The sequence below is a fragment of the Cyprinus carpio genome, chromosome B3, assembly GCF_018340385.1.
Source record: "Cyprinus carpio isolate SPL01 chromosome B3, ASM1834038v1, whole genome shotgun sequence".
Taxonomy (NCBI): domain Eukaryota; kingdom Metazoa; phylum Chordata; class Actinopteri; order Cypriniformes; family Cyprinidae; genus Cyprinus; species Cyprinus carpio.
The window spans coordinates 33,486,057-33,612,146 of NC_056599.1; the positions used below are offsets into that span (position 1 = coordinate 33,486,057).

Sequence of the window (126,090 nt, forward strand, 5' to 3'; positions counted from 1 at the left end):
TGAAGTGAAGGAGAAAAACAAATGCTCCCATGGTATTTGACCATATGTTTTTTGTTTTTAATCAAGATGCAATGACTTTCAGACATTTTTTGGATGTGGTTTGTTGTCCAAATACTTTTTGCTTTACTTTGCATTTACATCCATTTAAAAAAAAAAAAAAAAATTGTAAAATGATACTGTCAGTTAAATGTCATGCAGTGAATTGTACGTATCAGGGTGAGACAAAATTCATATTTTAAGAATTGATCACTTTTAGTTATTGAGTGAATCTGTTGAATTAGACACACTCTGCACAGGACACAAACTGGAAATGCAACATTTCTGCATAAAACACAATTGATAATTTGACTTTTTATGCCTATTTATTCCCTGATATGTACAATATAATACGAGTTAATTTGCAGTTATGCATTTGGCAGATACTTCTATCTAAAAAGACTTGAATGCACTTCATTCAAAGTAAACATTTTATCAGGCTATGCTTTCCCTCGGAATCGGACCAACAATCTTGGCGTTGCTTGCGCCACACTCTACTGTCTGAGCTACAGGAAAGATCCTCTGAGCACAATACTGTCAAAACTATAAACATCCATCAAAACTTTAATTTGCCAAACAGTATCACCGAAATGTTACTGAAGTTAAATTATAGTGAAGTAGCATTAAATATCATTGGGAGGATACCTCCAGTCATGTTTTCTGCTTTAAGACTTCCTGTATGCCTCTTTGTGTCATTGCTGTGCTCTGCATTGGAAACAAAGAGTAGTCCATATAAAGGGGGCAAACATCAATATGATTGATGACTGACCTTTTGACCTCATAATAATATCCAGATGTGACCTCTGACCTCAATAATATCCAGATGTGACCTCTGACCACATAATAATATCCAGATGTGACCTCTGACCACATGATAATATCCAGATGTGACCTCTGACCTCAATAATATCCAGATGTGACCTATGACCTCACAATAATATCCAAATGTGACCTCTGACTTCATAATAATGTCCAGATGTGGATATCGGCATACTTGTAATTCCGACGTCGACCTGTGACCTCCGGGAGAGAAATATTATGTTTGTAAAATTCCTACCAGTGACAAGCCATAAATGAAGTCCTGAGGAATGTTTTTGAACTTTTAATGCATGTTTTGAAACCCCCACATCCAGGGGCCCCATCTGTGGTCCACATCTCTCTCTATGAAGTCCTGAGGAATGTTTTTGTATTTTTTATGTATGTTTTTCTCGGATGTGAGAAAAAGAAGGATGTAATGATGAACAATATCAGAATAAGTAAAAGAATAGGCCTAAACCATTTTAAGACACCAAAGCATATCACAATGCACACACGCACACACACGTTTGCTTAGCTATCTAAATGGGGACACTTCACAGGCTCCTATTGTTTTTTTTTAATCTATAGATAATTATATTTATGTTTGCCCCCTATATTGACTACTGCAAAGGTTTTAGCACATTCCAAAAATATTAAATGATAAAAATATGGTTCCAAGACAATTAGATCATATAATAGTATTTCATGACTATTTTTCCACCCTCTCTCTGATCCTTTGAAATAAAGTATGCATCATTGATGTGTAAATGTGGACAGTCATGTGTTGATGCACATGCAGTCCATTTGGTTTTCTATTGTACACCATGCTCCTTTATCTCAAAAGATCAAAGAAAATGAAATCCGCATGATGTAATTAGATGTGGATGATGTTTGATTGTAATTTTTATTTATTTGTAAGTAGTGAGTGATTCTGATTATTTGATTGCATTTGTAAGAATGTGTTTGGTAGGGCAGTTTACTAACATGACTACAAGCATCTTTCCTGAATGTTTCCATGACTGATGAGCTTCGGTTTAAGTGTTGCATGACTAACACACTCTGCCAAGCCTTAACAAGTAACGGCAAAACAGCAGAGCTGCTAATGCTAACGGTGAGTGACATGCTCCTTCATCTGTTCCACTAATCAATATATTCTTCTTGCAGTTAATAATTAAAAATGCTTAATTTACTCGCCCCCAATCGGTCTAAGAAGTAGATGAGTTTGTTTCTTCATCAGAACAGATTTGGAAAATTGTATCATTACATCACTTGCTCACCAATAGCTCCTCTGCAGTGAATGGGTGCCGTCAGAATGAGAGTCCAGACAGCTGATAAAAGCATCACAATGGTCCACAAGTAATCCTCCAATGAAAAAGTCGTCTCATCTGAATGAAGAGAGAAATATGCACAAATCAAGCAACATTTACAAGCAAAGACAGTTCAGTGTTGTTATGGATTATGGAGTGAGATTTTGGCCAGAAGCGTCAATTTAAAGTTAAAATCCCTTATTGATGGATTTGTTTCTTACAAACACACAGCTTTTCGCTTCACAAGACAAATTGTGTGGATTACTTGTGGATTATTGTGATGTTTTAATCAGCTGTTTGGACTCTCATTCTGACGGCACCCATTCACTGCAGAGGATCCAGTGGTGAGCAAGTGATGTAGTGCTCAATTTCTCCAAATCTGTTTTAAAACATGATTTATTTGCTTCTGTATATTTATATTAGAACCCATATCTTTAAAGGCCATTTTCTTAAAAAAGAGAAACTAAAAAAAAAAAAAAAAAAATCTCCTGCAATGGTCCAGAAATTTCCGCTTCAGCATCACTTAAACCGGACATAACAGTTGTATTTCCGTCTATATTCTGAAGGTTTTTACAGATGGATTTGTTCATATATCATTCACTTGATTATATATTTAACATTTAAAAACAATATATATATAAACATAGAATTTCAGAAAACTTGTTATACAAAACAACTGTCTTATGTAGTGTGATAATTTACCTGGTGAAAGTAAAGTGAAAGTGATTTTTGTGGCTTTATGATACTGAATAATCTTGTTTTTATTTTTCAGAGATGCTGAGTAAGCAGAAGTCAGAGCGTGTGGAAAAAAAAAGCTCCCTATAATGAACCTTGAGGACCTTCGAGGAATGACTTTGTGCTTTTATTCTTTTTTTTTTTTCTTCTGTTTGTTTTTTGCTGTTTGTTTTTCTTCTTGAGGATAAATTCTAAAGAACATAAGATTATCCTTTTTTTTACACTTAGGCACAACTATATACATCTATGCCCCTTAGACTATGAAAATCCCATTAAAACACTGTGATGTTATAGTTTACGTACAGTTAATTTAGTGTACGATTCGTAAACTCTTTTGCAAAGGAAAGGGAGGGAACCTCTTTCTTAGATTTGAATATGAAATTCAGAAAATTGGGATTTCTCATGACATGAAATAATCTTGTGCCTCTGAGCATCATGTGTTCTTGAGTCAGCCAATCAGCATTCAGTCTCACATCCTGCCCACCCTGCTCTTCTGAAATACCACTGCACCCTCTCGTGGACTTGCACTGCAGATGAAATGTAGAAACCATGTGGATTTTTGTTGTTGTTTTTGGATGTTATGTTAAAAAATGAGGTGAATCTCATCAAATACAAAGAGGGACATTTCATTACAGAATCAGAAGATAATGCATAAGAACTTATCATTTGCATAAAGAAAAATAAAAACAATTTTAATACTATTATGATTTGTTTGCATTCTAAAAAAGTAACATTTTACTGTAATAAATACGGTGATACATTTAATTATTGGTAATACAACAAATGCTACCACGTGTACATGCTTTTTTTTCTGCACTATTGTAAAGAGAATATAATTTTGATTTTGCAGTGGAATTCGACTTTGATAGGGTTTTGTGAGATTCACCCTAATGGCTTTTGTAATATTAATAAAGAGCCGGATTTGATGAATGACCGTTGTGGCTTTATTTCTTCTGATACACCATACTTAACACAAAGAAACAGACGTATCATTTTCAACTCAATTTCCTTCAGTTAAATGGGCATGAATAAAAAATTTGTCATTTATGTTTCTTCATGTTGTTCCAACCCTGGATGAGTTTATTTTTATTTTTTTTATCTGTTAAACCCAAAAGAAGATATTTTGCAAAATTTTCCCAAACAGTTGCTGGCTTTGGGTGGTAGCCATAGTATTTTTAATACTACAGAAGTTTGGGATGAACTATCCCTTTAAGTACTTTTTGAACTGAAGCCTTGGTGATTTGTCTTTTATGCTGTTGTGTTTGTGTTGTAGGGTACAGCAGGAGCAGCTGGCTGCCATCTTCAAACTGCTCCGAGAGAATCAGGACACGTTTGGAGAGATGACAGAGGGAGAAGTGGAGGAACAACTCAAACTTTACTCACTTTAGTCTGACCACACACACACACACCGTTATATTTAGGACAGAACATGGGCTTCTCACACTGCACTTGACCCCAGTTAACATCTGTAGCACTGTTTAAATTTACTATACTGTACCTACTGTCACAGACACTCCAGCGCTCTATAAAGTAATTGTTGGATTAAGGGTTGAGCAGGATTTAATGCTTGTAATTTGGAAAGAGGTTCACGTTCAACCCTAAAATGTTAGTGTGAAAAGCTCAGCTTGATCTCTGCATGATCACTGTGTGAAACTACAGATACTGCAGTGTCCTCATGACCATATCAGCTGAACTTTTTACTGTTTTCTAGTTTTTTAGTGCGTGAATGGGAAATGTAAATAGTAAGTGTTCTTGCATTTCTTTTGGTGTTGATATGGATTAATGTTTCATAAACTAATTCTAATCTACTATATAGAATTCACATTGCAAATTCAAAATATTTTACTGCTGCAATTTCTATGTAGCCGAGATTGTTGTTAGCCTAGTCTTCTTGTTTGTTTCTGTCTACTTGAAGAAAAAATATATATTAAAATAGGATTTGTATTTCCTGTTACATTTTCTTCTGTTTTTGAAACTGACACTCTACTGACATAAACGCATTAAATACCACAAACTTTTTTCATATATGCGGTTCGAGAGAGAGAGAGTTTCTCACTTAGACCGAAACAGGCTCAGACAAAGACCAGGTTAAATGTGGAACAGATGAGACATTTCAGGAGGTGATTACTTTGTTTCAGACAGTGTTGTGAAATTGTTCATTAACGATGTGCTAAATTTTTACATTGTTAAAGAAAATGTGTGAAACTAGGCTAAATGCAGACAATGGATTTTTGTTTGCTTGTTTTTTTTAAAAGAGAAGAGAAAACTGCATATGGTTAAGAAAAGTTTCACATTCAGAGGAGGCAGTGAGAACCTTAAACCTTTAAAGTTAGTGGTGCCAGAAAGGCATGCAGGAAAAAAATATGTATGTATATATATACATATATATATATATATATATATATATATATATATTGTAATTATTTGTCATACCAAATATTTCTGAGTGAGAACTGTTTAAAAAATATTAAATAGTTCAAGTTACATATAATAAATATAATTTATTTTGGCAGACACATCAAAAATACAGAAAAAAATGTAATATTGTGATATATTATTACAATTTAAAATAATTGTTTTTAAATTTATTATACTTTAAAATTATCATTTATTTCTGTGATGCAAAGCTGAATTTTTAGGATCATTATCACATGATCCTTTAGAAATCATTCTAATATGATGATTCATTATCAAAGTTGGAAACAGTTCTGCTGCTTTAATATTTTTTCAGAACACGTGATACTTTTTTAAGGATACTTTGATGAATAAAAAGTAAAAAAAAAAAAAAAAAAAAGAAGAAGCTATGTTTTTAAAATATAAATATTTTGTTAATAACAATATACACTACTGGTCAGTAATTTGGGATCAGTAATTTTTTTTCTTTTTTTTTTTAATAAAATCAATACTTTTATTCAGCAAGGATTGTGTTAAATTGATAAAAAGTTATAGTAAAGAAAATATATTATTAAAATATATATTATTAGAATAGAATTTTTTTTTTATTATTTTGAATAAATGCAGTTCTTTTTAACCTTTTATTCATCAAATATATTAGACAGCAGAACTGTTTCCAACACTCATAATAAATCAGAATATTAGAATGATTTCTAAATGATCATGTGATAGACTGGATGTTACATGTGACACTGAAGGCTGGAGTAATGATGCTGAAAAATTCAGCTTTTGCATCACAGGAATAAATATTTTTTTTTAAAGTATATTCAAATAGAAAACTATTATTTTAAGTTGTAATAATATTTCACAATATTACTGTTTTTTCTGTATTTTTGATCAAATAAATGCAGGCTTGATGAGCAGAAGAAACTTCTTTCAAAAACATTAAAAATAGTAATGTTTGCAAACTTTTGACCTGTACTGTATTTTATGGGAACACGCCCCTCTTCTCGCGTCACTGTGTACCGCCCAAACTGTTCGCGGATGATTTAAACGTTTGTTGCGGGATCGCGACCCATTGTTACATCACCTGAAGACCGACTCGTGGTAACACCGCTGCCTGTAAATTACCAGCGCTTAAATGGCTGCCAAACTTACCGGTGTGTATCATTTCTTCATACATATTTTAGTCATTGTAAGAATAGCCTACATCTTCTGCCTCGGTCTGGAAAAAAATATCGCAAGAATTGTGTTCTTTTCGTGCTAAACGAGGGTTTTCTGTTCGCAGTTGACGAGGCTCGAAACGGTGAAGAAAACACTGCTCCTGGTAAGTTATTCACACATTTTCTCACGGCTTTTGGAAAGTAGGCTTAGCTAACTCTCTTACTGTACGTGCGTTTTTTAAACCTCCCCCCATAGACCATCCTCTTAAGATGAAAAATGTAGGCGCACATTAAAAAAAAAAAAAAAAAAAAAAGATAATTGTAAAATGTAATTTATAAGATTTCAAAAAATATACAAGGTTTTTAAATATTTCTCCTTAAAACTATTGTGTTTATATACATGCAGACCGTTTAACAGATTATCTAGAGACTATCATATTTATCATCTCTGTGTGTGTGTGTGTATATATATATATATATATATATATATATATATATATATATATATATATATATATATATATTATATATATATACAGTGTTAAATAATGTTGTCAGATTTTCCATCCTGTGAAGGTACAGCCCAAACACAAGCCACAAAAGTTTATGTCGAATTAAATGCCAGAAACATTTTGTGAAACCAAAGTACCAATATTAACCAGAACTTTATGCATATTGCAGGACTTTTAGTTACAAACAGGTCTAAAATAGCCTGTACAGAGTCTTTTATTTTGAAATGTCAATACTCTTTCTGGCTGGTCATTCAAACAGACAAAGGGAATAAAATATGCACTCTTACAACCATCTACATTATATTACAGTGTAAACACTATAAAGTAATCGCTGGGCATAGATGTGTGGTATTCATTGATTGCAAACTGCTCTGAAACCGCAAGCCTGTAAAACGGACAGCAGCAATGTGTTTTGACTTTGAAATGTTTACATTTTTAAAGAAATCAATGCCTTTTGAAGTTTAATAATAACATTTGAGGTATTTGGGATCTCTGATCGTCCTGCCCCCCTTTCAACTGATCTGTTCAAATGTTCTCATTGCATGTTACAGTGATCTTGTTGCGAAACAATGGTTATATGGAACGGATGCATGTAAACTGCAATGAAAGCTTTAGAATGAAAGGTCCGGGTTTGTAAGAATGACTAGCAGTTGGGTTTTTGTACTAAGAATTTTAAAAACGTACACTTTTCTTATGAAAATAGTGCCAAAGCAAGTAAAAACTGTAAGAGTCTTCAGTATTTCAGGCCTAAAACCACATGGCTCTAAAACACAGATGAGCAATAGTCAAACGGGGGTGCTCTCTGACGCCAGACACACACACAGCATTGTTTATGACACACGGGACACAGGAGATTTCCTGCTGTGCTAGAAAACGAGATGGGGGTGTCTGGCTCTTTCAACTCTACGGCCCTTCACACCTGGAGAATTTATGCCCCATTCCTGGAATTTGGTTCGCCTGGTGGGGGACAAAACAAAGATCGGTGAAAAAAGTCAAATGATGTTAACCATTTTATTTCTCATTAAAGGGTTTCATTTATTAAAAATAACTCTGTTTATGTTGTTTTACTAGGGTGTATAGAAGAATGCATCTATGTGCAAATGCATGTAGTATCTAAAAGTGAATACATCAAATGTATTTTTGTCTTTATTAGAATATGGTAATGACTGGCTGAAGTTAAAACTTCAGAAAGTTACAAAAAATCACAGGTTCAGGTTGCATTTTTAATAATGATCATCATGATTCAGATAAGAACAGTTCATTAGATGGTATAGTGTGAGGCTCATTTTAGATAACACAAAGACAATTTTGAGGTAACCAGAAAGAAATGCATAAAATATTTATCTTCTTTAAGATGGGTTACAACAAGACTATAGTAACCTTAAATGTAGAACTGCAATCAATGTCAGAAATGAAAATGTAAAAAGTTACACCAGATTGCCGAATTAAAAAAAAATTTAATCCGAGGTTAATTTAGTGTTTCAAGTCTTTTGGTGGGACGCTCCCCTCTATGCTTCCTCCAACACGTTAATCACTTTTCACGTCACATGCCTTGAATCACTCAAATTGCTGGCAGAGATTTAAAGGATATGTTTGCAGTTTTTTATCAAGCTTTGTATCAAGTGTCTCTTTCTCCATGTTTCCTCCACCCAGTTTATCAGCAAAATGATCTGCTATATGATGTAAAATGCACAATTTTTCATCATACTGCTGATTTTAATGGCTTCAGGGTTTTTGTTCAAACTGTTTTGTATTCCAAATATTAGCTTGTCATACTACCATGACCGTTACTAAAAGAGCTGCCAACTTTAATATTATATATCATTTGTTTGTATATATTTTAGACGTATTGATTAATAAAAGGAGTATGATTGTCACAATCTTCACAAGCAGATCAACGTCTGTGTTTGAAATCCAATTAGAATTCAATATTGCAGGAATTGTGTTCTTTTGGTTGTGTTTAACCCTCATATCAAATTGAGTCCATTTTGACCCAAAAGAGACACATTAATACTTCTAAAAACTGTATAGTTTTAGTAAGGGAACTAAACTTTTGCAAGTGCTTTAAGACCCTCAAAATATTTTTTTGATTAACATGAATTTGTACAAACTATTGACGAACCATTGCAGCATGAAATATTTTAGCTTGTTTTCATCTGAAAGTGAATGTTTATGCAAGTAGAATGTTGTTTGAAAACTTTTCATATTTTTCATCTTTTCATATTTATGTTGTTTTGTTAGAAGTAAAAACGTAGGTTTCATGAAATTTTGAACAGCCGTAAGTTAGAATTTACTATAATTTATAATGTAATTCAATTACAATCTTTCCATTGGGGCTTAATACTGATATTTCTCAGATTATATGCTCTTATAAATTTCAGTAACACTTCATTTTAAAGCGTCCTTGTTACACATTACATGTACTTAATATTATAATAAAAATTAATTATGCATAATTACATGCAAGTAAGCCTAACCATATAATAAGTATATGTAGTTAATTAATATAACTTGGTATAAATGTATAATTACACTGTAACAAGAACACCTTAAAATACAGTGTAACTGATTTTTAAATAAGATCTCTCATAGTTTTTTGGTCTGGTTCTTGTGTAATTTTAAATGTCTTTTTTTAATTAATCAAAAAGGGGTAACTGCAGTTGTAATATGGTAACACTCACACTTATAAATGAGACATTGCTGATCAGATACAATATGGTTTTAGTTGAAAAAATTAAGTTATGACTGTTTTGTAAAATAACGACCCAGAATGTGAAAATCGTATACAGATTCTGACTGCGTTAAGAGAGTTAAGCTGTTTTTAGTAGGCTAAACAAGAGGCTTTTTTCTGTTTTTCAGTGGACGAGGCTCGTCTTCTAACAAATGGCGAAGAGAATACAACTCAAGGTCAGCTTGTTACACCATCAGGTGTCTCTTCATCATATGCAGCTGATAAAACAGCAGCCCCGGATAACTTCGTAACGGAGGCATCGGTACCTTTGAGTGCCAGTAACAGTGGGTCAGAGCCCTGTGACCGAGGTGTAGCAGAAGCCCAGGGTCTTGGGCACAAGTCTGACGAATGTAAAGCAGCCACCTTGAGATGTGGGGAAAAGCGGCCGAGAGATTCAGAAGACCCCTCTGATGCTCCTGTGAAACGGCGTTTGAGAACATCGGAAGGTAGCAGGAAAGAATGTGTGTAATATGCGTGTATTTCAATTATTGCATGCTGCTAATACAACTGAATTTTCCATTTCACAGTTCTACCAGACTACGACGCGAGATGTGCCGAGCTGTGGATCGATGGTGAAACGGCTGCTTGTGAGGCTTATGAGTTCTCAAAGTCCAGCAGCAACACCCAACGCCAACGTGCTATTCGCCAACACGGCAATAGTAGTTCTGTAGAGAGATTTTTTTTATGTTTCGTATTGATTTGGGTGGTTGTTTTTTTTTTTTCTATATGATGGTTGGTTTGTTTGTGTATGGGGGCAGAGCTGATTTCGCTGAGGTGATAAGTTCACTTAATGCAATGCAAAGGAATACCAGAGAGTTGGCTAATGAAGTCCGTAAAATGCGAGCGGATGGAAGACTGGTGTTAGACACAATCTCTCTTATGAATGAAAGAATGAGCGTCATTCAAAGGTTGGCGTTGGACTTGCATCGAGTGGTGACTTCTAGGAAATGAGGGGTCTGTTTATTTTAGCATGCTGATTTGCGTTCAAGCCTACTTTTGCTACCCAGCTTTTCCTTTTTTGATATACTTGTATTGACGAGTGTTTTTTTTTATTATTATTTCTTGTTTATTGTATCACTTTCCTGTGTTGTTTTAGTAGGTTTTAAATAAACAGTTTCAAAATGGCCCCTTTATTCCTGAACTTGGGTTGTACTGAAATTTCTAAAACTTAAAACATAAATGGTGCATTAAATATAGGCTAGTAAACCTAAATGGTCACACATTTGACCATAATTATTAGTAAAATATAACTAAGCTTTGGCGATCGCCGCTCCGGTCAATCTACTCCACAGCCAATCACGGGCCCCCTCCTTGCTCGGGCCCTGGGGGGGTTACTTTTTGTCACCTGGGCTGTGCTTGCTTATTTGCTCTAAATAACAAAAAACCCAAAATTATATTTTTGACCACTGTAAAGGCCTTTAACACCAAAAGTGAAATTAATAGGCATCAGGCTGAAGCCTTGCTCCTTGATCCTGATTTGTCTCAACACAGAGAGGAGAGGTGCCAGTGAATAAATGGGAAAACACAGTTACTAAATTTAAAAGTAATGGGTTACTTTACTAGTTACTTGAAAAAAGTAATCTGATTACGTAACCCATATAGAAAATGTGTTATTACATCAACACTGGTCAGAATACTTTGATTAAGCCTATAAAATGTTACCTTTTTTACAGATACCTTTTTATAGTTACTGTTGGTCATATCAGTTAATTTTACTGCTCAATGTGAATTTCAATTTAATTTCTCATTTTATAGGCTCCCACCTCTTTGGTTCAACTCAAATTTTTTATTAAAAAAAAAAAAATAAATATATATAAATATATAATATATAGATTTATATATTTTTTTTTTTTTTTTTTTTTATATATATATATATATTGTTTTTTTTTTTCATTAAATCACACTGAACTGTCAAGTTATTTAAAGATGAACTCTTTACCTGTTCGTTGAACACACATTTCTTAATCTATTTGTACAACTGTTCAGATGTCGGTGGTGGGTTTATAAACACAACCTGTGCCGATTGTTCCATGATTTCAGTCAAAGATCTGTCTTTGGTTATTATTATGAAGTCAACTGATTATTCACCACGCATTTACTGTCGAAACACAAAACTATGGCTTTGTGGATCTATTGTGGCGGCATGTGTTTGCTTCGTCTACTGGAATGTGCTGGGTTTGATGTCATCAGAAGACTGGAGCACAACATTTTACAGGTAGGTTCAGACAGACTTTCATCCAAGATTATATTATATTATATTCGAGCTGTCTGGAACGCAGCATATAGGTTTACATTTCAATAAACGAGCGTGAAGCCTAGGCTACTACGCGCCATTCTATAAGGAGACATTTCAGCACTTGACAAACGGATAGCGACTCCTCAGTAGCACTTAAAGCACGGCTACGTGCGACTGTGTTAAGTCAACGCTAGCTGGTTAAGTGCATTTTTGGGAAACGCACGTGAAACAATAACGAACGTTCGTAAAATTACTCGTAGACAACCCTCTTAAGCGCTAAGATCCAAAGATCAAATTTTAAATTCGTTTTTATTTTAATATCGCTTTCAATTTTCCAATTATTGGTTTCATGAATAATTTTGTCAATTTTAGTTTAGTTTTTATTTTGTGAACAGATTTATAGCCTATTTAGTTTTTATACCGTTTTAGTTTTAATTAAAGTGGCTTAATTAAAGTTTTGTAGAATGAATAGAACACTTCCAGAGCGCAGATGAAAGACATTTTAATTTAAGCTTATTGACGCAAACCTGTGTCTCCCCCAAGTTTTCTCTCACAGTAGGCTATAATTAATTAAAGTTTTGTAGAATTAATAGAAGGTACAAATTTCATTTGTAATCTTACATGCGGAAGTGGTTGGTGGTTTCATGTGATAAAAGCCGCGTGTCGGGCATTTTACTTGCTAGGTGAAATTTTAATTTTTCTGCATGAGTGCAAATTTGATCCATTGTATCTTGCTAATTTTTTGACGGGGCGCACCATGACCAACAGTCAAATACTTTACTGACTTTACTAATGCGTTTGGGGTAATTTGCTTTTAGGTTCTGTGTATCGTTTGCACAACAATAAACAAAAGGCAGAGGCAGTCTTTTACTTTCATATCTTTTTGCACAGTATTTTTGATTGTCATTCTTTGAGACAAGTCAGATGGCAAGGGTGTCTGTGTATCGTTGCACCACACAATAAAACAAAAAAGGCTCATTCATATCTTTGTGAATTGTCAAGTCTTTTGAGACACAGGACTGTGTTCCTGTTTTAAAGTATCTACTATCATTCTTTATCATCCATCATCATGTTGACTTCTCCAAACATTGGTCTTTAGTCAGGCAAAGGTGCTTGACACACCCGAAAAATACATACATGACAGACTTTCCTGCATATCAGCTCACAGCTCAAAACATTTGCATGATTTGCACTGATGCAAAAAGTGGGAAGGGGGTAGTAGTATATTTTAAATGTTTTGAATATTTATTATTTTGTTAGGACAGAAATATAAATGTGATGTCATCGTCATCTTATTCTAAATAATTGTGCATGTTAAGTCTAGTGTGACTTTAACCAGAGTTCAGATGCATTTTTATTAAAATTTTGGGAAGGTTGATTTGTAAGAAAATTTTAAGATAATAAAGGCCAAAATTTCAGTAATAGGGGACAGATGTTGGATGTTTGGAAGCCATGAATTTAAAACTTTATTCATCTCTTCTACTAAATTAAGATTGGAAATGCAATGGAACCTTTTATCACTTATGGACCATTAACACTTTATTCTTTTTGCTCTGCAGGGCTACATCTAAGAAGACTGGAAAGGTAAAAGTAAAACGGGATTGTTAAATGATGCAGATGGAAAGATGAGTGGAGCCGAATATGTGTCGTACTAAGCATGGCCCTAAAGCTAGCAAAGAGCATAACAAACTAAAGTCAGACAATCTAGATCACCTTTTCATTAGCAGTGCCAGCGCCTGCTCCTTGAGAAATAACCCCATAAAGAAAGAAGACACTCTGAAGAGAAAGTTTTAGCCTTCTTAGTTCCTGTTCTGCAGTGAAGCATTGATTCTTTATATAATTCACATTGGCCAAAAGCTCCAGGGAATGAACCATTGCCGTATGGCTGGAAGGACCAGCCTTTCTATGGTAAACTTACTGTAAACAACAGCACTACAAACATGGAAACAAAGCCATAAAACTTCTAAAAACATTTTTTTTTATTTCCTTTTTTTAAGAAATAAATAAGAAAGTTTCTTTGTTTTCACTTTCTGATTATGCCAACAGTCATCTGTTTGAGCGGAAAACATCACCTGTGTGCGCGTTGTCGCTGTAGTGGGTAACGGGAGAGGATTCTGAATGGATCCAGGCAGGGGAAAAACATAGACGTCACGATTAATGTTGTCAGGTTTGTGCATTCTATAAGAAAAATCCAATATACTAAATCAAAAAATGCTTGATTTTCATTTTTGGGTGAACTATCCCTTTAAGCTGAAGGTAATCAAAGTCTCTACCACCCCGCCCCAGTTTAAAGTGCACTTCAGAAATGTTTCAGCAAAATAAGATAAATAGTCCTTTGTGTGTTGTAAAACTAGTTATTACAACTGTTTAAGATGTCGGTGGTAGGGTTTTATAAACACAACCTGTGCCGATTGTTCCATGATTTTCAGATAAAGATCTGTAACGGGTTTGTTGTTAATAAAGTCAACTGATTATTCAACACCACGCATTTACTGTCGAAACACAAAACTATGGCTTTGTGGATCTATTCAATGGCGGCATGTGTTTGCTTCTTGTCTACTGAAATGTGCTGGGTTTGATGTCATCAGAAGACTGGAGCACAACATTTTACAGGTAGGTTCAGACAGACTTTCATCCAGATTAATTATTATATCGACGCTGTAGGGAAACGCACATATAGGTTTAAATCTTCAATAAACGAGCGTGAGCCTAGGCTATACAGCCATTCTATAAGGGACATTTCAGCACTGTGACAAACGAGATAGCGACTATCAGTAGCACTGTGAAAGCACGGCTACGTGCGACTGTGTTAAGTCAACGCTAGCGGGTAAGTGCATTTTTGGGAAACGCACGTGAAACAATAACGAACGTTCGTAAAGTTACTCGTAGAAAACGCTCTTAAGCGCTAAAATCCAAAGATCAAATTTTAAATTCGTTTTTATTTTAATATCGCTTTCAATTTTCCAGTTATTGGTTTCATGAATAATTTTGTTAATTTTAGTTTAGTTTTTATTTTGTGAACAGATTTAAAGCCTATTTAGTTTTGTGTACAGTGTTGTGATTTACCGTTTTAGTGCTAATATAGTGGCTTAATTAAAGTTGATATGAATTAATAGAAACACTGCCAGAGGAAGATGAAAGACATTTTAATTTAAAGTCTTATTGGACGCAATTTTATTTTATTGACGTGTGTTTTGTCTAAGTTTTGTTTTATCTGTAGGGTATGATATTATCTTTCATTTGAGAAGCTTATTGATTTAATTTTCTGCAGTTATTTGATCCATTGTATATTGCTAATTTTTTGAGCACCATGACCAAGTCTTTTACTGACTTAAATGCAGTTTTGGTTCTGTGTATCGTTTGCACAACAATAAACAAAAGGCTCATTCATATCTTTGTGATTGTCAATTCTTTGAGACACAGATGTGTCATGTTTAAAGTATCTATCTATCATCTTCTATCATCATCATCATGTGACTTCTCAGAACATTTGGTCTTTAGCTCAAGGCAAAGGTGCTGACACACAGAAATACATACATGCAGACTTTCTGCATATCAGCTCAAGCCTCAAATTTGCATGATTTGCACTGATGCAAAGTGGAGTTGGTAGTATATTTTAATGTTTTGAATATTTATTATTTTGTTAGGACAGAAATATAAATGTGATGTCATCGTCATCTTATTCTAAATAATGTTGTAGTTGTTGATTCTTGTTTAGTTTTTGTGTGGTTTTTAAGATGGTTTTTTTTTATTTTTTTTAGGATTTTTGATTTGTTTGATTTTTTTGAGATTTTTAGGATATTTAGATAATAGACAATGTGGATTTGAACCATGAATTTAATTTTCACTCTTCTACTAAATAAGTTGAAATGCAATGGAACCTTGTATCATATGACATTAACACTTTATTCTTTGCTCTGCAGGGCTACATTAGAGACTGAAGTAAACTGGATTGTAAATGATGCAGCTGAAGAGGAGGTGAGCCGAATATGTGTACTAAGACATGGCCTAAAGCTAGCAAAGAGCATAACAATGACTAAAGTCAGACAATCTATATCAACAATCACTCTTGGCAGTGCCAGCCTGCTCCTTGAGAAATACCATAAAGAAAGAAGACCCCACTCTGGAGAGGAAAGTTAGTTCTTAGTTCCTGTTCTGCAGTGGCGTGATTCTTTTATTAATTCACATTGGCAAAAGCTCCAGAATGACCATTGCCGGATGGCTGGAAGGCAGCCTTTCTATGGTAAACTTACTGTAAACAACAGCACTACAAACATGGAAACAAAGCCATAAAACTTCTAAAAACATTTTTTTTTATTTCCTTCTTTTAACACAGAAATAAACAAGACACTTAAGCTGAAGTAATCAAAGTCTCGACCGCCCCAGTTTAAAGGTGCACTCAGAAATGTTTTCCAGCAAAATAAGATAAATAGTACTTTAGGGAAAATATTTCAAAACCATTCGTGTCATATAAGTAGCCCACTAAAACCAGTTTAATTTTACATGGAGCATGTCGCCCTGATGGGTTCAGACATGTTGGAATCACATGACCAACCACATCATCCCTGTAACCCCCTGCTCTTGGAATAAAAGTGCATTCAAGTCACGTTGCAATTACTGGAATTACCAGATTCCAAAAAGCATTCACATTACCGTAGAAATTAATTAAACTGAGAATTTCCTGAGAGCTACGACTTGTTCAGTACCTTGCTCAAGGGCACTTCAGTTGAGGTTATTGAAGGAGAGCACTGTTTATTCACTTCCCTCACCTACAATTCCTGCTGGTACTGAGACTCAAACCGGTGACCTTTGGGTTACAAGCCCGACTCTAACCATCAGGCCACAACTGCCCCAAAAGCCATCAGTGACTGATGCATCAACACCGAATAGTAGTTACATTACAGTTTATTATTTACTTTAAGGAATAGTTCACCCCAAAATAAAAATAAAAAATGCTAGAAAAATGTATTCACCCTCCAGACATCTAAGATGTAGATGAGTTTGTTTCTTAATGGGAACAGATTGGGAGAAATTTAGCATTAAATCACTTGCTTACCAATGGATCCTCTGCAGTGAATGGGTGCCGTCAGATCACAATAATTCACAAGTAATCCACACCACTCCAGTTCATCAGTTAATGTCTTGTGAAGTGAAGATCTGCATATTCATAAGAAACAAATCCATCAAGATGTTTTAACTTTAAACTGTCACTTCTGGCCAAACTATCAGCCCATAATTACACTTCCAATGAAGGAAGTGTTGAGATGAAGAAACAAACTCAACTACTTGGATAGCTTGAGGGTGAATTTTCAGCAAATATAGGCCTAATTTTAGTGTGTGTGTGTGTGTGTTAAAGATAAAGAAAGAAAGAAAGTAAGAAAGAAAGAAAGAAAGAAAGAAAGAAAGAAAGAAAGAAAGATTAATTTTAAGATAATTTTCTTAATTAAAAATCCCAGCCAATATTGTCTGTTTTCTAGCTAGAATTCACGGTAAATAAATTATTAGATTATTCTATTTTCTGTTGTATAATCTAACATACACTAAACCAGTAACTAGAACAAAATATCATTAAATATATCAAATGTTAGAAAACTGATTAACTGCATGGGCTAAAAATCTAATTCAGAAGCATTTCCCCTTGAGCCCTAGTTTTACATTAGTAGCCTATGACAGCACAACCATGATGCTAATAATGATTATCATTATTTATAGGGTAAACGGGGCAGTAATCCAAGGGTTTGAGGATGATGTTGGGACAAAGACGTCTTTCTACGGCTTCACCACCGACTCTCTCAAGAACTCATTAATTGATTATCACCAAGACGGCTTCGACAAAGTGCCACGTGATCCGGTAATTGACCCTCTCATTCACAATTTAGGAATTATTATAAGTTCTCAGTTGTCATTTGTTGCCATGTGCTGTCCTGCCGATGAACTATAGTGAAGTCTTTGACGTCACAGGGCATTGGATATATTTTTATCCCTGCCGAAATTCGTGCCTATTTGATGCTGGCAGCTGCCATCCAGGGTGTGTCTGTACCCTCAGGACCTGATAAAGGTGACAGGTAGGTTTAACAATAAGATTCCTACACGTTGTTTTTTAATTCACATAATAGGTTACAATAAATTCTTATTATTAGGGGCCAAGCACTGAAAGTGCTTAGGCACCTATTGTATCCGTTAGCGTGATTTTTTTCTTCTGCCGCAAGTCTATGGCAGCCCATAGAACTGCTTGCGGGAAAGTTGTGAAATTTGGCACACTGATAGAGGACAGTAAGAAAAGTTACCATAGCAAATTTGGAGTCTAACTGAAACTCTCTTGCGCCACCACTTGTCTAAACTTTCAAAAACAAAATTAAAATGACTTTTTTTTCTCTGATTCCTTGGCTCATGCCAAGTTGACACCAAAGGACACCAAAATTCAAAAATCGTTAGGTTTAGTTTTTTCGATATTTTCAATTGTTCGTAAAAACTACTTCTTCGAACTCATCCTAGGCCGTTGAACCGATTGTCACGAAAATTGAACCAGATCATCTTCAGACCACACTGACAAAAGTTATGGAATTCAAGTTGATTACTCATACCGTTTCCGAATAGCACGTGAACGAATTCTACGAAAAGCATGCAAAAATGGTTTCTTTAATCGGTGCATAATGCCGAATCGAATGATACCCAGTTTTCCCATGTCAGACATTTTGGGCGTCGTCCATTTTGAATTATGTTCTAAAATGCTATATTTTACGAACGCAGCAGCGTATCATTACGAAATGAATTACAAAACTCTTCGGGTCCATACCCTCATGGTACTCAAAAAGTTTGGAGGCAGCTCAAAAGTAACAATAAAATTTAGAAAAATGCTAATAACTTTTGCTTACATTAACCTATTGTAATCGGACTGATGTTGATAGATTCCTTGGATTATGATGAGAACATGATATCAATTTTACCAATATTGGCTGAACTTCCTGTCCACCATTTTGATTCATGTCGACAACCTACTTTTTCGAACTCCTCCTAGATCATTGGTCCGATTTTCACCAAATTTGGCTCGGATCATCTTCAGACCAGACTGGCAAAAAGTTATGGATTTTGTGTCAATGCACAAAACAGTTTTCGTTTAGCGCATGAACAAATTTGCTGGAAAGATGCCAAACTGCATCTGAGGGCTGTATCTCTGCAAAGGTTTTACATATTTACACCAAACTTTGTATGTGCCATTATCACCTCAAACTGATCACGCCACATCAATTTGGTAACAGCGCCACCTATTGGCCTAATTGGAGTAATAAACCATTCATTAACCTTTAATTATGAAATTTCCAAAAATGCTAATAACTTTTGATTGCATTAGGCTATTGTAATGAAACTGGTCTCAAAATATTCCTTTGGTCATGCCGACAACAGACATAGCAATTTTCACTGAGGAAAACTGAACTCCCTGTCCGCCATTTTGATTTATGTTAAAAACCTACTTTTTCTAACTCCTCCTCAACTGTTTTCACCAAAATCGAGTCAGATCATCTTCAGACTGTGCTGACAAAAAGTTATGCATTTCGTGTCGATTGACGAAACCGTTTTCGTACAGCACCGTTACAAATTTTAGACATGGTGCCAAAATGAGTCTGACGCTATATCTTTGCGAAGCGTTGACATAATAACAACAAACTTTGTGTCTGCCATTGTCACCTCACACAGAACACACCAAGATGATTTGATTACAGCACCACCTGTCGGTCAAAAGTGATAAGCCATTTAATCATATTACTAGAGGTTGAATTAATGATTTTTCAGCCATTTCAATTACAATCATCCTAAAATTGCTTTTATTACTCATTGTTGTATCTGGTCTGATGCTCCATGCCATGCTTTAACTCCTAATTTTGCTGCTGGAGTGCTTGGTCCCGTAATTGCTGCTTGCAGCTATATTTATTATTGTAATCATTTTCTCCTTTTCAGTTCATGAATTTTGAATTGGCCAGGTCTCCTAAAGCAATTAACATTGACCATAAGTGATTATTACTTAATATATTGAGCTAACCATATATACTACTAATAAATGTATGTAACACATAGGTAGCCTACTAATCATAAGCTTTCAGAACATCCAGAAATATCAGAACATAGGCCATTCATTGTTGTGTAAAATATGTGAGAAATGATTATACAAGCTCATGATCCAAAGTGATTAAAAATATAGAACTAACATAATCACTATGCTGAATTCATTGTCGATGTTGAAAATAAAGGCAATAAATGGCCAAATGTACCTGAATTCACTCTGTATAATTGTGAGCCATACACTTCAATTCAAATATTAATGATTTATGTTTCTGGAAAATTGGCTATATAAGTTTTTTTTTTTTTTTTAATGATCATTTGTTTAAACGTAAATAATGTTGAACAATGAAATGTGTTATGAATTTCTTTACATTTGATTCCATTTTTATTTTGCTTCCTTAAATTTAAACAATCATTTTTGTTACCTGAATTCAATTATGTTTGCCACCTGAATTCATTTGCATTAGATTGGAATTCTAAAAGGCTTTCTACCAGTTTATGTTTTTATTTTATGTTTTTATTTCAACCTTAACTTATGTTCTTTGCATACCAACTAACTGCTGAGTTTATTTGATTATTAAAACAGGGCCTCAGAACTTTTCGGATATAATCCTGAAACACATCAGTTCAAGATGATCCATCCATCCTTCATTCAGTATGTGACTCAAAGGTGAGAACATTTTTTTTCTTACACATTAGTCTACATATCATTTTTCTTCTCTCTTAATGTAATGCCATGGTATTATTGATTTACAGGTTCCTAAAATCTCCACAGCTGGAGCAATATAGAAATTTGTACATACCCAGCTCAGGTGCACTGATGCTTTTGGTTGCTTTACACACTTGTGACCAGGTCAACAAACCTCCAATGTTTTTTAATCAATAAAACAGCATTTGAAATTCTTATTAATAAAACCTTTTTATTAATTGTTAGAATGGCCCTGAAACCTACTGGTCCAGCTGTTGTTAAATAGATGTTGTGCTTGCTGGTTCTTTCCTCAGGTCTCTGCATATGGCTTTATGACAGAAAATTACAAAGACTTCTCATGCCATTACTATGACAAGGTGAAGAAGCCTCTGGTCTCCTATACTAACCATGACATGGAGATGGAGGGACGTCTGTGGAAGCAGCTGCACTCTCAGAAAGTCTTGTGGCTATATCAGAGACAAAAAAAATGACATAATGTCAAGTCAGTGAATCTTGGGACATCTTACTGACAAGTAACTGCATAATGAAATTGTCAAAGCAGTATTTTGTTCTGGTGTGCTGTGATTCTCGTGCAACCTTTATAGGAAACATCATTGAAAATGTTATTTTTAATAAGTTAAATGAATTATTTAACCCTCAGGTTGTGTTCGGGTCATTTTGACCCAGAGAGAATTTTCTTACTCCCGAAAATGTTGCTTAATGTTATCGCATTGGACTAAGATTTACTGACTTTGTTTACACAGGGTATAACTACTTCCACTGCAAAAATTGTTAATTTTCGTTAAACATTTTTTTCAAGATTGTTACAGTTGAGGTGTTCCCGGTCAAAAATGACCAGCCTACAAAAAATAGCCTATAAGTTTCTTGTTATACAATATTATCACCTAATATTGGTGTCAATCTTTTTGCTAGCTTGTTTTCTTTTAATTAGGACTTGTTTTGTGTTTATTTTTGGAACTGATTTATCGTAGGCCTTGTTGGTCTGAGCTTAGGTACCTCAGTTGTTGAGTGAAAAATATATTATTTGTGGATAATTTTGTCAATATTGAATAAAATCTGAAACAAATTGCACTGTTTATCACACTAGCATGCTCTAATATTTAACCAAGAAATTTAATTTGAAATGTTTATATCTTGTTTAAAAAAAAAAAAAAAAATAGCACAAAAGAACACTTGTGGTGTTCACATTCAAAAATGACCGGCCTACCAAAAATATCTTATAATAGCACAAAATCTCTTGTTGTGCTAGTTATTCCTTTAATTAGGATCACCAAAAATGGGATTTAGTTTTTTTTTTTTCATCCATTAATGATAAATGGGGGAGATTGGAAATCTGAGAAATATTTAGTGTTCAGAATCAAGTTGATCATGTTCATATTCACGTATATTTGTGCCTGCAAATACACTGCTCAAAAAATTAAGGGAACACTTAAATCACACACTGGATCTCAATGAATGAAATATTTCATTTAAAAATTTGTATTTATATACATTTTATATGTGATGACAGTCAATAGAAACCAAAATCGTCAACACACTGAAGGCTGGATTAAAAGTCACACCAAAAATCTATGTAAAAAAACACTAAAGTTACAGGCTGATCCAACTAGCATGAAGTTCATCGCAGTAACATTGAATGCTCCAATACATAATATCCAAGAGGTTCTCAATTAGATTCAATTAGAGTCTGGAAAATGTGAGGGCCAGTCAGTGGCATCAATGCCAGTGTCATCTAAAAACTGCATACTCTAGCCACTGAGGCCAGGCATTACCATGCACCAGGAGGAACCAGTGCCAACTGCACCAGCGTAAGGTCTAACAGCGGCTCTGAGGATTTCTTACAGCAGTAAGGGTACCATTGGCTAACATGTGGAGGTCTGTGCAATGCTCCATGGATATGCCTCCCCAGACCATTACTGACCCACTGCCAAACCGGTCATGCTGGGTCATGCTGGATGCAACATAATGTCCCCCACGGCATCTCCAGACTCTTTCACATCTGCCATGTGTTCTCAGTGTGAACCTGCTCTCATCAGTGAAGAGAACAGGTCACCAGTGACGAACCTACCAGTTCAAATGCCATATGAGCTGCATGGTGCTGAGCTGTGAGCACAGGTCCCACTACAGGACTTTGGGCCCTTGCCACACTAATAAAGTCTGATTCTGACAGAAAAACCAGAAGAAATGGACAGCAAAAAAAGGATGATCAGAAGAAATGGACAGCACCCGAGTTAAATATATGAGTGTCACAGCAAAGGGTCTGAATACTTAGGACCATGTGATATTTCAGTTTTTTCTTTTTAATAAATGTGCAAAAAATTTCAACAATTCTGTGTTTTTCTGTCAATATGGGGTGCTGTGTGTACATTAATGAGGAACAAAAGTGAACTTAAATGATTTTAGCAAATGGCTGCAATATAACAAAGAGTGAAAAATTTAAGGGGGTCTGAATACTTTCCGTACCCACTGTATGTCCTGTACCTGACCTTAGTGATGGCACTTAATTTCTTTTCCATGACCAAGCACCATCGCATACGAAAATAATGTGTATTGTTGTGCAAAATATTTAATATACAAATTCATCACTGTAATGTTTAGCATTCTTGTAGCTCAAACGGAACAGGGTGCTGGCAACAGCAAGAACATGGGTGCACTTAATATGGAATGCATGAACTGATAACGTATATTACTTTGGATAAAAGCATCTGCCAAATGAATAAAAGCAAATGATTAAGAATGAATTCAGACTACAGGGTGATTTCACGCTGTCTGCCTCAACTATGGAAGTAAACCTGGCATTTCAACTTCATCCCTTGGAATCAATCAATGGATGGACTGTTGGAGGTGAGCTGGTTAAGGGAATCAGTTCCATGTATGGGGCTTGAGGGCAATGGAGTTCAGGGAGATAATAGTCAGCACTCAGATTAGGGAGCCCTCTGGTGGTGAGCAGGAGGACACTAGCCTTATGATTGGAGTTTGTTTATTTTCTACTTAATGCCATTCCAACATCTATGGCTATATAGGCCTACATGGCAATAACCAGTTAATCCTTACACAAGTCGGGGTCTGGGGTGGACAATACTGAGAGACAACAGTGCTAACCACCTAACTGAATAATAAATCACAATTAGATTTATTTTCAAAATCGTTCAGCCCTACTGTTGACCACCCCCCACTGACCATCGACAGCTCCACTGTGGAGAGAGTCAGCAGCACTAAATTCCTCGGGGTGCACATAACAGAAGACCTCACCTGGACCACCAACACTACATCACTCTCCAAGAAGGCGCAACAGCAGTTCCACTTCCTGCGCCGACTTAAAAGAGCAAGTCTCCCTCCACCCATACTCACCACATTCTACAGGGGAACCATTTAGAGCGTGCTGGCCAGCTGCATCAATGTCTGGTACGGGAACAGCAGTGCTGCTGACAGCAAGACCCTCCAGCGGACAGTGAACACAGCTGCAAAGATCATCGGTGCCCCTCTCTCCTCCATTCTGGACATTTTCCTTGCACGATGCTCCAGTAAAACTACCAGTATCGTGAAGGACCCCATGAATCTGTGGGACCAGGGCAGCTCTGAAAGGCCATCAGGAAGACGGTACCAGAGCATCAGAGCCCGCTCTGCAAGACTGCTCAACAGCTTTTTCCCCCAGGCTGTGAGAGCCCTAAATTCCAGTCTTCACCCCCATCCCACAACCCTAGCTCCTGAAACCTGTGAGACCCCATCCCCCTCAACCACACCACATGCACCACATGAAAACTGTTGAAAACCACAGGTGAGCCCCACCTGTAGAAAAACACTTTTTCCCTCATGCAACAGACACCCTTCTTATAAACACTTCATGTTACAAGGACCTTAAAAAGATAACAAAACGTTTTACTTGTGAGTGCACCCACCAATCATAATGCATCTCACCAGCTTGCTTCTTAACCTTAAATACCTTTTTTGCTCAATATCGTGCACAGTCATTATATAAAGTACTTGTATAATCTGTTTTAGGTTATGTGTATGTATAGTCAATTATTTCTCATCAGATGGTTAGCCTAGTGTTACAACCCTAGCTCCTGAAACCATTATTGTTTATTTATGTCAGTCGGGTGCTTGGATGATTTGGAAATAACCTAATTTAACAAACCTCTCTGAACGATTTATCTAAACAAACAAAAATAAAAAGGATATGAAGTTCTTGTGGTCATATATGTATTGTGTACTTGGATTGATATATATATATATATATATATATATATATATATATTATATATATATATATACCGATACTCCAAGCCAAAGAAATGTCCGAGGTCACCCAGATACTTAAGATTTTGAGACCAAATATAATATTATAATGAATTTCTCGTACACTGTATTATATTTTATGGTAATGTTTATGGATATAATTCTTCTGTCCAAGCCAAGACTATGTCCATGGAGGTCACCCATTCTATATTAGTGTTAATGAAGAAATATCAGGGCGCCCTTTTGATAATGGGTGGTGACTTTAATGATGCCCCAGATTACTTTTTAGATTGTTTCCCTGGTGGTTATTTTTAATTATCCCCGGGTTTTTTTTTTAGTTTGTCGGAGCCGCCACGTTTGGATGTTTAAATAAAATCAAGTATCCTTTTAAAGTTTTTCTTTATTCTTAATTAGTATTGCCATTCCTCCGGCTTTAAACCATACGGGCGCAGTTCTTGCTACATGAACTCGGATGTTCGTAATATTATCTTCTGACTGCGTTTGATATCGGAATGTGATCGCGTTGTTGTGGGACCAAAAATAATAAAAATAAAAATAAAAAATTTGCTGCTTAAAATTACAAAGTTTTAATTTAACTAAAAACAATTTAAGATTAACAGTCAACTGAAAAAATTCAAAGATCTGATTCTTTGTAATACTTAATGTACCATAATATTATAACCACCAGTAATATTCAATATATCAGCCACCTCTAGAAATAATCATTTTTTTCTGCATTTGGAAAAAGAGAAGTTCCATTACTGCTTGTGTTTGTATATAATATTTTTGTTACTGGAGATAAGTTACAGTGTGGATCACAGAACAGTATGAAGAGCCAGTGGCGGCTACTGGTCTGGTCAGAGAGGGGAAGCCATTTTCGGCCCTACCTCATAAAATTTGGTCTATTTTTCCAAAATAAAATTCTTCCCTAGTTCCTTTTAAAAAATGGTCTTGGACCCTGTCCCCGTTAGTCCTTTTCAATTGACTTGAAACCATCCTCTTAACGGACCCTTGGCCCATTGGTTGTTTTCGGGTGGTAGGACTTTGAGCGCTTTTAAACAGGAGAAGCTCCGTTTCACAACCTCAGGCTAATGATAACATGTAAAGCTGAGGCCATTGCACTGTCCAACTTCATGTCTTTACGGAACACCAAGTTTGCCAAGTCCTGATCTGAATGCCTTTTCCCACCTGTTGTCTAAGAAGAGCATGCTTTTCCAAATTTGAAAAACGTTGAGAAATCTGTCCAAGATATTTGTACAGATTTCTGTATCGCACTTGGGGATCCTGCAATTGGGGTCAGACGGCAGCGCTTTTCTCATGGGCTCATAAGATCTGCTGTTTTATAATGGGCTTGGAAAGCCCCCTCTGACCTCTTCTCCACAATGCAAGAAGAGAATTCAATTCTGTTCTTGCAGTAAAGATCCTCGCCCTCTGCTGCTGGACAATATCAAAGACAACATCGTGCCCAGAGAAGAAGATTTGTTCATCATTATGGTACAACTGAACACAACTCTCCTATTCCTGATCCATTGTATCTAAGGTGGCTCACTATCCCGTGATGTGAAAATTTTTGATTTTTTGGAAAAAAATGTGGAGTGGCACTGGGGCTATTGCCTTTCATGCCCCCTGCAGTCTTGAGATCTGAAGCCTGAACAGCCAGCCCCATCAGGTTCCGTTCTGTGCCACAAGCTTGTCCCCTTAAAAGTGTACACATAATATTTCAAAAACGGAGCTGGGCATCTCGCTCACCCCCGGAAAACATCCAAAAAACCAATCAAAATCCAATAAGCGTCTCCTACCTGCACTATTTCCCACATAGTAAACAATGACAGAGAGGCACATATCATTTGTTTTCTGCTCCACCTGCCATCCAAAAAGGCATCCTGAATTTCAGTGGATACGGTGGCTGCAAGAGCAGAGATCAAATCATTTTTGAAAGTGATACCAGAAAACACAGTGCTTATTGTGTCAGTCATTTAGCTAATGTTTTTCTGTTTCCTCTTGTCACGTCATTTTTCCCCGAACTGAACAGCTCTGTCACATCAAGAAGGCGTTTTTAGGAAGTCTATTTCCCTAGCCACTTGATTTCGATCACAATGCCTCAACCCTGATCCTTCAGTGCCAAGCAATCACAGCAGCGCCTGAACTTGAGAAATCCGCGATGGAACTGAGCGCGAATAGCTTCAAGTGATTCCTTTAATAGTAACAGAATTATTATGTGCGAAGCTACGGGCCAGCCCACTCCCCATTCACCCCACGGAGAACGCTGTGGCGGGACATAATCGCAGCGGTTTTATTCGAAGCGCTGAAAATAAAAAAACCGTTTTCAAAGCACAGCCACCATTGAAAAGTCAATGGACCGTGGGGCTTCCATAGGGAAGCGCACAGTGATCGCTGACGGTGCCAGTCTATGAGCAAGAAATCGAGTCAGATGACACTGATTCTGAAAACGAGCTCGTCTTTGAAAGAAAGGCAGTTTAATACAATAAGCTACATATTGACCCTTGAGCCGGAGGCTTCGAAGCCCTCAGCTCACAGTTAAAAAAAGTAATATATTACAGACCCCCCTCTAATACATGCGGAGTAGTTTTTACAGGTAGGATGAACGGACAGCAATTTTCTGTGCAGCCGTGGTAAAATACACATCCTTCATGAAGATGTGCGAGAGAAGATATAAGAATATCTATATATATATTATACATCATATATATAATAGTACTACATTAGATATATATATATATATTATATTAGATATATATATATATATATTATTATCTCATAATATATATATATATATATACGTATAGATATATATATATATATATATATTCGATATATATATATATAGAATATCTATATATATCAATAATATCATATATATATAATATATATTAAATTTAAAATAAATTTTGGGATATTTAACTATTTTTTGGTAATTTATAAAGGTATGATTTATCCCCTGTAAAGTAGGAATAATAAATGTTTGTAAAAATGTTATCTATTTTTAAAGCCCAGTGTCAGTGAAGATGGTGTGGTCAGAAATTCAAAGTTCAAAGTTCAAGTTCTTTAAATTCTTTATTTGTCCCCAATGGGGCAATTCGTTGTGCAACAGATAGTATAGTACAAATCACACACACAATACCAATACAAAGATTGCCTACCTTGCAGGCATGGCTAAAAATAATAAAAACAATAAACAATCAATAAATAGTAAATCACTAAGTTATCTGTGGTTCTTTATAGAATTGAGAAGCAGAATGGCTGCAGGCACAAACAAGTGTTTATATCTGTTGGTTCTGAATTTTGGGAGTTTAAAGCGTAATCCCGATGGCAACATCTGAAATTAAGCCTGTGAGGGATGAGAATTATCTAACAGGATAGATTCAACCCTTCTTAACATCTGCTTCTGATAAAGTTCCTCCAGACCTTTCTGCACAGAACCTGTGATGCAGCTGCTCACCTTTATTAACCTCGAAAGGGAGTTTTTTGTTTTACAGTGATGGACCCATACCAGCAGATTAAGGAGAAGGTAACAAACCCCGACCCTCAACAAAAGACCAGGTTGGTAGGGTCTGATTGTTTTTATTATAATTAATATTTGCCAGCTTCCTCAGGCAATACAGGTGCTGCTGGCCTTTCTTGCAAAGCAAAGTGGTATTTTAGTCAAAACACAACTTATCATCAATAATGGATCCTAAGTACTTATACTCTGTAACAAACTCTATTTCCTGACAATTCGTTGTGCAGCAGATAGTATAACAAACATTGCGCCTAAAATCGATACACATGTCCTTGGTCTTAGAGACATTCAGTTCAAGAAAGGCATCCTGACACCATGTTACAAAGTGATCAATGACCGAACCGTGTAAAGTTTCCTCATTGTACAATAACTGTATCATCAGCAAACTTCACAAAGTATCGGTCTTCAATCACAGAGCGACAGTCGTTAGTGTACAGAATATAGAAAAGGGGGGAAAGAACACACCCCTGCGGTGAGCCAGTTGATGTAAGGGCCAAGTCAGAGAGATGGCCATTTGCTCGCTGGGATCTGTTTGTGAGGAAATCTAAGATCCAGCCCACAAGGTTGGCCTCCAGTTTGAACAGATGCAAGAGCTTCTCAACCAGCAGGTGGGGCTGAATGGTGTTAAATGCTGATGAGAAATCCACAAACAGTAAAGTAAGACAAACAGTCTGGCATGATTTCTATCGCCCACAAGGTGATTAAGAATGAAGTTGAGTACTGTTACAGTTGCATCCTGGACCCCTCTGTTTAGTCTATATGCAAACTGTAGTGGTCAAGGAGGCAATTTGTCATAAATGACAGTTCTCTTTTGATCATCTTTTCAGAACACTTTATCACAAGTGACGTAAGGGCTATGGGTCTGTAATCGTTTAAAGTCTTAGGGTAGCTATTCTTTGCAACAGGAATTGACTGTTTCCATAAGTCAGGGACCTTCTGTTGGCACATAGATTGATTAAAAATATAATTAAAAAGAATAATTCTGCTGTTTATGGGAAGTGTGAAGGAACATCTCCCAGCATTCTACTACGATGTTGCCCTGGAGTAAGATTTTAGAAGAAAACTTTCATCTGGGGCTGGTCTTAAGCCTTCTCTGTGAAACCAGGGGGTACCAGTAACACAGTTTGCTAATATTTTACAATAAGGTCTAATTTGTTGTACATGGAATGATAATTTTCTTGATTTATTTTTTATTTTTTATTTTTGTATTAAAGGGATAGTTCACCCAAAAAGGAAAATTTGATGTTTATCTGCTTACCCCCAGGCACTTCAACTAATAAGTGAGTTGAAGTGTTGTAACTGTGTGTGTTGCGTTTTTCTTGTGCATCAGCAAAAAGCATTTGTGTGTATTTGTTTTAGAGATTGTTTTGTCAATAAATGTAGAGGGTTTTCCATTTTGTGTTTGCATTGATTTTAACTAGGAAATTAAGAGATTTTTTTATTTATTTAAATATACTAAATTTCAACTTCATTGCCAGAGATATATAACATTGAAGTATATTTTAGTTCACATTACTTGATTTTTTAGAAGTGTATATTTACTGTTTTTCAAAGCACATATAAAATATACTGAAGTCCCACTTAAGTGGTTCAAAAATATCCCTCAAAACTTCAACTAATTACAATCAATGTAATATTAAACTGTAATATATTTGAAATTAAGTACAAATAATATGCATTTATGTGGTCGAAAACATTACATGTAATTCACACTTAAGTGTATTTGTTAACTGACATTAAAGTGTATTTTAGTGGACATTATTTGCTTGTCAGTACATTAGTAGTACACTTTAACCATATTTTAAAGACACTAGAAGCAATTATGAACATATAATTGTACATATAAAGTTGTACTAAAAAGTCCCACATAAGTCCCACTAAATTAATTTCAAATACAATCTACTTAAGCGGCGAAAATAACATATTTAATTTGCACTTATGTGTGTGCTTATTAGTTTGCAATTCACAAGGGTAAAATAACAAGTGTGCTTGTTTTTCACATCTGATTGATTAATTAATCACCATTAATCCCCCACTTGATTTATCAATGTACATTTAGACAATTGTTTTTAGTACAAGTTTTTTCGGAAATATGCTTCTTAAATATGCAAATGACACATCATCTAATTAATTATAAACAAATTTACTTTCATTTCTGAAATATGGATATTACATAAAGCCAAGTTTAAAATTCTTCTTTCATTTTATTGACATACAACGTGGATTTTGTATGGGTTCACAGTAGCACAACGTTTTAACATGCCTGATTCTTATCGCTACTCTTTAGCACACTTCAGAAGTATGTGCTGTATGTACTACTATAATAATAGAATCAAGTCATCAAAACCATGGAATGTGTTTTTAGGGAGTTGCGTTAAGATTTGTTTTCATTGCAGTTAACTGAAATAGCCAAAACCTTAAATCAGAAGGGTGTATTTGTCATACATTTTGGCATACAGTGTTTAAGTGGCCAGCTTTGAGTTTTTCTAGATTTTTCTTTAAGACTTTAATTACGTATGGCTTTGTTTATAGAACATCTACAGAATAACAAGTAAATTACAATATTTATGTTAACACATTGCTGCCTTTCTTTGATGATGTTTCAGGGCATTCCAAATGAGCGATTATTGCCAGAAAAGTGCACTTCTACGGATATCCAGTCTTTAGGGAGCAGTGAACACTATAGTGACCCTGTCAGTTGGATTATATTTTTGACAACTGTAAAGGCCTTTAAAACCAAAAGTGTAATTAATAAGTCTCACAGACTTTTTTGTCTCAACACAGGAAGAGGAGAGGTGGCAGTGGATAAATGGCAAAACAAAGTAACTTGTGTTACTTATTTAAAAAAAAACAAAAAAAAACAATAATTCAGATATTTAGTTGAAAATCTAAAAAGTAACAGGTACTAGTTACTTAAAAAAGTAATTCTGATTACATAACTTATGTTATTTGTAATGCGTTACACCAACACTAGTCAGAATACTTTGATTTAAGCCTATAAATGTTCACTTTTTTATAGATACCTTTTTACAGTAACTGTTGCTAATATCAGTTAATTTTACTGCTCAATATGCATTTAAATTTAATTTCTCATTTTATAGGCCCCCCACCCCCTTGGTTCACCTCAAATTTTAAATTCGGTAATCTGGTGACGATTTGTGCTACCTATCCGATTTTGCTTCCAGCATGATGTTAATGTGGTGTGAGGCTTTGTTTTATTAAAATTCATACATATAGTTCCTTTAACCTCCTCTTTTCATTCAGTTCCAGTTACAGATTCCTTTCATTCACTGAATGACACTGAACTGTCAAGTCAGTTTATTTAAAGATGAACTATGATGTGAAGTTACCTGTTTGTTGACCACAGATTTCCTCCTCCATGTGTGTTGTAAAACTAGTTGTGCAACTGTTCAGATGTCGGTGGTGGGTTTATAAACACAACCTGTGCCGACTTTTCCGTGATTTCAGTCAAAGGTCTGTGTTTGGTTATTATTATGAAGTCAACTGATTATTCACCACGCATTTACTGCGTACAGCGCAGTCGAAACACAAAACTATGGCGTTGTGGATCTATTGTGGCGGTATGTGTTTGCTTCGTCTACTGGAATGTGCTGGGTTTGATGTCATCAGAAGACTGGAGCACAACATTTTTCAGGTAGGTTCAGACAGACTTTCATCCAAGACTAGCGTTATTCTCATACACTAAATCTACAAGATTAAAACAAGTGATTTGAAAGCTTTGAAAAATGTTCATGCACGTTAACTACAAGACTGAAACAAAGCAAAACAACAACAAAAAAAAAAGACTGTCACATCTTGAGAAGACACCTGTTGTCAAGATGGCAGCATTTTTTTTTTTTTAAAAGGTACAGAGCTGTCACTTACAGGTCCGTTGTGGCACCCTCAGAACACCGGTACAAAAGCTAAAAGGTACAAAGATTAAAAAATACTAATATGTAATATTTAGGGGTACATTTGCCTTTTAGCGTTTGTACCTTACGATACCAGTGACCCAGTTTTGTCTGATAACAGTATAGGACTGAGCCAGAATAAAACACAATGGCAGAGCAGTCTTTACTTTGCTATATTATACATTTCTGCAGTTATTATCCATTGTATGTTTCACATGTTTGCACTGTTTTGCTGAGTTTAAACAAATTTTGACCAGCACAACACTATGACCAGTCTTTTACTGACTTGAATGCAGTTTTGGTTCTGTGTATCCTTTGCACAACAATAAACAAAAGGCTCATTCATATCTTTGTGATTCTTAATTCTTTGAGACACAGATGTGTCATGTTTAAAGTATCTATCTGTCTGTCTGTCTGTCTATCTATCTATCTATCTATCTATCTATCTATCTATCTATCTATATGTGTCATGTTTAATGTGTCATGTTTAAAGTATCTATCTGTCTGTCTGTCTGTCTATCTATCTATCTATCTATCTATCTATCTATCTATTTTCACCACAAGGCTAAGGTGTTGACACACAGAAACACATCACATGCAGATTTTTATTTTTAACTGCATATCAGCTCCTACCATATACTGTTTCCGCATAGCCTCAGAACCAAGCCTCAAATTTGCATGATTTGCACTGATGCAAAGTGGAGTTGGTAGTATATTTTAATGTTTTGAATGTATTTGTTATTTTGTTAGGACAGAAATGCTATGTCGTCACATCATATCCTGTTAAACATCATTGCAGGTCCTAAATAATTTAGCATACTAAATCTAGTGTGACTTTAACCAGAGTTCAGATGCATTTTTATAAAAATTTTGGGAAGGTTGATTTTTTAAGACAATTTTCAGATAATAAGCAAATTTCAGTAATCGACAATGTGGATTTGAACCATGAATTTAATTTTCACTTTTCTACTAAATATGTTGAAATGCAATTGAACCTTGTATCATATGACATTAACACTTTATTTGGAAATTGGAGGGTATTGTAGGCAAGAGGTTAATGGGGTATGGTATAATATATAAGGATTAATAGGGAACTTTACATATGTAAGAGTTAATGGGGTATTATATAATATGCTAATGGCACATAGAACAAAATGTATGGGTAATATGCTAATGGGACATAGAACAAAATGTATGGGTTAATGGGTTATGATATAGTATATAAGGGTTAATGGGGTATGGTATCATATGTAAGGGTTAATGGGGTATTATATAATATGCTAATGGGTACAATATGTACGGGTTAATGGGGTACGATATAGTATTAAAGGTTTAATAAGGTGTGGTACAGTATGTAAGGGTTAATTGGGTAAGGTATCATATGTAAGGGTTAATTCAAATGGTTATGGTACAGTATGTAAGGGTTAATTGGGTAAGGTATCGTATGTAAGGGTTAATGGGGTATTATATAATATGCTAATGGAACATAGAACAATATGGATGGGTTAATGTGGTACGATATAGTATGTAAGGGTTAATGGGGTGTGGTACAGTATGTAAGGGTTAATTGGGGAAGGTATCATATGTAAGGGTTAATTCAAATTGTTATGGTACAGTATGTAAGGGTTAATGGAGTATGGTATAGTATGTAAGGGTTAATTCAAATGGTCAAATTTACAGTATGTAAGGGTTAATGGAGTATGGTATAGTATGTAAGGGTTAATTCAAATGGTTATGGTACAGTATGTAAGGGTTAATGGGGTAAGGTATAGTATGTAAGGGTTAATGGGGTATTATATAATATGCTAATGGCACATAGAACAAAATGTATGGGTCAATGAGTTATGATATAGTATGTAAGGGTTAATGGGGTATGGTATCATATGTGAGGGTTAATTGGTTATGGTACGGTATGTAAGGGTTAATTGGGGAAGGTATCATATGTAAGGGTTAATTCAAATTTTTATGGTACAGTATGTAAGGGTTAATGGAGTATGGTATAGTATGTAAGGGTTAATTCAAATGGTTATGGTACAGTATGTAACGGTTAATGGGGTATGGTATAGTATGTAAGGGTTAATTCAAATGGTTATGGTACAGTATGTAAGGGTTAATGGAGTATGGTATAGTATGTAAGGGTTAATTCAAATGTTATGGTACAGTATGTAAGGGTTAATGGAGTATGGTATAGTATGTAAGGGTTAATTCAAATGGTTATGGTACAGTATGTAACGGTTAATGGGGTATGGTATAGTATGTAAGGGTTAATTGGGGATGTTATGGTACATCATGTAAGGGTTAATGGGGTATGGTATAGTATGTAAGGGTTATATTCAAATGGGTTATGTGGTACGATATAGTATGTAAGGGTTAATGGGGTAAGGTATAGTATGTAAGGGTTAATTCAAATGGTTATGGTACAGTATGTAAGGGTTAATGGAGTATGGTATAGTATGTAAGGGTTAATTCAAATTGTTATGGTACAGTATGTAAGGGTTAATGGAGTATGGTATAGTATGTAAGGGTTAATTCAAATGGTTATGGTACAGTATGTAAGGGTTAATGGAGTATGGGAATGTAAGTAAGGGTTAAAGGGGTGTGGGATAATATGTAAGGCTTAATGGGTAATTTTATATGGGGTAATGGGGTATGTAAAATTAATGTATGATATGGTATCTACTAAAGTGAAATGAATTTTAATGTGCTACTGTATTATTATATTTCCATACACTTTTATTTTGAGTGGCCTGAAGAGGAAGACTAAAACAAGCGTTTTTTAGTTTTTGTAAGTTTCAGTATGTCCTCTATATCGCTTACCCTTGTTTCCTATATACTCCTTCACGCCCTCTTCTGCACTTGCTTAAGAATTGAATTCACTTATGTTTTGATCTTCTTTGCCCTACAGGGCTACATTAGAGACTGAAGTAAACTGGATTGTAAATGATGCAGCTGAAGAGGAGGTGAGCCGAATATGTGTAATAAGACATGGCCTAAAGCTAGCAAAGAGCATAACAATGACTAAAGTCAGACAATCTATATCAACTCTTTCATTAGGCAGTGCCAGCCTGCTCCTTGAGAAATACCATAAAGAAAGAAGACACTCTGAAGAGAAAGTTTAGCTTCTTAGTTCCTGTTCTGCAGTGGCGTGATTCTTTTATTAATTCACATTGGCAAAAGCTCCAGAATGAACCATTGCCGTATGGCTGGAAGGACCAGCCTTTCTATGGTAAACTTACTGTATACAACAGCACTACAAACATGGAAACAAAGCCATTAATCTTATAAAAACATTTTTTATTTCCTTCTTTTAACACAGAAATAGGCAAGACACTTTCTCTGCTTTCACATCCTGCCAACAGTCACCTGTTTGAGCGGAAAACATCAGAGACCTGTGTGCGTTGCGCTGTGGTGGGTAACGGAGGGATTCTGAATGGATCCAGGCAGGGGAAAAACATAGACAGTCACGATTATGTTTTCAGGTTTGTGAATTCTATAAGAAAAATCCAATATACTAAATCAAAAAATGCTTGATTTTCATTTTTGGGTGAACTATCCCTTTAAGCTGAAGTAATCAAAGTCTCTACCGCCCCAGTTTAAAGGTGCACTCAGAAATGTTTTCAGTAAAAATAAGATAAATAGTACTTTAGGGAAAATATTTCAAAACCATTCGTGTCATATAAGTAGCCCACTAAAACCAGTTTAATTTTACATGGAGCGTGTCGCCCTGATGGGTTCAGACATGTTGGAATCACATGACCAACCACATCATCCCTGTAACCCCCTGCTCTTGGAATAAAAGTGTATTCAAGCCATGTTGCAATTACTGGAATTACCAGCTTCCAAAAAGCTTTCACAATTCAAGTAGAACTCGTTATTACAACTGAACTGAACTGGGAATTTCCTGAGAGCTACGACTTGTTCAGTACCTTGCTCAAACTTCAGTTGAGGTTATTGAAGGATAGCACTGTTTATTCACTTCCCTCACCTACAATTCCTGCTGGTACTGAGACTCAAACCGGTGACCTTTGGGTTACAAGCCCGACTCTAACCATCAGGCCACAACTGCCCCAAAAGCCATCAACACCAAATAGTAGTTACATTACAGTTTATTATTTACTTTTAGGAATAGTTCACCCCAAAATAAAATAAAATAAAATAAAAAACGCTGAAAATGTATTCACCCTTCGGACATCTAAGATGTAGATGAGTTTCTTCATGGGAACAGATTAGAGAAATTTAGCATTAAATCATTTCCTGACCAATGGATTCTCTGCAGTGAATGGGTGCCGTCAGAATGAGAGTCCAAACAGATGATAAAAACATCACAATAATCCACACCACTCCAGTCCATCAATTAACATCTAGTGAAGTGAAAAGTCTTTTTAAGTCTAGTTTAGGTCTTTTTAACTTAAAACTGTCACTTCTGGCCAACATATCAGTCCATAATCCATAATAAACTTTCAATGAAGGAACTGTTCTGATGAAGACACAAACTCAACTATTTGGAAAGCCTGAGGTTGAGTTTTCAGCTATTTTTCTTTTTTGGTTGAACTATTCCTTTAAATTAATTTAAAGAGAATTTTCTTACTTATAAATCCCAGTCAATATTGATTGTTTTCTAGCAAGTATGCATTGTGAATGATTGTTAGATTATTGCTTTTTCTGTTGTATAATCTAACATACACTAAAACACACACACACAAAAAAAAAAAACATTCACTGCATGGACTAACTAAATCTAAATATCATTCAGACGCATTGTCCCCTGAGCCCTAGTAAATTTCTGACCCAACAGAACAATCATAATGCTAATAATAATTATCATTATTTTTAGGGTAAATGGGGCAATAATCCAAGGGTTTGAGGATGATGTTGGGACAAAGACGTCTTTCTACGGCTTCACCACCAACTCTCTCAAGAACTCATTAATTGGTTATAACCAAGACGGCTTCGACAAAGTGCCACGTGATCCGGTAATTAACCCTCTCATTCACAATTTAGGAATTATTATTCTCAGTTGCCATTTGCTGCCATGTGCTGTCCTGCCGATGAACTTTAGTGAAGTCTTTGACGTCACAGGGCATTGGATATATTTTTATCCCTGCTGAGACTCGAGACTATGTGATGCTGGCAGCTGCTATCCAGGGTGTGTCTGTACCCTCGGGACCTGATAAAGGTGACAGGTAGGTTTAACAATAAGATTCCTACACGTTGTTATTCGAGTCACATAATAGGTTACAATAAATTCTTCTTATTATTGTAATCATTTCCTCCTTTACAGTTCATGAATTTGAGTTGAATTGGCCAGGTCTCCTATAAACAATTAACATTTACCAAAACTGATTACTGATTATTAGCCTACTTAATATTTTGAGCTAACCATATATACTACTAATAAATGTGTATAACACAAATGTAGCCTACTAATCATAAGCTTTCAGAACAACCAGAAATATCAGAACATAGGCCATTCATTGTTGTGTAAAATATGTGAGAAATGATTATACAAGCTCATGATCCAAAGTGATTAAAAATATAGAACTAACATAATCACTATGCTGAATTCATTGTCGATGTTGAAATTAAAGTTAATAAATGACCAAATGTACCTGAATTCACTCTGTATAATTGGGAGCCATACACTTCAATTAAAATAATAATGATTTATGTTTCTTGAAAATTGCCTATATGAACACAATGAAATGTGTTATGAATTTCTTTACATTTTATACTATTTTTATTTTGCTTCATCCCACCTGTGGGACGCTTGGCGCTCTTTTTTTTGTCCTTTTTCTCTATACAGTCTTTTAGTAATCATCATAAGTTTTAGTAATCAAATTATATATAATTTGAAAGCTTAGAAGCCCAAGATTCATCCTGTGAAAACCATTTTGAAATCGGAACATGGCGTTACCATGGAAATGGTACTTTAAAATCTTATGGCGGTCTCCTCCCCCTTAGTGGGCAGTGTCAAGTGTCATATTACAAAATGCATTACAGCCTTTTAGAATCAAAACTTTTTATAATCTTGGCAACAAACATATCATTGGAAAGGTCTGAGTCTCAGGATTCCATATTTGGTGGTTATTTTGAGTATTGAAGTAAAATTGACAGAGAAATCTAGGGAAAAATTCTTTAAAAAAAATTCAAAGGAGTTTTGATGGCTCCCGGTGGTTGTTTGTGGTATGACGCCCTAAATAAAATCTCACAGGAACCTCAATTTTTTTCATATCAACTTCAAATTTGGAACATAACTTATTTAGACACAAGGCTTTAATTTTATGCCAATTTTAGGGTAAAACCTGTTATGTAAAATATTTATAATAAATAAAATAAAATAAAAATAATATAGCGCATTTTATTTACAGTACCATTTAAACTTCTATAACTTTTTGATACTTTTAATTTTTTAAAATATTTACAGTACATTTAAACTTCTTGCTAATTTTTCTTCTTTAAAAAGAGACCATAGGTCTATATTCCAAAGTGTTCATAAAATACAACAATTTTAGTTTGGATAGTGCACTTTAATGCCTATTTTAAAAAATGGGGGGTGACAGTTAAGGGGATAAATTTGAACAATCATATTTTTTACTTGCATTCAATTATGTTTGCTACCTGAATTCATTTGCATTACATTGGAATTCTAAAAGGCTTTCTACCAGTTTGTTTTTTTTATTTTATGTTTTTATTTCAACATTAACTTATGTTCTTTGTATACTAACTAACTGCTGAGTTTATTTGATTATTAAAACAGGGCCTCAGAACTTTTCGGATATAATCCTGAAACACATCAGTTCAAGATGATCCATCCATCCTTCATTCAGTATGTGACTCAAAGGTGAGAACATTTTCCTACACATTAGTCTACATATCATTTTTCTTCTCTCTTAATGTAATGCCATGGTATTATTGATTTACAGGTTCCTTAAATCTCCACGGCTGGAGCAATATAGGGATTTGTACATGCCCACCACGGGTGCACTGATGCTTTTGGTTGCTTTACACACTTGTGACCAGGTCAACAAACCTCCAATGTTTTTTTTATGGGTATTTGAAATTCTTATTAATAAAACCTTTTTATTAATTGTTAGAATGGCCCTGAAACCTACTGGTCCAGCTGTTGTTAAATAGATGTTGTGCTTGCTGGTTCTTTCCTCAGGTCTCTGCATATGGCTTTATGACAGAAAATTATAAAGACTTCTCAGACCATTACTATGACAAGGTGATGAAGCCTCTGGTCTTATATGCTAACCATGACATGGAGATGGAGCAACGTCTGTGGAAGCAGCTGCACTCTCAGAAAGTCTTGTGGCTATATCAGGGACAAAAAAAATGACATAATGTCAAGTCAGTGAATCTTGGGACATCTTACTGACAAGTAACTGCATAATGAAATTGCCAAAGCAGTATTTTGTCCTGGTGTGCTGTGATTCTCCTGCAACCTTTATAGGCGACATCATTGAAAATGTTATTTTTAATAAGTTAAATGAATTATTTATCCCTCAGGTTGTGTTCGGGTCATTTTGACCCGGAGAGAATTTTCTTTCTCTCTTTCCCAGTCAAAAATGACCAGCCTATATGCAATATTTTCACCTAATATAGCTTGTTAGCTTGTTTTCTTTTAATAAGGACTGGTTTTGTGTTTATTTTTGGAACTGATTTATCGTAGGCCTTGTTGGTCTGAGCTTACATTCCTCAGTTTTTGAGTGAAAAAAAATATTATCTGTGGATAATTTTGTCAATATTAAATAAAATATGAAAAGAATTGCACTGTTTATAACACTAGCATGCTCTAATGTTTAACCAAGAAACTTGTTTGGGAAAGCTTTTATTTTGTACAAAAAGAAAAAACAAATCTCGGTCAAAAATCTGTCAAATATGTCCTGTACCTGACCTTAATTATTGCACGTAATTTATTCCCCATGACCAGCACCATCACATTCAAAAATAATGTGCATTGTCATGCCAAATATTTAATATACAAATGTATCACTGGTATAGTTTAGCTTTCTTGTAGCTCAAACAGAACTTGGTGCTGGCAACAGCAAGAACATGGATGTGCTTATCATAGAATGCATGAACTGATATACTGTATATTATTTTGGATAAAAGCATCTGCCAAATGAATAAAGGCAAATGATTTTGAATGAATTCAGAACACAGGGTGATTTCACACTGTCTACCTCAACTATGGAAGTAAACCTGACATTTCAGTCAAAACTTCATCCCTTGGAGTCCATCAACGGATGAACCATAGGAATTTGGAGATGAGCTGGTTAAATAGTCAAGGGAATCAGTTCCAGGTATGGGGTTTATGGGAGATAAAAGTCAGTACTTAGCTGAGGGATCCCTCTGGTGGTGAGCAAGAGGATCTACAGAGGCTGGATTCATGACACTAGCCTTATGATTGGAGTGTGGCAATATATATATATATAATGTTTTTGAAAGTCTCTTATGCTCACCAAGGCTGCATTTATTTGATCAAAAATACAATAAACACAGTAATACTGTGAAATTATAATTTAAACTGACTGTTTTCTATTTGAATTTTAAAAAGTAATGTATTTAGATTATTTAAATTTTCTTCATCATTACTCCAGTCTTCAGTGTCACTGACACTGACATTTATTTTTATAATCACGGTTGAAAACTGTTGTGTTGCTTCATAGTTTTGTGGAAACCATGATACACAACCCTTCAAATGTTTGGGGTAAGATTATAACAGAAAGAAAGAAAGAAAGAAAGATTAGAAAAAGAAAGAGAAAAGAAAGAAGAAAGAAAGACAGAGAAAGAGAAAGAAAGTGTGACACTGAAGACTGGAGTAATGATGCAAAAAAAAAAAAAAATATATATATATATATATATATATAAATGTGTGTATATATATATATATACATATACACACAGTGGGAACGGATAGTATTAAGACCCCCTTAAATTTTTCACTCTTTGTTATATTGCAGCCATTTGCTAAAATCATTTAAGTTCATTTTTTTTCCTCATTAATGTACACACAGCACCCCATACTGACAGAAAAAAACACATAATTGTTGACATTTTTGCAGATTTATTAAAAAAAGAAAAACTGAAATATCACATGGTCCTAAGTATTCAGACCCTTTGCTCAGTATTTAGTAGAAGCACCCTTTTGATCTAATACAGCCATGAGTCTTTTTGGGAAAGATGCAACAAGTTTTTCACACCTGGATTTGGGGATACTCTGCCATTCCTCCTTGCAGATCTTCTCCAGTTCTGTCAGGTTGGATGGTAAACGTTGGTGGACAGCCATTTTCAGGTCTCTCCAGAGATGCTCAATTGGGTTTAAGTCAGGGCTCTGGCTGGGCCATTCAAGAACAGTCATGGAGTTGTTGTGAAGCCACTCCGTCATTATTTTAGCTGTGTGCTTAGGGTCATTGTCTTGTTGGAAGGTGAATCTTCGGCCCAGTCTGAGGTCCTGAGCACTCTGAGAGGAAGGATATCCCTGTACGTGGCCGCATTCATCTTTCCCTCGACTGCAACCAGTCCTCCTGTCCCTGCAGCTGAAAAACACCCCCCACAGCATGATGCTGCCACCACCATGCTTCACTGTTGGGACTGTATTGGACAGGTGATGAGCAGTGCCTGGTTTTGTCCACCATGCAGCTTAAAAACACCACAGGCCAAATGGGGGGGGGGGGGGGGTTCTATCTTGGTCACTGTCACTGTTGGGAGACCAAGACAGGGTTGTACGTGGCATCTGTACATCTTTTCCTCGACTGCAAAACAGTCCGTCCTGTCCCTGCAGCTGAAAAACACCCCCACAGCATGATGCATGATTGGACAGGTGATGAACAGTGTCTGGTTTTCTCCACACATACCGCTTAGAATTAAGGCCAAAAAGTTCTATCTTGGTCTCATCAGACCAGAGAATCTTATTTCTCACCATCTTGGAGTCCTTCAGGTGTTTTTTAGTGTCTTGCACTGAGGAGTGGCTTCCGTCGGGCCACTCTGCCATAAAGCCCCGACTGGTGGAGGGCTGCAGTGATGGTTGACTTTCTACAACTTCCTCCCATCTCCCGACTGCATCTCTGGAGCTCAGCCACAGTGGTCTTTGGGTTTTTCTTTATCTCTCTCACCAAGGCTCTTCTCCCCAGATAGCTCAGTTTGGCCGGACTGCCAGCTCTAGGAAGGGTTCTGGTCGTCCCAAATGTCTTCCATTTAAGGATTATGGGAGGCCACTGTGCTCTTAGGAACCTTAAGTGCAGCAGAATTTTTTTTTGTAACCTTGGCCAGATCTGTGCCTTGCCACAACTCTGTCTCTGAGCTCTTCAGGCAGTTCCTTTGACCTCATGATTCTCATTTGCTCTGACATGCACTGTGAGCTGTAAGGTCTTATATAGACAGGTGTGTGGCTTTCCTAATCAAGTCCAATCAGTATAATCAAACACAGCTGGTCTCAAATGAAGGTGTAGAACCATCTCAAGGATGATCAGAAGAAATGGACAGCACCTGAGTTAAATATATGAGTGTCCCAGCAAAGGGTCTGAATACTTAGGACCATGTGATATTTCAGTTTTTCTTTTTTAATTAATCTGCAAAAATGTCAACAATTCTGTGTTTTTCTGTCAGTATGGGGTGCTGTGTGTACATTAATGAGGGGGAAAAAAAAAACTTTTTAAATGAATGTTTTAGCAAATGGTTGCAATATAACAAAGAGTGTAAAATTTAAGGGGGTCTGAATACTTTCCGTACCCACTGTATATATATATATATATATATAATTTATGTGTTTTTTTTCATCACAGGAATTAATTATGTTTTAAAATATATTCTAATAGACAAATGATTTTTTATTGTATTATTGTAACTGTTTATTGTATTTTTGATCAAATAAATGCAGCCTTGGTGAGCATAAGAGACTTCTTTCAAAGAGGTTAAAAGATCTTAAAACATCTTAAATCTACTTCCCTTTGATAAAAAACTGAATCTTGGATAGTTTGCCTAGGATTGCCATTTGTTTTGACAGAAAAAAGAGAAAATAGTACAGGGTTAGAATAACTTGTTTTGAGGGAAATATTTCCAAATATGTCACAATGATGGACTTGATGGCACTTAATTTTGTTTTCAAAATATACTTTGCTTTGTGCAGTAAATCAGGTGTGCAACATCTGTTTGTGGGATATCCGGAAGGTGTTGGCAGTCCCTGATCCTTTGATCACGGCACGCTCTTATCTTTGTGGGAGCAGGTGAAGGGATGCAGAACCACAAGCCTTTTTCTCAAGTTTTCACCTGGTTCTCCACAGCACACAGTCTCATTCAGGCACTTGTCAGAGCCATATTCACTATCCTGTTCCAAATGACTTCATTTGAGAGGAGACAGGAAGCACTTTGATCTTCGGCTGAAGAAAGAGACTTCTAGATCACAGTGTTTGTGTGCACATGCAAGTTTAAGCATATAAATGAGCACATGGATGGTTAAACTTCTTCAGTTTCATGTTAGCATATACTCAGTAAATTGTACAAAACAAACTTTGAGTTCCATTAGTTTTTAATTACTGCACAACATACAACAAGTGAATGCATGTTTTTGGGGATGAGCAATGGAGCCATAAACCCAAAGGAAGGTCAAATCACAAATAAGATCAGTTCTTTCTCCTAGACAGCAATGAGATAAAATAAAGAGCAAATGGAGACCTTTGCCAAGTCACTCCCCAGTACATACAGGTCTATAAGATAGAGGCGTGCATCCACTTATTCAGGTTTTTGCTGAGGAGCCGAGACGCATCCCGGCATTCAGCACAGTTCGAGGTTGTCCTTTCTCTCCTTCAGGGAAAAAGGATTACATACATAACCGAGACATTCCCTTTCAGTCAGTCATGTTCGATGTTATGTCAACTGACGTTAGGGGTCCCTATGGAAAACGCCACAAACTGAACTGTGTTATGTAATTTGAGGATGCAAATGCTGACAGACGTGTCAGAACAAAAGTATCTCAAATCATAACCTTCCCAACGCCCTGTAAGCCAGATAAGCTGGCCCCACCATGGGAGCCAGAGTGTTCATCGGCAACCGTTGGGGAGAGGGGAACACAATGAAAAAATGTAAGGTCATGTGAAAAATTTGGAAATAAAGGAATCAAGGGGAACACGGTGGAATCCAACTGTGGTAATAGCTGAGACATCAATGCAAGGTCTGGAGAGAAAAAGGCAAGTCTCTACCAGACGCAGTAACAGACGTCTGCAACTGCGGGGCAATGGAGGACACAGAGTTCACCGACGGGGAACAAGGAATGGTGCCGCATGCTGAACATATATGTTCCATTCAAAGTGCATTAAAGTGTGCGAGATGTGAATTTAAATTGTATTTATTTACCAAAGTATATGATGTCACACTTGTCCGTGTGTGAAGCCATTGCACAGCGCAAATCTGTGAATGAATCTTCCGAAGTGAAGTTAACTTCAACAGATTTCCCCTGCTCAGGGAGTAGGGAGCAATGAACACTGTGTAAGGACCATGTCAGTGGGAACACAGTTCATGCACGGAGCTCACTTCTAACAAGCTGTTTATCTGAATAAGGTGTGTTAACAAAGAGAGGCATAAAAAATTATCGGAATCAGGTGTGTTAACAGGGGGGTGGGGGGGGGGCACGAGGACTGGAATTAAGAACCGCTGACCTAAAGGAAGGGTTCTTAATTGCAATGTTGTTTTGTCAGTGGAGGTTATGGGAAACAGCTGTAATTCAGTTTTTCCATAAGCGCCACCTGTTGTCAGAGAGTGGATTTACCAAGACTTATATTTACATTCAGTCTGTGTGCAGCTTCTGTCTGGCCAAAAACTGGCCGAATGTGCATGCCCTGCTGTAAATTTTGACTGGTTGATGAAAAACAAGCTAATGTGGATTCTACACATTTAAACAATTCATATATGTTGTTTGTTGATTTTTAAATATAAAACTTGTTCTTATAAAAAGAGGCAAAGTTATGACTTATTTGAAACATCATAAAGTGGATATAGCATTTATTCAGGAAACACACATTAAAGGGGAAGTATGGATGGGTCATATGGATGGGTCATAGCTCCTTTTCCAGCAAACGGAATGGCGTCGCTATATAAGTGAACAAGAATCAAAATTTTATTCCGACTGGTGAGGTCAAAGATGATGAGGGGAGAATGGTCTGTGTACAGGCCACGATAAATGGTACCACGGTGGTGCTATGTAACATCTATGCTCCAAATATAGGGGATCCTAATTTTTTCTATGAATTAAATAAGACTTTGGGGGATATGGATGCCCAAATAATACTAGCCGGAGATTTTAATCAAGTTTGGGATGCTTTTATAGATAAAAGTAAATCTAGAGACCAAACTTATCCTAAAGACAGAGCGGCAATTCACGTGATGAGTGGATATTTGGCGTCTGGTGAATCCTCGCGAGAGGGAATACAACTTCTATTCACATTGTCATAAATCCCATTCCAGAATCGATATGTTTCTGATCTCGAACATGATGACAAAGCATGTTTCACACTGCAAAATAAATGCTATTGCTTTATCCAATCATGCAGCCAGGAAGTTAGGTGTTGATATTAACTGCGACAAAGAGAGAAAAGGCAGATGGAGATTAAACACCTCACTGCTGTCTCATGAGGCCTTTGGTGCATCGTTGAAGGAAGATTTACAGTCTTTCTTCAAAATTAATACTGGTAGTACTGATAGAAGATCAACTGAATGGGAGGCATCTAAGGCATATGTTAGAGGGAAGATAATAGGTTATGCATCTAAAAGGAAAAGGGAGGACCGGGACAGAATACAGGAATTAGATAACAAAATTAAGAATTATGAAAAGAACTATCCCAATGTTTTTCAAACCAATTGTATCAAAATATTTGTAAACTTAAATTTGAACTCCAGGAAATTTATAATAAAAAGGTGGAATATGCCTTATTCAGATTGGGAACTACTTTCTATGAGGAAGGGGAGAAAACTGGTATACTGCTTGCCAGACAGTTGCAGCAAAAGAATACATGTAATTAATAACAGCTATTAAGAGAGGAAACACACTAGTAACATCAACAAAGGAGATAAATGATGTATTACAGAAGTTTTACAAAGATTTATATACTGCTGATATTAGTCCTAAACAAGAAGAATTGCTTAGTTTTTTCTCCAAGCTCAAAATGCCTAAGTTGTCCCCAGAGGAGATGAATATGTTAGAAGGCCCAATAACAGAACTTGAAGTCAGAAAATCTGTATCTATTATGTGGAATGGAAAGTCAGCAGGGTTAGATGGGCTCCCGGTTGAATATTATAAGCAGTATATAGATTTACTTGCACCCACTTTAACAGAAGTATATAATGAGGCATATGCTAGTGGAACTCTCCCCTCTTCTTTTAACGATACACTAATATCGGTGATTCCTAAGAAAGATAGGGACCCCACTGAACCCTCAAATTATCGTCCAATAAGTTTGATCAATGTAGACTGTATGATCCTTAGTAAAATTCTTGCATTATGGTTAGAGAAGGTGTTAATCAACATTATAAACCCTGATCAAGTTGGATTTATGATGAATAGGTCTTCAACAGATAACATGAGAAGATTACTTCATCTAATTTGACTAAACAGAGAAAAACCAACCCAACTGTTGCCCTCTCACTTGACGCAGAGAAAGCGTTTGATCGGGTTCACTGGGAATTTCTATTCACAACACTGTTAAATTTTTGGGTTTGGGCCCTGTTTCATCAAGTGGGTTCAAACATTATATAAGACACCCAAGGCATGCGTGATTACTAATGGTAAAGTTTCCCCATCTTTTGACCTCACTAGGGGGACACGACAGGGGTGCCCGCTGTCACCATTATTGTTTAATATCACACTGGAACCACTGGCCATTGCTATTAGGGCTAATACAAACATCCACGGTGCTCAGGGAGGCAATAAAGAGCACAAATTGTTTTTATATGCCAATGACATTCTGGCCTGATAAGTCATTACCCCACTTAATGGAGACAGTTCAATCATATTCTAAAGTATCTGGATATAAAATTAAACTGGAAAAAGTCGAAAGCTACGCCTATATCCGGAATATGTAATGCAAGTACTGTATGGTAACTAAATTTGGCTTTAGCTGGCTCGCAAGAGGGATAAAATATTTGGGTATCAAGATAATCAGGGAATTAGAAGAGATTCCTATGCTCAATCTGGCACAGCTGCTACAAAACATAAGAAATAATTTGGACAAATGGGGAAAAAAATCAGTTAACTTTATGGGGGAAGGTGAATATAATTAAGATGGTGGTCTCGTCTCAGCTTAACTATGTGCTTATGATGCTACCCCTTACAGTACCACAGTTGATCTTTAATCAATATGATATAATGGTTAAATGTTTCCTATGGAATGGGAAAAAAAGGCCCAGGATAAAGCTTAATAAATAATGTGCATCTCGGGATAAGGGAGGGTTGGGATTACCAGATCCTCGGCTCTATCAGATATCCTTTGAAATGGCCAAATTGGCCAAGCATTGGAATAATAATACTCAGTTAGATTGGGTTACTATTGAGAAGACCTTATCATGTCCATTCCGCCCTATTGAGCACTTGTCTCAATGTTTAGACACAACCACAAATCCTATCATGAAGCACTCAAGAGAGGTATCAAATTAGAAATTGTGTTTCCACAAAAATCAAGAACACAGACGGAAACCATATCTTGGACTTCCTACCTCCCTGATTTTGCATAGGGTCTGTGCAATGAGGCTCACTGGGGGGAAGGCATACTTGCGTAAACCCCGGGGCCAGCTGTGTGCCAGCGCATCCATGCCGAGCAGGGCCTTGGTCAGGGAATAAAACAGCCGGCAGTGGGAGGATTCTCGGGAAGTAAACAGGTCCACCTGGGCTTCCCCGAATTGACTCCAAATCAGCTGAACCACCTGAGCATGGAGTCTCCATTCTCCTGGGAGGGTAAACTGTTGTGAGAGTGTGTAGGCTGCCTGATTGAGCTCTCCTGGAACATGAACGGCGCACAGCAATTTGAGCTACGTCTGACTCCAGAGGAGGAGATGGCGGGCAAGTTGCGACATGCACTGCCCTGGTGGTTGATATACACCACTGTCACTGTGTTGTCTGTCCGGACAAGTACATGCTTGCCATGCAGCAATGGTCAAAACTGGTGAAGAGCAAGCAGCACTGCTAGCAACTCGAGGCAATTGATGTGCCACTGCAGTCGAGGTCCTGTCCAGGAACCCAAAGCTGCATGCCCGTTGCAAACGCCAACCCAAAGAGTGCCATGGCGCCATGCCCATCTCATTATTCGGCCATGCAACCAATGCTTTCATATGTAACAGGCTGAGCGGCATAACTGCGGCTGCCATATGACCCAGGAGCTTTTGAAATAGTTTTAGAGGGACCGCTGTCTTGTCCCTGAAACCCTGATCAAGTTGGATTTATGATGAATAGGTCATTTTCGTGAGACATGCTGTCATGTTGACCGAATCCAGCTCCATACCGAGAAAAGACATGCTCTACACAGGGGAGAGCTTGCTCTTCTCCGAGTTGACCCGAAGCCCTAGATGACTGAGGTGCTGAAACACCAGATCCCTGTGCTCGCACAACAGATCTCCCGGCAGTGGGGCAGCTGTGGGAAGAAAGGTGGCTCAACCCGGGAAGCGTAGCATCCCGAAGTAGAGATGAGCTGCTGGAAGCAGCACTTACCTGATCCCACGGAGAAGTCAGAGGAGTGCGAGGAAGCAGCGCGTCCTGCAACTCAAAGGTGTTGAGAGGCAAATTCATGCCCAGAGTCTGAGCGTGATGAAATTGGGCATTGATCACAATCAGATCACAGCATGATAGACCCAGAGATGAAGGAAATTGCTCTTTTATTGAGAAGGTGGGTTTACATCGGGCAGTGATGAAAAAAGCCCCCGAAGGTAGGGGTGCAGATGTCGGTATCCCCCGAAGAACAGTTCCTGTCATCTCTGGGTCGCCCATTTCAGGGACACTTCGTGGTCTTCCGAGAACCCCGAGGGTAGGGGTGCAGATGTCGGTATCCCCCGAAGAACAGTTCCTGTTGACCTCCTTAGGTGTTTCCTGGGGCGGAACAGGTGTTGAGGCTGCAGGGGGGCACCCTCTGTGACAGGCAGATGAAGACCTGGCTCCCGGGGGCTTGGTGTTCGAAGAATCACGCAGTCAACGTCACACATCTGCGCCAGGTTCAGCCAGAGATGGCGCTCCTGGACCACCATAGTGAATATCACCTGACCCAGGGACCACGCTGTTACCTTCATTGCTGGTAACAGCAAAGTCGGGACTACCCTCGTGCAGGTGCCGTTACCATCATTGCTGGTAACAGCAATGATGGTAACTGGCATGCAGGGCGGAGGCGGCCTGGCCCGCAGTCCTGTAAGCCTTGGCAGCCAGGGCTGGTGAAAGCTTAGGGCGGAGGCGGCCTGGCCCGCAGTCCTGTAAGCCTTGGCAGCCAGGGCTGGTGAAAAAGTGCACCGCAACTGCACACTCCACCTGGGGAACGTCAACGTACCCCCTGGCTGCCCCACCATCGAGGGTAGTGAGGAGGAAAGAACTCAAACGTGACTGGATGGTGTACGGGGCTTTCCACATTTTGGTGAGCTCTTCATGAACCTCCGGGAAGAAAGGCACTGGGGCGGAGCATGGCTGGGAGCCATGTCTGGAGCTCAGATACCAATCATAGAGCCTCTAATGCTTGTGGGAAGGTGGAGAGTTCACCTCCAGCCCGATGCTCTTGGCCGCCCAGAGTAGCATGGCCATCAACTCAGCCTCGGACTATGACTGAGAAGCCGCCGCGGCGGGGGGATGCTCAGTAGAATCTTTAGCTTCCAAAGATGATAGCCCCTCCTCTGATGCAGCGATAGACATCTTATCCTCTTCCGGAGCCCCGAAAGAGACACTGGGTCTGCCGCGGGACAAACCAGTGCCATCTTCCGGGAGCTCAAAGGGCTACACTGAGAGGGGCCGGACTTCTGTGGGGCTTCTGTTTTTTTTTATTAATTTAATTTAGAAAAAAAAATTTTTTGTTCATTAAATAAAAGTTTTTGTTTTTTTAATGACCAATTCTCAAATCATCATTACTTGCCTAAAATAAAATCTATAGATATAAAACAGTTCAAGCATGTTTAAACATTAAACCTAGATAAATGTGCGCTATATCCAACAGTTTGTGCGGAGAGCTAAGCTAAAGCGCGCTCTGCAGGACATGGAGACGCCAGCTTAATCACTTGCATTTTTTTCAGTGGTTACGCCATCATTTTTGCTCATAAAGGTAAGCGTAATGCATCATTCATAACTGTAAAGGGTCTACTTTTATTTGTGCGCACTCACAATATCAACAAAACTTTGTGCTTTTACAAAATATGTAAAGGGTCTACTTTGATACGCTTTCTGCTGTCTCGTCTTGAACAGGAGCACTTCATAAAAATAAACCAAAACTCAGCGAATACATGCCTCACAGACATGACACATATATAATTTATAGAAAGCTTTAAATGACTACTTAAAGAAATAAAACAAATCAAAAACAAAAACTATTTCATTAATCATAATCCGTAAAGATGCACTTTTCTCGAAAGGCGCTTCTAATGAAGAGGTGGCGAGTCAGGATCGGCAACTTCATCCTTGCGACACCAACTCAGAAAACACTATTTATTAGTAAATAATTTAAATATCTCCTTCCTATTTCCCCCTGACTCATTTATGGTAATTACTTTTGCCGATGCTTTGCAGCAAGCTTGAGTCTTTTGTGTTTATTTGTATATAGTTTTTTTTAGTTGCTTTTGCCAGTGCTTTGCAGCAAGCTTCAATAAACACCGTCGAGCCGCTCTTGACAGTCGTTGCACTTGGAGACTGTCCAATTTTTTCTGTTGCAATTTTTCCGGCACTAAATAATGGATGTCTAAAATATAAAAATAACGAGAAGCCTAAAGCAGGCCCAAGGCCTGGCCTGTGTCTGAACTATGACATGAAAATTACGCCCAACCCGAGGGGCGTAAAAAAGTCGGGGTGAAATGCAGGGCTCTAGACCAGCCTAAAAGTTAAACTTTCAAAACTTTTTTGTCAATTTGTGTGCACTCACAATATCAACAAAACGTTGTGCTTTTATAATATTGTGTATATGATATTGCTATTTTAGTCTTTCAAAGGACAAAATGGGTGGAAAAACAGTAATAAAAAAGACAGGAGATAAAATGCAGGCCAGGAGCGAGGCCCTCTAGAGGCGCGAGGCCCTGTGCGGTCACACACTTTGCACAGCCCTTGCGACGGTACTGGTTACAGGTATGCATCTTGAGACAGAACAATGACAATGAAATATTTTAAGATATGTCAGAGCAAGATTATTAAAAGTAAAAAGTATTAATTTAAGGTACATTTAGAAAAGATAAAAATGTGTGATTATTCATGAGTTAACTCAAAACAATCATGCGAGTAATCGTGATTAAATATTTTAATCGAGTGATAGCCCTAAGTTAAAATTACTAAAATTAAATGTAGGCTTACGCTGGTAACTCATCAGTGGACTTTCCTCGTCAATAGGCTATATTCTTTCACACTTTTTTCATTCTCACTAATTCAAGTTTTTATATGAATGAACCTCTGAAGGGAACCGATTGTCTTCAGAAAAGTTTTGATCACATTTTCATTTTACCTGATAAAGTATCTTTTATGAGCTAAGCCGCTGCTTTATTTACAGCCATTACCAGGGAAACCACTATATTTCTGACGTTCCAAAAGCAACTCCTACTGGCAGAGAATGAATGTGCATTTTCAATAATCCAGTCTGCAGTTTTTGTTCAGACCAATGCGAAAATTCACCCACATAAATCCATTTTAAATAATAGAATAATTTATATTTCTGACTCATCTCTCAACGATTTGTTGGTTTAATTTTTGGGTGTTAATTTTTTTGTAATTTTTGTGGTTTGTATATCAATTTTTATTTCAATTTCTACAATATGAATTAATATATGTTATTTGTAATTTTATAATTTTTTTCTAAAATGAAAGAATCCCATTATAACATGTACATAAAAAATGTAGAAACATTGGACACAACAATGTGGCACCATTGTGCAGAAGCAAGCATCACAACAAAAAAGCAACCTCAAGGTTGATCTAGGTACAGTAAATATTTGCAAATGCTAATTGCTCTTTTAGTCTGTGTGCCCAGGGGAGGACCACAGCACTTATCTGTGCTCTAACAGGGCGATTGGCTCCAAAGCAAAAAATCTGAATGAGTGGATGCACACCGCCATCTTATATACCTGTATGTACGGGGGAGTGGCTTGGCATGCAAATTCCACACGCGAATTCTCATTGGCCTTTTCTTCTAAAGCTCAGAGGTGATTGTGGCTCCCGAGTGAGACCCCTAACGTCAGCTGACGTAACGTTGATTGTGACTGACTGAAAGGGAATGACAGTTGCTGCAACCGGGGAAGCCTGTGGCTCTTTTTTCCTACAAAATAAACGACTTGCGTAATAACAAAAGCTGACAGATTATTTTGCATTCTGGAATACATTTCTGTCAGACAGTTATGGGAGGTGATTATAGCAAATCACTTTAATGACAAACTTTTGCAAACTCAGGCATTTTTATAATAATTATGCGTGATGAGATCGGTGAACTGGTTAGTTCACTTATCCAATTACATGATCTACTGAGGCAAAGTCACATGATATTTTGATGCATATCGAAGAATTTCTTCAGTAAACGGGCTTCCATTATAGTTTATATGCATGTTTTCTTATCAAATAAAAGATGATCAGACTCCATTGAGCGTACAAGTTTTTATGCACATATTTTTGAAGTCATATGTGACCCTGGAGCACAGAACCAGTTATAAGTAGCACGGGTATATTTTGTAGCAATAGCCAAAAATACATTGTGTGGGTCAAAACTATATTTTTTTCTTTTATGCCAAAAACCATTATGACCATTATGATATTCATCTTAGTGCTGCGTTCGACACCATAGATCACGACATACTCATAGATAGATTACAAAACTATACAGGTATCCAAGGGCAGGCTTTAAGATGGTTTAGATCCTACCTGTCCGATCACTACCACTTTGTTTATCTAAATGGGGAGTCATCTCATTTATCACCAGCAAAATATGGAGTGCCACAAGGATCTGTCCTAGGTCCTCTGCTATTTTCAATATACATGTTGCCCCTTGGTAATATCATTAGAAAATACGGGATTAGTTTCCACTGTTATGCTGATGATACTCAACTATATATCTCAACAAGACCAGGTGAAACTTCAAAACTATCTAAGCTAACAGAGTGTGTTAAATAATGTAAAAGGTTGGATGACCAATAATTTTCTCTTATTAAATTCAGATAAGACAGAGATATTACTTATTGGACCAGAAAACATTACACAGAATCTCGTAGATTACAATTTGCAATTAGACGGATGCAGGGTTGGGGGTAATGCATTACAAGTAACGCGAGTTACGTAATCAGATTACTTTTTTCAAGTAACTAGTAAAGTAATGCATTACTTTTTAATTTAAAAGAAAATATCTGAGTTACTTTTTCAAAAAAGTAATGCCAGTTACTTTGTATTCCCATTTTTTGACTGACAAGCCTCCTGTTCCCATACTGGGAGAAATCAGAAGTATGGAGGCGTTGTGTGCGCTGTGTGAACATGATGTTACTGTAGTTCTAGACTAAATGTGAATGTGCATTAATTCATCCCACTCACAAAAAAAACAAAAAACAAAACAGATTTAGTATCATCAAAATAAAGAAAAACCATTAAATGCAACTCAGAATATGAGGCAAACCTGCAATAATTAAATATATTAATTAAAACAATTGTATCTATTCCCATTTTATTAACAGTGTCTTTGCTGCTGACCTTTAATGATCCAGTTCAACCATACTAATAATCAAAAATGACTTTAGATAAACTAACAATTGTGCGTCATTGTTTTTTTTTTTATTGCTGAAGAGTGTTGAACCTTCTTCTCCTGTGTTCTACTGTACAGACGTGAATTTACTTTTCCTTCAGCCTGAGGTTTATTCATTACACTTTTTGGTCTGAAAGGGCTTTTACATTTGCTATAAATAGAACTTCTTATATTGAAAACAATCAAGCCCTGCTCATATTTAAAAAGTAATGTGAAAGTAACGCAAAAGTAATGTAACACATTACTTTCCATAAAAAGTAACTAAGTAACGTATTTAGTTACTTTTTTAGGGAGTAACGCAATATTGTAAGGCATTACTTTTAAAAGTAACTTTCCCCAACACTGGACGGATGTACTGTTACTTCCTCTACTGTCAAAAATCTGGGTGTTATATTAGACAGTAACTTGTCTTTTGAAAATCATATTTCCCATGTTACAAAAACAGCATTCTTCCATCTTAGAAACATTGCCAAGCTACGAAACATGTTAACCTGTTTCTGATGCAGAAAAGCTAGTTCATGCATTCATGACCTCTAGACTGGAATATTGCAATGCAATGCTAGGTGGTTGTCCTGCATCTTCAATAAACAAGCTACAGGTAGTCCAAAATGCAGCGGCTAGAGTCCTTACCAGGTCAAGAAAATATGATCATATTAACCCCAATTTTACAGTCTCTGCACTGGCTACCTATTAATTTCCGTATCAGTTACAAAATATTATTACTTACTTATAAGGCCCTTAATGGCTTAGCTCCTGCATACCTAACTAGTCTTCTACCACGCTACAACCCATCACGCTCCCTAAGGTCACAAAACGATGGACTTTTGATTGTACCTATGATAGCAAAGTCCACTAAAGGAGGTAGAGCTTTTTTCGCATTTGGCTCCCAAAACTCTGGAATAGCCTTCCTGATAATGTTCAGGGTCCAGACACACTTCCTCTGTTTAAATCTAGATTAAAAACACACTTATTTGGCCAAGCATTCAAATAATGCATCTCATAATTTTGGACTGCAGTTATATCTGATCAAATGCGCATTATTATTTCTTTAACTTGGGTTAAACTAATTAATTTTACTTGGCTGGAACAGCAGCTACGCTAATTATGTCTCTATTTGTTTCTGTTTTGCCACGGGATTTACATCCCATGGTAACTAGGATTTACACAAGCTCCAGTCTGGATCCAGAACACCTGAGAAGAGATGATGCAGCCCCTCAGAGGACCTCAGATGATGCTAACCCAGAGACAACATACAGAACTACCACATTTTGCTCTAAGTCTGATTGCATAATTGCTGTTAATAGTGTTAATCGTCTGTTTGTTTACGTCTTTTATTGATTTTTCTGAACATTTCTGCTGTATACACATAAACTGACAGTCATCACTGATAAGCTACTACTAAATATTGTAGAAACTTAATTTTCTGTAAAGTTGCTTTACAGTGATTTGTATCGTAAAAAGCGCTATACAAATAAACTTGAATTGAATTGAATTGAATTGATATTCAGTAAAGATCATGTTCCATGAAGATATTTTGTAAATTTCCTACCATAAATATATCAAAACTTAAAAATAGATGGATGTAAACATATGTATGCTAATGTGGTCTCAATTATTTAAACCAAATTATCCGATGCTCTCCACAACTTATTTTATTGCTCAATGCAAAAAAAAAAAAAAAAAAAAAGTAACCTAAAGATGGAAAAAATTTAAAGTAACTCAATTAACTTAACCAAACTGAAATCTAAACTAACATTAAATAAATTATTTAACATCACAGAATTAACTAAATGAAAATTATTTTAGCAGGTTAAATCAATAGTGCTAACAATTGCAGCACTTTTATGCCACTATTGATGTAGCATGTCAATATTTACCTTATTTGTGTTGTCTTTTAGGCTTCATGTTGTTATATTCATATTCTTAAAATATTTTTCATTTATCATTTTATATCACACACATACATACAGCACCATTCAAAAGTTTAGGATCAGTAAGATTTTTAATGTTTTTTTAATGGATTCTCTTATGCTTATCAAGGCTGTATTTATTTGATCAAAAATACAGAAAAAACAGCGATTTTGTGAAATATTATTGCTATTTCTAATATTAGTTTCCTATTTTAATATACTTTAAAACATAATTTATTTCTGTGACACAGCGCTGAATTTTCACCAGCCATTACTCGTCTTCAGTGTCACATGATCCTTCAGAAATCACTGTAATATGCTGATTTATAATCAGTGTTGAAACTGTTGTGCTGCTTAATATTTCTTTGGAACCTGTGATACTTTTTTCTTTGATGAATAAAAAGTTAAAAAGAACAACATTTATTCAAAATATAAATATTTTCTAACAATGTATTTACTACTAACAATGTCTTTACTATCACTTTTTAACCATTTATTACACATCCTTGCCGAAAAAATGTATTAATTTATTTTAAAGAAGAAATAAATTATTTACTGACCCCAAACTTTTAAATTGTACTGTACATTGTAACACAAAAATTATGTTTTTAATATTTATTTATCCAAAAATCCTAAATAAATAAATAAATAAATAAATAAATAAAATCACAGGTCCCAAAAAAATATTAAGCACCACAACTGTTTCCAACACTGAATATAAATCAGCATAATATAATTATTTCGAAAGGATCGTGTGACACTGAAGCCTAATGATGCTGAAAATTCAGCTCTGCTTTACAGGAATAAATTATATTTCAAAGTATATTAAAATAGAAAACTATTATTTTAAATAACAACAATATTACTATTTTTTTCTGTATATTTGGGCAAATAAATGCATGTCTTGATGAGCATAAGAAACTTTAAAAAGCATTTAAAAAATCAAACTTTAGAACAGCACTGTAAGGCTATATAACCATTTTGTGGATTAACGTGTAATTTTACATTGTAGCAATTTACAAATGCTATAGATACATATTGAACATGTATTTTATTTTAAATCATTATTATACTGTACTCCACCAATAGCCAGTATGAGATCAGATGAGGCTGGAGGAGCTGAGTGTCGTCTGGCGGCAGAGCGGCAGAGCTGTCCCCTCCCACTGGGAGGACCGAGCCGCTCTGGAGCTGCTCTGCCGATCCGCTCGACTCGACTCACTGCTGGAGCTCTCCAAACACGCGCGTGCAGATCGCAGCCGACGCTCAGCTTTGGAGTTTTTCGACACGGACTGCCGAGAAAACAGCTTATGAAAGACTCGAGCGCGAGTAGCAGCGGTCAAGAGTGCTCACACTTACAGCGAAGGGTGTTTATCGACTAAAAGTTGACTAGAGGTGACTTTGAGCTCGTTGTTGTTGTAGAAGTGTCCGGACTGGAGAGAGTGAACCAGTGACTGATCCTGGACTCGCTGTTATGGCAGCGAGCTACATCGAAAATGAACACTTTACTCTAAATTAATGGTAAGTAGTAATAGAGAACTATTTCTGATGCTAAATAATATTACAATATTGTGAAAACAGTTTGTATTTGTGTTACTTTGTGTTTAAATAGATGTGATAATTCAACCGAATTATGGTTTCAGTTTCTAGTTTGCTCAAACAAAGTTCTTCTGCGATAATACAGTATTGTTTATATTGTAAAGTAGGAATAAATCCAATAAGCTGTCTGTTTATTTATGTATTTCTCTTTTATAACACCGGCGGCTAATAACAACTTACCTCTCAGTTTAGCTGTAGTTACTAAAACTCTGATATTTTGGCGGACTCTTTGGTTACCATGGTGATTTTTTTTTTTTTTTCGGAAGGATTTCTGCAGATTGTATTAAAAGCTACCAAAATTATATCAACTCTACAAACTGAACAGTTTAAAGTGTTCTGTTAGATGTGCAGTTATAGTTTAGTTTCTGGTTGTATGGTGTAATGAAGAAATATGATATCATTGTTCGTTTATTTGGGCACACGTGATGTGTGTGCTTAGACACCTATGGACCTAAAGAATATAGTTCTAAACCCCAGAAGAGTTGATCCATCACCACTGCATCCTTGATCAACCTCAGGTTACTCCAGGACTGAACCGAAGTGTTCAGAAATGTCTGTTCAGCACGCGGTGGTCTGTAATACTTGCAGAAAGCCATCTATTAGCATCCCCATTCATCTCAATAGAGGTTACTCACTGTCAAACGCTGCCCCAGAAGTATGCAACCCTCACCCGTCATCTTTGCTCGGTTCCCACTCTTAAAAATAAAGCTGCTAAAAAGGAGTTTTCGCAGAAGTTGCATAGAATAAGTATTTTTGTGCCACAGTCTGGAGAACTCATCTGAAGAGCATTTTAAGAACCATTTGAGAATTTGAAAAGTTCCATGGATATTAAAGGTTCTTTATGGAATCAGTAAAGAACCTTTATTTGTCATTCTGAAGCTGCAAGACAATAACATCATGTCAGCACTAACTAAAGACTGTCCTGAGCTGTGATGTCCATGTGGAGCCCTTCAGAAAAATCAGTCACTGCTAGAACATTTCTTATAGAAGAATGAGATATTTGTAGCAGGGGCTAACTGGATTACACTAACCAGCCAAACCTTGAACCCTTGGGTTAGGATTATGGATGGTCATGATAGTTGGTTAGCTAGTTGTCTAGCAGCAGTCAATTAGTGAGGGCGATTAGTTGAGATTTTTTATTTCCAACCTTGGTGCTTTAATTTGCATGCTGACAGCATTCTTTTGATTAGTTGACTAGAAGAGCAAAGTTGCATCTTTTTAAATCGATCTATTTTAAAGCAGCCGTGCACATTTAGATGGACGTTTTCGACACTTGCATTTTTTCCTGCCAGTTTTTAAGAACGTGTCAAGTTCATGTCCATTTTTTGAGCTCCGAGTAGGTGTTTTTTTTTTTTTTTTTTTTTTTAATAACACGTTTAATGTATATGTCCTCTAGGAAGCGCATCTTCTTAGAGGATCAGGGTAATCATAAACCTGTCTGATTAATACAGAGTTTCATAAAGACTGATAACGTGTTCAAGTCATGTCGAAAAGATCGTATATCAGTTAAATGCACACGAATGCAATTATGATGGAAAATTCTGGATTTTCTTTGAGCCCAGAAAATATGGATGGATGGATGGATGCAGCTTATGCATTCACGGTAAATTTTTACATCTGGTAAATTTGTTGATATTTAATATTTGTTTTTTTATTTACAGTAAAAGTTGCATGTACAAAATATGATAGTATTGTACAATCACACTAGAAATAATGATTCGGTTTAGAGCATCTTTAGAAACTGAGTAAAAACACCTAAAGTACATTTTTTTAAATCATCACTTTGTAGTAGAATCTAGCTGTGTTTTTGCAGAGTAGCTACATTGTCATCTTGCTTCGACCAAAGTGTTTTGAATACACCTGACGTCGTAATTACCACTTCCAAACTTCCCAGAAGTACTTGAGCAAACCATGATTAGCGACTAACCCATTGCTTATTTTTTGCATCCCTGAAATTAAATTGATGGATTGTAAACACTGTCTAACCATTATTCCTGTGTGAGTTATTTTCTTCAGTCAAAGCAGTTCAATCCACCTTCACATTCACCTGTCCTGTTCCTCCACTTTTCTTTTTGGAACTGCGGATTTCCTCACAATAAAGAGGATCAGTAAACACACTCATAAAGTTCAATCAATACGCCATAAAACCATCATAACAGCACTCCACCCTGGCTCAAAAAATCACACGTCGCATAAAGACTATTGGCCCTGAGGGAAACGAAAGAGGACGTGATTACAGCTATTGAGAGTGACAGCTTTGCTTACTCCCTCAGAGTCTTTTGGGTGTGTTGAGAAGGCAAGACCATGCAGCGTTATATAATGGAGGAGTGATTATGCGACGACCGTGTGGTGCTGGTTTAATGCTCATGCTGTGACCGAGACACCGGGCAGCCTGACCGCTGAATGTGGAGTTGCCATGTGCTGCGCTGCATATGGTTATTGTTGTTTTTCTTTTCTTTGCATTTAGTGACCACACTTAAGCCTGTGATTTAATATTTTTTTGTTATTGTTTTTTTGCTTTGACAGCAAGTACGTTTGATAGGGTATGCCATCTAAACTTTTTTTTAGTTAACATGTTTCTTTTGGCTTGTTTAAATGTTATTTGAGACTTGGAATACTAGCGTCAGCAGTTTTTTAAATAGTGATGTTAAGGCAATCACTACTACTACTACTACAGCTGCTCATATTTGGGGTTAGGCATGTAAACGCAGATATGAATGCTTGGCCAACACATTTTAAATGTGCAGTGGCATACTTAAAGGCAACATTTTACTGATGTAGTTACTGACAGTTTTTGCAGAAATCGTACCTTGTTCTGTCGGATCTAGCTAACTATGCTTTATGGCTAAAAAGGTCAAAATATCTTCTATTTTAACAGACTTTTATGGACTTATTGTCACACAGGCATGCGGGTCTACCGGGGGCATCTCTCAAAAATCAAAATGAATTGAATAAGCATCTTGTCACACACACAAAGTAAATTCTGCTTTAGTATTCTTTAAGAAGTAATTTATTTCTGTGATGCAAAGCTGAGTTTTCAGCATAATTTCTCCAGTCTTCAGTGTCACATGATCCTTCAGAAATCATTCTTTGCTTTTTTGCTGCTCTAGAAACTTTTTTTTTTTAGCAATATTGAAAATGGTTATTTTCATTTTGGAAACGGTGATACATTTTATGATTGTTTAAATAAATATAAAGATGAATATAAAATTTATTTGAAATAGATTTTTTTATAATCTTAATATCTTCTTTATAAGACTTGTCTTCTATAAGACATTTAAAGACATTATTTATCATATTTCCAGGCTGAATAAAAATAATTAATTCCTTTAAAAAAAAAAAAAAAAAAAAAAAAAAACATTTGAACAGTTTTTTACCTTTTACATATCTTTTTTGTGTGTTCCACAGAAGAAAATCATACGGTGGGTGGCTAAATGATAACAGAATTTACAGCATTGGGTGAACTATCCCTTTAAGCATGAATAATCCACCTGTAACCTTTCCTTGAGAAGGAATTGTTTGAAAGGTGAAAAGAGTCTTTATTTGATTACAAGAGGCTTGCTGTCAGAGCTTCATAGTGGGCTTCTGTTCTCAGCGTTACTTTCTCCCTCTTGCTACTTTGCTCATACACTGTACTTGGCTGATGTATTAACAGTACTATTTTTCTTGCCCACTCCTTTTTCAGGTTTTGGTCTGCTTGTGCCACTCCGGTCTTCTCAGCTTTCTAAACCACAGCATCAGCAGGGCCTCTGCGTTCCCAGAAACTGAGCTCCACGCGACCAAAACCGACTTTGTTACCCTGAAAAGGCTCTGGAAACTTCAGAGCGAAAAACCGGAAGGCAGTTTATAAGGCGAAATAGATTTTCCATTTCTCTGGCCTTCCGTGTCCATAACGGAGAGCTGAAGGCTGTTGAATTTGATGACGTGATTGTTGGAGAAGCAAGGATATCTGGTTGCTTGTGGTTCCCTCAGACGTCTGGCTGTCACCTACCACTACCGAAAGAGAGGATTCTGGGATAGGTTCATGCCGTGGTTGCGCCGCTGTATGGAGGTGTAAGGGAGGAGCAAGACTCGTGTGGGACGCTGGTGAAGTACTGGCTGGTGGAGATCATGGGAAAAGAGCAGGATCTTCTGCAAGCGGTCAAGAATGGAGATCTAGCTACTACACAGAAACTGCTGGCCAAGGTCAAAGCCAGCAAAAGCAGTGAGTAACAGTACATTACCTTTCTATCCTATCACTGTATTTGGCATCATGTGTATCCATGAAGATCTTTGCTTTTGCAGACCATCATTGGCAATTGTTCTACCACTAGGGTGCCAAAGGGTCCACTGTGTGAACAAGTTAGAACTGATGATCCTGTTATTTATATACCCATGACTAGAGCTGGGTGATGTTTCTAAAACAATTCTCAATAAATGATCTACATTGGTGCTCAGACTGTATACAGATTCAGCATATTTTTCCACATTTTCGCCATGAATTGTGAGGGACATTTCTCTAAGATGGATTTTAAGGAATAGTTCACACATAAATCTGAAATTTTGCATGATTTATTCACCTTCAAGTCATTCTAAACCTGTATGACTTTCTTTCTTCCATAAAACACAAAAGAAGATATTTAGTAGAATGTTCATGCTGCTCTTTTTTCAACCCGTGAATGGTGTTCAGGAGCATTAAAGATCCAAAAAAAGCAATATAAAAGTAGTCAATATTACTTGTACACTATATTCCAAGTCTTCTTCAGCCATACAGTAGCTTCAAGTGAGGAACAGACTTAAATATTTAGACTACAGTGCTAAAATTCTCCTGTTTTGTTCCACGGAAGAAATAAGGTCATGCTGGTTTGGAATAATGGTAAGTCAATGAGGCCTTTGGGTTAACTTTCCCTTTAAATATGGGTAAGCCTGTTAATTGATGGGTCAAAGCATGATCAAATTTGCCACAATATTTAATTAACAAACATGCAATGCATGGTGATATGAGGAACTTTGAATTCTGTGGAAATCTGTGGCACTTTCTGCAGAATTGTTGCAGAATTCATGCAGGTATAGTCATGACAAATAAAGTCACTAGAAACAGAGATCAACCACATTTGCCCTTATTTACTTACGCAGAGCCAATTTACTCTTTATTTTATTGGTTGATGATAAGAGCTTATTTCAGAAGATCAAAGTTCAGGACCGCTTGTCTGGTCAACAGTGATCAATGGTGACGGTTGTTTTGGTTAAGCGTATCTCTGTGCACTTTAGCTTTCTAATGGTCTAACATGAATGAACTGCTTGGAGAACCCCACTGATGCCTGCTTTCCCAGTCCCACCAGTTAGTCTTTGCTGGAAGTGTATTGTTTTGTAAGAGCAGAATGCTTGGCCTTTGGAGCACCTTACAAACTAGGTCCTGAAAACATAAACAGACTCTGTGTTTGCGTTGTGCTTTTATCTCTTTATGGCAGTACATTGAGAGTGAGCTGTAGGCACGCAACTCCAGCATGAAGACCCCATGTTTTCTGTGATGTGGTGAGGTGGGAGTCTGTAGAGGCGAAGAGATGCTCCACCCCAATAAGACCTCCCAAACTGCCAGGCGTCAGAAGAGAAGTGGGGTCTTTTCTCTGTCAGAGTCTGCTGTGATAACATATAAAGACAGTTGTAAAAGCAATATGCCTCTAAAAGCTGTATATTACAGTGGCTTTAAGTGTTATTAGGCACAATGTTATTATACAGAGTGGCTTATTGTTTTTATAAAATGTCAAAAAAAGTTCAGCTAGTTAAAATTAAATTGAATAATATACACTACTACCGTTAAAAAGTTTGGGGTCACCAAGTTTTTTTGCCCTTTTTAATTTTTTTGAAAGCAATTAATACTTTAATTCAGCAAGAACATAACGTTTATAATGTTTCAAAATATGTCTACTTCAATTAATTGCTGTTTTTATAACTATCTATTCATCAAAGAATCCTAAAGAAATCTATCAGGGTTTCCTTTAAAAATATTAAGCAGCTCAACTGTTTCCAACTTGATAACAAGAAATGTTTCTTGAGCATCAAATCAGCATATTAGAATGATTTCTGGAGAATCATATGACACTGCAATGATGCTGAAAATTCAGCTTTGATCACAGGAATAAATTACATTTGAAAATACTGTATATTCAAATAGAAAATGATTATTTTAAAGTGTAATGATTTTGCAACATAACTGTTTTTACTGTGTTTTTGATCATATAAATGCATCTTTAGTGAGCATAAGAGACTTTAAATATAAAAAAAAACATACCGACCACAAACTTTTCAATGTAGCGTGTGTAATAATATTAATAATAATAGAACATTTAAACTGAATGTAATAAATATTAAATAAATAAATAATAATCTGAAAATTTTATTAACTTCTTTACTGCACTTCCCTTTTTATCTTTAGGCTACCTGTACATCATGAGACAGTTGTGTTGGCAGAAAAAACTCTCAGGCTAAATGTACACCTTCACACCTGGAACAACCTTAGCCCCTAAATATACTTTGCACCTTGCAGGTGACCTTTTCACATGTTTGTGAAGGTGCTTGTAATTATCCATTAGAACACAGGGGACTTTGTCTTTTGAAGTTTGTGTCCTCTTGTTGGGCAGGTGTCTGAAGTTATCTCAGGATGGCTGTGTATTTGCCTGTGCCTCATGGGAAAGAGTAACGAAACCAATCCTGCATCTTGAATGAACATCATAGTGTTTTCTCTACACATCCCGAGCTTGCCGTTTGAACACCTGGTCACCAAGACTTCTCCCTTGGGCTTTTGTTCGGGTTTAAGCTTCAGGGTTTGATTTCCAAGACCGGAGAGGTCAGTTTGATAACCCAGCACCACCTCAGCTATTCTTTACCCAAGTGTGTGTAAACACGCACAGATAACGCAGCCACATCAAGAGAGGACGAGGTCGTGACTCGGTCTGGTTTATTATCTTGTATTTTGTCTTTTTTTGTATTTCAGATCATGGTCTATTGTTTGAGTGTTGTGTGAGTGGCACGCAGGCTGAATAATGTCATCTTTAGTGCGCTAAGGGTCATAAATGCTTTCATACAGTCATTAACACGCAGCAAGCTTTTGTGGCCCTCATCCTTTAGGCTGCAGAAGACCCGGCCAGCTGACTAGCCTACCCAGCATGCCTCCACCCCACGTCCCTGCCGCTTTGTCTCAGTCCCTGAGGGGCTGCGCCGCAGCCTGTCAGATTACCCACGACCCTTTGTTCACACTCGCAGCTTTACTAATTCATCCCCTTGTGCTTGGTACACGTGCTCATCAAGGCTTGTCAACAAAAACAGCACCCTCTATTGCATCCAAGCATCCGTTGCTCTGCTCCCCTTGACATCTGCCAGCGCAGGTTTGCTTTCTCCCCAGACTCTCATAAATCATGATGAAGACCCAGATGGTGGTCATACAGATTATAGGGTATAGAGAGACCCCGGCACATGGGTGCGTCTTATCATGTGCTGTTCTTATCATGACCTATTTTTGATCTCTGTGTTTATATCCAGTGAAAGGCCGTGGAAAGTTCTCATGGTGAGTCAGGAGCACATCCGATATATACGCCTACTGCTGACTTTGGATTTTACTGGATGGATTTTTTTTGTTGTTTTGTTCCCTGACCTTTTTTCTTCCCACCGTCTCAATGGCAGATGGAGGTTTGAGGTTGGGTGGGATTGTACAGTAATTTGTTTGTGTGTGTGATAATGCTTTGTGTTAAATCTGTGGTGTAATCCTCTGTTATTTCAGATTTTATCCCAGACGTTTGATCCTTTAAGTCCTGTTGTTTTAAGTGCTGGGATGTTTGTTGGCATACATGTTGTTCAAGGGAACTTGACGCAACATGATGAAGCGGCAAACAATAAAAGACATTTTTTTCATTGTCGTAGCCTGCTGTGACTGACAGGCTGCTTTAACTGAGTGTCTCCACCCAGAGTGAAATTTCATCAAAAATCCTGTTGTATGCAGAATTTTCTCTGTCAGTGTAGAAACGTTCCTCTGTCAGTCACGTCCGGTTAGGCCAAAGTGTACATTTCTGTTCAAAAGTGGGTTCTGTAAGATTTTTTTTTTTAAAGTAAATTAGTAGTTTGTAGTGATTTCTGAGGATCATGTGACACTGAAGAATGGAGTAAATGAGGCTGAGAATTCAGCTTTGCATCAGAAATAAATTAAATTTTGTAATATATTCACATAGAAAACAGTTAGTTAATTTAAAAAAAAAAATATTCCTATATTTACTGTATTTTTAATCAAACGAATACAGCTTCAAAAACATTTAAAAAAATCTTACAGTCACACTTTATTTTAAGGTCCAATTCTCACCATTGACAAACCATTAACTATAACTTTTGCCTCAATAAACTCCTAATTTGCTGCTTATTAATAGTTAGTAAAGTAGTTTTTAAGTTTAGGTATGGAGTAGGATTAGGGATGTAGAATATGGTCATGAATAATATGTGCTTTATAAGTATTAATAAACAGACAATATGATAATAAAAGTCATGCTAATAAGCAACTAGTTATAGTGAGAATTTGTCCCTATCCACTTTATTCCTCACGTAAAAATGGATGCGGCCATTTGTCAATTTTATGGTTTCTGCTTCGGGTCTCATTTGCTTCCAGCTATTTTTAGCTGCTCAAAAATAGTGCAAATTGGTGTGTCTTACCATATTATTTTAGTATATTATCTTAATTATGAACACACTGGTTTGTAATGCAAACAGTTTTACCGTTAACTGCATGTTGTTATTCTTCTCGCTATTTCCCGTAAATCCTCGCCCATAGGCTTACTTTCACGTTTAGGAATAAGGTGGATACTAAAGTGTTAGTTTTACAGATCCCAAACTTTTGAACAGTTGTGTGTGCAATAGATCAGTGGTTCCCAACTCTGGTCCTGGAGGCACCCCGACACTGCACATTTTGCATTCTTTCTCAGGCTACTTCCACACAAAGCCAGAGCTTTCCCTGTCCAGTCTTTTTTTTTTTCTTGTCTCAAGAAATATCTGCGTCCACACGAAACAACAAAACCGACACAAAGCGATGTAGTATACATGCCAGATCCGCATGTGGTGCTGTAATTCTGCCACAGAGATACACTAAAAATGGAGAAGACTTGGACTATGCGCATAAACCTTGCGCGCGGTATACAAACGAACAAGGAACAATGCATTTATTAATCTGTGTTAATGTTAGTTAATAAAAAGACAATTGTGCAGTGTTTGTTCATGTTTTTGTTGCTGTTACGTGACGTATCGGTGTCTGACTAGGGGCGTTGTGTGGTGTTTTTTTGTGTTTTTTTCAGAAAATATATGGATTCACTGTCCACACGAAAACACAAAGAAGGCGTTTTCAAAAAATATTGGTTTCACTCTCCCAAAACGCTGGATCTGTGTGGACGAAACGCCTATACGATACAAAATTAATGTGTATACAGCGAAACGCGTCTCCGTGTGGATGGGGCCTCATTCTGTCTCCTTTCTCTGACACACCAGTTTTTGTGTGGTTGTGAGATGTTTACGTTAATCAGGGGTGATTGATTTAAGGAGACATGCAAAACTTGCAGTGCTGGGGTGCCTCCAGGACCAGGGTTGGGAACCACTGCAATAGATTAAGATTCAACATTGAACTAAAATTGTTTATCATGACATACATACAACTTTGAAATGAACTACACAGGCTCAGCAATATGCATAACAATAATCAACAATTGTTTAAATGCATAAACAACAAGTATATTTTACAGTCTTTATAGTTTTTGAGTTAGATTTCTGAATGTCTCTTGAACTTCTTTGGTTTCCTGCTCTTGGCACTCAGTTATTCACCACACAAAACACATTGTAGCCGACACAAAGCATGTTTATCCTCGTTCCAGAGAATGAACTGAGATATAGTGCCATTGTGATGTCCTGAAACGTTCAATGGATTATCCAAAAATAGCCATTACCTCAGGGTTATTTAATATATAAATCCATTGTCTTTTTAATTTCCTCATAGTTTTAATTACAGAATAAGATTTTGGTCATACCACCCACTGCTAACTTCCAGCACCTTGCATCCAGGGTGCAGACAATTCATCAGGCTCCCCATCAGTGTTTAATACTCATTTCAATGAATGTGGTTTTGGTCATTTCTACCAGATGGGGCACACGTTTGTATGGGTCTCAAAGAGCCGGTGGTGGTTTCTCAGTTTGTAATGACAGCGCTGTACATCAGAGTCGCAGATGATTTCATTTGATCCTCTGAAAGAGCCACTGTAGTGGTTTTTCATTCATTAGTTAGTGGTTTAACTGCATGTTTATGGGATGCTCCTTAATATCAAGCATCCCCCACCATGACTAATGGTAGCAGGGGAAACTAATGAGATTTTCTCAATTTGGTTAGGGGGCCACATATTGAAGGGGACGTGTTAAAACCTCTTTTGACAGACTGTGAAATTCTGTCTCTGTAAGGCAGTTGTCTGTCGAGTCTGCCACTTGCCTGTTAAATGTTTAATTGCCTCGCTAAAGAGAAACATCTTGAGAGCATGTCAGGTGCTGGTCAGAAGATGAGAAATATCCCTATATGATGGTCTAAAAAAATAGTGACCCTGTTGTGACCTCCACGTGAAACGTTTCAGTGTCCTGAAACATTATTATATCACATTCTGAGAATAGTAAATCAGCATTCAAACTGAAATGTGCATGGCTGAAATCATTCTGTTTGTGTGTATTTGACCCACACACTGTTTATTTTCTGTTGGGTCTTATCTCCTTATCCTGCATTTGTTGTGTCCGTCAGACACACAGATGCAGTCTTTGGCGTGTCACAGATAAGCTTTGAGATTACTGCAATTATTTTCTGCCTCTGAATGAGTATACAAACGTTATCTTCCTGACACAGATGACTTATACTCGAAAGAGTACTGCAGACTTGCTTGGGACCAGAATAATGCTGAATAAACCAGAGAACAGTGTGTGCCTCAAGCTCTACTTTGGTGTAGTTTAGCTTACATGCACAAACAGCTTGTCTGTTTTTTTTGGCTGTATTTAGGAATGGGAAGTTACTATAAGTGCACACAGCTCTTAAATAAGACCCCAGGAGAGCTCCATAACACTGCAGTCAATTAATGCCTGAGCCCTGCCGCATACGAGCATGGCTGTGTGTGACTACGCCACGTTTCTTTTCCACACAGGAATGAAGGAGCAGAATCTGTAGAAAAAGGGTCAATATTACCTCAGAACACTGTATGCAGTGACTTATGAGCCCCAGCTGCCTTGAGCTGGAGCTTAATAGTATTTCACAGATATTTCTCTGGCATTCCTCCTTCTCTGAGCGTGCCAACCATTGTCCAGGCTGCGACATAACACTCCGAAATTTGAATGAGAAGGAAAAAATGCACAAGAATAGGAGAGATGATGTCAGTTAGAGGGAATGTACACCCCACAGCGCTCTCTGTGTTCTCTAATGGAGTTTGAATGAATGCGTTCAACAGGTACTGCAAGACGTTCTGTGTTGAGACAGATGTAGAGGATGGGGCTGTGAACTTTACAACACAATACTAGTGCACTGCACTGTGCAGTATGTTCTAGTAGAGACCAATATTTTTTATCATTGACAGATGCCGGTATAATTAACTGTAATATGATGCGACAATGGGAATTTCATGATTGGAGAGTAACTACAAAAATCAACATCAGTAATTGAGCTATATATGTTGTAATTCTGAAAGTTTGTTCCGGTCCTCAAATTTGGTTGAGACTGAAAGTTCCCAGAGTTCTGTTGTAACATTCCAACAGCACTGAGACTTTGCACAACAGTTGGTGACAAGCAGTGAGATATATGACACCTGTGAGTGAGTCATTGAATCATTTACTCAACCTATTCATTCAGTGTTTAAGCCATGCTATTAGTCAAACAACATCCCTCTTGTGATATTGTTTGATTATTGCGACAGTAGCTGTTTTCAAAAGCTTTTCCTGGAGAGTTGTGTTCTTGCATGACACTATATAACGTAAATCTTTTTGGAACATTGTATTTGTAACTTTACAGGTGAGTGAACTGAAATAATAAACTCAATTACTTAAAAGTAACAGGAAGCATTGAGAAATTATTCATTGCATTAGATTTTATGCCTAGTTTTATTTTATTTTTTTAAATGAGCATTTAACATTGTTTTTTGTAGTGATATACAAAATCACATTCTAATATTTACTTTATACAATACTTTATAAAATATGAAATTTGATTAAATGCTGCTCATTATAAATTCCAACTATCTAGTGATGCTTAGTATAAAATTATATTTTGAAATACTATTTTTAATCCCTCTCTTTCTAACATAGTATCTTTTTATTCAGAAAAAAAGATCCCTTCAAACAAGCTCTGTATGTTTGGCCTGATTTCCTAAAATTTTGTTATTTGAACTTCAAAAATCCCTCTAGCATAGAGCTGACCTCAAAGCTAATATATTAAAAGCCACAAAACACCAATTTTGTTTTTATGAGCTCTTTAAAGTGTCTTAGCGGGAGAAATGGAGATGCTCCAGCTCTTTTCAAATGGTGATGAACGGACTTGAGCCAAAGCACAGATAGAACAGGAGAACAGCTCTAGGCATCGCTGGTGCTGTTAATCTGTCACCTTATCTCCTGCAGCGCCTGCGTATCTCAGACGATACGGTCAATCACATGCCAGCAGCACGTGATCTCAGTGGAATAGAGTGGGAGTGGATTCTGGGGAAACCGATGAAAGTTTGGGATAGCAGGAAAAAGGCTTTACTGAACAAAGCATGGGGTGTGAATTTCCTTTTCATCCTGAGAACAAAATGTGTAGCATGTTCCTGTGTGTGTGTGTGTGTGTGTGTGTTTGTGTGTGTTTGTGTGTGTGGTGTTGAATAACAGTTTAAGCTGATGTATGCATTCTAAAAAAAGGACTTATTTTGACCAAGAAAGTATTAAAGATGTATTTTAACCCAATAGTCCTCAAAAGAAAAAAGAAAAAAAATTATTTCATGTGTTACCGTAATACGAAGTTTTTTTTTATTTAAAAAATAATACAAATTAATACATTAAATGAAGTTTAAATGTACAGATGTACATTATAAATACAGTATCTTTATAATAATTTTAATAACTTTTTTGTGTTGTGGTTAATAAAAACAAGGATTTTTAACTTTGCTGAAAATGTGCGTATTTGTCATGAAAATGTCACAATAGTAGCCAAAACTCTGATAACTGGAAGTTTTCTGATTTTAAATCATGATAAGCTATCATCATTTCACCCTTGTTGAAGACACCTTAACCCCAGGTTACTCCTGGAGGACTAAACCAGTAATTAGTGTACTGTTAGTCAAGTTGGATAAAAGTGTAAGCTTAATGACTACTGGCAAAGCATGCTTATAAACCACCTCCACATCATCATGTAGCACACTGTCAGCAGTTCTTGGTCTTCTTCCTACATCATAATCATCATCAGTGTGGTCACCTGTGCTGAAATGACAAAATGAATGTTCTGCTGAGTCAACAGTCTGTTAATGCTGGATTGAGAGAAGACACACACAAACAGGCCTGCTGTAGTTTTACTCATGCTCAACGCTGGAGCTTTGACTATTTGCCTTGTCCATGTGTATCACACACACCCACATTAAGAGCACGGAACATTTGCATGTTACATAGCCTCTGCCATCCTCTTGCTTTGCATTCCACCTTATTAACCCTAAATATGGTTTCAAAACCTAAAGGAGTGGCTGTAAGAGAAGTTTCGAAACGATAACTGCGTCATTAACTACTGGCAGAAATTTGAGGGATTGCATTGCACATCTCCTTCTGAAATACCACAGTTCTTGACATAAGCTCAATGAAGCTCCAGCCAATTAAAGATAAATTATTTCACTTCAGTGCTTTAGTTAGAAACTGATTCTAGATCAGCTGTTTTCTGTATACAAATGCAATACATTTTGAAGATTCAAGATCAGTTACTTATTTTTAATTGCTCTCTTCAGGTTATTCTCACATGCCACCAGCGTAATATTCCCTATGTGCTGGTTGTAGTGGAAAAACCCATGGCTGAAGCAGATGTTTCCCTCTTGTTGAATAATCACCCCCTCTCCTGTTGTTGTTCTTGAGACCTAATAGGAAGCGGCAGGAGGAAATTACCGCTTGTTTTAATCCTAGTTGAAATGCATTCCCCTTGTGGGCACTGGCGCAACCTTGCACCATTGATCTGGATGGTGGTCTGTGCCATTACAAATATTAATGAAACCAAAGTTCAGCCCTTCTAAAATTCTGTATTCAACATTCTTATCCAAAGTGTTTTTTTGGAAAAGCAGCTGTGACTCTTTCGCATATTTTAAAATGACAGCCTCTTATTTTCTCCATCTTGACATGCTGCACTTTAAAGCTATGTTTTTTTTTTATTACTAGCTTCATAACCTGTTTGCACTTTACTCATCAAATTGTAGTTTTTGAGCTCTTGCACACATATAATCAAAGAGACCTCTTGTCATGAAGCAGTTGAGAAGTTTTTCCTCATTTGGAATGGCAAGAAAATTTCCTTTACTCAGTGTTATTTTTTCATCAAATATAATGGGTCTACTCTTCTGAAACGTGCAGAAACACTTCATCAGCAGCCCCAGACAAAATCTGTGGACTATTTTCCACATTTTCCATGCTGATTTTTGGGGAAAATCTGCCTAATGGATTTAACCATGGTACACTGTGTTAAATGAACTGACAGCGGTTTAAGTCATTAATTTTTTTAATGTAATTGCCAATTTTTTGAAAAAGTGAGAAAGCAATCCAATACCTGGATTAAAGGGATAGTTCACCCAAAAATGAAAATTCTGTCATTAATTACTAACCCTCATGGCGTTCTAAACCCGTAAGACCTTCGTTTATCTTTGGAACACAAATTAAGATATTTTGTTGAAATCCGAGAGCTTTCTGACCCTGCATAGACAGCAAGGGTACTACCACGTTCAAGACCCAGAAAAGTGGTAAGAACATTGTTAAAATAGTCCATGTGACATCAGTGGTTCCATGTGACAATAAGAAAGTAAGAAATTATTGAATAAAGTCTTTATTTCTGTTTTCTTTGCGCACACAAAGTGTTCTCAAGGCTTCATAAAATGAAGGTTGAACAACTGATGGACTATTTTAAGGATTTTCTTGCTACCTTTCTGGGTCTTGAACGTGGTAGTACCCTTGCTGTCTGTGCAGGGCCAGAAATATCTTACTTCGTGTTCCGAAGATGAACAAAGGTCTTGCGAGTTTGGAACAACATTAGGGTGAGTAATTAATGACAGAATTTTTATTTTTGGGTGAACTATGCCTTTGAGTATGGTCACAGGTGATACTGATTTGAAACTGTGTTAGTCTATAGTATAAAGCCCATAAATGACCACAGAAGTAGTTCATGCAACTTTTGCGCTACAAGTTTTGTTTGAGGAACAGATCTATATTAAGTTTCCTTCCAGTTCAGCAGTCTTATATTATTCTCCATTCAGCAATCTCCATTCTGTCATGTTGGTCCAAACCCATAAAACTCCATTCCACCTGATCTTTCCTCAAAAAGTTCATTAAGACTTTGTAAAAGAAATCCATTTAAATTAAACAGTTTAATCCAAGGCTTTTGAAAAGACACAATCACTTCATATACTGGACAGATTGAGTTAAGTCTTTTATTCACATAAACACAAGTGTACATACATAGAGAACATCAGATATAAGCTTCAACATGCATTGTTTGACGTGCAAGAACCAATATGGTTTGTTCTCACATGATATGAGAAAATATGTTTGAGTTTCCACAAGAGCCAATAAGTTTTTGTTTTTTTTTGCACGTCAAGTAAGCACAGTTAAGCTGCTGTTGACCACATTCAGTGGGGTTTGGAATGATGGGAGGGCGAGTAATTGATGACAGAATATTCATTTATGGGTGAATTATCCCTTTATTTGATGAAAATATATACTGTAGTCTGCATGTGCTCCATGCTGTTCTGTTCTTGACTACACATACTCAAGAATATTGTGAACACTCAATAAAAAATACATCCCTGAATGTGCTCTGAGTCTGAACAGGCTTTATTGGTAGGTGCACAATCAAATTAGAGAATATATTTAATAGAAACACAACAAGGGGTGGGGAATGTGTAGAACTTTGTGAATGACAGCCATTCTAGTTCTTTGAAAATCTGCTTTCAGCATGTACATATTCTCAGAGGACCTGCCCATCAGTGAATTTATGGTTGTTTAACCAAAAAAAAAAAAAAAGTTTTGCTCTGCTGTGAGTCTCGGGGCCACCTCTCTGCTCTCCCCGGCGGCCGGCCCTGCAGCTGCCGGACCCCGTCATTTGGCACGGAGATGAAAGCATGTCTCGTGCTCGGCTCTGTCCTCTGTGACACAGCCTGACCGCAGACCAGTCACAGACGTGTCCATTAACTGCACCGCTGGCCCTGTGACGGCACGACTCTGCTGACACGACAGACACCCGGAGCTGGGAAATCTGTCATACGGACAGTTCGCACACCAGCAGACTTCCATTACTGATTTATTAGCACGGAATCGGCTTCCTCCGTCTCCAGAGATCATTTTTTATCCGACTTTAAAGGGAAACCAGGATTGGTTTCTTCAGGACATAAAAACGTGGAATGTGTTTGGTTTGGATGTGTATAGGCTTCCAGAGGCCTCAGATCCAGGCCTTGGCAGCAGCAGGCAGCCACAATCTCTCTACAGAATGGCAGCGCTCTTTGAAACGTTTTGTGACTTGCTGCCATTCAAAAATGCAGCCTTGAGTTTAAAGTTGAAGGCGTGGCCGAATGGGAATTCTGTTACTTTCCTCCTTGTATTTGGATCTAGACTAGATCTCAAGTATGGCTTTTGGTGAAATTGGATGCTGCAGCTGTGCATTTGATCTAACACAGGACGGCCTGAGCTTGAAAACAAATTGAATCATCGTAAATTACTTTGGCATTTGCACTAAAGAAGTTTGTAATAATGTGAGAGGCTTCATTGAGAAGTCAATGATTATGCCGGACTTTGAGAACGCTGCAGGAACACAGTGCTTTTTCACTTGTTCAGTTTCAGAGAATGATCAGATGTTGAACTTTTACATTGTGTTGAAAAAGGCCAACGGTCATTTGATTTGTTTGTTTTGGCATTGGTTTGCCAGCATGGACTGAGTTTGAACGCTCTTCCACAAAAGCCATTGGAAGTTGTTGTTTCCTAAGCTTAGAGCTTTGGTGTTAAATCTAATCTTGTGCTTAACCTTTGCCCTCTGACCACTGAGATCAACTCCATCTTAAATTTACTGACCATTTTAGGGATGTCACACCCCTGTACTGATCTCCTCTTCTGCAGTGGATGAAATGACCCTTATCCTTCAAGAGTTGTGACATGCAAAAAATACTTATGACTTATGAAAGCCTATTTTAATGTTTGTTGTTGTTGGATTAACTTTCCACATTCAGCGTCCTGTATTATTTTGTTATTTTTAACCCTTAAATGCATACCTTGGGTTTTTAGCGAGCCGGGACATCATTTACTACCCTCACACTTCTTTTTTTTAAAGGTAGAAACCAACCAATAAATAGATTGTATTACAAATTATTTTTTTTGTATTCAAAATTATATTTATTATTTATGTGATATATAAAATAATTATGTGAAATATAAAATGTCTGTTTTTTTAAAACATTTTTTAGTAAAAAGTGTATAGCGTTGCTAGAGACCCAAGGTGTGTATGAAATATGCTTTATTTTGTTCTTTTGCAATTGTTCTAAAAATATCAAGAGCATTTTTTGCTATTGCAGCATATCCATCCGTATTGGATATATAGGTTCCGGATCGCTCAAGACCTGAATATGTAATGGTGAAACATTCATGCATTTAAGGGTTAACTATTTTAAGACCCTTTGGGCAGAATTGGACAAAATTTATTTCAAGTTTTTCTTAAACATCATATTAAGTATACACATTATTCGGGGAGGCAAGAGAAACAATTCCTCCCACTGTAACTTTAACCGCTGTTTGACTGTGTCACATTAGAAAAAGCAAGTGATTTATGTTTTTTAATGTCATATTTCGCAATATTTGTGTTGTTTTATTTTTGTACTGTGGATTCTTTTCTCATCCATTTTTTGAGAAGGCACTGCCTCCATTGCCTCCTCAGAGGAAACACTCCTTGAACTAACCAATGGTAAGTAGTAGCCTCTAGCGTGAACTTTCTGTCCTAGTTTTAATAAGAACTTTAGCATTTTTTGACTCTTTTCAGAGGATGCATGTGCTCTGTTGTGTGTTTGAGTTGGCTACACGTGTGACCACACGCTCCTCTGGGCCCATCTGCAAAGATTATTTATTTACACACTGTGATGCTTAACCCCGAGCAGGCAAGGGCATCCCAAACCTCAGCAGCGGGGCAAGATGAACTCTGTATGTATCCTGCCTCTCTTTAAACTCAATTCTAATCTTTCTTCCGTAACTCCCTCAATCATACGCTGAGCCCTCTTGATTCTTCCCAGACGTCACTGTTGACATTCCCAAGGCTCCAGATTCAAGAAAAATGAAACCTTGCCTCGTAAAATGAAACATCTTATTGTCCAAATTACTTTTGTTTTAGTTGGCACATTACAGAATAGTGCTAAATAGTTGGCAGTTTAGAAAAAGTGTCATCTAGGGGTGACCAAAACACTGGGTTTAGGGTTATGTTTGTGCTACAGGAAACTCTGGAACTAACAAACAAAAAGCTCCTTATCAGATCTGGAAAAATAAAGTGTAGACACAAAGTTTTCCTGACTGTCACCATTGGCGACTAAGTTTTAAATTATGGTCGTATATATTTGTTTTTTGTCGCATTTGCAACCATTTTAGTTGCAGTCTGGAGGTTTGATTATAACATGCAATGTTTATGACCTACAATAGTGGAAAGACACATTACACAGATGAAGACCGGCTTTATCTCTCACGGAGGACCTGCCGTTCCTGTTATCAGGGCTTCATCAGGGGTCTTGAGAACAGGCCGACATGAGTCTCTGCATTCCAGTGCTGAGAGCTTTAAGTGTGTGAAAGGTCTGCCATCTCTCCTAAACAACAATCACTGTGAGCTGGGCCAGTTGTTCACCTTGATCTCTGTTCACAGGCATAGTTTTGCCCGTTTTGCTTCAGTAATCATCTCATGGGAACTGCTGGGGTTAGTGTGTAGCAAAATTAAAGGGTTCTTTTTAACATATTTGTACATTTTCTAACTTTGTGTTTCATATTTTCCCTTTCTTTCTTGGGCACATATGAGAGGAATCTTATTATCATTTTAAAGCATATAAAATGGAGTGCAGAGACATTGATGAGTGATGAGACAAACAAGCTGTTTTACAGAATCAGATCAAACTTTCTCAAGTTTGTCACAGGGATGTCCCCAGAGATGTCACAGTGATTCTTTTGTGTCACGAGTTGTGACACAGGGAACATCCATAGAACAATCCACGCCCTCGATAAAGCACCGCAGCACATGTACTAACCACTAGGAGCAAAAGCGTTTTTTGAATGACCTCACCAGGAGATCTTCTCACCCTCTGCTTGGAGACCTGGAAGTGTTTTACTGGGGAGGACCCAACGAACACAATAGTCTAAGTGATCCTACTTTTTGGAACAATGGTTTAAGGAAGGAAGTGAAATAAGGGGCCTATCCTTAGTCCTTGAAAGCTTGGCTGCTCTTGATGGGGCCTGTGTCAACAGACCCCCCACCTAATCACACTTGCTTTTGCACCCTCCGTCCCCACTTGAACAATCCCTCCATCTGTGTGGAGTCCCAACCCCCCTCGCCTCTGGTTTGGGATGGCACAAACCGGAAAAGTGGCTCACAAAGGGAAGTGCGTTCTTCCATGCAGAAAACAACGTGTAAACAAAGAAGACCACCAAAGACATGGTAGGTGAACTGAGATGGGTTTGTCTTTGCCTGCTGGAGCAGAAGTGCGCTGCGCCACCCTGTCTCTCGCTGTGGACACTATGTGCGCTTTACAAATCCATGTGGAGAGCCACAGAGATGAGAAAAACGATGAAGATGGGTTGGAATTTGGTTTCATTGCGTAACCTGAGACTGGTTAAAAGAAAGAGTTTGAAAGGGACGGTGCGTTTGCTCTGATTGGAGTCTAAGATTTCTGTCTGTAGATGTGGAAAAGAGCCCAGATGTTCAATGAAGTGCTGGAGGAAGTCTTGATGACAGGATATGGATGTTACCTAAAGTACAGTCTAGGACTCTTTAGAGAAAGCCTAATTCCTGCTTCCTATAATCTCATGCTTCCTATGACATAATCCAGCAAGTGCTAAGGAAACAGCCAAAATGTGTACAAATGTGCACCCAAACCCCACATTTATGTTCTTGTTGAGCATTCCATTTAATATATGTTGAAACATGGCTGCAGGAATTTGCCTATTGTAGCTAAAATTGTACAGTTCACATACTTTGACCCAAGCAGTATACTAGGTTTTCGAGATCTATTGTGTTAGCACAGCAGGTCTCTGAAAGAGCCTAGTTTTGTGAGCGAGACTCTCAGTTTCTCAGCTCTGATATGGTGCAAAATCCAGAGTGGTAGTTGTCGCCAGCTTCATTTACACAGTCGATAAGAGGGCCAGGGGAAGTGTGTTTCTCTTTCTCCAAACACGTAATCTCCCCACACTGCAGGCGTTCCATTGTCAGGTCAAGAGGACTGGAATGGAGCTGTGAACTTCCTGGAATCTGCCACTTCTGACTTTGAGCAGAAATTCTTCAGGCCTCAAACATTTGAGACAGCCACAGATGCTAAGCAGTCCACCCTGCCTTCCTTCTGTTTAATCAAGTAGTTTCTTGAGTAGTCATTACCGAAGAGGAAGGTTGTCAGTCATTAAGCCATTGTTTCAGTGGTCTTGACTCCTCGGGGTGGTTTGGTGTGCAGGAAGGAGCCGATGTATAGAAATCAAACATCAAACATTCAGCTCAAGGATCAAAGCCCCACTTGATGACAGTCTGTAGGATAAGGTTGCTGTGAATGCAAGAACAGCTTCTTGAATAGGAAAACACAGGATTGCACTGTTGCTATTGCACCAGCAACAGTTAAGGCAGGGGTTTCCAGTCCTGCTCCTGGAGGGCCAATGTCCTGCAGAGTTCATTTCCAACATTTCCAAACACACCTGCCTCAAAGTTCCTAGAGGTTCAGGTGTGTTTAACTGGGGCTAGAGTGGCCCTCCAGGAGCAGCTTTGGGCCTTTCAAGATTGGCTCTTGAAAGGTGAGATGGCCTTTCCTACAGCTGCTATAATGTTTTGTTGAGATTTTAGCCATACCTTAAACTACAAGATGTTGTCAGTGCCCCATTGGGCCATTGCGCTATGGTTTGAAGTTTGAATCCCGGCTTGAGGACCTTTTCTGATCCCAACAACTTTGTTTCATATTGCACAACTTTGACAAAAAAGTTATTGTTATGTTTAGCAAGGTGTGCAAAGCTAGCAAGCTACACCTCATTTTCCAAAAATACTGCCATGCAAAGATGCCAATTATATCACATGACTTCCAATAAGACAACACATGCAGAAAAACCAAGACCACTTTTTTTTTTCAATTAAATGGACCAAAAATAGACATAAAACAGACCCATGGGTTACCAACTTAGCTGATTTGGAGTGTATTGCTTTAAATGCATATTCCCGCTTGGTGTCCGGAAGAGGGCGTTGCATATATGTCTTTCTGCATTGCATATCTATAGCAATAAACAGCTGGTAGAAGCAACATGACTGAGAACGAGAGAACTGGTGTTTAGCTGTACATATCACTGTACATATCACATCTCACATTTCACTGCTGGTTATATATGCTCTGAATAATTGTGTATGTGACAAATAAAAATCTTGAATCTTGAATCTTGAATTCGGGAAGCCAAATGCACTAAAAATGGGATGAAACAGCGCAATGTTACAGAGCAGCTTGACCGCGCAACTGAACGAATCTGGCACTACGAACGGCGCAAACTAATCTCACAAAGAGCGGCACTGATCAGTTAAAAAATACTTAGTGTTTTAACCGTATTTGTGTGCATACATTAAGCACTGTTATGACATGACATTCACAAAGGAGTCTGGAGCAATCATGTATTTAGATAGATTTTGAGGCGCATTACCTTAAAAAAAGAGGAGTGGGTGGATTTTTATCATTGTACTGTAGAGTGGCTGTGTTCACACACTGCCAACACACATGTCCAAACACAATGTAAAAGTGGATTTTGCATTAATAGGTGCCCTTTAAGTGTCCTATACGTGGAGAGTCCGTAGCAGTTTTGGTTTGACTACCTGTGCAACAAAGCTTTTTGGAAGTGTCATATTTTAATACGGCAGTGCTTATGGGTCGTTTCAGATGGAGCTCAATCTGTGTGACTCCACCACCAGAGGCAGGGTAAAATCATGAGAGCCTTGCTTTTCCTTTGGGTGTGTATGTTTACAGCTTGGCTCCAACGCATTGTCAGTTATAGTAGTGAAAGGCGTTGGCTGCTCTTTTGTAGTTGAACATATAATTGTGTACTTTTGATATAAGCAGTGGTTGCCTAAATTTAGTGTTTTCTTTCTTTCTTTTTTCTTTTTTTTAAAGACTCTCAAATTTACAAGCTTCACTCCACAGAAATGAACCCAAACCTGAAGTCAGGTTTACAGTTCAACGAAATCCTTGATTCTGCAGAGTTAACCGAATGCATTCTTGTGGTGAAAAACCCGTTATGCTTTATGCCTGCCAGTTTTGGCATTAAACAATGAGTAATTGTTTTCAGTCTTACCAGTGTGGTAACCAAAGAGGAGATGCTTTTTCTTGCACATAAACTGCATTAAAAATAACTTGAGTAACCATTTTGCACATGAACGTTACTCATGTGCATGAACGTTACAAATTACTAGTTTTAGAAGGTTCTTTTTAATTAAATCTTCAAAAAACTCAAATCAGCTCTCTCGAAGGAACAAAATTAGTGGTTAATGGATTGTCACAATCTTAACCAAAATATTTAAGGAAGAGCCCTTGCTTTACTTCAATGCTTCTCATTATGTATGGCAGGTAACTAGGTTCTTTTGAGACCATGTCAATTAACTGCTCCTGTGGATTGAGGTTATGGAGCTTCACTTCAAAGGTTTTTTTTTATATATTTTTTGTGAGTTTTGGTCACTGTGACAGCTTCATAATAAGGATGATCGATGGATCGTCACTGTGACTCCACATAGTGGGTGTATCCAGTGTCTGTGTTCTAGGTCCCATTCTACCCCAATGCCCCCAGTCTCTTGACCTCTGACCTCGCCGAACTGTGCATACAAACACTGATTCACCTTTAGGCGGACACTGTGGGTTTCTCTGACGTTCCTGTGGTCTGGTTAAATTGTTTTGTCATTACTGGGAAAGATATAAAATGGAAGCTTGTGGAAAACAGAACATGCAGATTGAATATGAAACATAATATTATCACGTAGGCCTAGCATCGAAAAGAATTTAGGGCACAAGTGAGATGGGCGATGTACTAGCATATTTTTGTATTTTCTGACAGTATTCATTTTATATATCTCAATGCTTATGTGTTTGTTCTAAAATTGCAAATTGTTTCAGAATATTATTATAACAAATTCCCCATGGTAGATTCCAAAAAAATTTATGCAAAACTTAAAGAAAACAATCCCTTTCAAAAGATGTTTTTAGATGTTCTCTGAAGATTAATAGTTTTTAAAAAATTGCAAAAATATATTTTACAAAAGCATTTACATGCACTGTGAAACATGCCACACTGAGAGTCTTAATTTTGACGGATGACGTGAACAGTTTATTGTATCAGGGTTTTGAAGTATTGGCTAATGGTCTTGAGACACTGTCCATGTTTTGCAGTGACAGAATTGTCTCCCTTGAGGGCCACAGTTGCTGAAGATCAAAGACCCAAAGATCACTACTGAGTGGTCTATTATTTTCCATCCTCCTGCCAGTTTAACGCCTCCTGAGCTGGCAAGTGAGGTCAGGCAGAGGTCAGAGGTTAATGAAGTACCCTTTGTTGTTCACAGGAAGAGACAGTGTTATTTAGTCCTGTATCTCCTAGTAGGCCAAATCTCCAGAGGTCCTCAGACCTTCTCATCAGTCTGGATCCCAGAATCCCTGTGGGGCTCTCATGGGAAAGACCAACGTAAACTGCCTAGCAGCGACTCAAAACATTAACCTAACAGTTAAAGTGAGCAGTTTGTCATTTCTGCACTGCTGGTGGCATTTGCCATAGCAACCACCCAACACTACCTAGCAAGGACTACATAAACTTTAGACACCTCTCTTTAAACTATTCAGTATTCTAGTTACAGGTTGTTGTGCAATTCGAGCGAATATGCTTCATCTGACACGTCAGCTATGAGCTTTTAGTACAAGAAAGAAGCGGGGGAAGGGAATTCATACTGAATCGATTGAGGCTGACAGCCATGCTTCTGTGATGTAAATGGTGATAGTTGAAATATCAGCCAGGCCAATTAATGAAAGGTCTTTTTTACAGTGTATTGGGCACCATTGTTTCTAGTCATCAGTTTGCTATTAGATTTAAACCACTATGGCTTTATATACTTACAATATATATAAATATATATGAGCCCCAGCATCTTGATTGTCTTCATGTGAAGCTGACTTTGTGTTCTGTGTTCTTTCTCTTGTGTCGTAGAGTTACTGGGCTCCACAAAGAGGCTGAACATCAACTATCAGGATCCAGACGGGTGAGTCATTGTTGTTTTGCTGGTGAATCTCATAAGAAATCAGGTCAATAACATAATAGCATAATAATCGGGTCAAAACACAGACATTCTGAAGTGTACAGCCAGTCAACACTTTCTCATAAGGTCACAAGAACTGAGAAGTCATATGACTAGAAAAGCTGCCAGAGAACTATACTTTTCTTGTTTAATGACACCTCAGTGTAGTGGTATTATTGCTAGTACTGTATATCATAGTTTAATGACCACTGGGGTCAAAAGACAATGCCAACATGGCAGATAGTGGATGGTAGATAGTAGTCAATGGGTGAGACGTTCCTCAAAATAATCTGAAAATACGTAATTTTGATTTTGAATGTAATGTTATTGTTATATTATTTCTTAATGGTTGATAGTGCATAGTGCAATGAGTTCTTAATGGTTAATGGGAATACAAATGAGCTGCTCATGTTCTCTCCACGGTGTCAGTATGATCATGTGCAAGCATGTCGACTTCCTGTGTGATTTATCATCCCACTTTGATTAGTTTTGGAATTGACTGGAAAGCTTTTGCAAGTTGTTGAATCACACAGACATCTGAGTCAGCACACTGTCTTATGCTAAATAGCTATAAATGTCCTCTCCACACACCTCTACCTTCTTAGTCAAATTTTTTTCCCAGATGTCCTAAAATAACTCATCAGTCTTTGCTAAAATGATCATGTTTAGCCAACTTCATGTACACACTAAGTGCGCTACAAGCTATTAGCCTTAAAAGCAGTGTTTTTAACACTGAATCCTTTGAGCCAGATGCTTTACCTGTGTCTCGTCTTAAACTGACCACTATCGTTATTCACACAGTCCATTAAAAACATGCTATGTCAACAGTGTCTTTGTGATAAGATGGGCCTCTCACAGGGCTGTAAAACGGTACATTGACCTCATATATTAAACTTGAGACTCTGGTGACATTTAGGTGCTTGTTTTTGCCTCGCCCCCACCTCTCTGTCATAAAGAAAAGAAAGGGGGGTGGGCCAGTCGAGGGGTCAGAGATGACCATTCGTGGATAAGGACCGTAACGAATTAGATAGGAGTGTTTACAAAGCACAGAACAGCCATTATTGAGGCCGGATGGGGAAGGCAAGAGGAAAACAGGCAATGATGGATGAAGATTTATGGGAGTTGTTGAGTGCTGATTTGTGTTTTCTTATATGGGTGATGTGGACAAATCTGTCACTATATGGCATTAAAGCACTATAAATAGAAAACGAAAAAATATTCAAGATAAACACTGGGGTTAGATTGGCTGACAAATGCGGTCCGCTCTTAGTTTGAACAAGATGCATCAGTCACATTGTTTTATTTTGTTTTGTTAAGTTGTCATGGTATCTACTGACCGGGTTTTGTTATATAACATCTCTATTTAATGGAAATTTACTGACAGAAGAGGAAAACAGGAAAGGGGGCAAAAGGATGTAGTCGAGCTCATTCAGTGTATGTAACCCAATCATGCAGAGACCTGCATTGCTTATAAATGGGAATGAAGTACTTAGACTCATCTGTGTGTAGGCAGAAGCTTCAGGCTGTCTGGAATCTGAATCTTACAAAATATGCAACATATTTGGGTCAAACAGTACTCCCCAAAATATTGATAACACTTTATTTTAAGGTGTCCCTGTTACATGGTACATATACTTACTATTAACAATTAACCCTAAGCCAAACCCTAATCCTAACCCTAACCATATAGTAAGTACAAGTAGTTTATTAATATTACTTAGTACTTAAATGTATACTTGCAATGTAACAAGGGAACCTTAAAATAAAGTGTTACCAAAATTATTTATATAAATAATGTTATAAATAAATAAAATATTTATACAAGGATATCTCATTACAATTAAGAACCTTTCTCAAACAATTTTCAAGACTGTAATGCAAAAGTAAATATTTTTTTTTATTTTATTTTTTAACAATTTGTTAATATATTTTTTTAAATTAAATAATATTTTTATTTATGCTGGTTAAACATGTAGCAATTGCGGTATTTTTCTAATCATGGTGTCAAATTTGCAGTAATTAGAATCTAAATTGAAAATAACAGAATTACAAAAAAAGAAAAAAGTAAAACATCTGTAGAGGTATTATCATAATGAGATTTTTTTTGGTCAAAATGAAAATGCTACTATATATATATATATATATATATATATATATATATATATATATATATATATATATATATATATATATATATATATATATATATATGGAAAGCTACTACATTACAACATTGTTACACCATGAAAAGTAACTAATTGCATTACTTAGTTACTTTTTATGGAAAGGTATGCATTACATTACTTTCACATTACATTTTTGTCACTTGGGCTCGCTTAGTATTTATTTTTTAAAAACCCAAAATTTATATTTTTGGCAACTGTAAAGGCCCTTTCACACCATAAGTGAAATTATTAAGCATCAGGCTAAAGGAAGTGCCTCAGCACCTTACTCTCAATTTCTGAAACAGAATGATAGGAGAGGTGTGAGTGAATAAATATGAAAAAGTAACTTGCATTACTGATTTGAAAAAGTAACTCATATATTTTGTCGTAAATTTATAGGTAATGCATTACTTTAGTAGTTACTTGAAAAAGTGATTACTTTTTTCAGTAATCTGATCTGATTAGGCTAGGTGTGTATATGTTTATAAGTGCTGTCAAAATTAGTGCATTAACGCAATTTTCTAGTTTAACGGCGTTAAAAAATATTTAACTCTGTTAATGCAGGGGTAGGCCTGGGGTTGGCCAACCCACTTACTACAATTGCTTCGGTCTCTTTTTTCTTGACAAAAATTGCATTTATTTAGACGCGCAGAATGTCTTTACGATTACGTCAAATGGGAGACGTTTCAGACGCACACTCCGCTTCGCCTCAGCGCCAGGTGCAAGTCAAACGAGCGTGGAAAACGGTACAGGTGATGAGGAGCTTCAGTACAACAACAGTGAACTTCGCTCATATGAGATATTTTCAGGACATATGTCACTAAAAACAAAATTTTCTGTCCTGTCTGCTGTTATACTGTGCTTGTAACACGTACTCTTCAATTGCATGCACAAACGTGCTGAATATCATTTCATATTAAAGAGCAATTATATATAAAAGGTTATGAGAAAACACGATCCGTGTCACATTTAGCAGCAGCTCTTAAGGAAATAGTAGCCAGAAAACCTAACGCTGCTCCTGTGATGTCTGTTAATCAAAAAAAAAGAAAGAAAAAATATAGGAAATCAGTAACTTTTGAAGCTTTAAGGATACATCTATATTTAATTTACAATTTAGCGTTTTATAACTTTATTACATTTGCATGTACAGTTATTGCAATATAAAAGTATATTTAAAAACTTTGTTAGGTTCTAAAATAAAAAAAATAAAATAAAGTAAAAAAAATTATATTTTGTTTTTATCAGATACACCCATCTAAAAGACATGAGAGTTGCGACACTATTATGATGCCTTGTTTCTGCATGCCACTTAATGATGACCTCAGCGTGCATCATAAGATTGTACTTTTGATTGTGAAAGTTTTTAATGCTTTTGCATGCCCAGATCTGTTGATAAAGGAAAAAAAATATACTGGGGTGGGGGGGTGTTCATCAAATAATAGTAGTGTAGCGTCAAAGGTTTTGCTTGTCTGTGAGACAAATTAGTATTTGAGCCGCCTTTGACTTTCTGGGGAACTGTTTGGATTTGTATGGGGGGCGTTTCCATGGCAAACGTCCTGGAATGTGAGTGAATGAATGGCAAAGCCGGTGTGAGAGGGACTCTTTGGAGCCCTGTCCTTTGTCCACCCAGGGCAGCGCTGCCAGGACACATCAAATCCGTTCTGACATCCCGAGAAATGAAGGCAAAAGTGGACAGGGCTTGTAACACAAGACCCTCGCTGGGTTCTGGGAACTTTTCCGAATTGTGTGTTTGTGGGTAAATCAACAACTGCTCAATATCGCTGCGGGAAGCCACTGGATGGTCTGACCCACTCTTGATATTTCCTGGGGTGCAAAACTGTGTTTTTGTCTGGTATGATGGCCAAATGCAGCCAACTCGTGTAGCTGATGAAGAACATGATAATATTCCAATTAACTGAACAAGTATCATTGTATGTGTGAACATTTCTAAGTATTAAGGACAGTAATTAAGGCTTAATGAGATTTAATCTTTACTGAATATGTGTACAGTGTTTAGAAACAGGTTTTACCTGTACTAACATATTCAATAAAATGTTTATTGTAGGCAAGGCTCAACAATAAGGATAGCCCAAGGCCAGATGGCGATTCTCACACTTGTTCTGTAGGGCCAGTGCTGCTAGTCCCAAAATATTATGTTTGTTTGTTTGTTATTACATTTAGTTTTCTGTCACATGTCCAAAATTATTGCTAATCATACTGATTTAAATATAATGTCATTTAATAGAATTTAACTTTAATAACATTTCAGTACAAAGCCATGCTAATGTTTGAGGAATGGGCTTAAATGTAAATTATTATTTACTGAAAATCTTCTGCATGGAGAGCATCTCCCCTAACCCTCCATGGCACATTTAAGAGAGAAGTAGCAATACACATTTTTGGTGGTTTTGTATTAATTTTTAACGTTTCCCATTTTTTAAATATGATTTTTCAAAATTTTCATCCTGTGTGTATGCTGCTTGATTATGATTAAAAATCATAATCACAATTATTTAACATGATTAGAAGTGACCAAAATTGTAAATATGATATTTTACTGGAAATAAATCCTCATTTTGAGAATTAAACGCAATAATTCTTACTAGCTACTAAAGCTATTCAGTCAAGAGCAGTGATTGTTTTTTTTTTGTTTTGTTTTTTTCGTTCATTTGTTGTTTGATTCACATTAAGGACACAGACAGTAGAAGGTTTATTAGGCTGCTGTCACTTTAAGACCTATCTAAAATACTGACACACATCCCATTTATTTCTCAAACTGTTTATGTTCACTTAAGACGTAACTGACTGTGTTTATGTGAATACTTTCTGAAACAGGCATTTTGACTTTTGTGTGTACATAAAGGATAGAAAACTAAAATCAATCAATTGCACAGCCCTAGTATATGCCCCCAATGTCATTTGCTTCTGGATATGATGGTGTAGTGGGAGCAGTTCCCTGGTAAATTGGGGTTCACTTCAGGTCCAGTTTAAGGATAAGGAAGACCTGTCATTACAACAACCTGTCTCTCTTCATAGAGTTCATAGTTTTTTTCCTAGAAAGCTGATGATAGCGTGTGTAGAAGTGTTGAAAAGAATAGTATAGTATCTTGTTCACATCTCTTTCACAACACAGGTTTCTTTCAGCATTTACATTCCCTCGCAGGGCTCTCAGGTCCGGCCATCAGCAGATCAGGTAGAGCTACAAAGAAAGACAGCACAGAGCGGTGATTTTGCCACCTACCCAAGAGCCCCGCACCTCAAAACCAGACCCACATGGAATATGCAGACTTCTCATGCACTCTTATTGGGATGATATCTTTGTACTGTAGACTGGATATAAAAGTGCATTATCAAATAAATGCTTGTTATCCAATCACCCCCATGATGTGGGTTTCAATTCTGCGGAAAATTTAGTTGTGTGGGCACGGGTCCAGTGCGGGCCTACTCATAACACAGATAGGGCATGAACTGACTCTCTTCCCCTCCTCAAACACAGTTGCCCCAGTTGTGAGGCTGACATTGCCATCCTAGATTCTGGAGAGTTAAGAAAGTGATGTTATGCCTATGGCTTTGTGCCATGGAGCCTCTGGCAGTCTCCATTTCTTGCCTTAACCTGCCCTCTTGTTGTAGTGCCATGGAATGTTCTCGACTCTGGAGATTTTTGTGTAGTAATTTAGTATAATTAATTCTACTTTAATAGGATCTTTTTACTGGCAAACTGCTTATACCAGCGGAATTTATTTCTGGAACTTAAATGCAAATTCCTAATATAGAACTCTGTAAAGATATTGTCTCTTTGGAGCAAGGACCTTGCAGGGATTGAATTGGCCAAATGCTGGTTTTTAATCCTAAAATTTAATTACTATGCCACACCACCCCCTTTCATCCTCCACTTAAACCTTGGAATGAATTATTAATTTTCAGACATTTACGGCTGTCATGCCATTTCTCATGAGTGTCGAGAACGTCCACTGTGAAGACACTTACACGTCAAGCTGATTTACATCAGAGTGTTTCTGCTAAGCATGGCAAACATTGTGTCCTGTGTGATTCAACACAATGTGAAAGTTTGGCACCAGCTTGTGATTCTGAGGGTTGGAAGACCTTGCAAAGTTCCAGCTCTTCAAAAGCTCAGTCGGCAAAGTGTTTTCCCTCAACTGGAGTCTCAGTCTGTTCATGAAAATAATCAACTTGAGCCATCATATTTATCCTGTCTGATCTATTTCCGCTCTACTTGTCTATGTTGTCCCATTTCACGTCTAATAGACACAGCAGTCAGTTCTAAGACAGTCTGAGGCCATGGGTTCAGGAAATGAACAGCTCCTTTGGCTTACCCCATATGGATTGAGTAAAAAGCCTCAGAATCTCTGCTTTTCGTTTAAAAAAATGCTGAGCCAAAATACCTGCATTGCTAAACAAACCACATAAGATGTTCCTCCATGATTCTTGATAAGATGAGTCAGGCTTGTTGTGGGTTAAAATCCACAAATAGGCAAAGCTTCCAGACTGACACTGCAGTGTCTAGAAATTTAAGATTTGATCCTTGACCGAGACTTCCAAAAACTTGTGAGCTGCCAATGTAGGCAGCTATTTGAGGCATCGTAGTTACTCAGGACAAAATGTATTTTCTCAAGGACTGGCAGCATGAATTGTTTGCCTTTTAAGATGCCGCCTTTTGGCCGATTTCTAAAGCAGCATTGCATATAATCTTCGCAAAGAAGGCAAAACCAAAATGCACTGAATGGAACATCCATCCCCAATGGCAAACAAAACCAAACTCTGCAGTAAGTTGAGACTTCTAAAGGATTTCAAAATGGTCCTTTACGAGGTTCTGGTAGAATGCTGAAATCCTGGCTGAAAATATCAAACAAGTTCCTCCGACTGGATGGAGTCATAGTCTGAAGCTAAAAACAAATCTGAGACTGTGGCTATCATACACTATACAATTTTCAATGAAGTCTGTCAACTCTGATTGTCTGAAATCTGCATACTCTGATTTTTGGCAAATAGCATTGACTTGTCCAGACTGCAAATCAGGCCAAACATATGGGCAGAAGTGGTATAGTGTATGTAGGGTTGCAAAGATGTGGAAAATGTCTGGTAATTTTGGGGGGGAAAAATCCAGAAATTTTGGAAACTCTTAGATTTTGTTTTTAGGAAAGTTTCCATAAATTTACCAGAAATGTTCTCTCATAGATTGGAGCAAAGAGTTGTTTTCTTAGTTTTACGGGATGCTTTCATGCACTCTGATGAAATGGACATTGCTTAAAGGGATACTCCATCCCAAAATGAAAATTTTGTCATTAATCACTTACCCCCATGTCGTTCCAAACCCGTAAAAGCTTTGTTTGTCTTCGGAACACAATTTAAGATATTTTGGATGAAAACAGGGAGGCTTGTGACTGTCCTATAGACTGCCAAATAAATAACAGTGTCAAGGTCCAGAAAAGAATGAAAAGCATCGTCAGAATAATCCATCTGCCATCAGTGGTTCAACCGTAACGTTATGAAGCGACGATAATACTTTTTATACACAAAGAAAACAAAAATAACAAATTTATTTAACAATTCCTCTCCTCTGTGTCTCTCCAAATCAGCATCTGAAATTGAATCACTGATGGCAGATGGAGTATTCTGACGATGATTTTCATACTTTTCTGGACCTTGACAGTGTAATTTATTTGGCAGTCTATGGGACAAAATATCTTAAATTATGTTCCAAAGATGAACAAAGCTTTTATTGGTTTGGAACGACATGGGGGTAAGGGATTAATGACAAAATTTTCATTTTGGGATGGAGTAACCCTTTAAGTAATGGCCGCCAAGCTGTGACTTGACATTTAAAGATACTAAGGGGGGAAATGTAAGCTACTCAGTCACTGGTGCATGATTTATTCCTAAAGCACCACAGTGCAACTTGGCTCATTCTTTATTGGGCCACTTGCACCTCGAGTGGCAGCTTCCCCTTTTAAAGTGATATGTTTGCACTAATGGCTGACAGTGAGGACTTCACTGAGGCAAGATTCTGGAAGGAGATTTACATCTGGGACGTCTGAAGCATTTGAGAGGGGTGCTTGAAGACAGGCCTGTTACTCACCTGCGAGAGGTCTTGCTTTGATTTCGGCATGTCCTAACAAAATACATCCACCCCAGACAAGTAGTATTTTCATTTGTCACACTTCTGTAAACATGAGATCATATGAGTGTGGGTGTCTGTGCCCAGAGGACACTGTTTTTTGTTGCCTGAACTTGTACTGAAATAAATACTGTATATATCCCCCTTATCACTCTCTGTTTCTTTTTTTTTTATTCGCCTCATGAAGCCTTGTAAATTTCAGACTTTAGTCATTAATTGTGCCACAGCTTGAGTAATACAAGGCACTTTTACAAGACATTGGTTTGTTGGCAATCTCTCATGTACTGGAGTTTTTATTTTTCCATTCTCTTTATGACCACACATGGCCTCAAGTGGGGAATAATGAAAGCGTAACTGTGCTCTGGTATCAAAATGAGCTGATAAATGTTACTGAGTGGCTTCTTTATTATTTGGCTGTAGCCTGCATCTTTTCCAAAAGTGTCATTCTTAAGATGTCAAAAATTGCTCTTTCCACTATTCTCTCCATCTCTTTAAAGTTTTCTGTTTTTTTCCTCCTCTCAGGTTTTCAGCGTTGCATCATGCAGCTCTCACAGGCACTACAGAGTTGCTCTCTCTGCTTTTGGAAGCTCAGGCTGTTGTGGACATCAAGGATAGCAATGGTTAGAACTGCCTCCTCATTACCTTCAGCTCTACATTGAGAAAAACTATCAACTGGTTGTGATTTACTTGCATATTAATCCAGGACCTCATAACTGCAGCCTGATAGAAGACCTAAGCCTTTCGTTCTGTTGACCTTTACACAGAAGGGCCATTCAGAAATCAACTGAAGGGATAGTTCACCCAAAAATGTAAATTATGTCATCATTTCTTTCTTCTGCTGAACACAATAGATGATATTTTGAAGAATGTTGGTAACCAAACAGCTGACAGTAGCCACTGGCTGCCATAGAATTTTTTCCATACTATAAAAGTCAGTCAGTACATTTACATGGACAACGGTATTCCAAATTTTAACATGATTAAGACAATACTCTGATTAAGAATCTACCATGTTAACAGAGATTTTTGATTACCTTAATCCGGCTAAAGTTATACTCGAAGTAAACTCAAATCAAATTAAGACATGGAATATTCCTATTTTAGTAACATTATCGAAGTGCAGCATAGACAGGTACATGCCTTAATCACACTATTAGTGTTGTGTAGGACTTTTCGCCGCATTTTGTGACAGGATACACACACGGCTGTGGTCAACCGTTTGACGACAAACAAAAGGGCTTCAACAACGCCGTCGTCTGTTTGCACATATAGCATGACAATTAACTGCACTTGAAGTTTTCGTAAAATTAAAAATGAAACACTCAAAACTGTATATGGCATCATAACGAAGACAAACTATGTTTATACATGAAATTCTGTAGGGGACGTTGGATGGCGTCGCGTGGGGACTTAATGACATGTACCATTAATCAATCTATTAACTATAATATGTAAAACAGGAACATGAAATAAATATTCTAAAAGCAACTCATGTAAACACCTTAATCATAATATTGCTTTACTTAGAATGAGGTAAATAATTAGATTGCTGATGTCCATGTCAACGTAGTTAGTGGCTACTATCAACTGTTTTGTTACGTTCAATTCTGTTCAACAGCTGAAAGTAATTCACACAGGTTTTAAGGGTAAGTAAATGATGACAGATTTTACATTTTTGGATGAACTATCCATTTAAGTGAAATAAATTACTAATCGTTTTCTTAATTTAACTGCATTGGAATTGAGGTTGCAAACAGGACGCAGAATAATATCAATTTAAACATTTTAAAATACCCAACATATCGAGTATTTCTTCAAACATTAGATGACATTAATTTACATTCTAACTCATGTATTGAAATTGAGCCAATTATTAAATTTTGTTCAGTCTTGTACAGAGATTGCATAACTGTGTGTCAGAGATTTAATTCAGTATGATTTGCTCTGCAGGAATGCGGCCGCTGCATTACGCAGCATGGCAGGGTAAAGCTGACTCAGTGCTCATGCTGTTGAGATCGGGGGCCGCCGTTAACAATGCGTCTCATGACGGGCAGATTCCACTGCACCTGGCTGCTCAGTACGGACATTATGAAGTGGTGCGTACCCATTAGACCAATAGTTCCCAAGCATTTCCCCCCCAACACTGCACATTTTGTATGTCTCCTTAATTAAACACACCTGATTCAACTAAAGCTCATTGTAGAGACAAAGGAGACATGCAAAATGTGCAAAATATGAACCACTGCATTAGACCACACACTTCAAAAACAGATTGCTGTGAACAATCATGTCACACCGACCATAGCACCACTATGGCTTAAATAGGCTGGCCTGACCATATTTTTCTACTGAAAATTGTTCCATATTTGCTCTGTTTATAAATTTGGTTCTAAAAACCCACTGGGTAAATTGGCCAGCCCATCCCTGTTTGAGAAACAGTGTTGCTGGATACAGCACCTGTGAATCAACTGACATCACCTCTCTGAAATGCAAAGAAATATGATATCTGCGTTGCAACATCAACAAGTGACCCCAGATGGGTTTTTGTGTGTATTAGTGATGGGTCAGATATAATCTGCCTGTCTCATGTCACATGTGAACAAATAAATTGGTACAAAAAAACATTATTCTTCAATTCTTTCCCTCTCTGTTTATCAGTCTGAGATGTTGTTGCAGCACCAGTCGAACCCGTGCATTCTAAATAAGGCTAAGAAGACTCCTCTGGATCTGGCCTGTGAGTTCGGCCGAGTGAAGGTCAGTCAGCTCATCTCTATCAGGGACTTATCAGTGTTTCAGTACTAGTGTGTTTGTGCTCATTCTTCATGTGAGATGTCATTCGTTACATCACTGTCACTATGGTTACAGTGATCTCATAAATTACATCTGATGTGTGGGTGAATCTCACGAAATCTGACAAGAACATGTCTAGGTCATATTTCACCTTAAAATCCAAAGAAATACAAGAAAAAAAAAAAAAAACTTGCTGATAAAAATGAAGCTGATTTGTTTGGGACATAAAAAAAAATTATGTGATTATTCTAATGATTAAATTACTCACAAATAATCACATATCAGTATTAGCTGAGAAAAGCCCCCAAATGAAGATTCAAAAACTTGATAGACATTTAAAAAATATAGAAGTCGGTTATAGTTCCTTGTATTTCATATCATTGAACATCTGGCTTGAATTGTGTCAATGGTATTACATTTCCTTACTATGGGATTGATTTTTTTTTTTAAGTTATTAATTTTACAAAATTGACTATATTCCTCATATTATATATTATATTTTTTACAGTTTTATATCTAATAATTCAAATTTATATATATATATATATTATCTATATATATATATATATTACAGTTTATATATATATATATATATATCAAATGTTATATATATATATATATATATATACACACATACATACATACATACATACATACATACAGACAGATAGATAGATAGATAGATAGATAGATAGATAGATAGATAGATAGATAGATAGATAGATAGATAATAATGATAGATAGATGATAAATAATGGCAAAAAAATTAAAAGTCTTGAAATTGGCTTTTCAGTCTTACAGACAGACAGAATATAAGTGTTTGATTTTGGGGAGAAATTTTACCATGTTCTTGACTTTTTTAAGAATACAGATAAGCACAGTCCATTGAGACACCTGTCTGTATGCCACAGAATTCTTTTCCTCGTCTCTCCTTCTGCTCTAACTGTGATTTGTTTTCCCGTCTGTCTTTGTGGGTCATTCATCATTCATGTACCGGGTGAATAAGAGCTCAGATTTCAGTAGTAGCTTTGTTTTACATGTTCTGGCGCACACATGCCCAGTGGTGTGTGATTTCACTTCAGCTGTGTATTTAGGCCTTTTCGAGGTGTTACTTTAATGGCAGTGTGTGTATGTGTGGTATTTAATCAGCTGCTGTATTGAGGTATCAGGGTGCGGCCGAAGCAACTGGATAATGTCTTTCTCGCTCCACGTGTGTGCTGACGCGCAGGAAATCCACTCAGTACTGCCTGCTTTGGGTGTGCCTTTAAAATGTACAGCAGTGAGCCTGTCTTCAGTGTGATCTATGATCGATTTCAATGTACGGCCAATAGAGTCATCATGTATATTTCATGTTTCATGTATCTTATTTATTTAATTCATGGTATGGTATGTATATATGGTATATATATATATAAGTTTTGTAAAAACATTTATGTCCACCATCAGAAACAGTGGCAGACGTCACAACCTTGGCTCGTCTCTCAACATTTGGCTGCTGTGCAACATTTTTACTTTTTGCATAAAGTTGATCTTTTTACTTTCTCTACTTCACTCCACACTATCCACAATTCCCAGTGCAATTCTGACGTTCGCTTTCCAAACTGTAGAAAATGAAATGACTCGTCCACTCAGCTCCACTGACTATGCTTCAGTGGACACACACCATTAGTGTTTGTGGCCCAGATGTTTTTGGGTGTTAATGGTCGCAGGGACACATTAGTATCCTCTGAGAGCCAACGCTCACCTTCCCAAGAGCCCTCTGTCTGTGTGTATGTGTGAGTGTTTTCACAACTCCCTCGTCTTCCTGCCTTTTTCTTTTCTGTCCCTACAATTTTATTCAAAAATCATGCTTTCAGTTCAGTTTAACATTAAAACTGTACATGGCATTAGCAAGAGTGTTCGTAACTAACTTGTGTACCAAATATATATATATATATAATTTTATTTCTTCTTGCTTCAGTTAATGCATTTCAGTTTTAGCTTCAGTCATTTTAGTATTACATATTACCTATTTCAATAGTTGCCAAGGCATCATTTCTAGTATTTAATCAAATATTTATGTTTTATTTGATTTAAATGACTGAAATACCGATTTTTCAGAGTTTTAGTTAACCGTAAAAACACTGGTGCAAAATACGCCAATGATCTCTTTCTCTTTTGTAGGTGGCTCAGCTGTTGTTAAACAGTAACATGGTGGCGTCTCTGTTAGAGGGAGATCGGAAAGACGGGTCAGACTCAAACTGTAACACTCCTCTGCACCTCGCTGCTCGCAATGGACACAAGGATGTCATTCGGTGAGCTCTTGGAAACCTTGTGTGTGTGTGGCACATCTGTAGGCATCAGTCTCAGCTGTGTCGGGCCGTGCTTTCTCTCTGGAGAGATGCATGTCTCAGCTCTGCTGTGTTTTTACACTTCACTTGATTCTCCAGCTAAGGTGTTTTCCACAGCTGTTAGTACAGAAACACTGCTGATATAATGTAAAAATGACCCTTATAATACATTGTGATTGGATGACCCACTTCAAAATTAATATGCACACTTGTGAACACACATGGATTGAATTCTGTATTGATGCACCAAGTTGCACTCATACAGTCCCTAGTGTATTTGACTGTTTTTTTTATTGATGCACCAATTTGCACTAAGTATGGTCCCTAGTGAATAACCCATCTCTGTGAATCCATTTAATGAGGGTGAATGAGTGGCCAAATGCCATCTCTGTGAATCCATTAAAAGTGGCACTCTTATGGTCACTTCATGATGTTGGATGCACCGTTCGTTTTGCCGTCATTGCACGACTATCGTTGGGGTCATGGTCTTCATGATGTTGGATCACCGTCATTCTGTCATTGCACGACTATCTGGGAAAGTATTCAGTTGCTGCTGTGTTCACTGCATGAGTTTGATATATGAAATGTGGTTGAAAACTGTGTGTGTTTCGCAAACTACGTTTCATATAACTCCTCCCAGAACTTCCTGCTACCCAGTATCTTGCTCTCTCATTGGCTGTAGGACAAAAATTTCACAGGCATCTGTGATTCTCTCAGATCGTGTCTTTGATAATTCACACTGCATGATTTTCACTCATGGAAATTTGCCTCCAATTTCGGGCATTTGTTGGAGATTTTGCGAAACCTATCGCGAATGAAAATCTGGGCTAAAATCGTGCAGTGTGAAGTCGGCATAAATTGGCATAACCAAAAACCAAAAAAGCAAATCTTCACATTGCGTTTTCATTCTAGATTACTCGGGAGATGTTTTTCGTGTGAATAAAAACATTGCGTAATGCTCTCCTCCATTTTCTAATACAACTGGATGTGTCAATCAGCTAGCTCTTTATTTATTGGCTTGCACGACAACACATCATGCAAATTTTCAATTAGAGTTGAATTTTTTCAACTTGCGCTAATTTGCATCTATTGGCATCTTTGCATTGACTTTGTGTTCATATGCTCATGTCATGCATCACAACATGCTTGCATGACACTTATCAACACTTTGTAATGTTTACAATGCACAGTAAATAATGCTTTGAAACACATCACATAAACTCTCTGGAACGAGTGTATGGCAGTAGGCTGGATACATTAGTTTATATTTCATAAAAAGCTAGTCAGATAACACCTTACTGCAGTACTCTCTGAATGATTCCGTTAGATTATGACATATACTTTGAATATAGTTGAGTAGGTTTTTTTTGTTTCGACATAAAACACACCCGCTGCGTCATCCCAGCAGCACAGCAGACAGACACCGTACCCGCACAGCAGAGGATGAGACTGGGAAAGTCCTGGTGCCAACAGACAGTCAGTGTTCTCTCTGACTCACGTTCCCCCACATGATCGTCCTGAGGGAGAGGAGCGTCCCAGTCTCCCTTAATATGTGTGAGGATGTCTGGGAAGAGTGCATTTCTGAGAGGATTAAACACTGCTGTGACTCATCACTCTCATTTGCAAGGACACAAGGCACTTTCAGATATCATGATTTCAGAAGCCCATTTCTGCCACATAAGAAAGAAAAATATTTGGTAAATAATAATAATAATGAAATAAAAAGTCATAATTATGACATTAAAAGTCAAACTTCTGTGTTGACTTTTTATGTCTTAGCAAATCATGCTTTAGTAAATCATATTTTTTTATACGAGGCAGAATTAGGCTTCCATAGACATTCTCAATTTGTATGGTAAAAATATTTACAAATATACAAAGTAATGATAGTGTAATAAAAAAAATATTTACCAAAAAAAACTCACATTACAGTATGTGTGAGAATGGGAATAATGGCACAATTCCAAAAAGTGAAATAGAATCTGGAGATAATTTTCACATTTGACATTTGTGCAATGTGATTCATTTTTAGTTTGCAGAGTAATGACATGTCTGTGTGTGTGTATGTGTGTGTGTGTGTGTGTTCGCTACGGCTGTCACACTAACAGATCCCATCCTAATGCCTGGCATTCCCAGTGCAGCACTGAAATTCCATCCTGCATTTCGACAGATGAGCGTCTCTGATTCCACCTGATGTGTGTGTGTGTGTGTGTGTGTGTGTGTGTGTGTGTGTGTGTGTGTGTGTGTGTGTAAATTCCACAAGTCTGTGTGTATTACAGGCCCTTTAGTATGTAAATATAACACAGGATGCTAAAAAGGATGTCGTCTGCTCTCTGTGGAGTAGTAGTACACTATTGCCGCCAATCCATTCATTGAGTTTCCATCTCTTTCCAGGCTTCTTCTAAAAGCAGGTATTGACATCAACAGAACCACTAAAGCTGGCACAGCGCTCCATGAGGCTGCCCTCTATGGGAAGACAGAGGTAGTGCGGCTACTCCTGGATGTAAGTTCATCTGTATTTTGAAAGCGTTTCTGCTACAGGGATCACTGACCTTTCTGACATTAAGTGGCTTTTAATTTTTTTGTAACATCCTGTCATATGCTTCCTTTTGAACATTTTGTTTCTCAAGCAATAAAACTAATATGTTTATGTCCTCTGTATTTTTGTGGATCTAATCCAGAATCATTTGAGGAGGAATCAAGATGCATTAGTGATTAGATTTTTCCACACTGAATGTGCTTCTGCTATTCGACAGACAACATTTATCCGTTTTAATGTTTGTTTAATTGTGATGGCAGAATGGGGTTGATGTCAATATCCGTAACACTTACAATCAAACAGCCCTAGACATCGTCAACCAGTTCACCGCATGTCATGCCAGCAAAGACATCAAGCAGCTCTTACGAGGTGAGACGCAACCTGACATTTATTTTAAGACTGTACTGACTGTATTTTATCTCCTTAAGCCGTCTTGTGAACTGTAGTGTGTGTCTAACAGTGTGTATGTGGAGTGTGTTTGTGTTCAAACTGCATATACACAGTATATGAGAGTGTGTACATGGTGAAGTCTATGGCGTGTGTTTGGGAATGGCCCTTCTTTGGTTTGTAAATGGTTATGGGAGACATTTAAGATGTCGTTTAGTAAACAGCTGTTTAAACTCAGGATTATATAACCGGCTGCTTTCTCTGGCTAGTTTTGAGCACATGAAAAAGACAAACGACATCTCCTGTGTGTGTCTGTGTGCAGATGCATACCACAAATCTGTGGGGCCCTCCTATGAAACATAAGACGGGGCTCCACCCACAAGTACTGATGTCATATGTGAACATTTCTATCAGAATGAAATGGTAACAGTGACGTGCGCAATTTTGCTTTCTGTTTAGTACCCTTTATTAATTCCCTTTAAAATGTGGCCTTTAAGAATGCACCTTTTTTTGACAATATCATGCATGATTTGTGCAGGCATACTTTTTCTAATATAAACTGTTGTTCACACAAAAGGTAATGCATGGGCTTGCTTGGGTTGTGTTATGAGTCTGTGTACTTACACAATTCAGAATGCAACTTTTGGAATCAACTTTACTTCCACAAAACCCAAATGAACTCTGAAGTCTAGTGTCAAACAGACTCATTCCACACTAAAAGCTCTTAGTCTTTCTAAACACACTATATATATATATATATATATATATATTTAGTCTTTCTAAACACACTATATATATATATATATATATATATATAAATGAGTGGGAATGTTATATATATATATATATATATATATATGTATTTGTTGGAGTTTTGTACGGGTGGATGTAAATAAATATTTGAAGTGATTGTTGACATGAGACACTCATTCTGTTTGGGGCGTCTTTGAACTCAGGCAGTTAACAGACAGCTCTTATCATAATGAACACAGACAGGCCTGTGTGCTTTAACCAGAGCTGCTCTGTGTGTGTATGTGGGCCACAACGCTTGCCTAAACCTCTGACAGACTCAGAGAGTTAATTATTGATTCAGTGAGCCTGCTGTGTGTCCGTGTGTCAGCACATTCCTTCCACTGGAATAAAATCACAGAAATGACACGCTGAGAGCTTCAGATGGCGGGACCTCACTGAACTATTTTTAGGAACACTAATCTAAAACATGTTTTGCATTTGGATTTTTATAACATTTCTGCCAACAAATTCTCGTTAATAAAAAAATATAATGGGGAAATGTACTTAAATAATTAAGAAAATCAAGCACTATATAAATTACAGTAATAGTAATTTTTTTATATTATAATGTCTAAATTTGTATAATGTATAATGTCTAAATTTTATATTATAACGGCCTTATAATGTCTAAACATTTAATTTTTTACATTTTTAATATATATTTTCAAAAGAAACTGGGGGGATGTGGACAAATCTCAGTAGAACTACAAGTTTTTTTTACAAATTAAAATATAAAAGTAAATAATAATAATATTCTGTGTGTATTTATAGCCTTTTTCTTTATAAGGGATAGAAAATACAGTTTGTACAGTAAAAAAAACATTATGTCTATGGAGAGTTCCCATAAAACATGGAAACAAGTGTGTGTGTGTGTGTGTGTGTGTGTGTGTGTGTGTGTGTGTGTGTGTGTGTAATTTTCTTATTTCTTCCTTTTGAATTTGAGCTGGACAATTTCATGAGATTTAGCAATGTATTGTAATGTACAGTAGGTGGTATCTTCCAGTATCTGAACTCTCTGAACTGAATTTCTGGTTTTGATCCAACACAGATATGTGTGTGTGTGTGTGTGTGTGTGTGTGTGTGTTTGCAGAAGCTACAGGAGTTCTTCAGGTCAGAGCTCTGAAAGACTTCTGGAATCTTCACGACCCCACGGCCCTCACCATACGCGCCGGTGATGTCATCACGGTACGGCCACTTTCATGACTTCATTAAACCTCTTCACAGTCACTGTGTGTGTGTGTGTGTGTGTGTTATACGTCTGTACTTAAGCACTATACCAAACCCTAGTCAGTCTATTCTGCTAGCATTTCAGAAGCAGTTTCACTTGAACCGAGGCCAGATTTTTCTCTCTTTCCCCTTCCACGAGTTCTTTCTGTTCATCACCTTGGTTTTTTGAGGCCGTTAAAGATAAACTCACAAGTGTTTGTTTGTGAACTCAAACTAAAACTACATTTTCACATAGTATTGTTTCACAGGAAGTTGTGAGCAGAAAATAAGTACGGTCTAAGGGTCATTTACTGGAGGGTTAAGAGATGTATTTCATGAGCTGAATGTTCTCGCTGTTGTTTTGTTGTCGGGCCTGCAGCTATTATATGCGTGTTTGCTTAGGGTGGGCGGCTGGTGTTATGTTATCTAACCTTCAAAAGCTTTCAGATCATGCATTGTCTCTGAACTCCCGACGTCCTACTTTGTTTTGACTGGTTGTCAAGGATCAAAAGGACGAGTAAAAATCGAGCGGGTTGCATTTGCAGCAGTATGGGTGAGATCACTGTGACGTCACTGTGTTCTGTTGTTGTGATTGGCAGGTGATAGAGCAGCACGTGGATGGACGCTGGAAGGGCCACATTCATGACACCCAGAGGGGAACAGACCGAATTGGCTACTTCCCCCCCTCCATAGTCGAGGTCATCAGCCGACGCTCAGGTACAATAATAACTTGAATTGTAGCAGGTTGACCAAAGTTTTGAAGCTTCACAGTCTGTGATCGCTGTATGTTTGATGGATTTTATTACAGCATTAACCCTGCAAATAACATGGTTTCCTTTACTGAATCAGTAACATGCTGACAGATGTTACCAAGACGTGTCTCTTTCTTCCATCCCGCTGCTTCCCATGTAATAAATGTTCATCTCTAACCTCCATCCGCTTGCATTAACCCTCTGCTCCTGTCATGTGTGTGTTGTCCTGTAGGGGGCACCCTGTCACGACAAGCCTCTCTGCCCACCCATAGGCAGCAGCTGCTCTCCAGGTCCGCCCTCAGTCCCAGCTTGAGTCTGAGCGGGGGCGGGACCCCTCAAACTGATGACTCCTACACTCTGTACACCACTAACCCACACCTGGTCCTCCCACACGCCAACGGTCTGAGCACCAGTCCAGGTATACCCACTCGGTCCCATCTCTAAGGGTGCTTTCTCATACGTTTCCACCTGGTCCATCTGTTTTCAGTGATCCAATTACAAATGGTCAGCTGAGACTCATACTGTTTCCACCTGGCTTTAAAGGGGTCATATGATGCGATTTCAATTTGTCCTTTCTCTTTGGAGTGTTACAAGCTCTTGGTGAATAAAGAAGATCTGTAAAGTTGCAAAGACTAAAGTCTCAAATCCAAAGAGATATTCTTTATCAAAGTTAAGACTTGTCCACATGCTCGTCCACACCCGTTGAACACACCGCCCAAATGTTCACGCAAAAAAAGAAGACGTACCTTTTATTCTCGTTGTAGTATTGTTGTTGCCGCTGCCGTCATGTCGTATAGACGCTGTGTGTTTCACTGTGAAAGCGAAACTACTTTGTTTGGCCTTCCAAAAGAGGACGATATCCGCTTTGTCATGCCTGGAGCTGATCCGTGCTGGTCGCTGAGGAAATACATCAACTTTGCACTGTGGATCGCTGGATCGGCTTTCACCGTGGATGAAGCGGAGTCCAGCCCGGGGTTGTCACATGTGGTTGCCGCAAGCCCTCCGAACGCTACTTCATAGAATCCGCCGGCCACGTCGTTCTCAAGCCGCCCGCCTCTGCTTTCTCGAGGCCACGGTGTGTGACGCTGTTTCGTTGAGAAAGCGAAACTACTTTGTTTGGCTTCCAAAAGAGGACACGACTAGAAATCATGTATCATGTATATCATGTTTATAATGTGTTTTAATGTTTATGTCTCGTTGCTCCGGCCGGACAGGGCATCCCAATATGTTAAGGGGTTTAACATTTCCGTCACAAGCTTGAGGTATTCAGCCAATCACAATGCACTAGATAACTGGCCAATCACAGCACACCTCGCTTTTCAGAGAGATGAGCTTTGTAAAAATCGATGCGTTTCAGAAGGCGGGGCATAGAGGAGAAACAATAATGTACAGTATGTGGAAAATAATGTGTTTTTTTGAACCTTAAACCGCATAAACACATTTCATTACACCAAATACACAAAATAATGTTCTTTTTAGCAACATCATATGACCCCTTTAAACTGCATTGTCTGTGACCATGGATTTTCTTGAGATACTCTTGAGATTACAAGTTATTGGGAAAGGAAGCAAATAAAAAGGATCTAGAGAGCAGCTGCGATTTCAGCTTTGTTTTGGTACAATGCAGCAAAGTTTGAATCGCTTGTTCTGGTGTGTTTTCTTACAACACGTCCCACAGTGTTAGGTCAGTAGGCTGTTCAAATGCATTCAAACATACTGTATAAGCTTCTACACTACTAAAGCAAAACAGTTAAATGCTTTTTTGACTATTTCGTCACGTGGTTGAACGAGGATAAGCTTAAAACCTTTCAGACCCCAATTATGCATGTATTTAATGTTGTCCACTTGTGATCGGATCAGCGAAAACACATCAGGTGTAAACAAGGCCTAAAGCTATTGATGCGAACCTAAGTGTTTGACGTCAGAGATCAGTTTGTTCTGAAAGCACTTTTCTGAACTCTGTTCCACACCAGTGACTGGTATGTGTATGGTACACGCTTGTCCTCGCTGCACGTGGTCTTGTGCTATTTCACCATGGTTATGAACGCAATAGTTATGCAATCAAAATTAATCATTTGCCAAGCACTTTTTTAAGATTTGCAGGCAGGGTAATAAATGGTTTAAACCCCTCCTCAGCTACCACACGGTCGATTTAGTAGCCAGACTTTTTTTGTGTTTGCAGACATGACGTTAACATGCACTAGCGAATGATGCAAGCCTGCAACTTCCCTCCAAATCTGACATAACTCATAACATAAATAAAACCTGTAGGCTTACCATAGTGAGACAGGATAGGACAAGAACCTGGTTTTGAATCACAGATTTGTTGCAATTTTATGTAATTTGTTCATTCTTAACACTGCTAGTGCAGTGCAATTCTAGTGCAGCTTTAAATGTTTATACTCGCATGTCATTCGATCCTTAAAAACAGTTCCATGGCTTTTAACATGGGTCGGCAGTTTGACCAAAATCTTATATACAGTAACAATTGTGGTAAAGATCACAAAATATTTATTTTTGCTTAAATAAATGGTTTATAAATTAAATAACTATGTGGTATTGCTGTTTTAAATTAAGTACTACACTTATTTCCTAGATGTTAACCTAAAGGTTTAGAATTATATTAAAAGTCATTGGCAGTTGGGGCAGATGGTTGATTATGGACCCTGGGTGGGCACAAGTTTCTTCTGTGCGACAGATATTGTAGAAACACTGTCTTTGCATATAAACACCATGCAGTGGCATACACTCATCTGAAGCCCCTGATTTGGGATGCACACACCCTTAGATTATCCGCCCACAAGACTGAGGCCAGTGGCCCAAAAAGTGTTTGTGTCCACTAGGTGGGCCTGCCAGCAGTCTGTCCCAGCACATGACCCCCAGCATGGAGGACGTGTGGGTTTTGAGGAACTCCTGCACTGGTAAGAACTGCTGCACTCCCCTGCGCCCCCTACTGGCTGTCACCCTCTCCCTGCTGCAGACAGACCCTCTGATTGGCTGGCCTGTCGGACACCACACAGACCCAGTTGGTGTGTCCGGCTCCAGATGTTAGCATACTGTGAACTCTTTCGCTCCTGTAGCAGAACGAACTGTAGGTTGTGTGCTATCATCTGTGAACCCCATCTCCATATGCCTGTGGCTTTGCTCTGCTACCCTCACCCCATCCTGCCTGCTGCTTGAGTAGAAATCTAGCCCCTTGTCACAGTGAGTACAGTGTCCTCACAGCTGTGGGGTGGCACACTGGCATGGCAGTGCAGACGGCTGCTGTGATGGCATAATCGAGGCCATGTTATGATTGCATTGACTCACTGGACTAACGCCTCTGTCTCTCTCGCAGCTGGGGACAGGAACAGTGTGGGCAGCACTGGTAGTGTGGGCAGCACACGCAGTGCAGGCAGCGGCCAGAGCACAGAAAGCAACAGCGCCCCCAATGGACCACAGCAACACACCACTAGCCCTGACATCAGCAAGGTAACCATTCGCTATGTTCAGTCACAGGCATGATGCTTTGTAAGAAACACAGCTTAAAGAGTTCCCATTTAGAATTACCAGGGAAAATGTATTTCCAGTTCAGTTTCTGTAGTAGATAAACATTTTTCTAATTATGATGTTATTATAAATTTGAACCTTTATGAAATATTGAGTCATGGTCTTATGACAGGTGCTTTTAGAGGTAGTGAGTGATAATGAAATGTCTTAATTTGGATAAAGAGAAATTAGATTGAAATAATAAATTTGGGTTAAGAACATTCTGGTGATCATCTTGAAGTGCTAATGTTGCTATTTTAGTAGGTAAAATGTTTTGTTCCATGTATAAAGAATGTCTGGTTTGTCTCTTTAAGACATTTGTATACGACTAGTTATAATGTTTCAATTAAATCCAAGGATTCATACCTGACATGTAGAATCACAGCTCCAAAAAAAAAAAAACAGTTCCTTAAATTCCCACTTTGCAATGTTTCAAAGTCCACAACTCTTCATCAGACCGCAATGAACCTGATTCCTGTTATTTTAATTAAACTTCTTTTAGCTTCAGGCAAACATTTGTCGTTCCTATGTGAACTACAGTTTTATAGCTAAGGTTTTTTCTGACTTTTATTTCATTTTAAACAGGCAACGCCCTCTGTTGTGAATTTACTACAGCAAGATCATAACAAACTTCCAGACACATCCACAGGTAAAGAGTCACCTGTGCCATATTTACTGTTTGTATCTGTATAAAGATTACCGTGACAGTATTTGAACACATAAAATATATGAAAGTTACTGCAATGGATAACAAAATATAAAACCAAGTTCCTCTGATAGGACACCTGTGTGAACTTGAGTCATAACGGACTTCATACATCAACTTTAAAACTGGCAAAACTCTATCTAATTCAAAGACATTCAAAATGCTTTCAGGTGAATCTTGGTGCATGTATTAACATGAGTATGTGTGGTGTTGTTTGAGGAGTTCTTCGCAGACCTGTGCTGCCCACACAGAGGCCAGGAGAGCAGGGTTTCTCTCAACACTTTGTGCATCCTCAACAGCTACTGGAGGGCAAGGTCAGAAAACACTATTACAGTTAAGACTTAGATAGACATGATCATATTTTTATATGGCAAATTAATTTTGTATTGTTGCTGTAAGTAGTATTACAACTTTATGAAAATACTGACATCACAATGTTGATTATATATAATTATACCACGGCATTATACCATTAGTATACAAGAATATGAGTAATTTAAGTAAAAGACTGTTAATTAAGCCCAAAAATGAAATGAGATTATATAAAATAGATCATATAATAATATACAAAAAAACATAATACAAATAGAGAAGCGGCATTTTATAAAATGTTTCATACAACACCAGTTATATCCTGCATTCTGTTTGATACCTGTTATGTCTTATGTCTTCATGTCTTTTATCATTGTCAGGATGCTGAGGCCATCTATCAGTGGCTTAGTGAGTTTCAGTTGGAGCAGTACACTGCTAATTTCCTCACCGCTGGCTATGATGTACCTACCATCAGCAGAATGACCCCAGAGGTACAATCAGAGCGCCAGTGTTTGGTTGCTTTATTAGTGCCACTTATTCTTGTTGCTGCAGATAGAGTTGATGCTGATGAAGTATTATACAATTTTTCAGGATCTCACGGCTATTGGTGTAACTAAACCAGGACACCGTAAGAAGATTTCTCTTGAGATTGGCAACCTCAGCATTCCAGAATGGCTACCAGAGTACATACCAGTAAGTCACCACACGCTATAGTATGCATATACATGTTTATATGGTGTTGTCTTCAGTTCACTTACAATTAAAAACTCATCTCTTAGCAGGATCTTGGGGAGTGGCTGAGCGCCATAGGTCTGCCACAGTATCATAAGAAACTCTCAGAGAATGGCTATGACTCGATAAACATTGTCCGAGATCTCACATGGGAAGACTTGCAGGAAATTGGCATCACCAAACTAGGTGAGTTTAAAAGAAACACTGAATTAAAGTACACTGTGGTTTTTGTAGTTATAGGGTTTACAAAACCAAAGAAAAGCTAAGAATATTTGGAAATTAAAAAAATTGTGTGTTCTTCTTATTGTAATGGAGGCCAGATGGTAAGAGCTATGGAAAACCAGGCGCACTAGGTACTGACGCTAGTGGCTGTGGTCTTTAGCATCCTTCTTAGCGCATCTGCTTCCCATGTCAGAAACGCCGGCTCAGATCACACATGGAGCAGGGCAAGTAGAGTCAGAGTGGTTAAATTGGTGCCGTGACCCAGATGGAATTGAAGTTTAAGGGGTGAGTGTAATGGAGGCCGGCTTGTTAAAGCTATGAAGGTAGAACTCACTCCCCTGATCTCAAGAGGTACACTAGAGACTGACGCTAAAGGCTGTAGTCTTCTTAACATGCCTGCCTCCAATGCCGGAAATCTTGAATCCCACTCAGAGGATGGCGAGTATAACCAGAGGGTGGGGGACTTGAAAATTTTTGTTGTCTAAATATTGCTCTTGTGTACAACTAAACCTGCTTTCAAACTAAAGCAAGCATGGTATGTAAGATAATCATTCTTTTGAATTGATTATTTTAAATAAATAGTTTAACACTGGTTTGGATGAATTATTATTAGAACAGAATTTGAATGATGTTGATGTTTAAAAACCTTCTTCCTTTGGTCATTAACGATTGACAAAGCCACAAATAATTAATGAGATACATGGGTCAAAAAGTGTTGAAACTGTATACACTTCTCCCTCCATCCATATGCAAAATGAAGCCAGGGTGATTTAGCTGTTATTATGGCCATTTGCTCAAGGCAAATAGACTTGTGGGTTTAGTAAACCTGCATTTTTGTAATTTAGTAAAATTGAATTTTGCTTTGATTTCACAAATCAGATCAACTTTGAAACTTATTATATCTTTGTACAGATCTTTGTTAAAGGTTTATCAATGTTTTATAAGAATTTTGTTACCCTTTACACAACCATTTGGCATTAAAGATTGTAGCAATGCTTTTCAATGTTGAAATGAGAAATGTTATTATTTCAACCACATTTCAACATTGAAGGCCAATCACATTTCTGGATGGCTCTTCCAGTTTTTGTTCTTACTTTGCCATGACCTTGACAAGAACATTTTCATTTTTATTCCTCTGGTGTGATTTTGGGTAGTCTTACCCACAGATAAATCTGATTGGTCTAAAGTCCTTTTCCAAATGACTGTATATTCAGCATCAAATATACCCTGAGATTGTGCAAGGACATGCAACATTCTCACCTTGTTGTATCATGCTTGTTGTACACTTTTTATTTATCCTGTGAAGCATATCCTAATTTGTTAAATTCGTGTGTGACGTACAGTAAGTGTTAAGTCAGTGTATGTGTGTGTGTGTGTGTCTCTGACAGGCCATCAGAAGAAAATGATGCTTGCGGTGAAGAGGTTGTGTGATATTCATAAGGCTCTTCTGCAGGCAGAATCAGGGCAGGGCACACTGCGGCGCAAAACCCCCATGGACCTGGACCTGGTCACTATCGAGCCACCTCCTGAGAGCGGCGACCTCCCTTCGCCCCACACGCCCAAGATGATGACTTTCCAGGACAGTGAGCTGAGTACTGAGCTACAGAGTGCCATGTCTTCCCACTACACTGGCTGTCAGGATGGACTGGCCATCAAGAATGCAGTGGGTATGTCCTCCAGTCAGGAGAGCATTGACACACGCTCTCGAGGCTCCGGACGCTCTCAGGAGCCCCCCAGCACCCCCTCCTCCACTTCTGCTGCGACCCCTTATAGCCGCTCCCGAGAGAGCTTAACGAGCCCAGACAGCAGTCCTGCTAAAGAGCGCAACATTCCAGAAGGCCGCGACCAGGTCCCACGTCCTCAGCTAGCCCAGCAGCTGCCGTTCAGTGCATCCGCAGGCTTTAAATACCCCGCTGTGCCTGCCAAACCCAAACTGAGCTCTGCTCCTTCTCCACAAGGCTCTCCTGTTCATAAAACCCTCAATTATCCACGGTCACAATATAACAGTGCTACGCTTGACCGTCACACTCCTAGCGTGACCAAGAAGCGCACACAGAGTCTGTCCCGGTATGCTTTGTCAGACGGTGAACCAGATGAAGATGATGATGATGAAGCAGCTCAGTTGGCCAGTATGGCCATGCCTTCGTATGCCACACTGAGCCGCAAGCCTACCCGTGGCCAGCTGGCACGTCTTCAGTCCGCCCCCGAGCAGTCCGTCAGCAGAAGCCACTCTTTTGCCATCAGGGCTCGGCGTAAAGGGCCTCCTCCTCCACCACCTAAGCGCCTTAGCTCCGTCAGCAGCAGCACTAGTGTTGAAACTGTCTCTGACATTCCAGCATCACCTTCTGGAGGAGTTGAGAATGGCAGACCTGGGACCGTAAAGAGCATCGCAGCTGCGTTAGAAACAGTCCTACCTGCGCCTACGGTGGAGCTCCTTCAGGAAACCCCTACAGCTGTTTCCAGTACCAACGAAGGGTCCAGGCGCAGACTTCTGAGTCAGACCGAATCCACCCTAGTGTCCGCAGATGCCGCTAGAGCGACAAAGTCTGACTCGGAGGAGGAGGATGGGACGAAAGATTCAGGCCTGGAGAGCTCATCCTCGCCTCAGAACAGCTCCAGTGAGTGCATCCCCTTTGCGGAGGAAGGCAACCTCACTATCAAACAGAGGCCCAAAGTTGCCGGGCCTCTCAAGGCAGAGACCACTTCTGAGTCGCCAGAGAAGGCCAAACCGGCCAAAACCCCTGAAGTTCCAGAGTTCAACCTTAAAGAGTCAGACACAGTAAAGAGACGGCAGAAGCCAAAAGAGAAAGAGCAGTCAAACACAGCGTCTGACCACAGCCCAGATGGCACATCAGTTTTAGAGACTCAGGACACAGTGAAACTCCGCATCAGTGAAACAGATATGAGTCTGCCATGTGTGGAGCTTCCATCCAAACCATCGAAAGCACCTCCACCTCTTGCTCCCAAACCTCCCAGTCCCCTGATTTCAACACGGCACGCCTCTAAACCAGATCCTGTTCCTGTAACAGGTACATCCTCCAAATAAACAGCCTATTAATAAAGTTAGTTAGCTTTTTATTCAGGTTTGATGAATAACATCTTATTCAATGTATTTCAGTGCCCAGTTGCATGAAAGCCCTTAAGTCAAATCCCTTAGTTATAAGGTTAAGGGAACCCTTAGTGAAACTTGGGTTGCCAGAAAAATCCTAAGGGTCAACTTAAGGAACCTTAAGGCTGTGATTAAGTATTCCCCTCCCTTAAGCATTACTACAAAGTCCTTAGAAACCATTTCACCTTAATAAATTTAAGGGACCAAAACAGCCCCCTTAATTCATCTTAAGCTCAAACGCGATGGCTGATTTTATGTTAACTGAAGAGGAGGAAGTACCAAGGCACATTTTTAATGACTGAAATAGGCGCGGTTTTAATGATCATTAAAGTTGTGCCTATTTTGAGTCGCAGTTATCGAGAGTATCTGTTTTACCGTCAGTAAATCCTTTGTCTCACTGCAGTCCAGTTTGGTTCGTTTTTTAGTTTTCTGTGGTCTTGGTATTCTCCATAACGCAAATATTAGTACAACTGTCATTTCGTTACGTGCTGTTTATTGTGAAATGTAGTAACCTAACTATAGCAACCGCAGCGCCCACTGCTGTATGTTGCCAGAAACTACCATGAAACACTAAGTATATACACTTAGGTAAGGGTGACAGTTAAGACGTTTGTTGCAGCACTCTTAAAGAAATCCCTTTCCTCAGTGATTTTTTTTCCCCTCAGGGATACCCCAAGTCAAAATTACTTAAGGACTTTCATACATCCGGGCACTGATCTTAATTTTTCGTCTCAGACAAATACTGCTCTGATTAAAACATTCTATACTTTGGTAGATTGCATGTATTACATTAAAGTTATTGTTAGCAACATTTTGCTATTAAGTTACAGTACAAGCAGTGGATTTATTCCATTTTTTTTCATCCTTTTGCATTTATCTGAGATTCTTGTTCTGTCTGCAGCTGTCGGCTCCAGCATGACACTGAGTGTTGTACAGAGTGTTGCCTTTGCAGCACCCAAGTCTCCAGTCCCATACTCCCCCTCGCCAGAGAACATGGGTCAGTTTGTGATATCAGGAAGCCTCCAGGCTCTGATGGAAGGGGATCAAGGGTCAACACTGAAGCATCAGAGGCTGGAGAAGACCAGCTCATCCCTGGAGGAAGCACTGAAGGCTGTGGAGAGAAAACTAACGCTGGAGAACAACAACGTGGGGTGAGAGACACTCTCCACCAGCTTTCACACTTAAAAGAATACTGTCACTAATTTATCACTCCTAATTAAAACTGTTGTGTCTCTTTTAGTGTTTCTCACGTAGTCAAGTCTGCAGGGAACATTCTGGATGACATCGGGAACATGTTTGATGACCTGGCTGATCAGCTAGATGCTATGCTGGATTAAAGATTCTCATGGATGGAGCGGTTTATTTTTTATGGCCCAAAAACAGAGGGTAGAGATCTACGTATAGCAGCATGGTTTCTTCTGCCTTATAATTCAGATGGAAAACAGAGATGAACTCTTGAACACAAAAGTGGGAACCTCCATTGATCTTTATTTACATGGACCACACAGACATTTATGGACCACAGTTTCCTGACTAATGTCAGTGTAGATGTCATCTGTATTTGTTTGTTTGTTTATTCTTATTCCAGCGTCTAATCAACCAGCATATGTATTTGTTTTCCTGTCGTTGTATTTCGGGGATGGACTTTGGACTTGACCAAGCGTGACCCCAATGAACTTTACATGATGGACCCAGATAAACGAAATGCACTTAGGAGAATCATTCCTAAAGCAATATACATTTCAAAACACTACACTGATTCAAAACATTTCTAGAAAGATTAATGGGATAGTTCACCCCAAAAGTGACAATTGTGTCTTCCTTTGCTAGCCCTGTGCTAAAGCGAGACATTTTGAAGCTCTTTTTCATACAGAAATCAGTTATATCAGCTGTTAAAACAAATAATACGTGATAACATAATTTTCATTTTTTTGAGTGAACGGTTCCTTTAACATAACTACTTTTCAAAGCATTTTGAAAGAAATAGTTTGTGACTTATTCATTTCAGCAGGCAAACAGCCTTTGGAAGGTTTAGTGCTTGCACCATATTTTTTCTTAATGGCGTTGCAGATTTGAAGGTTAAAATACATGACTGACATTTCTTTTGTATGAAAGTGTGGTTTTAAAGGGAACATGTTAAAATGAAAACAGTTACACTGCCTTATGTAACTAGAGCAGCACCGATGTACAGCAAGCGATTCAGGTTTAAGTTACCACAAAATATTTTTGAAGTCTTTAAACTTTTCTTAGTCCAAATAGTATTTAAACTTTATCAAAATATGTATATTGTACACTAAAGGTATATTTGATTGGGAAGCAAACCTGTTTGTTGCACCAAAGTATATGTATATTTTATTCAAGTGTTGGATAATGTTAACGCTAACAGACTTGCAGCTAAACTAATGAAATTTAACCCAGTGGCATTTCCCCTTTGCACATAATTTGATATGATGTATGTTATGTGGAATATATCCACACTGTTCTTGTGTGCCATACGTTTAAATAGATGTTTCTTTCAGGTTCTGTCTCCCAATGAACTGAAATGTAATCAATTGTATTTGTTTAACTAAGGCAGTTTTAACATTTAACTTTAGAACTGCAGTTAAGGCCCATTCACACCAAGGACATATATAATATAATAACTTTAATCGTTCTCTGCAATGCGCACTTATAGTAAACAGAACGTTATCATCCACTAGTATGGATGTCAATATAGTCATTATAGTGATCATTCTTGGTATGAACAGGCCTTTGCTTATGTGAATACTATATATTAGTTCTTAATTAGGTAATATGAAACACTGATGTGATTGTTCAGTATCAAGCCCGTCTTTGTTCTAATTTGTTAACATTTTCTATTAAATGAATTTAGATATTGTCTTTTTTATTTTTTTTTTTTTACTGAACAATGTGTATTTCATTTCTTAAATTGCAGTGCATTATGTATTTTTTTATTGGTTATGGATGGTGTTTGTATTGGTTTTAATGGAAACTGTAATGGTCCCTGTGGGTCTCTACTGGTAATTTGTCGCCTTCTATTGGTGGCTTGTTAAAACCACTGAAACCTAATGGGCTATGTCCCAAAACAAACTACAGGAAATAATTTTTTACTGGTTAATATTTGATTATTTTTTAATTTGTATATTCATTAAAATTCATAGAAAAAAGTTGCCTAAGCCTACAATAAGCAACAGTAAAACATGAATTAAGTTGAATCTAACTGATTGGGAAAGTAATTTCAACATAAAACTGACTTAGGAAGTCGTTTGTTGCCATAACTTTTTGATCATATTACAGGACAACTTTGAAGAAAGGTTCAAATGTTGACTACTGTATAGCGCAATATAGTTTATTAGTTATTGTAACTTAATTTTCAGACGAAGTTGCCTTAACTCCAAAAAAAAAAAAAAAAAAAATAGGCTATGCAAACTGTTGCGTTAATTTTATTTTGTTTCGTCTAAACAATATTTTTTAGAGTGTGAAATTATAAATTCTCACAGAATGTAGCCTATCTTTTTATGTTTTTCTAAATCCCAAACAGAGTCCAGACATCAGTAAAGTATCCGTCTATGAACGTGTTTTATAGGTTATTTTAGATTTGGGAAATACACATGTGTTACAGACGTGACAAAAAACACAAGCATTTTTGGAGATATTATTATTATTATTATTATTATTATTATCATTTGTATTTACAATGCAAAAACCAGAAGCAACAATATCTGCAGAGAAGGGCTGGCCATTCTCAAAACATAAAATATCAATTTTATTTAAATTTTCGTTTTTGTGTTTTCAGAGGAAAAATCAGTGTTAAGGCATCTCTCCATTACAGACCGTTCTGAAAGAATTTATGCAAACGCGTATAAAATGCTTTAAAAACTTTAACAGAGATGTCTATTTAATAGGTCTGCCCCCATGTAAGATTTTTTCTAGTTACTAGTCATTCATTTGTCATTATTCAACTAATCGCAGGTTTATATTAAATTTACATCTATAATCCATAATGAGCCTTAATATATTCTGTGCTCAAGCACATGCATTAAGTTTGCCACAAAGCACAGGCAGAAGTGGCTTAATAATTGTGAAAAAGTAGACATTTTAAATATTTATTAATAAACAAATGTTTTCTTGTCAGCTGCAAGATGAAATTCACAGTGCTGACTCTCTCCACATGGACCCGCCTTTAGAGAGAAATGCAACCCTCACAGATTACATAATGCTTTCGTTTTTAATGGGTTTAAAAGTAGACATTTGAAGCTTTCTGTAGATATATTTCTCATGTATGTGAGACACCCAAATTTTCAGTTATTTCATTATCAGGAAAAATGAATCACGTCAAGTGATAGAGAGGGCGCCTCCCTGTCCTGCATGCACATTGATAATTTTCATACAAACACTTGAATATGAATAATAATTCACATTCTGCATATGCATTACAAAGTAAATAATTTTTACATGCAATTATCCAAAATAAATAAATAATAATAATAATAAATAAGTAGACAAATAAGAATAAATGCTGTGTGTCGCACTCAGCATTAGGCGTGCAGCGCAAATCTTGCGCTCTGATATTTTAAGGAATATGATACACACCTGTATTTAAAAGCGGCTGAATTTTTTTTTTTTACTTAAATTCTATGAAAGCAAGTAAAGAAGGCTCTCTTTAAAATCACTATAGTTTTGTTGTTTATTGATGATCTTTTTTTTTTTTGTGTGGTGTGCATTTTGTTGATTATAATGAGAGAACTTGAATTTAAATGTGAGGATGATTTTTTGTTCATTCTTTTGTTGTTTGTTTGATTTAGTTTAGTTGTGCAGGTTTAAATTGGGCCGTTTCTTGTTTTAATTAAGCCTAAATAATGGATGTGAAATTATACAGTGCCTCACGTTTTACTAAAATAAAGGAAATAACTTATAAAACACGCAACAATTTCTTAATCAGTGTACAGATAAATATATTTTTCCCAAAAAGTTATCTGTCAAAACAAAGGACAGGTAATGAATAACAAACTATGTGCATGACAAAAATGCATGCTGTTTTATTAAAGGAATTTTAAAATATAACTTTTAATGCTCTGATGCAAAGTTAACCACAATTTCTTTAGAATATTATTCATATTATATAAATAATACTGCACACCTAGTAAATGTGTCAAATCTAAAATATGTGTGTAGTAATACTGTGTATCTTAGAGAAAATATATGCACAGGCTCATAGGCTTGACATTTATCCTGCTTGAATGTTTTAAGAAACGCACATTAACTTCATAAGTACTAAACATTCATCTGTGAATATTAAATATTTTAACTACAGTGTTTTTCTTTCATTTTCCCTGACTGCAGCCATCAAATGTAACACATCAGCGAGGCAAAGTTGACGTCTATTTGCGAAAATGTGCTTTGATGCGCTTGTGTGAAAACTTGTGGTTAAAGCGCCACTCAGCGGTCAAAAGCTGCAAATGCACTTTGCAGACGCGGCGGCGGTACGCGTAGCGGTTAGATCAGCGGTCAAAAGCAGCGGCAGTACGCGCAGCGGTACCTGTAACATGTCCGTGCTGTACCCAAATCAAGAATTAACAACCATTTCTACAGCCACTGCAAAGTGTAACATGTCCGTGCTGTACCCAAATCAAGAAGCAGTTTGTCACACTTTAATTCTTGTAATTAAGTATATTTCCCATTACTTGTCTTGATACTAGTAATCAATGATATATCGAGTCGAGTCAGTGGGTAAGATGCACCATCTGGGTGTAAAATGACCATCTGACTGAATCTGATTGAAAACCATGTGAAATAAATAATAATTTAAAAAACGAATTTATTTCCTTTTACAAACTCATATTTATTTACTTAAAGTTAACTTTAACAACATAAAACCAACCAAATGAAGTTTAAATTTCAGTATTTAATTGTTTGCATTTCTAAAACAATATGTTGAACACCAAAGCTGTAGCCTTCCTAAAAACAGACTAAACAGAGTTTGTTGGTCATTAGTGACTACAGGTGGAAAATATATGTGTATATATATATATACACATATACAGGTGCTGGTCATATAATTAGTGAAACATATATATTATATTCATTCATTACACACAGACTGATATATTTCAAATGTTTATTTCTTTTAATTTTGAAGATTATAACTGACAACTAAAGAAAATCCCAAATTCATTATCTCAGAAAATTAGAATATTACTTACGACCAATACAAAGAAAGAATTTTTAGAAATCTTGGGTCGATCAGTCTGTGCCACTGCTCAGGTGTTATGAGAGCCCAGGTTGCTCTGATAGTGGCCTTCAGCTCTTCTGCATTGTTGGGTCTGGCATATCGCATCTGCCTCTTCACAACACCCCATAGATTTTCTATGGGGTTAAGGTCAGGTGAGTTTGCTGGCCAATTAAGAACAGGGATACCATGGTCCTCAAACCAGGTACTGGTAGCTTTGGAACTATGTGCAGGTGCCAAGTCCTGTTGGAAAATTAAATCTGTATCTCCATAAAGTTGGTCAGCAGCAGGAAGCATGAAGTGCTCTAAAACTTCCTGGTATACGGCTGCATTAACCTTGGACCTCAGAAAACACAGTGGACCAACACCAGCAGATGACATGGCACTCTCTTCAGTCAGATGGTCATCCTCTCTTCCTCCAGACTCTGGGTCCCTGATTTCCAAAGGAAATGCAAAATTTACTTTCATCAGAGAACATACCTTTGGACCAGTCAGCAGCAGTCAAGTCCTTTTTGTCTTCAGCTCAGGCGAGATGCTTCTGACGCTGTCTGTTGTTCAAGAGTGGCTTGACACAAGGAATGCGACAGCTGAAACCCATGTCTTGCATACGTCTGTGTGGAGTGGTTCTTGAAGCACTGACTCCAGCTGCAGTCCACTCTTTGTGAATCTCCCCCACATTTTTGAATGGGGTTTTTGTTTTCACAATCCTCTCCAGGGTGCGGTTATCCCTATTGCTTGTACACTTTTTTTTCTACCACATCTTTTCCTTCCCTTCGCCTCTCTATTAACTGTGCTTGGGACACAGAGCTCTGAGAACAGCCAGCCCTCTTTTGCAATGACCTTTTGTGTCTTGCCCTCCTTGTGCAAGGTGTCAATGGTCGTCTTTTGGACAGCTGTCAAGTCAGCAGTCTTCCCCAAGATTGTGTAGCCTACAGAACTAGACTGAGAGACCATTTAAAGGCCTTTGCAGGTGTTTTGAGCTAATTAGCTCATTAGATTGTGGCACCAGGTGTCTTCAATATTGAACATTTTCACAATATTCTAATTTTCTGAGATATTGAATTTGGGATTTTCCTTAGTTATCAGTTATAATCATCAAAATTAAAAGAAATAAACATTTGAAATATATCAGTCTGTGTGTAATGAATGAATATAATATACAAGTTTCTCTTTTTGAATGGAATTAGTGAAATAAATCAACTTTTTGATGATATTCTAGTTATATGACCAGCACCTGTATATCTGATTATAATGTGATGAAAAGCATTTTCTAGTTCTTATCAGAGAAGGATTTGGTGCACTTGTACACTGCCCCTATCAAATAAACTGCAAATAATATGTATATATATGATAAACTAAACCAGTAATATCACATTAAAACACCAGTTTTTAATTCAGAGATTTAACTTAAATACAGTGCCTTATGGTAGAGTAAGTTAAAATGCTGACACAATTTACCCCACAGCATTTGGCTCACTTTGCCCCATAGCTGCCATTTAAAAAAAATAAATAAAAAAAATAATAATAATAATAATATTTAGCTAAATGATTTGCATGGTCTTATATTTTGTTAAATCACCATTATGTATCATACATATTTTTAGACCTGGATAAATTTGCTTTGATGTAACAACCATTACATCTGTTTTTAAAGTAAGTGGGTGCCTTTCATTCCCCCCATGTGTTTCTCTTTATCACAGTCTGGCAGAAATGATGGGTGGTTCCAAAATCCATGGTCACATGACAGTAAAAGTGTACAGTTGCCAATACAGGGGGTGGCTCATCTTACCCCACTCTCCCCTACTTCCACTGAAGACAGAAGCAGGCTCAGAGAGTGAGGGAGAGCCCACTCTTATCAAAACATCTACAATAAAGTCAATGGTTACAGAGTGTGCTGTCTTCTCTTTAAATTGTATATTTGTAACAACTGGATAATTAGCACCCACCCTACTTGTGCCCCTTTTCTGTGGTTTGGGCCACTGCCCCTCAAACTGTCTGTGCATGGCCCTGTAAGCAGATAAACATCAAATATTTATTTTTGGGTGAACTATCCCTTTAATCTGCTGATTGTACTTTAATTTAATTCACATCTTTAATTCAATATTTTTTAATATATTTTTTAGCTGTGTGATGGTTTGCATTTATGCTAATAGAAGTTCATGATGTTTTTTTTAAGGTGCTGTCTTCAATCAGCACAGCTGTTCTGTCTGGTAATTTATCCGCTATAAACTTAGGTGACAAAACGTAAGAGTTACGTAATGTATGTTTTGTTTTATTATTTTTTTGGTAGTTTATTTAATTAACAGTAGTCATATTAAGGTAATTCGTTTTATGTAGGTTTTTCAATTAACATCGTATTAAATAAGTCAAAACGTCATAACAAGATAACCAAGAACGTCCCAGATAGGTAGCCTACTCTATTCATAATATATTGGTAACTTCATGACTTACTAGCAACGTAACTGCAACGTCGTATGTACGTAATTTCATTACCATAATTTTTGTACATTCTTTATATGCTATCTGATTACCATAATGCTATTTAAAAAGTGTAATTAAACTTCAGACACAAGATTGAATGTTCCTTAGTGTGGCGGGAGGAGCAAACGACAGACACAGTGGGGGTGGCGCCAGGCCTCGAGAGGCTCTTATTAACAGAAAATAAACCAAAAACGGGGAAATAAGTGACCCTTTCTGCTTGAGCAGAAGAATTTCTGCTTGAGCAGAAGAAAACTGTGAATTTTTATGAAGGTTGAACCATTGCCTATCCTCTCAGGATACCTGGGCACATAGATACTTGGGATCATTGTTACAAGTACTCCAAGCCCGTGTTTTTGCTATGTATTTTTGGGTTTTTTTCAATGGAGCTGATGAGTGATTATGTTTGGGTTTTCCGGTCCACGTGCAACTGATACTCAACTGCCGTTGGCTTATGTTCGAGGGGAGGCACTGAGCACCAAAACAGCTCCTTTCATTGTTTTTCTTTAGTTGGAAGATGGAACTATGGACAAATTAATGGGATAGTTCACCCAAAATGAAAATTCTGTCATTAATTACTCACCCTGTTGTCATTTCACACCCGTAACCTTCATTCCTCTTCCTAACACAAATGAAGATCTTTTTGATGATTCCAAGGCAGCAAAATAACATACACATTTAAAGCTCAGAATGGTAGAAAAGAAATCGTTAAAGTACTCAATGAGTGGTTATTCAAAGCCCAGAATGGTAGAAAAGAAATCGTTAAAAAAAAAAAAAACTATATTTATTTAAATGATCTGCATTGTGTTATGTGTTATGAACGCATTTGTGTTATGTTCACACGTTAGGAGACTTGTGTGTCAACACAACGCACCTGAGTGAGTGTTCACTAGAGTACAAAAATCATCAAAAACGAAGGTCTTATGGGTTTGGAACGATGTGTGTTTGTGAGATTTATGAATTAATGTTATATTTTTGGTTTTGGTTTGAATTTTAGACTCCATTTGTGGATCCAACAGGATGTCATAAGATTCACTTGCATCTAGCCAAAAACTGTGATATGCTATTGTTGTCAGTACTATCGACACAGGTGAAGAAAGATATTGTATTTATTGAGAATAAAATGACCTACTTGATTTAGCATTTTAAGTGGGAACACAACCAGCTATGATGTGGATTAGAGTAGGAAATCAGATTACTATTATACCTACCAAAATGTCTATGATATTGATGCAATTTGTAAAAGTTTACCACTATCATCAAACCCAACCAAATTTGTAGATGTGTTAAAGACACACACACTGTATGTTATCAGGCCCTGATTATAGAGCGATCTTGCTTAGAGTGCTGGGTGATAATGTGACAGAAAACATTGAGGAACGTCTTGCACTCTTCACTGATGATAATGTGGTTACTGGTGGAGCGGTAGCTGCTAATCCTAATGCACATTTCTAGACTTCAAGAGATAATATTAACACCTTTTATAATCAGTTGTGGGATTACAAATTTATAAAATGTTAAATCTAGGTTCCAATGTAATAGTATGTACATTGTGTTTTTATGTACATTTTGAGGTTAAGATGATGACATTCTGAGATGATCAAGTAGTGAAGCAGAGGTTTCTGATGAGTTGTTGATTTTTTTTTTTTGTTCTTTTTGTGCATCTGGCTTTTAAAGCTCAAGGCACAGCTGTGCCTTTTGTTTCTAAGATAATGTGAAGGTATGGGCGATACTGTCAGGCACCTCTGCATTTGAATGACACTGTTATGCTGATGAGATCAAAGCTGATTCCTGTACTTCATTTGCATGCTATGGGTTAGATTGTCTCCACTTCTACTGTATGTATCCCTCCCACTTGAATGTATAAAAACTCCAAAGTATCATTGCTTTGGTGAGACTTTTGATGACTGCAGCGCCATCCAGCGCGTCCTCAATAAAGAATTCTGCTGAAGATTACCCAAGAGTCTCCTGGTCTTCGCTTCTGAGTTTCCAATACAGTTAAAAACCTTCCTTGAAGGGAGGGTAGCAACCATATAAGATTTTTTACACAGAAGCAAAGCAAAGGAGAAGTGAGTTGCCTTCTACCTTTGTCACCAGATTCAAAAATGCATGGGAAAATGATTCCAAAATTGCTTACAGATTTTAATTAAGATGGTATTATTAATTTATTTTTTTTTAATATTATTTTACTGAAACATGCTCAGCTTATCAGATTTACTACTTCTGGTCTTATGGAGAAAACAGTAGATCAGTTCTGTACAGGAGTCAGAGAGCTAGATGCTTCCAGTGTATTTGCACCCACTGTAAAACAGGAATATGTGCTTAATGTGCCTCTGTTATGACCCTCCTTTGTTGTAAAGTGTCTAGGGACTGAGAAGGGGAATATTGGACCAGTTCAGATCATTACCAGCTTCACACTTGGTGTGTGAATGAAAGTAGCTAAGAATGGAGACTACATCAAGCAAACTTGTTTTATTATTGAAGACTGTGACAGTTATTTACAAAAAGAGAATAGGTATGTGTATAAAAATAAAGGAAATCATTATTTACAAAAAATAAAAAAAATCCTAGACACCGGCACCTTTACAATGTTGGAGAACTGGGGAGGTTGAAGGGAAGCTGGATTGTGCCAAAAGTAACAAAACCATAAGAAATCTAGCTAACCCATTTTAGTCTAATCCTAAACTAAAATAAAGAAAAATGTGAAAAGGAAAACATCTTCAATGTCCGAGACGTTGTAACTAAACTACACTAACAAACTGAACAAAAATACAGAAAGTGGCACAAATCTATAACCTAGTGTTTAGACAACGAAATCAAAGTAGGGATGGGTAGATCAACACTTAGTGTCGACACATGTTTCGAGTTTTTGACTAGTGCTTCAAAACAGTGTTCCGGAGCATTGCTTGAAATAAGGTTGTCATGTGACCTGTGAAAATGATGCTTCGTTACCTCACTGACATGTCACGCTAGGCTCAAATACAAAGCGTGTCGATTGTGCTGTCCCATACCCAAGATTCAATTAAATTCAAGTATATTTGTATAGCGCTAGTTTCTACAATATTTAGTAGTAGCTTATCAGTGGTAACTGTCAGTTGTGTCGATTGTGCTGTCCCATACCCAAGATTCAATTAAGACGTAATCAAACAGACGATGAACACTATTAACAGCAATTATTATATGATGCATTTGGTAGTTCTGTATGTTGTTTCAGGGTTAGCATCATCTGAAGTCCTCTGAGGGGTTGGCATCATCTCTTTTCAGGTGTTCTGGATCCAGACTGAAGTTAGCATATGCGATCCATTTAGCGCAATGTTATAGTTATATCAGTCAGCATGCCTATATGTATGTAGTGTTTTTAGGTGGTGTATCGTTGCGAATTATAGTACTACTATTTAAAACAATGACGTGAATGTCTGTTGACAAATTGAAACACAGTGCGAGCTCAACCACTGTTCCCAAAAAGGATAAAAGTCCTTCCTTAACCACAAACATTTTTATTGCTTGTAAACGCCGTCCTCTGTTGTCAACAGCTCACATTGGCGAAAAAAATATATTATTGCAAAATATATTAAATGCAATAACTGCATTTGTGTTTGTGCATTTGTGTTTTTTAACAATGTGCATGTTGTGTTCTTTGTAAGGAAGACACAAAAATGGTGCAATGAAAAATGACGTAGGTCTAATTTATTGGCGTATTAAACATTCTATTTATGTGAAAAGACACAAGTTTGATGCAAGTAAAAATTAAGAAAATAAAGTCAGATAGGTAGCCTACTCTATTCATAATATATTGGTAACTTCATGACTTACTAGCAACGTCAACTGCAACGTGTTTATGTACGTAAGTTCACTTACATAATTTTTTGTACATTCTTTATATGCTATCTGATTACCATAATGCTATTTTAAAAAGTGTAATTGAACTTCAGACACAAGATTTGAAATGTTCCCTTAGCTGTGGCGGGAGGCTGGGCAAAACGACCACAGACACAGTGGGGGTGGCGCCAGGCCTCGAGAGGCTCTTATTAACAGAAAATAAACCAAAAACGGGGAAATAAGTGACCAACTGTAACTTAATAAGAGCATGACAACCAGAAAATTAACGCTGTATAATAAAATACATTCAAAATCCCATTGCCTATCCTCTCAGGATACCTGGGCACATAGTTTAAAATATGTGTGGCATGGACACCATCAAACCGATGAGAGCTATGGATTTTCCAGTGTTTCTCAATGGCGCTGAAACCTAAAGATGTCAGAGTTCCGGTCCACGTGCAACTGATACTCAAACTGCCGTTGGCTTATGTTCGAGGGGAGGCACTGAGCACCAAAACAGCCTCCTTCATTGTTTTTTCTTTAGTTTGGAAGATGGAACTATAGGACAAATAAATGGGATCGGTTCACACCAAATGAAAATTCTTTCATTAATTCCTCACCCTGTTGTCATTTCAACACCGTAACCTTCATTCCTCTTCCTAACACAAATGAAGATCTTTTTGATGATTCCAAGGCAGCAAAATAACATACACATTTAAAGCTCACAAGTTTGATGCAAGTAAAAATTAAGAAAATAAAGTCTTTTATTGTCATTGTATTGTGCAAAATACAATAAATTTGGTAAACTCTATCGCTGCACACACTCATGCCTCCTTGCTATGACACATATGCTTATTTAATGGACAATTAAACCTAACAATGACATCCCAATGAACAAAACATCTAAATGATACAGTTGGTGTAAGAATTTTTATTGATCACCAGATGAGAGGGGGTAGAGACCCCCCCACGGTGGTCAAAAGCTTCGAAGCATCAACTCAGTTTGTTGTAAAAGCCTCACTGCTTCAAAAGCCTCGTTCATCAAGTACAAGCACATCCCTACAAGTAGGTAAGATATTTTACATAAGCAATCAAAGCACATCACAAACTAAACCAAACAAACAAAAAAAAAACACAAAGAGAAAAATCTCACAGCCCAAGTTCACAAAGCCGGCTGCTCTAATTCACTGCGCTTACGTAGACAGAACTCTGTGCTTTAGGACCTCAGACCAGCTCTTTGTTTGTTACGGAGGCCAGCAGAAGGGAAAGGCTGTCTCCAAGCAGAGGTTATTCCACTGGGTAGTGGATGCTATTGTCTTGGCTTATCAGGCTCAAGACCTGCCATGCCCCCTAGGGGTTGAGGGCTCACTGTAGAGCTGGGCGACACCTAAAACATTTGCAAGATTTTATAATCTCTGTGTAGAGCCCGTGTCCTCCCATGTACTTGCCCCTTCGGGCCAGAAACAAGGACCTGCTCTGTGTCAGTTCACTTGCTGCGCCATTCCACTCCACGGACTGGCTGCATGCGCTATTCTCCTCAGGTGTGTTCCACAGTTCAGAATCTTGGGTTCCTCCAGCACTGTTGGTGTCGGGCACTTGCGTGCATGCCCTGTCGGTAAGCCCCTGTGTTCGACCTAGTGCCTCCCGTGTTGTGATTTTCCCCTCGTCGGGCAATCCCCACCATGTGTATCGACACACACCGTAAGTTCTCTCAGTAGCATGTGTCTTTCCCTTGGCAAGCCCCCTTGCCGTCTCTGTCGTTGAAACATTCCACCCTGCGGGCTGGGTACCTCAAAGATTCATGTGTATCACCGCTCTGTGGTTGGTATGTGCCTTGTATGTCCTCCTACGAGCAGGCAGCCTGTTAGCATACTTCCAGAGGGAATACGCTACCCAGTGCATTCTGTGTTAGGTTAAGTATAGCCCCTCACTCGTGCTGGCCTCACAACAGGGTGCTATCACTTACACGGGTCACTGGAAGACAGCCATTGTGGCGTTTTGTAAGGGACCCCATTCGTCAGTCTGTTCTCACGTAACATCGAATGTGACCAACTGAAAGGGAACGTCTAGGTTACGTATGTAACCCTCATTCCCTGAAGGAGGGAACAGTGATGTTATGTCCCTTTGCCACTATCGCTGCTCTGCTGAACGGCCGTGTCACATATCTCGGCTCCTCAGCAAAGACTTGAATGTGAGTTGCCCCGCTGCTCCTTATATACCTACAGAGCGGGGTGGAGCTCGCAATGCAAATACTGCAGACCAAGGTACTCAGCATACCATTGGCTCGTTCTGTTACCACTCGAAGGTGATTAGGCTCTCGGGTGAGACCCCATTCGTCAGTCTGTTCTGACGTAATGTCTCCATTCCCTTTTTCAGGGAATGAGGGTTACATACGTAACCTAGACGTTTCTGTCAGTGTCCAGAAGACAGAAATGCCAGGGCACATACACAGAAACTGCCGGAAACGTTCCAATTACGGGTTTGTGTGCTGAAGTGAACAGTCCGGAAACGCACCTTTTCATGCAGTGCTGGGTTCCTGCACATGTAGGTGTGAAAGGAAACGAAGTAGAAGATCTTTGAGCAAAACAATCTCTCAAATCCCAAACAATAGATCTACAGGTTAAATTAAGTAAAGCTGAAGCTAACAATATAATAAAGATACATACACAAAATCTATGGCAGGATTACTGGGATATTAATGATACAGGAAGACATTATTATATTAGTCAAAGCAAAGTCGGTGTAGGAAGAGAAATGGGTAAAAATCGGAGGGAGGAAACAGTTACTCGTCTCAGAACAACAAAGCTCAATAAGACTCTGCATTTAATAGGTAAACACACAAATGGTTTATGTACACATTGTAACCAACTTGAATCAGTAAAACATATAATAATAGAATGTCATGCATATGAAAATAAGGCTCTTCCCTTATATAGAACAGCTGGACGTCAATCAACAAACTCGATGGAAGAACAACCCCCTCCCATCATCACGCGCAATCAGCTTGTCCCGAATGATTAACCAGCCCGCACGTCACCTGCAAAAGTGAATCAACAAACAGAAGAGAGAGGAGAGAGGAGAGAGAGGAGAGAAGAGATGGCTCGCGAGAGAGTGTGAGTGGGAGAGAGAGAGGGGAGAGAGAGAGAGATAGATCGAGCAATAAATAAAAAAAAGAAAAGAAATCAATGGAAGGGCAAGTCAGCAACACATAGGGACGTAACTGAAAGTGAGAGAGAGAGAGAGAGAGAGAGAGAGGACAACGGTAAGTGATTTTTATTTACAACTACTTTTTAGTTTTGTTTTTGTAGGTTGTAACTGTGCAGCTGCCTAGCATA

At 37.6% G+C, this 126,090-nt stretch overlaps 4 protein-coding genes across 12 annotated transcripts in view; all 4 read left to right on the top strand.

Annotated features, from left to right (window-relative positions):
* LOC109102569 (matrix-remodeling-associated protein 7-like) overlaps positions 1-4,830 on the top strand; it is a 25,805-nt gene extending 20,975 nt beyond the window's left edge. For 2 of the 6 annotated variants that reach the window (XM_042720877.1, XM_042720878.1), the window contains one exon: positions 4,150-4,830. In XM_042720877.1, the coding sequence (XP_042576811.1) occupies positions 4,150-4,264 (115 nt within the window). In that variant the 3' untranslated portion in view covers positions 4,265-4,830. Of the gene's footprint in view, positions 1-1,804; positions 1,946-2,913; positions 2,946-4,149 lie in introns of those variants that run through there. The other 4 variants (XM_042720879.1, XM_042720880.1, XR_006154256.1 and 1 more) reach the window with 3 other exon arrangements.
* Positions 4,831-17,595: 12,765 nt separating this feature from the next.
* LOC109054194 (alpha-N-acetylgalactosaminide alpha-2,6-sialyltransferase 2-like) lies at positions 17,596-21,760 on the top strand. The gene is made up of 5 exons (XM_042721411.1): positions 17,596-17,763; positions 17,874-17,977; positions 20,557-20,640; positions 20,727-20,823; positions 20,973-21,760. Exons 1-5 carry the CDS (start codon positions 17,596-17,598, stop codon positions 21,147-21,149), a joined length of 630 nt encoding a protein of 209 aa, XP_042577345.1. The 3' UTR covers positions 21,150-21,760.
* Positions 21,761-31,742: 9,982 nt separating this feature from the next.
* Positions 31,743-39,904, top strand: LOC109080850 (alpha-N-acetylgalactosaminide alpha-2,6-sialyltransferase 2-like). Its single transcript, XM_042720881.1, has 9 exons — positions 31,743-32,093; positions 35,255-35,309; positions 35,404-35,575; positions 35,666-35,828; positions 37,184-37,322; positions 37,429-37,532; positions 39,107-39,190; positions 39,273-39,369; positions 39,512-39,904. The coding sequence occupies exons 1-9, from the start codon at positions 31,933-31,935 to the stop codon at positions 39,686-39,688; spliced, it is 1,152 nt and encodes a 383-aa protein (XP_042576815.1). The 5' UTR covers positions 31,743-31,932; the 3' UTR covers positions 39,689-39,904.
* A 17,423-nt stretch (positions 39,905-57,327) lies between these two features.
* LOC109103393 (caskin-2-like) lies at positions 57,328-113,079 on the top strand. 4 transcript variants are annotated; one of them, XM_042720884.1, is made up of 22 exons: positions 57,328-57,703; positions 61,467-61,985; positions 82,436-82,487; positions 91,347-91,444; positions 92,775-92,920; positions 93,483-93,578; positions 95,778-95,908; positions 98,339-98,447; positions 98,744-98,852; positions 100,753-100,847; positions 101,468-101,585; positions 101,853-102,038; positions 104,464-104,541; positions 104,958-105,091; positions 105,734-105,797; positions 106,074-106,168; positions 106,547-106,657; positions 106,758-106,859; positions 106,949-107,084; positions 108,509-110,149; positions 111,131-111,380; positions 111,470-113,079. In XM_042720884.1, exons 2-22 carry the CDS (start codon positions 61,892-61,894, stop codon positions 111,564-111,566), a joined length of 3,942 nt encoding a protein of 1,313 aa, XP_042576818.1. In that variant the 5' UTR covers positions 57,328-57,703; positions 61,467-61,891; the 3' UTR covers positions 111,567-113,079. The 4 variants fall into 4 exon arrangements, with proteins under 4 accessions (XP_042576818.1, XP_042576816.1, XP_042576820.1 ...); XM_042720882.1 differs by having other exon boundaries at positions 57,329-57,703; positions 106,946-107,084; XM_042720885.1 differs by lacking the exon at positions 104,464-104,541 and having other exon boundaries at positions 57,330-57,703; positions 106,946-107,084.
* Positions 113,080-126,090: the final 13,011 nt, after the last annotated feature.

What these genes read in the sequence shown, in the direction of transcription:
- LOC109054194 (XM_042721411.1), top strand. Translation starts at nt 17,596, where the DNA reads ATGCTAATAATGATTATCATTATTTATAGGGTAAACGGGGCAGTAATC. An exon ending in ACAAAGTGCCACGTGATCCG is followed by an intron (nt 17,764 to 17,873) that starts GTAATTGACCCT and finishes TTGACGTCACAG; the next exon opens with GGCATTGGATATATTTTTAT. An exon ending in CTTTACACACTTGTGACCAG is followed by an intron (nt 20,824 to 20,972) that starts GTCAACAAACCT and finishes TTCTTTCCTCAG; the next exon opens with GTCTCTGCATATGGCTTTAT.
- LOC109080850 (XM_042720881.1), top strand. Translation starts at nt 31,933, where the DNA reads ATGAAGTCAACTGATTATTCACCACGCATTTACTGCGTACAGCGCAGT. An exon ending in TGGAGCACAACATTTTTCAG is followed by an intron (nt 32,094 to 35,254) that starts GTAGGTTCAGAC and finishes TTTGCCCTACAG; the next exon opens with GGCTACATTAGAGACTGAAG. An exon ending in CTTTACACACTTGTGACCAG is followed by an intron (nt 39,370 to 39,511) that starts GTCAACAAACCT and finishes TTCTTTCCTCAG; the next exon opens with GTCTCTGCATATGGCTTTAT.
- LOC109103393 (XM_042720882.1), top strand. Translation starts at nt 61,892, where the DNA reads ATGGGAAAAGAGCAGGATCTTCTGCAAGCGGTCAAGAATGGAGATCTA. An exon ending in GGTCAAAGCCAGCAAAAGCA is followed by an intron (nt 61,986 to 82,435) that starts GTGAGTAACAGT and finishes CTTGTGTCGTAG; the next exon opens with AGTTACTGGGCTCCACAAAG. An exon ending in AGTACGGACATTATGAAGTG is followed by an intron (nt 92,921 to 93,482) that starts GTGCGTACCCAT and finishes TCTGTTTATCAG; the next exon opens with TCTGAGATGTTGTTGCAGCA.